Source organism: Natator depressus, chromosome 2 (assembly GCF_965152275.1).
Source record: "Natator depressus isolate rNatDep1 chromosome 2, rNatDep2.hap1, whole genome shotgun sequence".
Lineage (NCBI taxonomy): Eukaryota > Metazoa > Chordata > Testudines > Cheloniidae > Natator > Natator depressus.
In genome coordinates, this window is record NC_134235.1 from 193,225,587 (window position 1) to 193,369,765 (window position 144,179).

The 144,179-nt window shown below is 42.9% G+C and overlaps 1 protein-coding gene across 9 annotated transcripts; it reads right to left on the bottom strand.

Moving 5' to 3' along the window:
* Window positions 1–4,647: 4,647 nt before the first annotated feature.
* Window positions 4,648–74,033, bottom strand: LRRC3B (leucine rich repeat containing 3B). Of its 9 annotated transcripts, none has more exons than XR_012638269.1 (5): window positions 73,909–74,033; window positions 72,046–72,390; window positions 24,391–26,008; window positions 10,127–10,422; window positions 4,648–6,887 (listed from the first exon to the last, which is right to left on the bottom strand). XR_012638269.1 is itself a non-coding variant. In XM_074945639.1 (2 exons), the coding sequence occupies exon 2, from the start codon at window positions 25,843–25,845 to the stop codon at window positions 25,066–25,068; it is 780 nt and encodes a 259-aa protein (XP_074801740.1). In that variant the 5' UTR covers window positions 25,846–26,008; window positions 72,046–72,522; the 3' UTR covers window positions 24,144–25,065. The 9 variants fall into 9 exon arrangements, 1 of the variants encoding a protein (XP_074801740.1); XR_012638266.1 differs by lacking the exon at window positions 73,909–74,033 and adding an exon at window positions 73,371–73,511; XR_012638267.1 differs by lacking the exon at window positions 73,909–74,033 and adding an exon at window positions 73,025–73,263.
* Between the last annotated feature and the right edge of the window lie 70,146 nt (window positions 74,034–144,179).

Genomic DNA, 144,179 nt, shown 5'->3' on the forward strand with positions numbered 1-144,179 from the left:
CCACTTGTCAAGTGGTACTAAAATAACTGCAGTTGAAAGTGTTTTCCTCCCACTGTCGCTAAATCTAAAATCCTATAGAGGAGCTTGCTTCAGATCTATTCATGTGTCTCAGCGTCCATTGTTCACATTTGCAGGTGAGCAGTCTCCTATAAGCCTAATCTTTGCAAAGCTTTATATTTTAGTAGAGCATAATAGTGCAAGATCTTTACTTGTATTGTGGAACAGTCCTACCTGGCTAAGAAATGATTTCTGCGCATAGCCAATACACATTGTTTAATTTAAACTTATTGATGGCTTTGGAAACATGTATATTCACAAAATTGAATGCCAGTAACCTTCCTGAAGATAACTGCAAGCCATGTGAGTGCATTATTTCTGAAGGACTTAGCAGAGTCAGAAAGAGTTACATCACTTTAAATGGCATTCAATTAATTTTTTAACCAGCTAAAACCACCCCTTTGGTACATCCTGCCTGTTTTGGAACTGTATAGATTAAAATCCAATAAAACTAAGGTAAACGTCTTACCGGTTAGTAACATATGGGTCAGTTTTCCAAAAGAGCAGTAATGCAACATACAAATTCCTATCATATTTTTCAAAAATGGTAATGCAATATACTTTGTCATAAACGACAACTCCTTAAATTTGCATCTTCACCAATAAAACTAGTTGCGATTAACAAGGTTTGAGCTAGTTGAAAAATGTTCAAATAGCTTTCATAATTTTTTGAAAAATGTCAACTATTGCACGAGCTGTTTAAATAACAGCAAAGATTTTCATTAATTTTTTTAAGTTTTGCACAGCTGTACTCAAAATGCTTCATGAGAAACAAATGAAGAATTTACCAAGATTAAGTCTCAACTGATATATAATGAAAACCCACTGGAACAGGGATAATATACTACTAATGATGATCTTTTGCATTTGTGTAGCAATTTCCATAAGATCTGTTTGTCCACCTCTTCAGCCAATGGTTTAGTGCTTTCTTCCATGCTGTCCCTTTTGCATGAAATGCCCTTCCTTCGCTACTCTGTGAAGCCACTATCTTGTCCTCTTCCAGCTCCTTAAGATCCACTTCTGTTGTGGGTTGCAGTAGGAAATTACCAGGTGATATGGCCAGTAGGACTGACTTGTACCTATTTTATTTGAGTAGTTACATCTTATAAACCATCTAGCTATGCACATAGCTGGTCCATATCACCACATGTTCCTATCACTATTCCTTTTGTCCTCCCTCTCCCATTGCACCCTATTATCTGTTATATCCATATCTTGTCTGAAACTAGACTGTAAAATCTTTGATGAACAGGCTGTCTTGTACAATACCAAGCAGAACAGAGCCTGGGTCCTGACTGGGGCCTCTGATGTTAGGCTAATACACATAATAATAAATAATCTGAGGATCTCAAAGTGCTTTGGAAATGTTAATGAATTACATCTCACAGCATCCCGGTGGCCTGTGTAATTATTATTCTCATTTAACAGATGGGGAGTCTGAGGCGTAGAGAAGTGATATGAGATTAGAGGCAGCTTGTGGTGAAGCCAAGAATAAAATTTAGAGCTGGGCCAAAAGTTTGTCAAAATAATATTTCAATAACTAACAAAACAAAAAAAAGTTACTAAAATGGTTGCAAAACACTTTGTATTTTCCACCCAGTTCTACTAGAATCTGCATCTCTTGAATCACAATACTATCATTTAATAATCACCAGGCTGTGCTTCCTTCATATTGACAGTAAATCTGTCTTAAGTGTTGACAAGGGACTGACACAAACAGGTTGCCTAACAAAGGTGGATTAATAAACATGGAGTAGAATTGCACTCAGTATGTTTCGGGGTGGTTTCTGAAAACAGGATATTTGACTGATGGCTAGGGTGTTCTCTTGTACAGGTATCAATGTACTGGAAGCATTACAAACAACACCCATGAGTTGGAAATATTTAATTCTGTCTGGTAGGTCTTGCCCACATGCTCAGAATCTAACTGGCTGCCATATTTGGGGTTGAAGGCATTTCCCCCCAGGTCAGATTGGCAAAAACCCTGGGATTTTAAGTCATTTTTTGCATCATGGGGCACAGGTCACTTTCAGGTTTAAACGGTGGCTTTTCTGTAACTTTAAGTTCTTTATTGAAGTCTTCAACTCATGATTTATTAGTCAGAGGTTAGGGGTTTATCACAGGAGTGGGTGGGTGAGGTTCTGTGGCTTGCAATGTGCAGGAGGTCAGACTAGATATGGGATTCTCAAACTGGGGGTCATGACCCCTCAGGGCTTCACAAGGTTATTATGTGGGGAGTCGCGAACTGTCAAGCTCCACCCCAAACCTTGCTTCACCTCCAGCATTTATAACAGTGTTAAATATATATATATATATATATATATATATATATATATATATATATAAATAAGTGTTTTTAATTTATAAGGGGAGTCACACTCAGAGGCTTGCTGTGTGAAAGGGGTCACTAGTACAAAGGTTTGAGAACCACTGGACTAGGTGATCATAATGGGCCCTTCTGGCCTTGATGAGTTTAATTCCTTTCATTTGTTTAAGATGCAGTTATGTATAGCATGATGTTAGGAAATCAATTTTTAACTAAAATAAATAAATAAATAAAAGAGGAGAGGAGGTGTTAATGTACTTAAAAAAAACAAGATAAAAATAAAATCCCAAACACATTAATAAAAAACTAGAATGAGCTTCCAGCTTTCAATGGTAAAATATCTTTAGAACCTATTCAGAACAGCACTCATTCCATGTACACTGACTGTACCCTTTTCTATGTAGGATACTGAATCCACACTAGGTAGTGATGCTCTAATTACCAGTATTGGAATGGCCTAGTGCACCCACAACATACATTCCCAGCACTGGTCGTGCTCAGGTGATTGCATACAGTCCAGGGGGCTGGCCATTCTACTGAAATGAGTACTTTACTGCTACAGTGGAGTACAGTCAGAACCAATACATTTCTACCTGTGACCTGCTGTTGAATGTGCTTTCTGACCTCGCTCCTTGATTTCCCCCCTACCCCTATTTCCCCCACAGTTGACTGCATGGAATGGAGAAGAGGAGATGGTATAGGTGGCACCTCACCTGCTCCACTTCAGAGGCAGCAAACGCCCCTTACAAGTTTGTTTCTCTGTGAGATGGCACCAAGTCATTCCGCGTATGTTTGCGGGCTTGTGAGATGTGCAAAGTTTACAAATACATCAGTGAAAGTTCCTGCTGGATTCAAAGGGCACAACTGAAATCTTTTAAAAAATGTTAGACATCTCTAGTGTGATACTACTTGATTTGTCTGTCAGGCATCTAAGGTATGCAGTGTTGTTGGCAGAGACCTGGAGAGCTCTGTGGAAGCTCAAAAGTTTCTCTCTCTCACCAGCAGAAGTTGGTCCAATACAAGATATTGCCTTACCCACCTTGTCTCTCTCAAAACATCTAATGTACCTGCCTTTAGAATATGTATGAGACCCTCATTTTCAAACCTTACTACCCCATATAAGACATCAAAACCCATATTTAGGCAGTTAAATAAGTGGCCAAACTGTCATAGCTTCTGGGTCCTACAGCCCGCCCACACCTGCGGCTTTCTGTGAGAAGAAAGCATTGCAGAAGGCACTGGTTCAGCTGCTCCCAAATGTGGCAACCAACTGGCACCATTAACATGTGTACACTGTTTAGAATGCGGTAGCATCCAAAGCGCAAAAAACGCTTTCCAAACACAGATGGAGACAGTGCTCTGAAGAGCATACAAAATATCCGGTGATGTGCAATAGCTGTTTTTGATTGCATGCAAAACATGCTACAAGCTTAGCCTCTGATGGGAATTCTTGACAGCTCTCCAGCAATGATCTGCACTACACTTAGTCCAAGGGCTTCAGATTCTACTTTCAATCCCTGAAGACAGGGACGGACAGAGGGAAAAAATATGATCTCCATAATAAAGTACAATATGAATGGTTATTATAGAACCCGACAGGGGTTCACTGTGTGGAAGCTAACAATTGGCTAGACTGAACAAACTGCACAAAGCCTTGCTCCCTGGTGTGCAGAGAGATTGCAAGGGCTGGACCTCCCACCCCACCCATCCCCTTACACCGGTAGACTCTACTCCTCTGGTTGCACTGAACTAATAAAGAGGGGAAACAGAGCTGGGGCTTTGCTATCTCCCTGCCTGCTTTAGTGTGATATGAGCTCCCATCAGTGCAGGTAAGGCGCAGCCCTCACGTGCCCCTAAAAGCAGAGACTGTGATTGTGATCATGCTTTGCCAGCATATTGTAAATGGTGGAGAAGGCTTCTTGGGCAAGCACCACTTTCCCTATCAGACTTAATATTTTTAAAATGTAGGGTAGCCATAAAAAAGTATACCACATTTTAAGTGGCTTCACTTCCCACTGCAAATGTTACATTGACAAGGGACTACTTTTTTCCTTATAATATATGATAATGAATCTCAAAACTACAGTTAGAAGTCTTCAGGTTTTCTTCATTGTTTCTAAAATAATCTGGAAATACCTAAAACATGATGCAGTGTGAAAACTGAAATGTTTCTTTTTAATTTAAATCTTTTGATTACTGCACGTCTGCATTTATGTATTCATTTTCAAAGACTTAATTTAGACAATCTGAAGTTCTCTAACCCAGGTTTTTAATTCCCATCAGTTTCAGGCTCATTTGAGTAATCCCTCTATAAGTCTCTGTATTAGGACCAGATTTACAATACCTCAATCAAAGTTTGATTGAGGTACTGTAAATCTGGTCCTAATACAGAGACTTAGCGCTGCAATTCAGATCAGCTTGAAATGGTTGGGACTTCAAGCAAACATATGTTCAATAGAAAAACCTTCTACACAAAACATGCCTTCCCTTAAAGCTGACCTGCAAAGAATTTCTTTAAAAGTGGGAATTGTGTCCTTTCCCCTCTTTTATGATGTATAAAGTGAGTGATATTTTTTAAAAAAATTCCTGATTGTTATTTACATTTAGAACTATCAGAGAGACTTTGGTCTTCCCTGGTTTTGCTGAAGAACCACTGGGAGGGCTCTGGGATATTTATTTTGAGTTTTTAACTGAAGGAGAAAGGGTGTTGAATCTTTAACATAGGGCTCCTTTATCAAATATGTCAATTAGTCATTGAAGGAAAATAGATGCTAAAAACAAACCCCGAAGTATAAAACAGTCTGACTAAAAATCCCTTTTCCCCCATAATTGCTGAACATTCACTTACGTGGCTTACATTATTTCACTACTTCTCCTGCCATCATAGAATCCTGCGGCCTAGATGGGATCTGAATTTCTAGTGTGAAAAAACAAAAGGAAAACACAAAACAACACTTTTTTCAAACACTTTTCCAGGCACCCTTTATAGATCAAAAAGAAAGGAAAAAAAAAAAAAGGGTGGGGAGAAGGCAGGCATTAACCTAGTTTATTTTTCTTTGCAGATGACCTTTATCAAAGTATATTTATTTAAAAGGTAAGCAACTCTTTTTGAATGTGCTTTGTCCCACATTTTACCAGGAATTTCACATTCACTGTTGATGTTATATATGGTAGCAACAAGACTTCACATCCATGATATTTAAGTTCAAGAGAGACAGGTTCCTGGAAGAGACTGTTTTATAATTATTTCTGGTCTGTTTGCCATTATATTTTCCGGGACTCCTGTAACAACCACTTGAGAGAGACATTTATTTCCTTGACAATAAGCATCTCAAGTATGTAGCCCATATATCTGACACAGGCTACTGTCATCATCGCAGAAAAAGGGGTGAAATCAATGGGAGTTAGCTGTCTAATTAACTCTTAGGATCTGGGCCTGTACTTTTACTGTCAGAGAACTAGACAAGGTCAACCATGGGCAGTATTGACCTTGCCTAGCTACCTCACAGTAAAAACTACATGTGCCTTGTCTCCACTAGGAGTTTGCAGCGGGATAGCTAATGGTGTGTTAGATAGCCTAGGGTTAAAACCACCTAAATGTGCACCTTTTTTTGGACAGAGAAGACAAAGCCTGAGAGAACCCATGAAAGAGTCTCTGATGAAGTCTTGCTAAGCCTGACACCTTCAGAACTGCAACGACTGACAATGAGGGTATGTCTTCAGTAGACTGTTGCATCTAGTGTTAACTGATTGCCAGCTAACTTGAGGTAGCTAACACGTTTGTAAAAGCTAGTATGGACATTCCCCAAAAGCGTGATCCAGGTTACCAAGGCTGATCTTTTCCCTAGGATAAAGACGCATGTTAGCTACCTCAAGTCAGCTGGCAGTCAATTAACTCTGGGTACAAAAGCCTAGTGAAGGCAAGCACCCAGAGACAATGCATGAGACGAGAGAAGCACTTGATCTCGGTGACAGGACAAGAAAACATGGGTTCACTAAAAAGTACAGAGGGCCTAATGCTGGTATGTGCTGAGCTCCCACAACTCTCACTGACTAATCAGAGTTGTGTACTTACCCTTACCCAAGAGTCAACTCTTAAGGCCCTAGGTGTGAATTTTCCAAATTCCCCAGGAATATTATAGTTTACCTGATGCCCCTTCTGAGCAATGCCAAGTTGTAGCTCACCAGTCCTCCTTGGCCAAGGCAGAAATATTAAAGGAATGAGGAGAAGCACTAAAATGTTATGGGACTGGCAAACATGGGTGACAGTAATCCCAGGTTGAGACTTACAGGAAGTGAACTGAACTGGGACCTTGATCCAAGCCTCAAAAAGCCAAGGTGGCGGGGATGGCTAGTGACCAAGCCTCCTCCTTATCCAGGATCCCCAAGGCCAGCGGGACAGATCTCAAGCTTCCACATTCTTCTTCTTCTGTCTTCCTTCCTTTTCTTAGGCGGTGCAGAAAGCACATAGCGAGGCAGGCTGATTCCTGAGATGGGCTCCAAGCTTCCAGGGATAAGAGTTAGAGAAGACTAGTTGAATCATGCATGAAGTGAACGGTGCCTTTTTTGTTCTAGTAGTCATGGGTTTCTCCGATCATATCACTCACACCAACGTAAATCAAGAGTAACTCCACTGAAGTCAATGCAGTTACATGAAAGTAAAACAGGTGTCGGTGAAACAGGTCACATATCTACCTATCTATTTCTAGTTATTTTGTGGACACTTGTGGTTTTATAGCCTTGCTTTTCTGCTCTTCCTGAAATGGAAAGTTCAGTGTGGGGATATTCATACATTGTCTCAGAATCTGTTCAAGAGAAAAACCACTTGTCATGTGCCTTGTCTTCTGAACCTTTAGGTTAAGATTCAGAGAGTTCTACTTCCTACAAAGGGAAAGACGAGATGCTAGAGGCCAAGGAGTGCATGTTTCTATGTTTTGATGGATTTTTATTGAGTTTTTCCTGGATTTTCCTATTTGGTAAAACTTAATGAACTATGAGATTTCTTGTTTTCTCTCTACACCCACACACATGAGGTCTTGCTTGTCTTCTGAGGAAGGACAAGCACCAACCTTTCCCATTTTAATTTTCTATGATTTGTTTACTTTCTTAAATTTATGTAACGAGAGGCTGTTGCTAAGCTTAATTCCTGTGGCAATTACTTTTTCCCTGGTAGAGGCTTCTAGGCACTGCTGAAATACAATAATAAATAATAATCACCTGGGCTAAATGTTTCTCCCAATAGCTCTTGTCATTTTTTGCTTGTAGAACTCGGTCATAGGGTGCTAGAGACTTCTATCTGGATGCAGTATAGTAACCCCACCATCTTTAGGACATGCAATCAAGCTAAAAATCAAACCTGGGTCAGATCCTCAGCTGCTGTAAATTGGTATAGTTCTGTTGGAGCTGCAGTGATCTACACTACTTGACAATCTGGCCCTTTATGCTTCTGGAATGCATCCAGGAGGGCAGTACAGAATGAGCAGCTTGGTTTCATTGCAGATGGACATTTAAGAGGAGGGAAAGCAAAGAGAGAAGCAGGAAATGATGTCTTCATTCGCACAGCTCATACCCCCTTCCCTATACATCTACCCCATTTCTAAAAACACAGGCAGCCAGTTTAACACTCTGCTGCTGGAACACTGGAGCGTGAACATTATTTTTCTCATCCAGAGCTTTTAAAACAATGCAGAAAAATATCACTTCTCCTAGGGTCAGTGAGGGAAGAGACTGCTGCAGAAGTAGTGATCTGAGGCAGCTGATTAGCTGTGGCCTTGGGAATAACTGCTGCTTTGTCTGAGCACAGTGAGGACTTTACCTTCCCTGCCAAGTCTGAGGCAAGAGAGCTGCTGAGGCATTTACCGTATTACTGGCCTTGAAGTGCAGAGGCCTTGGATTCATCATCTTGCTCCTCAGAGAACTAGCCTCACAGTTGGGTGGGAAAGAGAGCAGCAGCTGACGTGTCATTTGCTGGAGCGTCAGCCTTCAGGCTTGAAGAGGCCTCAGAGTTGCCATGCTGGTCAATGGAGTCCTGGCCTAATCACCACCTGGATGAAGCTGTTCAGAGACACCAGCACAGCCTCAGTGCTAGGGGTTGGAACTGATCTGCTGAAAGAAAGGCACAAATCCCCTATGTACATGGATTGCGGGGGGGGGGGGGGTGTGTGTGTGTGGGAGACTCATAGTCTGAACACTCCCTGAGGTATATACAGGCCAATGAGCTTGTGGGTCTGTCTTGTTAGCCATGTTAAAAGTCTCCCTGCCAGCTGAGCAGGGGCAGTCTAGGAATTGAGTTAAGTAAACTGTCAGGTGGCCTAGGGCTTGTGGTAGGTCAAATTGTTTTTCATTCATGTGTTATGCATTGGGTATGATGTTCTCCTCCTGCATTCCCGCACCAGTGCTGTAACCTCACACATACTGCAGGGACTTCTTTGTAATCGCTCCTCCCAGCCACTACACTGGGTTGCTGGACATCTGAACTCTCGCGGGAAGACTGTGACCATGCGTACATGACGAAGTTTTGCCAGCATAGCTATGTCAAGTTAGGAGTGTGAAAACCATGCCCCTAAATGACATAGTTCTCTCTCTCTCTCACCACCACCCCCTCTCTCCCCACACACCCCATATAGGCACAGCTTATCCTAGCAAGAGTTTTCTTTTGGCAGTATGCCTGATGTCTTACAATTTTAACTATACCAGCAAAAGAACTCCTTTTTCCCCACATACACTGTCTCCAGTAAGGGATGTTGCTGGTATAACTGCACCAGCAAAGCCTTTCTAGGATATACTAGTGCAGGGTCTCCTCTAGTCTCAATGCTCTTTATCAGGGGTGAGAAGGAGAAGGGGGGTGTTGAAAGGGGATGGATGGGGAGGCAGAGATTACTCCTGGCCTTGCTCAAACCAGCCAATGACACTGGTTATGTCCTCAGGCTTGCCTGCCCCTTCTCCTCTCTCTCTACCCATAAAGCTCCTAGGTTACCTCCCTTATGGGCTGCCTAGATTCCCTCCAATATCTTGATCCTGACTGACTTCTCCAGTCAGCCATGACTCCCATAAGCTGCCCCTCCTTCTGCCCAGCCCTCCAGTGCCCTGTAGTGAGGTATGAGTTACAGACTTCTGCTAGCCCCCACCCAGTCCAACTGCTTGTGGGGGCATGGTGAGGGAAAAAGGAGAGACTATTTCCCACCAATGGGAAATGTTGTACAAAGAGCTGCACAAAATTTAACAGATTTAAATTTGAATGGTGGCGAAGGACTCTGTGCCATGAAGGAAACAAATCTGCCAGTGACCCAAAGCAGGACGATTTAGTCCCCACGATATGAAAATGGGTTTGGTTTTAGAGACAGATTATCCCTATGTAGAACAGGCAATCATGGCAAATCTGCTTGCCTTTTGGTAGATGAAGCTATTACATAATGCGGGTGGAATAGCTTGGCAGGCTGAAGCAGAGGAAAGACATGCAAAACTTAACTTAGCAACCAAGTACCTGTGTGTTCCAGGAATGTTAGTAATGGCTTAATTTCTGTGCCATCACTTCCACCTACAGAACACATTTCAGCATTGCAACATTAATTAAAGAGCATGAAAAACAGATTTAGATTGGAATATCTAGAACAGCTTAAACCACCACAGGAGTTTCAGGCTTTTGTAATTAGTATACCCAGCTTTCCCTCCCCGACAAACCTCTATCCTGGATCCCACTACGTTACTGCCACCCACCTCCTCTTCATTTGTACACATACTAACCCACGTTTGAGGCTGCCTGGTTCCCAGTCTCATGATCGTAAGACAAGTTGCATTGTTAGAGCACACACAATTGAATGAGAGGATAGAAGAGCTGAGGGCTTAGTCTGGTAAACCAGTGCAGTTAAAAAAAAAAAAAGAGTTAGGAACCGCTGTCAAATGTTCGCTAGGAGCAGCTCCATCAGGTCTGCTAGTAGGAAACGCTTCTCCAAATCCTCAGGCGAGGTTGTATATGTCCTTTCACAGACTTCTGTTTGTGCTGCATGCTGGGTCCTCTTCTTTGGGTTTCAATCCAACACCTACAGCAGAAAGAGCATGTGTGTCAGGCACCTACTATTGTACTCAAATTTTATATAAAAAGCATCTGAATAGTCATAACCCTTATGCTTTTACCAGCTAAAAACTGACCGCTGTTCATGCCTGCAATCATTCCAATGTTGTTGTGTCAAAACAAATCTAATGGTATAAGAAAGAGAAGCAGTTCAGTATGGATTCAGGATTTACCCTGAGGATTTTACAAATATAAAGCATTTTTTTAAATCATTGCAGGCTCTCTCCCAAACCATCCATCAGGTACGGAAGGACTCACTCTTCGAAGCCAAAATGATGTGTTCAGTGTTCATGTGCACATATGATTTATTAATGCAATGAATGTAGTTTAGCTGAGGGAGTAGAAGATGGGTACCAGCTATCTTCAGGTTTGCAATTCAGTCCTTCTGCATATTTAATTTTACCTCATCTTTGCTAATTAATTTTAACTAAAATGCAGAGGTTATGATGAAGGGTTGTCTCCATACAACTTCCTCTCTTTCGAAGGAAAGCTTGAAAATAGAAGAGCACATTCCTTCAAAGGCAAACGGTGCTTATTTAGCTCACTCCAGCAGTATGTTCACAAAAAACAAACAAACTAAACCAAAAACAATCCCCTGCTGCTCAGCAGCAGTGACTGTGAAAAATACTGGAGACTTCAAGTATTTAAACAATAATGGGCTGTTTTTCCTAGTCTCCTGCTGGCTGCCACAATTCTACTGAAAAGTGACTGGGTGAGAGCTGTTGACTAAATAGGCTCTGGCCTTCATCCTACAGGTTTTACAATAGGAAGAAAGCTCTTTATAAGAACTCCCTACATGTAACTATAAAGTCAGCGAGCACCTACATACCAAAAGAGCAGAATTTGTCCCTTATTATTAATGCACTATTTAAACCGTACACAAATAAAGTGCTGTCATGGTTATCTCTTGGAACATTGAGAAGTAATCGCCTAAACTAAAAGCCTAGTCTAGTTTTCCAAGAGGGCATGTCTCAAGCAGCCTTTTTCCAGCAGGCACACAGTTTTCTAAGAGTTAACCCGCTATTAACTTCTTAATTCCAGCATGTCACCACAAGCTCTCTGAATACTTCTTGATGCAGCAACTTCTTTGAAAGAGCACATGCTGTGGTGAAATCCTGACCCCACTGAGGCAATGGCAAAACTCCCACTGACTGCAGAGGTGTGAGAATTTCACCCCCCAGGTACTTTTTGTAACAAGGTACATTATGAGCAGTGTACCTGATACATCTGGCAACAGCACTGTGATTAAAACAGAACTGAGCCTTTTTTTCTTTAAGAATCTGATTGTGCAGTTCACAAATGAGGCCTTAAAATGAGGTGCTGTCTGCGGGAGTTTCAGGATTGCCAGCTGTAATAAAAATAAATGCATGTTTCAGTGAACTTCTGGGTTAAGTAGGCAAAGTTTATTTTCATATGCAGAACCTTAAATTAAAATACAGTAAATTGCACCCTGCTGTTTTAATTCAGCAACCATTCTGCTTGAGAGAGTTTCAGTCTATATACTTCAATTTATTTACAGAATTTAATGTATCATCTGATATAAGGGACATATAAAAACCTCAGAAAAGAAGTAGGCTTCAACTATATCTTCATCCATTTACACATTTCCCAATAAAGTCCATCAACAGCAACAAGAGAAAAGTGGTTTTAACAAATGAGAGACAGCTGGTTGAAGATTAAACATGTGGACAGCTAAGAAAGTTAAATTAAAAGGTTATGCAACTTAAGTCATCCAGACAATACTAAACACCAAAAACAGATTAAGGTTATAATGCAGCTGGAAATTAGCGGGGGTGAAACCCCCCCTAAAATACTTCAAGGTATAGCTGACAAACAACCTTAACTGGTGTGTTCATTTAGACTAGCGGAGAGCCAGCTTCTGGTTCCCCAAGATTGCTCTGTACCATTTTGACAATGCAAAACAGCCTTAACATTGGCTTAACTAGATTCTTAATCACGGGGAAAGCCCTAGGTGTCATAGTTGGCTCCATGCCATCCCCTGTGCACTCCCGGATCTAGCGAACATAGCCAGGGACCTGCAATCTCCACCCAATACCTGAGGTCAAAATGGCCCATGGAGACAAGAGGCAGCTGAACATAAGCTATAACAAGGCAGACTGTTTCTTTCATGGACCGACCAGACCAGCACCACTAAGATCAGGGCAGTGCAAAGATACCTCCTCTCCCTTGCCTGCCCCCCAATCCCAGAGCAGCACCAGGCACAGCATGGCCAATCCCCACAATCTTGCTGTTACAGTCTAAAACTTTAGCATGCTTATAATTAAAAAAACAAATACTTTCCCTCTTCAATATATCTAATTACTTAACAATATACAGTATAGAAATAATACCAGCAAAAGAGAGCTCATTTGTTGGCTTCATAGTTACAATTCACGTATCCATTTCAGTCACTTTGGCTAAATCCAGAATAAATTAATTCTCTTCTACTGGTACAAGTAAATGCTGCGTAGAATTACATTCATAAGAGCCCTTAGAAAAAAAGAAAGTAACTTTAAGATGAGAACTAAAGCACCCGTAAGTCAAGAAATGTATAAAAGCTCAGCCTCAAAAGGTGACCAGCAAAAATGGCCATTCTGTTTGTTTGCTTGCTTATGATGTATGTGTAAGCAGGATCTGAATGAATGCTTCCCTGACAGCTAGCTAGAGGGTGGGGTGGGGAGACTTTGGGTGTGTTTATGTAAATACAGTTTGCTCCTGCCCTGCTTAGATATTCAGCAGATAGAGCAGTGTCAAAGTAATCAACTTTGGGTGGTGTTGGGTTACAAATCACCGTAGTACTGAATGCAGGGGTGGTGAAATGTTGTTACAAATGTTTGTTTATTGTAGGAATACAGGAAAGCATGGTTGTGCTTAACCTGTCCCAAGTAAGGGGGTCACCCTCATTTGAAAGAGCCTCGTTAAGCCAGGGGCTCGAATGCCAGACGCCTAAGAAAATAAGAGGAGTGAGGCCAGGTGTCCTAGCCAGGAGGCTGCAAATCCTCTCCAAGGGTTCTTCCTGGACTAGTTAAGCCTGTGCCTCCCCACTGTTTAAATAGGCTTTATTAGGATTCTGTTTATTATTTTAAATGCTCAATCAGAACTGAAACATGTTTTGGTAGGACTGTGTTTCTACCCTGCCTGCTAAGAGCTTAAAAATCAGTAAGATCTGAAATAATTTGAGATGGGGCCTATAAAGAGCTGAAAATTACTAAGAGACTGATGTGCAGAGGTTACAGCAGAGAGGCAGGTGGCAGGAGAAGGTGACTGACAGTCAACTGGCAAACGAGTGTCTGGTAAGGCACAGCATACAGCCAGCAGGGCGGCTGGGGGAGAGGCCAGTGGAGTGGCTGGCAGAGAGGAACCCCGCAGAGAGGGTTGGCAAGTGAGCGCTTGAGCAGTGGAGGGAGTAAGGTGCTTTACCTTCCCACTCTCCACCCAGGGTGGGAGGTGAACTCTGGGTCTGCACTGCCCAAGGACAGCAACTGTGAGTGGGATGCAGAGAAGGGTCAGGCACATGAAAGGGACTTTTGGGTTAGTGAACTTGAGGGGAAAAAGGACACTGCCCAAATTACTTGCTCATGGTTTACGTTTTTATGAACCCTGGTTGCAGTGTTTTTCCAAATTAACACCCAGTTACTTCCCTCCTTTTATTAAAAGTTTCTTTTCTCCACTCAGACTCTGTGCTTGTGAGTGGGGAAGTATTGTCTCTCAGAGGCACCCGGAGGTGGTGTGTCATTTTCCCAGGTTACTGGGTAGGGGCTCAAGTCGGTTTTGTGTTGTATTGATGGAAAGGAAACCCTAGATATTGAACCCGGCCCTGGTTGCTGCTGGCTCCACCTGACAGAAGGGTTACATAGGTAGAATGCCTGAAACATCTGGAGTTTTTTTCCTTCTAAAATTTTTCCCTGCTGGTTGTTTTTTTTCCTATTACAAGTTTACATCCTGTTTTCCACCTTGGAGGACTCTATGGCCTCTAAGGAGAAAAGGTACACTTTTAACATGTGTTGAAATCCTTGCATAGACAAAGCAGCTGTAGTTTAACACATTAGCTGGTTGAGGTAAAACCTGTGGGAGACTCTCAGGTTCACTTTGACCAGCTCCCACATGTTAAAACTACAATTGCCCTGTGTACAGTAGGATTTTAGCATGTTTGTGTTAACATGTTAAAAAAACAACCCCCTACCATTTCTCCCAGTGAAGACAAGACCTCAAATACATTGTCCACACTAAGACTCAAATCCTCAAATACTTGATCATTTCTTAAATTTATTTGCAGTGGGAAGGACTTAGACTCACCTCTAGCATTCTAGAGCTTGTTGGGTTTTGTTCCTTTAAACTGTGCTGTATACCTCAGTAATTCAGAGCCATCACAAGAAAAAACAACATCCAAACTATTTTTACTCCCCCAAGAGGAGAAAGGAAAGAAAAAGCATAACATCTTACAGTAGACTATATCACTAAGTAAAGAATTCATGTCAAAAAATCTACCCACTAACGAATGCAAAGAAAAGAAAATTGGTCCACAGATACTATTCATAAATACATTTTTGCATCCTTGAGTTTTCATAAGTAGGCCAATATTCTAATTTTTTTTAAATTAAGTTTTAAAAGGGTCTGCACAGTTCACCTAGCAATTTTTCCTTCTAGTAAGTTGTGTTCCTCTTTTTAGAACAGCAGTAGTGTTTGGGAAGCTCTCTAATAATTCAGCAAGATGGCTAGAGGGCTTAACTCAGGGACAGCATAAGCCATGCTGGTGAACCTGTTATCTTTCATGGCTCACCCAATATGTCCAGACCATAGGAGGGCAGTTTGAAAGGATATGGATGGAAATGTACTAGGTACAGTAGCTGCATGCATAATGTTCAGAAAGCAACAAAGCAAAGTGATTACAAGGTTGAATGGGGAAGAGAGAAGTTCCATGGAATATCCAGAGTGGTTCATGTCCTGTAGATACATACAGCAACCAGAGGTAAGTATTAAGTGTAGATGAATGAATGAAATAAGTAGGTATGTACCTATTCAGACATGCACACAGAAACACCTATGATACAGTATATACATTCAGTACAGGCAAAAAGAAAAGGAGTACTTGTGGCACCTTAGAGACTAACAAATTTATTGAGCATAAGCTTTCGTGAGTCTCTAAGGTGCCACAAGTACTCCTTTTCTTTTTCCGGATACAAACTAACACGGCTGCTGCTCTGAAACCATTCAGTATAGGATATATGCTGCATATGCAGCACATATCCTATACTCATTGATTTGATTTATTGTCAAGCTCACTGACTGAGTGAAGTACAAACAAAACTAAGGACACCTGCACATTTTCCCATGAAAACCAACAGAAGTACTCATACTCTCTCTCTCTCTCTCTCTAAATCTTCATTGTTTAAAGCTTAACAATTCCCATTTTCACTAAAAACATGCATTTAAGCAAAAGACATTTCCTTGTGAAAAACCAAAGCTTCAGAACTTTGTAAATGCTTATAGAGAGACTCCCTCACTCTTTGAATGGACCATAAACTTGGTCCACATGAGTGACAAAACTAAAGCTGCAACATCCTGTGTATCCATGGGGAGGGGTCACAGTGAAGTGATGAAAAGAATGCAGCCATCCTATCTGGATGATTCACAGTGCTAACTGCTAGAGTGTTTCCCTGTAGCTAGCACTGTGAATCATTGAGAAGCCACTCTAACCACAAGTTGTGGTGCTGCTCGCCCTGGGCCTCATGCCCATTCCACCCTTTTGGAGTCTCCTTGTCCACCAAAAGATCTGCTGCTGCTTCGGGGGAGAGAATGAGGCACAACTGTTTCACTTCTGTTTCTACCAGGAGACACCTCTCCTCACGAACAGTCTGGTCTGGGAAGCGAATTCCTTTTCCACCTGTCAAAAACGTTAGGGAGAAGGGGTGGGCTGGGGTGGAATTAAATTTAAAACCACCACAAAGCCTCTCACCCTGGCAAGAATCTAAGCCTGTACCGCCATGCCTCCTTTCAGCAGTACCAGTGCCTTGGCAGCACCGGTCAATTAACCTGCCCCTTCACAGGCTCTCAGGTGAGGGGCAGGAAATCAATAACCAGTCATCCTAGCATTCAGAATTAGTGTCTCTCTCTAATTATTATGATTATCATCATCACATCCAACGGCAAGTTGCACAGTAAAGTTGAGCTGCAAATCAAGTTATCAGAATTCCATCCACTTCAGTAATATATGCTGTATGGTCCCCTCAGCCAGGGAGGGACTCGGTCAGCACATGCCACCTAGTAACTCTCTCCACACACCACTTGCAGGTTGTGTTAGCCAACTGTGGAGTGACAGCCCCACCTCTGCTTGTGACCTCACGGCCACCATGGAACTCAGCTGGAGCAAACCAATAAGGGAGTATTTGCATAAAGCCATTTTTACAGTACAGTCTTCCAGAATTTTTCTTTTTGTTATTATTTTAGAGCATCTAAGGTGGGGGCTGGAATCTTTAAAAAAAGGACTGAGCCAAATGGAATCCACTTTTATCCAGAAAACACACTGAGCTTAATCAAAATGCTTCTTGGCTCTACTGGAGAGACAACAGCACACAGCTTGTGGGGGGTTATGACTGAAGCACAGATTTCCCATACGTGTCAACATTTAGATTTGATCAGGAGGCAAAAATATTTTTAATTTAAAAAATTATTGAGTCCAAAGATCCCTCTGCCAGATAATTTTTTAAAAATGCCCTGTGCTATTTCCTGCAACGTAGCAGATTTAAAAACATTGAACTCCACTCCCCACAGATTTTATACTATAGAAGTGAGAGTGTAGTTGGTATTTAGCCATTTCTGTACAAAAACAACTTGTCAGTGGCAACAAATTATGTTGTTATAATAAAAGTACACAGTATGAGCCTACACTATAGTATCCCAAATGAACTGATGTAGCTTGTCATTATTACATACAAAAAATAATCCACATAGAAAATAATCACCAGCATTAAAAAAAAGTCCTTACACTATCATGCCTCTCAGAGGTGGAAGGTGGTTACAAAATTTAGAGGAAAGAAAAATTAGGCCTCTGAAGAACCCCTCCCCTCTCCAGTAACAACCGTCCTGAAGCTACAAGTAAGCCACATTTTTAAACAACTGAGCAACACTCTTCCCTTAATTCTCATGTTAAATTAAGCTTCAAAGCCTCCCACTTTCCTCACTCACTGAAGTAGAGTCTTGATGGGTCTCTTCCTGTACAAATGGCAACTTCTCCTTTCTTTAGTCAGTTTTTTATGTTGGGTTAAATACTGTTAGAAATGCCAATTTAGTAATTTTGTGAACAATATGGAATTTATGAATTAAAAAAAATGGGGGTAAAATCCTGCCTAATGAAAGTCCATGGGAGTTTTGCTGTGACTTCAATGGAGCCAGGATTTCACCCCATGAGTTTTCCTTTACAAGACACTTTTAGTCAAAAAAGTGATTATGTAAAAACAGCATTTTCTTTACTGCACAGATCTGCTCCTTCCTTTTGTGTTTCTTTTCAGTAAAATAACAGTTGTGACTCAAATTTTTAGCAAGACTGGCAGCACCTGGCCTATACAGCTACTGAAGAGTGACCTGGATACTTTTCCTTGCCAGCTAAATTGTAATTGCAATATTTTTGTGTGTTAGGCAGAGAAAGTCCTGCTTTATTTTTAGATTTTAAGCAGAGATTGCTGTGCTGGAAGTTAAAAGAAATCACCCTTTTATTTGTAACAAGACTAAATTAAATACAGAATCAATTGAAGGCATATCAATATGAGTTTATATGTACAAAAATCGCCTTTCAAAGCACAGTTTAACTTAATTTTCATAGGTTTGGGTGGGGTTTTACAAACAATGAGCGAGATCCTCAGCTGGTATAAAAATCATTGTAGCTCCAGGATCTATCGCACGGAGCTTGAGCTGTACATACTGGAAAAAACCTAAAGATTTGTTTATTCATTTATTTGGGGGGGGGGGGGGCAGAGATAAAAAAAGTGTATGATTCCAGTGTGCAAGAATTGAGGCACTTGACAATTGCCAAGGAGGCTTTCTGCTATTAAAATCATATCTAGTTATAGTCTGTCTACATTGTGTAGTACATATTTATAAATAACAGTAGAGCTGAATAATATATCAATTCTATGTCGGCAGTCCGTTCCCTTTTTCTCTCCAAAAAGGGATAATATATGTTTTAGGATCCAATATTCTGCTTGGCAACACAGTAATATAAATATGGCAGAAAATTGGTTCCTAGAGTAACTCCACTGAAGTCAACAGAATTACACCAGGGCTGAATTTGGTCCAGCATATATAAAGGGAATACAGATGGTGAGTCTTATGAAAGACATGTCCTATTTCAATATGTTTTTGTATTTTGCTGCTACAGCATATAATTTTATCTGTTCTCTTCAGATTCATTATTTGAATTTCCCCCTCTCATTGGAGGCTGTTTCTGCAGTCTACGCAGAGAGTTGGTAGCAGTGTTGGGGGCGAGAGTGGAACCTTTGAATAGTCTGGAGTTTTTGCAAAACATTTTCTGAAGAAAGGGCCTGTCTACACTACTGGCCGGATCAATGAGCTGTGATCGATCCAGCGGGGGTCTAGTATAGACGCAATAAATCGACTGCCGATCACTCTAGCGTCGACTCCAGTACTCCACCTCAACGAAAAGCACAAGGGGAACTGATGGGAAAGCGTCTCCCGTCGACTCACTGCAGTGAAGACACTGCGGTAAGTAGATCTAAGTATTGTGACTTCAGCTACATTAATCATGCTGAAGTTGCGTAACTTAGATCGATCCCATCTCCCGTAGTGTAGACCAGCCCAAAGAAACCAGTAACATCTAAACCCAACAGGATTTGTGCAAATTAACACCATTCCACTCCCTAAAAGCCTTTTTTCTTGAAAATCCATTGAAGAGTCAATTTCATTAGCTCAACAGATAGCAGATTAATCTTTTGGCCAAAGAGCAAAACTTAGAATACCTAACAATTCTCTAGCGGACAAGGTGGATGAGCTGATATTTTATTGGACCAACTTCTATTGGTGAGAGACACAAGCTTCCAAGCCATACAGGGCTCTTATTCAGGTCTGGGAAAGGAACTCTCAGCATCAAAGCAAATGCAAAGATTGTTTAGCATAATTACTTAGCACATATTGTAAGAGGCCATTCAAGGTAGAGTGGCCTGTCAACACCTCTGCAGTCACAGGACAAAAAGAGGGGGTTAGTGGGTTATATATTGTTGTAACAAGCTATAAATCTAGTGTGTCTGTTCAGTCCATTTAGCTGTAACACTCGAGTTCCTTCAGATCTGGGAAGAAGAGCCCTGTGTAGCTTGAAAGCCTCTCTCTCTAAGGTGCCACTAGTACTCCTTTTCTTTTTGCGAATACAGATTAACACGGCTGCTACTCTGAAATCTCTCATCAATAGCAATTGGTCCAGTAAAAGATTTTACCTCACTCACCTTGTCTCGCTAATATCCTGGGACCACCATGGCTACAACTACACTGCATATAAAAAAATCTTTAACTTTCCAAAACTGTTCCATTAAAGAGTACCTAAAATTTAACTAGACCAAATACTGGGACTTGCTGAGTCCACCGGAGTAGCAGGTACACAGCATTTGGCCCATGAAGATCACACAAAAAGCCATTCTTACCCACTTTCTGAACACATTAAAAAGAACTAGAAGTTCTTTTCTTCATTTGGAATGCAATTACCTATTTCCAACTTCAGTTTATTTTATAGATTACTTTCTTTTGTATAGCAACCCAGATAAAGAGAGAGTTAATAAACCCACACAAAAGGTGTAAAACAAGCTTGAGCATTCCATAGATTTTAAAACACGATACATCTGCTTTAACAGAAATAACTGATGTCCTCATAATTCTAAGGGAGGTTACTAGTTTGGTTTTTTTAATTCATTTTTTGTCCTTTAACTCTTGCTTTTCTAAAGCACCTGTTTGTAAATACTTAATCCCTAAGGCCACAAAACATTCCATGCTCAGTAAAAGTGAACCTATATGGATTCTTACGCAAATATTGTTTTATTATGACAGCAGAAATGCATTCCGGTTCATTTGTTCAATTTGAAAAGATAAAAACATCATGTTTTTAAAGATTACGGCCCTTAAAATGTTTAATTTATACAGTATTAAAGGCTGAGACTATCTATATGACGGTCTTATTTTTCATAAACATTTATCAGTAAAACCACCTAAAACACCCCCATCAGTCCGATATGTAGTAGGACATGCGCTATCCACACATTCACTCATATTGCATGTCCTTTAAACACCATGGCCAAAATTTTCAAACTTTGGGTGAATTCAGTGACATTTACATTGCAAAAAAAACAGGCCATTTTTATTTAAGGTCCTAAATATAGCTTTAGGAGCCAAACTTTACATACTCGTGTCTGAAAATGTTTGCCATTTCTATCAGGATGGATTGATTTAGATCAAAGTAATTTAAATGAGCAAGCAGGAATCCTTGATATAAATAACCAATTTTAATCTTCCTTTGCAGTTATAGTTTTTAGTTATTTTCCTAAAGAAATACTGATTCTCTTTGGCTGGTTGAATGATCAACTGTTAAAACATGTTGATCTGCAACTAAAGATAGTCTTTATATTAACTATGGTACTTCTTTGTAGCTAACCAGAAGAGAGAGAGAGAGAGAGAGAGAGAGAGAGAGAGAGAGAGAGTGTGTGTGTGTGTGTGTGTATTTTAACAGTTATATATATTTTAACAGTTATATGCCTTAACATACATTTATTTAGATTTGAAATTTTTACATTTTTATCATATCATTGAATGAAGAATTATGCATTTCTCATTTACTATGAGTAATTTTTTTACTCATGATTTGTATCAAGCTGCATTTGGATGAAAATTGGAATTCAATAAAAATGCACAAAAATAGTATTTTAAAATGGTTTTCATTTGTTAAATAAAAACTACATAAGAAAAAATCAGTCTATCCAAATAATGATTTGTGTCTAAAACTAACTGATTTATTAAACAAAAGTATTATCTGTAGTTAGTGAAGAGAACGGATTGTTTCTGGTCATCATGTCCTTCATGATTTTAGAACTAGTATATCTCATCCTCTCAGACTTTGTTTTATTCATAAATTGGAAGAGTAAAACAAGGTTTCTGGCTTTTTCAAATCCCAATGTGTTTCTCAACTTTCAGTGAACTAGTCACTGAAGTGATCTAGTTCAATAAACTAAAATGAAGATAATATTCTCTGTACCTGCAAAAGAGTCTACTGCTGTCAAATCTGGCCCAGCACTTCAGCAAACTCTGGCTTCAGGTGCTTATCCAGTGACTTCTATCAGCTCAGTGGTTTGACTATCCTTAAAACTGGCAGCAGACACGTATTGCTTGAATGTTTTTATTGAATGTATATATTAATATATAATAGTAAGTTTAGAACTTAATATAGGTGGTCATAATTTCAAATATAATTTTTAATGGGTTACTTTTAAAAAGAAAAACATTTAAATTAAATTAAACATCCAATTACATTAAAAATCCGATTTTTTTAAAATCATTAATTTTTAACCATGGCACTGGATTTTATTGGTACCATGCTGTAAATTAGAGAGAAAAATCAGTATTGTGTTTGGAATTATCACAGGATCTCTGCTTCCGTATTATATTATAATTAGGGTTGTCAAGCGATTAAAAAAATAATCATGATTACTTGCACTGTTAAACAATATTTTTGGATGTTTTCTACATTTTCAAATATATTATTTCAATTACAACACAGAATACAAAGTGTACAGTGCTCACTTTATATTTATTTTTATTACAAATATTTGCATTGTAAAAAATAGTAGTTTTCAATTCACCTAATACAAGTACTGTAGTGAAATTTCTTTATCATGAAATTTGATTTTACAAATGTAGAATTACGTACAAAAAACCTGCATTCAAAAATAAAACAATGTAAAACTTTAGAGCCTACAAGTCCACTCAGTCCTACGTCTTGTTCTGCCAATCGCTCAGACAAACAAGTTTGTTTACATTTACAGGAGATAATGTGGCCTGCTTCTTGTTTATAGGGTCACCTGAAAGTGAGAACAGGCATTTGCATGGCACTATTATAGCCCGCGTTGCAAGATATTTACATGCCAGATGTGCTAAAGATTCACGTCCCTTGATGCTTCAACCACCATTCCAGAGGACACGCGTCCATGCTGATGAGGAGTTCTGCTCAATAACTATCCAAAGCAGTGCAGACTGATATATGTTCATTTTCATTATCATGAGTCAGATACCACCAGCAAAAGCTTGATTTTCCTTTTTTTGGTGGTTTGCGTTCTGTATTTTCCATATCAGAGAGTGTTGTTCTTTTAATATTTCTGAAAGCATGCTCCACACCTCATCCCTCTCAGATTTTGCAAGGCACTTCAGATTCTTAAATCTTCGGTTGAGTGCTGTAGCCTTCTTTAGAAATTTCACATTGGTATCTTATTTGCATTTTGTCAAATTTGCAGTGAAAGTGTTCTTAAAATGAACAACATGTGCTGGGTCATCATCCAAGACTGCTATAACATAAAATATATGGCAGAATGTGGGTAAAACAGAGCTGGAGACATACAATTCCCCCCCAAGGAGTTCAATCACTAATTTAATTAATGCATTTTTTTTTAAAAAAAAGCGTCATCAGCATTGAAGCATGTCCTCTGGAACGCTGGCCGAAGCATGAAGAGGCATATGAATCTTTAGCGGATCTGACATGTAAATATCTTGCGATGCCGGCTACAACAGTGTCATGCAAATACCTGTTCTCACTTTCAGGTGACATCATAATTAAGAAGTGGGCAGCATTATCTCCGTAAACGTAAACAAACTTGTTTCTCTTAGTGATTGGCTGGACAAGAAGTAGGACTGAGTGGACTTGTAGGCTCTAAAGTTTTACATTGTTTTATTTTTGAGTGCAGTTATGCAACAAAAAAAACTACATCTGTAAGTTCAACTTTCATGATAAAGAGATTGCTCTATAGTACTTGTATGAGGTGAACTGAAAAATACTATTTCTTTTATTTTTTACAGGCAAATACTTGTAATCAAAAATATAAGTGAGCACCGTACACTTCATATTCTGTGTTGTAATTGAAATAGATATATTTGAAAATGTAGAGAAAATTCAAAAATATTTAATAAATTTCAATTGGTATTCTATTGTTTAACAGTGCGATTAATCGCAATTAATTTTTTTTGAGTTAATCGCGTGAGTTAACTGCGATTAATCGACAGCCCTAATTAAAATATGGTATGTCCTGCATATTATTACAATTGTGTACAAACTGCATACTGTATTTTGGGTGGTTGTAGCTGGTAAATGCACTATTTTTTCCCAACTATTAGTGAGAAAGTCTGCAGACCTCTACAAGTTAGTAAGTGGATGTAAGGTTTGGATTACTTCCCCAGGCACACTGCCTTAGATTTTCTGGCTGGAGGGTTGAGTGGAGCAGAGCAAAGTCTTTGTCTATACCCTATCCTGATCTGCCCGAATGCACAGAAAAGAGAGTAGCAGCCCTCAGAGGCTGCTCACCCCTTTGCACCTTCATAAAATGCAGGTAGCTTATCAAAGGGAACAGGGAGCTTCTCAAAGTAACAAAATCTGGCTCCTGATCTGTTGCTGCTGCCGCCCCTTGCTCAGGGCTTATGACAAAACCATAACTGAGTCCTTTATCTGCAGGCTTTTCAAGACAAGGACCACATCTTGTCTTTTTCACTTGGCAAAGCAACTAGAATACCTGAGGAAACAGTGCACATGCTCAATAAGAAGTATGAAAATACAGACTGCAGTGGTCACAGGTATATAAGCACATGGTTTTTCAGACTGTATTCCTGCTTACATTTAAATTCATTTGATCAATCCTTAAGGTTTGGTTTGACACTATTATTCCCATTTCTCATTGGTACTTACATATCTGTCCAATTGGCTGTGGCATCCTGAAGTGCAGGCTTCCTCACGGCTGCTGCTCCTTAGCTCAGTTGAAGTGCTATTCAGAGCACATCATATCTTCCGTTTCTTAAGCCCACAGGAACTTACTGCCTACCTGCTCTCCCCACCTCCATTCCCCTTTCCTTTTGAAAGGGGAACAACAAAAGGGCTACTATTCATCAGCTCTTCATTTGATTTCCTCCGAGTAAATCAAGAGCAGCCCCTGGCTGTGAACTGGAGTTCCCGAGATTTTATGAGTGTTATGACTCACAGTATTACTGCTATTTTTAATCTTATTAATATTGACAAACCAAACAGGTTTAGTCACTAGACAGATTTCTGATCAATAAATTACTCTGTTTAACATGGTTCAAAGTTAAGCTTTTATTCGGTTTTAAATTAAAAAAATAAATTTTGTTATTAAATGGGTCTAACTAATGTTTACATATTAGTTTACTTGCTTTAGAATACCACCAGAGAAGCAATTAAGCTATACCACCCAAACAAAAACCTTTGTTAGAAAGATCAACAGTGGCATAATTCAGTTAAACTGAAAAAAAAAGTCTTAAATGTTTACAATGAATGTTAGAAGTAAACCTCTGGTTTTAGTGCCATCCAAATCTAATTGCCATCTCAAAGTCAGTTGTATTCAGGATACTATACCACAGTGCTAATGTCATCAGCTTCTTCTGGTTTCTTTTGCCTGCTTGGCAGGGATTTCAAGTACTCAAGGTGTCTTCTTGCATCCTCTTGATTTTGCCGCACATAATAAACAACATAGGATATCACCATGGTGAACCAGCCAAACATGGTGACTAGCATGGCATAATCAGTAGTCTTTTTAGGAAGGTTACAAAGATCTGCATCATTGGCAGCATTGAGGAACGGTCTCCCAGCATGTTCATCTAACACAGAAGTCTTACAGATGACATTGTTGGCTGTTTCATGGTTGGATGCCATGCTCCTCAGGACCTGCTGCAGAGTACAGTCACAGTGCCAAGGATTGTTTGCAATTCTGGCTCTGGCCTTTAAGTTATTGAAAGCATTTTTGTGCACACTTTGAATCCGGTTGTCAGACAAGTCCAAAGTCTGCAAGGTTTCTGCCACTCCTTTAAAGGCATGTTCATCTATAAATTCAATACCATTTTTGGATAAATTGAGAACTCTCAGTTGATGCAAGTCCTTAAAAATTTCATTTGGGATTGACGTTATCTGATTGGAGTCCAAATAAAGTAAGACTGTTTCAGGAGGAAGATCTCTGGGTATTTCCTTGAGATTTGCATTGCTACAACTGACATTTAAACCTCCAGAATGAGAACAAAGGCAGCCTTTTGGGCACATACTGGCAGAATGAAAGCACAGTATCATGAGGACAAAACTTTGTAAGAGTAGACACATGGAGAGGGAACGAGTTAACCACAGGTCTACCAAATGCATGCTGGGATGTCAGCATAATCACACGACCATTTCTCATTTACCCAACAGTGGTGGTAAAGGATTCTGTACAGCCAAAGCGTAGCTTCATTTTCTTCAGCAGAATTAGCAAAAATGGACTAACAGGTGGACTTCCTCGTGGTCAGTGTTCTTCTTAAAAATAAACCTAAGGAGAGAAAAAAAGGTTCCTTAGATCATACAATACAATCCAGATTAGTTCATTTAAAAGGAAATAAATGTAATTTAACTGAAAAGTATTGCACAATGGTCTGTTATCCCATCAGCACACAGGGGATTTACTCATCTAACTCCTATTAGCATTAATCTGAGCTTAGTACTAAAATTGCAGCACATCTTTAAAAAGATAGGCCACAATAGTGCTGAACTGCAGAGGTTTGGGTTTAATATCAGACAATTATTACAACAGTAGTTTGTTTTCATCACAGACTTACTAAAATAACAGCCATAAAATTTATTTACATTTTCTAAGTTACAATAGAAGGCACATTAATAGGATTTACAGTTGAACACCAGCAACAGTGACAAATAAGGCCAATATTTTTGTGGTTAATGACCTCAAAACGAAATACTTCCTATTTTAAAGTCCAAATTAGAGAATTACATTGACGAAACATTTTTCTGACTGAATGCACTCATTATAAAAACAACCAAGACAAATATTGCTGGAAGGCACAGCACAAATCCATATTCCATGTGTGTATTTCCCCCCTCAATTCCTTTTTTTGCTTCTGAATGTTTTGAGTCTTCTAGTTCATGGAATGTTGCTAGATATTTCTGGAGAGTTCTAAAGAAATACATTTCATCTTCCATTTTCTTTCTAAAAAGATTTATTGTATATAAGTAACATACAGAAAACAGAAATAAAACAAATACAAAGGAAACAGTACCATGTCTGTGCAATGAACAAAAACTCACTCGAGGTATACTATATCCCAATGGAAGATAAGAAAATGATTAATATCTCTTAAGCCATCTTCAGAGGGAAAAAGATGCAAATATGCAGAAGCATATTTCTTCAACAGAAACACAAATGCGGACTATGATATGTTGACCTATAAGGATTCACAGATAACCTCATTTTTTTCCTCCCATTATGCTAAACCATGAATTGCTAACCATTCCAGGCCCATTTGTTTTTATTCACACACTTTCTAGTCTTTTAGCAGCTCAGACATTTTCAAGCCTTCTGAGTTATATGTACATATCCATGATTTTTAACATACAGTGGAGTCCAATGAAAACTGAAATCCCTATAGGGAGGGATTTGTGAGAGTCCATGTGGAACAAAGGATATCTATATTGCAATCACTTCTGCCTGCAGTGGTGCATCCTGTAGAATCCACAAACTAACCACACTTTCCAGGAGCTCACCACAGCATTGACTCTCTATATTACTGAATATTTTTAACCCAACTACAGGAGTTTTAGTTAACCACTTTGCTGCTGTTACAGTGCAGTTACATCAGGAGAAAACACGCCTCCCAGTATTGCTTTGTGTGTCAGGTACGTTACATGTGAGTATTCCATTGCCGCTTCAGTAGAATGTCGGAATTTCTAAAGAATCCCACAGCGGCCTCCTGCAAAGTATATCTGCAAGACAACTAAACACATTCACTTTTGCACTGGTGAGCCGGGAGGGGGCTTGCACAAGTCGCTTGGTAACAGAGCTGGCATTTGGGCTCCATAAACAGGGATCTCAGTTTTCATTAAAAGAAAAAAAAAAGTTTCTATCCCTTTTTCTTGCTATGCTAGCCTTGAAAATGTAAAATGAAGGAAAACAAAATGTAAAAACCCCAAACAAAGAACAACACTAAGGTTGAAGAAAGCAGCAGCTGAATGGTGAGTGAGGCTAGGCAGAACCTAAATTTCCACACACACACACACGTACGTACACACACATGCACACGCACACACACACGCACACACTTCCTGTGTTAAATAAATCTATTGTGTTTGGGATGTATCCTTAAGAATCATCTTGCTAAACCTCCCTAAAAGCCTTAGATCAATCCTGTGCACAGTGCTGTGATCATGGAGGGCAGAAAACACTTATGGGCTGTAAAAAAAGTGTTTTATTAACCTGCCCAGAAGAGCTTAGTGCTGGTTACAATGTTGAGCCCTTTCTGAGGCTAAGATGGAATAGGCAGGTGGCTAACTTTGGCAGCTCCACAGTGTGGGTCTGCCACCATGCCTGTGGTGGTGGGAGCTGCTGCAAGAGGAACTCCACTAGGTTAGTTAACAACCGCATGGTCCCTGCCAGCTACTCCAGCAGCATATGACAAGGTGGACAAGCTGCTACTGCACTGAGTAACTGCAGCCCTTCTCTCCCCACCAGAGCCTGCTTGCCCAGCCCCAGCTTGGAGCATGAAGAGTTGACACAGGCCCTGCACACTACTAAGGGAAAACTGGCTGCCCTGACCTTCCCAGCCCACCCATAAGTCAGGGCAGATCCATTTCCCCACCATATAACAGGTAGGACAGATTTATGTTCCTTCGTTTTTCAGTCTAACCATTTGTTGAATTAAAACCTATACAGAAAATTCCCATCACAGCAGTGTCTGGGCTCAGATTAAATTAAACAGTGCAAGAACATTCTCCAAAAATAGGAAACAGGAGCTGATTCTTAGATTACACCCCACTCTTCACGAAGAACCTCACCCTCACAGAAACAGGAGGATGCCAAAGAAAGAGAGCCCCATAAGCAGCGGGACACTAACACACATAGTCAGGGAAAATCCTGACCACAAAGCATCTGCAACCATGGCCTAGAAGTGGAAAGACTCAGGCCCCACCATGCAATATATATCCTTTTCACCGTGAACTTGTTCCTTGCTGCAAAGTATTTCTTAATAATTAAAATGACTGTTTCGCCACTCTTTCCTGTGCGGCGTACCATAAACAAGGTCACTGGTACTGACATTAGGTCACTGACCTGGCTCAGCATCACAAAGGTGATAAGCATGGCGTTGCTACCTACTGCTCACACACTGCAACTTTTTACTAATAAGTAATACTGGAATCCTTACTATAGGAATGCTCAACAGCAGTAAGACTCCCTCCTCAAGCTGTTTCAAGTGGCCTGCAGGCATCTTGGTTGCTGATCTCACAGGAACATAAGTATTATCACTGTTCTCCTCACCAGGGCCTGAGGCTCAGGCAATGCATTTATTAGCCTGTATTGAAATGAGCATTCAATATATCCTGGTGGGAAAACAAAGCATAAATTGATTATTAGCATATACCTGGATGTACAGTTACATCCGTGTTTTCCATAACATGAGTCAATATCAGTAATATGGTTATGAAAGTGCAAGAATTAGCTTTATGAACTGTGAAGCATTTGATAGTTATCAATCCAATGAAAAATAATTTGTCAAACAACAGATGCATGGCACCTTATTTTTAACATGATGTTACCTGACTGCTGTTTAATGAATGTAGAATTATAATTGTAATAGTCTGCGAGCAACGCCACTTACATAGCTCTCCAAAAGGATTCCTGCTATGTCTCCATGTCTAAGATCCTGAGAGTCATGTACAGGAAAGTAAGAAGTGGGTGACACATTTCAAAGAGAGCTCGAGTCCACCCAAGCAAACAGGTTCACAAATACCATGCTGAACTCTAAGAACGCAGATAAGCATCAGGGTGCAGAATAGCAGCAAATGTTTCTACCTTCCTGCCTCCTGAACATTACTCTACAGTGACTCTGGCAGAGAAGTCCCCAACCCTACAAACTGCGACTTGAGAAATAATGTAATTGTTATTCTGAGCTCAATGGACTCTTCAGATTGCTGACAAAGGTTATGCAGGTGGCCAGTTATGACTACTATTCACGGTGCTAAGATATGCTTGTTTTAACTTTACATCCTCATCTCTTCTCTCACTAGTCCATTTCACCCACCAGTTACGTTCTTTTGTAACCTACTTTGTAAGCTCTTTGGAACAAGTACTGACTTTTTACGTATTCTGCACAGTGTCTAGCATTATGGAGTGATGATCTCTGATTGGAGCCTATTGGTGCTACTGAAATACAAACAAACAAAGAATAATAAAAAGAGAACGCATCTAAGCCAAGTAGCCGACTGATATAAAGGACATGAATGCTTTACAAATGTCCTAAACTTACTAATTCATATTACGTTATTCATACAAAGAATTATCCACACATTTATGTGTTATTCAGTGTCAGCTAATAAAAGCAACAATCAACAAGAATGGTATTTCTTGAGAATTAATGACAGTCCTTAGCTGTAACTTTTTCCTCCCCATTCTCTTCTATACAAATGCTACAAATCTAAATACTAAGATGGGTTAACTAGACTGCCTGGCATCAAATGAGGACATTGATATAATAGGTCCATCACAGAAACTTGGTGGTATGAGGATAATCAATGGGACCAGTAACACCAGGGTACAAAATATATAGGAAATGACAGAATAGGTCACATTGCTGAGGGAGTGGCAATATATGTGAAAGAAGGCAGAGTCAAATAAAGTAAAAATCTTAAATGAATCAAAACTGTACCACAGAATTTCTATGGATAGAAATTCCATGCTTAAACAATAAGAGTATAGCTGTAAGAATATACTTCTGACCACCTGACCAGGATGGTGACAGTGACTGTTAAATGTTCAGGGACATTATAGAGGCTACAAAGGCAGAAAACACAATAATGGAGGATTTCAGCTAGCCCCATATTAGCTGGGAACATGTCACCTCAGGAAGGGATGCATAGATAAAATTTCTATCCACCATTAATGACTGCTTCTTGGAGCAACTAGTCGTGGAACCCACAAGGGGAGACGCAATTCTTGATTTAGTCCTAAGTGGAGCACACCAAATGTAGTCCAAGAGGAGAACATAGCTGAACCACTCAGGAATAGCAACCATAAAGTAATTAATTTTAACATCCTTGTTGGGGGAAAAATGCCAAAGAAACCCACCTTAGCAGCATTTAATTTCAAAAAGGGGAACTAAACAAAAATGAGGAAGGTAGTTAAATAGAAATTAGAAGGAACAGTCATAAGGGTGAAATGCCTGCAAACTGCATGGAGACCATTTAAAAACACCATAATAAAGGCTCAAACAAAATGAATACCCGAAATAAAAAAGAAAAAAACAGTACAAGGATCAAAAAATGCCACCATGGCTAAACATAAAAGAGTAAAAGGGGCAATTAGAGGCAAAAAGACATCCTTTAACAGCGGGAATTCAAATCCTAGTGAGAAAAATAGACAGGAATATAAACTCAAGTATAATAAGTATAAGGCAGGCCAAGAAATAATTTAAAGAGCAACTAGCTACGGACACAAAAACTAGCAGCAAAAAATTGTTGAAGTACATCAGAAGCAAGAAGCCTGCCAAATGATCAGTGGGGCCATTAGACATTTGAGGTGCTAAAAGAGCACTCAGGGAAGACCAGGCCATTGCAGAAAAGCTAAACGGATTATGTTCATCGGTCTTCACTGCAGAGGATGTGAGGGAGATTCCCACACCTGAACCATTCTTTTTAGGTGATGAATCTGAGGAACTGTCCTAGATTGAGGTGTCAATAGTGGACACTTTGGAACAAAATGATACATTAAACAGTAATAAGTCACCAGGACCAGATGATGGTATTACCCAAGAGTTTTGAAGAAACTAATATGAAATTTCAGAACTAATAACTGTGGTATGTAACCTATCGCTTAAATCAGCATCTGTAGCATACAACTGGAGGGTAACTAATATAACACAGATTTTTAAAAAAAGAGGCTCCAGAAATGATCCTGGCAATTATATGCCAGTAAGCCTAACTTCAGTACCAGGCAAATTGGTTGGAACTATAGTAAGGAAGAAAATTATCAGACGCATAGATGAACACGATATATTGGGGAACAGACAACACAGCTTTTGAAAAAAGGAAATAATGGCTCACTAATCTAATAGAGTTCTTTGAAGTAGTCAACAAGTATGTGGAAAAGTGTGATCCAGTCAATAAAGTGTACTTAGACTTTCAGAAAGCCTTTGACTAGGTCCCTTATCAAAGGCTTTTAAGTAAAGTAAGCACTCCTGGGATGAGAGAGAAGGTCCTCTCATGGACCAGTAACTGGTTAAAAGACAGGAAACAAAGGATAGGAATAAATAGTCAGTTTTCACAATGGAAAGAGGTCAATACCAAGGTCCCCCAAGGATCTGTACTAGGGCCTGTGCTGTCCAACATATTCATAAATGACCTGGAAAAGGGGGTGAACAGTGAAGTGGCAAAATTTCCAGACAATACAAAATTATTCAAGATAGTTCAGTCCAAAGCTGACTGCAAAATGTTACAAAGAGGTCTCACAAAACTGGGTGACTGGGAAACAAAATGGCAGATTAAAGTCAATCTTGATAAGTGCAAAGCAATGCACATTGAAAAGAATAATCCCAGCCATACATACAAATTGATGGGGTCTAAATTAGCTGTTACTTCTCAAGAAAGATCCTGGAGTCATTGTGGATAGTTCTCTGAAAACATTTGCTAAATGTGCAGTGGCAGTCAAAAAAGGTAACAATGTTAAGAACCATTAGGAAAGGGATAGATAATTAAAACAGAAAACATCATAATGCCTCCATATACATCCATGGTACGCCCACACCTTGAACACTGCACGCAGTTCTGGTCTCCCCATCTCAGAAAAAAACATTAGAATTGGAAAAAAGACAGAGAAGGGCAATGAAACAGCTTTCATTTGAGGAGAGATTAAAAAGACTGGGACTGTTCAATTTAGAAAACAGATAACCAGGAGGGAATATGAGAGAGCTCTATAGTGATGAATGGTATGGCAAAACTGAAAGTGAGTAAGAAAGTGACCTCTGCATATAACACAAGAACTAGAGGTCACTATGAAATTAATAGACAGCAGGTTTAAAACAAACAAAAGGAAGTACTTCACACAATGCACAGTCAACCTGTGGAACTTGTTGCCAGGGGATGTTGTGAAGGCCAAAACTACAATGTGAGCTGGTAACACGGCTGTGATTTCAAAAATTACCAACCATCATCTCATGTCTGTTGAGATCCCTCTACAAAGTAACAGTTAAATCTAACAACTGATAAACTAAAACAATCTCAAATGAAAACTCACAGCATACGTTAGAGGCAGCCTAGAATCAGGAGTGCACTGAATCACTCATTTTGGTCTTGTCTCACACTTGCTAGTTCCCTGGGTGATGAGCACCTAAATTGCTGGGGCCAGGTTAATTAAAATTAATTAGAAGAGAGGAGTAAAATACACCCTTCTGGTGGGCTGGCCTGGAGAAGCAGCTTTATCTTCTACTGGAGCTCCAGAGAAGCTCTGAAGGTGAAAGGCACAGTTGGGAGGTGTTAGGGGGCTTATTCCTTCACCCACTTACTTCCCTGGTCCTTCTCGCATGAACAGAGAGCAACAATATCCGAAGTCCAGAGGTGCAAACAATTCGATGTTTATTGGGGTGAACCTCCAGCAAGCATGATTCCAGTTTCCTTCCTTAGTGTCCCCCTTCCCAGCTCTGACACCACAGAGCCTTACCTGTGTCCCTGTTCCCATTCCCCGCCTTAGCAAAACATGATTCCAATTTCCCCACCCCCATTCTGTTCCCATTCCCTCCCTCAGCAAAACATCATTCCAATTCCCCACCCCCATTACCTGTTCCCTTCTACCCCTTACTTCCTGATTGACTGCAGACTATATAGTAAAACTTGAGTTCTGCTTAGCTATACCTTAATCTATCATTTTACTGAAATTTAACTAACCACTCCTAACATATTGTAACATGATTATTTAACCAATTATATCCCACCACCTTAATTAGTTTACACCCAGCAAAATTAATTATACAGCAGACAGGAACAATCAGAGAACCAGACAGAGATTATGCAGACAAACAATAGGGAAATGGGGACTACAGTGATAGAACAAACACAGAAATGAGGATTTCACATCCCAGCTATTGATAAGTGAGTTCTTGCCAGACAGGATGCTATCAAACTAAGTTTCCTTTTACATCTTCTAGGCACTTCTCTTTCTCTGGAGGCGATAGGCATTATCAGGACAGGATTGTATTCCTAACAGCCCAATAGCACCTTATTTTAATGTGACTAGTTTGGAATGTGAGGATCTGACCATTCGCAGCTTATGGCTGCCTCTGCTGCTTAGCCAAAGATCTTAGCCTAAGCACAGGGCCTCAGACTGTCACAGTAAGAAAAGGACCTTACACCGGCAAACAGCGATTTTGATTCTTTCTTTCTTTTATACCTCTATAACTAGCTAAGTGATAAGAATACACCTAAATTCTTAGAGTATAGGCCTATACAGGCAGGCCTGAATATCTATATCCTAACAGGAGGTGCCAAACCAAATGCATTCCCTAACCACACTTCCTTCATGGCTAACCCATTTCACTGTCTGCCATGATACAAGGGATGCTTTGACTGCTTTCACATCTCCTTATGGGTCTTCTACCAGCAGGGAACTGTGCCAGGTGCTATGCTGGTGCTCTGGGACAAACCTAGCCCCCTGGGTCAGATTTTGCCTTTGTTTTACCCACGAAACGCAAATTACCCACCACTGACCTCAGTGAGTCCAGAGTTTGGCCTTTGGAGCAGTCGTAATTATGAAAATTTGGGCTCCTTTTTTTTCCCAAATAAACCAAACACTTTCCACCGAAAGGAACAAGTTGAATGAGGTCACAGGAAAAGCTAGTGTATCTTCTTATCCTGCCCCCCATGCTCTCTCCAAGGAAATGGAAGATGGCAGCATCCATTTCAATCTTAGAAACTTTTCAGCAGATGTTGCACGCAGGTGAAAAGCATAAACACAGTGATATCCAAGGTGAGACAGTTCAGATTATGAACTTATTCAGGGCCCTTTCACCCAAAACTAGAAAGATACCCACAAGGTTATTAGAGATGAAAATGCTAAACACAAAGCACTAAGTCTAAGATGTACTGTACTTAAGTCATGCCACATGCAAAGGATACTTGATATTATACTTGTGATAGACATATAATTTGTATGGATCATACTTATGGAGAGAAGTCTCATGATCCTCATATTGGTTCTGTTCTTTTTCTTCTTTTCAGTAATGTAAATGACTAAAATACTCCCCTCCCCCCCATTTCTACTGAAGAGCTGGATCCTAAGCTGGCGTAAACTGGTGTAGCTCCACTGACTTCAAAGTGGCCCACAGCTTTTATTTGTTCTGACTGATGTGGCGATTGTTACTGAGATCTGAGTGGAATTTCTTATTGCTGAAGCTTATATGCTCAAGTGAGCAGGAAAGAAAGAAAAACTTGGTGAAAAGGAGCCAATTCATCAACTGAAAGGGATAGCTTACCAGCTGAGCTATGATCCAGTTTAACCTGTGTATTCTGCCATTCTTTTATTTCCAGGAAAAAAAATATGATTACGGACAAAACCTTAGTTTCCATAAAATCTTCATGAAATTCACAATGCCCCACTGACTAACTCAGATGATTTGGAAAGAATTGGTTTAATCACTGAGTTAGTGGCATTTGATTCTAGACATACTTTTTAAAAACTTGAAAAACAACCAGATGCTTTGCTGTTGCCAATTTTAGACATGGTACTCTAAAAAGTTCTACTTCGAAAAGTGACTCTGTAAAAAGAATACTATGGAGTTCCATGTTTATTATGGCTCATTGAGTCCATATCCAATTTCTCTACTTTGCAGGGTTTTTTGTTTTTGTTTTTTTGTATTTTTTAAAAAGGGGGAGGAGGGGGTTTCCTCCTATAACTGATAGCCCTGAAAGGACAGCCTTGTGCTCCAAATGTCAAGCCAGGTTCTTTCTTCTTCACACATTACGACCACCAGTAACAAATGTTGAAGGCTAAATTATGCCTTCAGTTTTGCATGGACAACTCTACTGTCTTCAAAATAGACGCTCAGTTACAGCTGTGCACCCCATTAGCCTTCAGTACAACCTAAAGGACCCAGCTTGACTTTTTAGTCCAGTCTGAGTCTGCAGCTGACATTTAGAGAAACTATCCTTTTACTTGTAAATTAATGCTGCACAAAAACAAAGTATCCCACAATGTGATTTTTACAATCATTTTTCAGAGCAGAATAGAACTTAAAATAAAACAACAAAAATGGTTGAGAGAACCCATTCAGAAGGTAGCATAGTTAATAAGCTTATTGTTTTACCGGATTTCCAAGTGATAACTGAAATGCTCTTCCAATTTTAAAAGATACATCATGAGTTTCCAACAAAAAGGCAGAAAATTACATATACTGGTAGACAGAAAAGATATGCTCATTAATTAATCTGGCCTATTTTCCTCACTGACAAAAATGGATATTTCCCATTGTTCTAAAATTGCCATATCGCATTTTTTAAAGTTAGCTCAATGCAAAATAGTTTTATTGAACACAGCTCCACCTCATGATGTTGGTATTTTATAGCAAACACACCGCATACCCAGTGGTGAGCTGGAGACGGTTCGCACTGATTCGCTGGAACCGGTTGTTAAATTTAGAAGCACTTTCAGAACCGGCTGTCCCGCGAGGGACAACCGGTTCTAAAAGGGCTTCTAAATTTAACAACCAGCCAAAAGTGGCGCCTCAGGCGCCACCTCCATGGGTGCTCCAGGGCTGGAGCACTGACGGGGAAAATTTGGTGGGTGCAGAGCACCCACCGGCAGCTCCTCGCCCAGCCCCAGCTCACCTCACCTCCGCCTCCTCCCCTGAACGTGCTGCCCCGCTCTGCTTCTCTGCCCCCCCGACCTGGCTTCCCGCAAATCAGCTGTTTGCGCGGGAAGCCGGGGAGGTGGGGGGGGGGGGGAAGACAGACTGAGAAGCAGGCGGAGGTGAGCTGGGGCGGCGGGGGGGCACAAGGAGGACCGCCCACGCCGCAGCAGGTAACTCCGGGGGCAGGGGGTGTGCAGGGGAACCGCTCCCCGCCCCAGCTCACCTCTGCCTCCCTGGGCCTCCCCCTCAGCCCTCCCAGGCTTCCCATGCAAACAGCTGATTCGCAGGAAACGGGGGGGCAGGGTGGGCGGGCGTGGAGAAGCAGAGTGGGGTGGCATGTTCAGGGGAGGAGGCAGAAGCGGAGTGGAGATGAGCTGGGGCTGGGCGCGGGGCAGGGAGCTGCCAGTGGGGGCTCTGCAACCACCAAATTTTCCCTGTGGGGGCTCCAGCCCCGGAGCACCCACGGAGTCAGAGCCTAAGGCGCCACTTCTGATGTGATCAGTGGGGGGAGTGGCCGCTTCCCCCCTACCTACGCTCCCCTGCCCCTAGGAGCCAAAGGGACCTGCTGGATGCTTCCTGGGAGCTGCCCCAGGTAAGCACCGCCGGGACTCCCCACCTCACCCCCCAGCAGGTCCCTTTGGCTCTTAGGGGCGGGGTGGGCACCCACTACGGTGGCCCACGAGACCCTACTGCCCGGTTCTGGGGGCAGTCGGGGGGGAGGGTGGATGGGGCAGGAGTCCTGGGGGGCGGGCCACGACCCCCTCATGAGGTGAGGAGGGAACTGGTTGTTAAGATTTTGGCATCTCATCACTGCGCATACCCATATTATCCATATCCAAGATAGATTTTGTGGCTTCACTTTTATGTCATTACTATTCTTACAAACTATACATACTATCATATCTCTATAAATACTATCTTGTGAGTAGTACTAGCGAGAGAACCACCACATGTAGCTAAAACTCAGGACCTGAATTCAATAGGGAAGAGCAAACAGTTCACCTTCCCCCACAAAGTGAGAAATTTACTTTACTAAAAAGAGTAAGGAAAATAGGACGAAGGGGAATTTATCCTTCTTAAACACTAGATTGTGGCTTTTAGGCCCTCAGGTGTATTGGTGGGAGCCGTACAGATTTTATTGCAAAGTGGTCGTGACCACAGACGTGCTTACGAAGAGCCAAGACAGACAGAATGTCTGTGGAGGGACTCTACTAACAAAGGGTGTAGCTTACACTCCATCCTTCACCAGACTCAGATCACAAGCTGGTACACAGGACCAAGGCTCTAGCCATGTCCCTGTCCAGCCACAATTCCTCCAGAGTGTGTGTGGCGCTTTGTGTTGCCCTGTAACTCTCCTATACTCTAGGTTTGAGGGCACAAACATCTGGATTCTAGCTGCCCCCTGAGCCTGTGCACATGGAGAGGGAACATTTCCATGAACTTTCTCCCCACTCTGCTTAGGAACAGCCAGAAGCCATCCACTGATGTTTAAAAATATTGGTGAGGAGATATTGAGCCTCCAAGTACAGGTCTGAATCTAGTCCAGGCTAGTAGTGTCCAAATGTCATTACCAAATAATGTCTGTTCAGAGGTTAGTGTACACGAAATAAGTTAATGATTTCAGTGCAGTTCCTTGCAGACAGAGGTGCTTATCACAAAACCTGTCAGTATATTTTGACAGTCTTAGAAGAGGCAAAAGACCGAGATGGTACGGAGACTGCATTTCCTCTATGGTCAGGGATGAAGCCTGCAAAATGGAGTTGAGGATTACTGGCAGGATATTAGAGAAAAGTTTGCATCACTGCATATTTGTGCTTTACCAGTTCTGTGCCTAGCAGACAGCAGTCTTCATAGGTATCAATCTGGCTTCTTTCACAAGCAATACATTCACTTAGAAGGAAAAAAAAAAGAGAGTTTACTATCTGAGCTGTACAATACAATTCTTAAAGTGCCTGGGTAACACATTCAGGGTAGATTTCTGAACTAAGAACACAGCGTAAGAAATTAGAATGTGGTCTTCAGTCTGCATGGCGAGTACTGGCAACATTAGCTTTCAGTGCAGCTTTCCCTGGTGGTGGGTTCACTAGACAGCATATTATTTATTTATGCTACATAGTGTCTACAAGCCCTAGTCATGTACCAGATTCCCCTTGTGCCATGCACTGTACTAACAGAACAAAGTGACGGTCCCTGCACTCAGGAGCTTACAATCTAAATGTAAGACAAGAAACAATAGATGGATACAGATGGACAGGGGAGTACAAGGAATCAACATAATAGCCAGTGATCTCAGCACACCAGCAGCCTCACCGTTGTCAAGACTTTGTAGGCATTAAGGCAAAGGAGAGATTTAAGGAAGGATCTGAAGGTGAATAATTAGGTCATTTTGCAGATGTTTGCAGGGAGCATCTCCCAAAGATGAGGGGCAGCATGACAGAAAGCACAAAGGTACTTGTTTGAAAATTTAGCAAGTGGGCAATGGAGTCTGGCATCACGGGCTGCTTCTAGAGGAGCATCAACAGCGAAGGGGAGAGAAGACAGTCGTGGTCAATCCCCACCCTACCTAGCTGATGGCACAAGTGCCTGGCTGCCTTGGAGGCAGGTAATCAGTAGTACTACATAGGGCAATCTTGAGAGAGATGCCAAGAGTTGCTTAGAAGGTGCTAAGTGCTCTAAGCTCCCAAATGAAAGTCTATGACAGTGGAGTATTTTCAGCAGCTTGCAGGACTGAGCCCTTATGCAGTTATAAAAACATGAATAAAAGCTAACAGCAATGAGGCAGGAGAGAAAACATTCAGGAGAGATCACTGCTTCAATGAATAATAGAAATGTCATGATTAATCAGTGTGAGCCTGAACTTAAATTACATAACAGATTCATTAGGTATATCATTAGATAATGTACCCACACCACAATATTCTCTTAATACAGGACTTGAAATGTCAATGGACATTCTCAGCTCTTCAAGACTTCTATTATAAACATCTTTTTAACACCACATACCTGTTCACTAAACGTTTTTAGTTACAGAGGTATGTGTTATAGGAAACCGTTAATAGATCACAGGGTATGAATACTATTTCTTAACAATTATGGAGTAATAAAATAGTTAAGGAGAGCCTGCATGAACATTTTAAGCTATAATTACTTTCTGATAGCGAGATCACTGAATGTATTGCTCCTGAACAGATTAACAGCTTAATCATACTGTGTGGGCAAGTGAATCAGCATTTTTAGACTGATGGGTTGGGTTCATGTTAAAAATGTATTTGACTTTTCTTCTTTTTCCTCTTGTAGTCAGAAATTAATTTTATAACTCTGAACTAACAAATAATTGTGTGAAGCAAATACAAGAAAAGCTCACTATGGGGGAAAAAGCAATTACCTCTTTCTTCCAGGCTTTGTATGTTGCTTCTAATCTTGGAAGTGTTTTCTAGAAAACACAGATCAGAATGAGAATTGGTTTTCATAGGAGAAGCGCCATTAAAAAAAACAAAAACAAACCCCAAAACCCAACTGGCCAACCAAAACAGCTGCCCAGGGTTGCTGTTAGGGATCTCTGAGTCCTGTCAAAGATCAAAAAGGGCTTTATTTGATTGTTTTACTGTCACCATCCTTTACTTTGTAAACTATTCAGCGCTATCTACCTTTTCCTGATTCTCTCCTGTATCCCTTTCTTATAGTTTAGGTGGACCATAATAGGCTAATCATCCCTCTTATATCTCCCACAAGTAACACAGTCAACAGATAAACATAAGCAAGATTTCATATGCAATTTGACATAAGAACAGAAATATTATGCAAGGTGAACTTTTAATACAAATTGAACTCTATCACTAAATAGTCATACTTGTAAAACCTAGTTAATTACCAGGATAAATTTTTGGACACCTCAGCAATTACTCATGAAACAGACTCTAAAAACAGGTTTTCACTAGTGTTCAGTCACATCAGTAGGGTTCTTTCAGGTGACGAACAGAACTGACCAATTAACAACAATGATTATAAGCAAGTTTTCTGTTCCCAACCCAACTGCTTTGGAGGACAGTTTCATTGCTGTAGTGTAGATGAGACAAACATTTTCAGTACCGCTACAGAGCTCGAGACTATGTTCCATGAGGTCTCTGTGACAGGTTCGGTCACAGAGACCCCCTTGAGGCTGTCACCTGACGTGGTAGAATTACCTCTGAGCCCGTTTTCCACTGCCAGCTTGGGACTCCAGAACCCTGCCTTGTTGAGCCAGACACGCTAGTCTGCTCCAACACAGACCCAGGTCTGGTCCACCCTCAAAGGTGCCAGCTTTAACTGAAAAATCACTCAGCAAGTCACCTATCTCCAGCACCCAGACACCCAGCTCCTAATGGGATCCAAACCCCAAATAAATCCGTTTTACTCTGTATAATCATTATACAGGGTAAACTCATAAATTGACCACCCTCTGTAACACCAACAGAGATGTACAGCTGTTTGTTCCCCCAGATATTAATCACTTACTCTGGGTTTACTAATAAACAGAAGTGATTTTATTAAGTATAAAAAGTAGGATTTACTGGTTTCAAGTAACAGACAGACAGAACAAAGTAAGTTAACATGCAAAATAAAACAAAAATGCAAGTCTAAGCCGATTACATTCATGAAATGAATACAGGTAAATCTCACCCTCAGAGATGTTCCAATAAGCTTCTTTCACAAACTAGACTCCTTCTTAGTCTGAGCACAATCCTTTCCCCTGGTACAGTTCTTGTTAGTTCCAGCTCAGGTGACAACTAGGGGTTTTCTCATGACTGCAGCCCCCTTTGTTTTGTTCCACCCCCTTTCGTAGCTTTGGCACAAGGCGGGAATCTTTTGTCTTTCTGGGACCCCACCCCTCCTTCTAAAAGGAAAAGCACCAGGTTTAAGATAGATTCCAGTACCAGGTGACATGGTCACATGTCCTGTGAGACCCCAAGCCTCCATTCTTGCTGGCCTGACTCACAGGAAGGCTTACAAGTAAACAGAGCCATTTACAACCAATTGTTCTAGTTAATGGTAGCCATCAAGATCCTAAGCCACCATTAGTGGCCCACACTTTGCATAATTACAATAGTACCTCAGAGTAATACTTCATATTTGTAGTTTTAGATACAGTCATACAAATAGGATGAACACACTCAGTAGATTATAAGCTTTGTAATGATACCTTACAAGAGACCTTTTGCATGAAGCATATTCCAGTTACATCATATTCATCCTTATGAAACCTATTTCCATAAAACATATGGAGTGCAACGTCGCAGTCTCAATCACATTTTCTGTAACAATGTGGAAAAAGATTTTGTCCCAGCAATTAAACCCTTTTCAGCAGCATTCTTTAGGTCCATCTACCCTAGAAAATTGACGAACTCCTGAAACATTTTTTTCTAGGGTAGGTGGACCCAAATACCAGTTCCACTCTCAAAACTGGTTCTGAGCTGGAAGTATCCGTGATAGCTAGCCACTGCAGCAGGTTTCAGAAAGACTGATAAAACATTTTAGACACAAAAGGCCAACTTCACATATTTGCTTAGCTACTTCTCCTACATGATACAGGAATATAAATGCCAAACTGAAAGAAACAAATGGTTCACTTCATCAATACGTGGTTCTTATACTGGTCAAACGTGGATGCTTCAGGAAATGCACAAGTCCTCCAATAATGCACTTAATTCTGCAAAACCATACCATGAAAAATGTCTTCTTGACCTCAGATGGTGATCCGTGTATACATAAGCATTGATAGTCCTTGCAATTTCATCCTAGCTAGTGACTGCAGATGCTGTTCTTTTTCATATAAATATCTAACTCTTCTTCTAAAATATGTGGTGAGAAAGGCATTGTCCCAAACTGATGTAAGTATATTTGTAACATCTGTAAGTATATTTCCCTCTGAAGAGAGATGAGAACGAGACTGTCTAGAGAGCGTTCTCATTTTTCAAGGCACTCATTCTCTTCTTCATCCTGTCATGTTCAGGCCTACCCAAGCCCCCTCCAAATGCTGCAGAATCTTATTAGACAGTGAAGAGGCTACAGTAAAGACGTGTACAGTTCCCTGTATGCTTAAACTAGGGGACTTAGTCATAACCATCTTTTAAGAATGCATTTAAATATGCTATTGATAAATTTCACCCAAGCATGCCTGGCCTTTTCTCTTGAATGGTCATTTCCCAGATCATCATGCAGCCACTACACCCAGGCTTCCTCAGACATCATTCACAGTGGAAAAGGCAGCAAACAAGATAAAACATATATAAGTAAAATGAGCCAGGAAGAGTAATGAGGTACGGTCTATGTTTAAGCACTTGCTAGCCTAGTTAGCAGAATATTTATGAAGTGGGACTATTTGAAAAAAACAATGAACAGCGCGTATCAGTTATTTCACTGACACAGGAGAAGAAAATCAGAAAAAGCAACATTATAATTAGGCTGGGGAAGCTGTGCTGATAAAGTCAATGAGGTAGCCATCAGCCCACCAACCTGAAGGGAATATTCAGCAAGGAACACAGTAGTGACTATATAAAACTGACTGTTGCATAACAAAGCTTCCAGAAAGATTGTTCAATTTGCTACCTCAAGATTTCTAAGTGTGGGGGAATTGGCATAGGCCCAGTGTAATAGACTCCACTATAGAGAGCGTGACTGGGGGAAAAGGAAGCATGGTCAGGAGCTGCAACATCTACCCAATCCGTGGCCCCCATAATGGGGACTGATACCAGTCAGTGCAACTGAAAGCAAATAAGGGTTGTTGTGACAATTGGGCCTACAAATTTACCCCAATTGTGAAATCAGCTGTAAAAAGAATGTTAAAATTCATATGATGCTACAATAACCCATAACTACCAATACTGATGGGAAAAAGAACAAAAGGGAGGCAGAATAACTGAATTAGTCCAAACAAAAAAGGCCAAGTTGATCCTATTAAATAACTGCTTGTTAAATTCTGCTTGTTAAAATGTGACGCCAGAAGCTAATGAGCCAAAATTAGTATGTCAGATATTAGGCCTAACTGGTAATCAAAATAATGAGGGGATGGGCTACTCCGCCCATCACTCCCTGTTTGGGTCCTTAAAAGAAAACAGATTTTATGGAGAAAGTATATAAGAACAAAAGGAAGAACAAATGGAGGCTACAAACAAATGGAGCTTCACCAAGACGGCTGCCACCCGTTTTATAAGAACCTGGGCCTTCATCAGCCTGATCCGGTGAAGTGTCCTGACCAGAATGGGCCAGAGACGGGGAGGACCTAAGTGACACCACCATCCCTACCAGCTCCAGTTGAATTCTAACCACCACCTGGGATGACAGCTATGATAATTTCTGATACCATCGAAGACACTGTCAAACAAGAGGGTTTTTCCTTTTAAACACTGTGTACAGCTAAAGGGAAAGGGAACAAGAAATGTTGATAAAATGAAAGACTTACTTAATACTTTACGTTTCAAATGCTTTAACTCTTTTTTTCTTCTTTTCTGTGTCTTTAATAAAAAGTTAAAAGGATTTTTAATGGTGTGTTTGCCATGGTGCTAATCAGGCTGAGGTCTCTGCATACCAGCCACAGACCTTGTTTAACTTTATTTAATGTTGGACAGTGACTGGGTTACGTTAACATCTTTAGCCCATCTATTCCATCTACATTAGTAAAACAGAGTATGTCTACGCTGCTGCTGGGAGTGAGTCTCCCAGCACCAGTAGATAGGCTCGAGTTAGTGCGCTAAAAATAGCAGTACAGACACTGCAGCTCAGACTCTCAAGCCCACCTAATCCCATGAGTCTGAACTGTGGTGGCTAGTCTCCGCCACAGCACATCCACACTGCTATTCTGAGCACACTAATGCAAGTCTGTCTCCTCGGGCTGGGTGGCTCACTCCTATGTGCAGAGTTGACATACCCTCTAGGCCAATTGCACCTCAGGACCAAGACCAGACCAGGCCCCCCCCCGGACCCCACCCCCAGATTTGGGTGGAGAGGAAGGGCCAAAAAGGTGGCTTAAAGCCCTCTTTGCACTTTCCCCCTTCTGATCTGGTCCTATATCATAGTTAAATCATGATGTTAATTAAAAGAAGGCTAAAGCACAGGAAAACAAACAACAAACTCAAGGTATATAATGACAATTTGTGAAATAAGGAATCTAGAAGGAAAGAAACCAGCAGAGCAGAGGCTGTAACTAAACAAACACCGAGGAAGAAGATCAGGCCATAAACTGATTATTAAAAATGAATAAATTCCCTTGGCAGTCCCTGTGAATGATTTTCTGCTAATCTGAAGAAATATGAAACAAAGAGAAGTGGTTACCAATTCTACAAGTATAAAAGGGGGCAGCAAGAAGCAGGCAGCAACACAGCCCTACATCAAGGGCTATGTTAGCTATATAATGAGGATCTCAAAGAATCAAAAGGCAGATCAGACTAGAATCAGCCAGTAAACAATAGCAAGAAATTAAATTGGAGAATTAAAACATTTCCAGATGATACCCCTAAAATTAATTTTAAAGGCTTGGTTTCTGATAATCAGAGCCCTCAAATTTCCATTTTTTAAAATAATGTGGATTAAAAAAAGTAACCATGAACACAGAATAATTATGAGATCAATAAGCAACTCAGCAATTTTAAGATGATGTTCTAATGACCTTTCAAAATAAAAAGACAACAGAGCGTGTTAAGTGAAAATCTTAGAAGATACTGTGCCAAGTGAACTTGAGCAGATTGGTATTGCTGATGTTTCGCAGTTAACTGTTCTGAAGTTACTTCCACTGTCAAGGAATAAGCAGTTAAGAAAACAAAAAGTCTCTCTCTCTCTCTCTCTCTCACACACACACACACACACACACACACACACAGACCTCTGATAAGAAAAGGTATCACACCTGTACACTTTGTTATATACCTCTGATCACATCATCTCCCATAGACCTACTCTAACATTCAATCTCCTGAGCAGCTTCAAATAACTGCTACTTCTTTAAAATCAGCACGCTAAATAAATGATTCTTTTTCCTCTGAAATTATCTCAGAGTGCCAGGGCAGGCAAGATTCAGTCCTGGGCCAGTAGCAGTTTTTTCTATATCTAAATATGTCATGGCTTTAAAGTTGATAGCCTTGCAGGGTTAGAAATGAGAGGATGCACAGTCTGACCCCACACTCACTTGTAGCTCTGAAGGCTGCTCTAAAACTGCAGCTGCCAGTGGCTCCAAGATGAAGATCACTGGAGCACAGACCATGTTCCCCTTTCCCTAGCCCTGCTTTCTGCACAGGTGGCCAAGATGAAGGACGAAGCTGCAGTACTGCCGTTGCTCTATATCACCCGAGGCTCTCCCAATGAAGCGAGAATCTACCAGTGGCCAGACAAGATGGCTTTAAGGTCACTTTGTGCTAGCAGTGCTTCACAGATTACTAGGTTTTAAGGCCGGGGGGACCACTAGATTATCTAGTCTGATCACCTGTATAATACAGACCACTTAATTTTATCCAGTTCCCCCTTGTAACGGGCTGCATGCCGCGCCCTGCTGGATTTGGCCCCACCCCTTAAAGACTCAGGGACACTCCCAGCTGGTGCAATACCTGTGCTCTTTATTTTGTGTCCATTTCCCACCACCAGTTTACCGCTAGTTACAGGCTATTTACACGGCTTGGCCTCACGCAGGCCTGATCAGCAATAGACTAGTACGATCCTTCCTCCCTCTGAGTCTGACCTTTCCCTCCTGGTCTCTGTCCCCCTTCTTCCACTTTCTCCAAGCCTTTTAGCTCCTGCTAATGAGGCTGGCAGGGGTGAGCAGTTCCCAGGCAAGCACTGGCTATTTACCCAGCTACAATCCATTCCCCCTGATTGGGGGCTGGGGTGGCAGGAGCAGATTAGGGGCTTTCCTAGCAGTGCCCTGCCACACCCCTGTATTACACTGTATCGGTTTAGACCAGGGGTTCCCAAACTTGGTTCGCGGCTTGTTCAGGGTAAGCCCCTGGCGGGCCACAAGATGCTTTGTTTACCTGAGCGTCTGCAGGTATGGCCGCTTGCAGCTCCCAGTGGCTGCAGTTTGCCATTCCCGGCCAATGGGAGCTGCAGGAAGTCATGCATGTTCCCTTCCAGCACTGTGAAATATTACTTGTCACTACTGTTTAGAAATTGACATTATAATGATTCATTTCTGGTCAGTCTTCTTAACCAAGCTAACCAAATTGAGTCTGTTCACAGACTGTTTTTCTGGATGTAATGTATTTGTTTCTTTAATTGACTCTATTCTATTTCTCTTAGTTTCTTTCACTTAACCCATATGCTTACCTTTCGTGTCATATAAACATTTCTTTATTTCACTTAAACAATTAAAAAAACTGGTTACTAACAATATTACAGAAAAAATGCTTATACTAGTAAATAACAAAAAATGAGAGGGAATGTCTGTCGAGCAAAGGAAATATAATCAACAAAAATGGAACAAGTAATATGAATTATTTTGACCCTTCAATTAAGTTCCAGCCAAAACATTTCCACAGGAGGCATTTTTTAGCCCATAAGTCCATGCATAAAAAATTCAAGAGTTTACCTGGGCATTAGCAAAAACATTACTTAACCTGGTTTATTCATCCATGACTTTATAAAGTAAATGAGATTCAATTTTTGGTAAAGAAAAGTAATGAAGTGCAAAATCATTTCCCTTTAGAATGACAAGTAGAACGTCTATTCTATTTGTTAAGCAGTTTAGAAAGACAAAGTGGGGGAAAATGTCTTCAAAGACAGTAAAGATTTTTATTTAATATTAAAGCACTAAAGCAGAAGGGTCACTCCATGAGAAACTTTCATTCACACAACAGGACTGCATTTTGCTTTCTTATTCACGTTGTTTGTAACTAATATTTTAAAATATATCTCAACTGCAAGAGAATGAAAAGAATCAGACATGTGTCTGTTTTATCAGAATATTCATTCATTGTATGCAACTAGTACAATCAAATTTCAGTGGTACAATTAAAACATGCTGGAGGTTTTTTAATAGTTAGCTCTGCCAACTTGCAGCATGGTACAAACACTACTATTCTGTATATAAAATTATAGTATTTCAGTTTTCCAAAGAACACTTGGATGCTTCTCATTCACTCGTACAGAAACTTGAACTTTATGCCTCATGTTCAATTTGTGCACTTTCCATTTTTTTCTTTCCAAATATTCTAAACATTTTTCCTACATGGATTCCTTCTGAAATTCAATAGTGACAATTTCTTTCTTTACACTCCCACATACAGTATGCACAAACTGTAAAACAGAATTAGTCCACACTCGGCTTCTGTCAGGCACCATAGGTCAACAAAAAACTTTTTCATACCTACACAATAATCCAATAACTTCATGGTTACAAAACCTAACTAAAAGCCTGACTAATAAGTAGCACAGAGAGAGACATATTGGTAGCAAAAACATAACATAAAAATATGTGATTTGAAAAGTATCATTTTTATTTTGGTTTACAGGATTATAATATATTCTTTTTTAAATCTACAGTAGATATGGAGATTCAGACCAGGATTTCTCCAGCTTCTATACACATGAGACAGGACTCAAGATGACGAAAGGTTTCCCCAGTGGAGGGCTGCGGCAATACAAGCCACCTGTAATCTTCTGTATGCTGAAGGGAGAGGATAAACAGGGCTACCACAGCTCCAGAAATGGATGTCAGTGGTTTGTGAGGGAGTGCGACCAAAGCACCTGCAGATGTGCTGAGTGGTTGCAGCAAATGGCTTCTCATTTGAGAATGGAGGGATTTTGCCCTGGTGCAGGGCTTGGAGGAGATGCAGCCTGAAAATTCTGCAGAGTCCCAGAAGCCACAGGGAAAGCAAGCTAAGTACAAGAAAATGATGCAGGGAGCAAAGCCCTCTCTGGTGCTTCTTAACCTTATCGTTCCTGCCAGTAGCACACCTCCATGAACCACCATGCAGTGTAAGCTCTCCACCCACACCTTGTCAGTTTACCCCTTACTTCTAATGAGGGAAGATGATGTATTGAAAATGGGCATTAACTCCTGTTGGAAATGTCACAAAGAGAAGCAGCTCCTTCATTTCCACCCCTCCCAAACTGTGGATAGATACTGAACCAAGAGGTCTTCCCTTCAGAGGGATTTGCACAAGTTATGGGGTAGCATGCTTTGGATTGCACTGCAGCTAGGTCTATCTTCTTCTGATCTCCCCACTCCAGTTCCACAGACACTGTCACCCTTCCCCATGCATACAGCAAGAGAAGGGGAACATCTGCCCCTGAAGCTCCTTCCCATACACTGAAGTCCAAGAGTATGTAAAGTAGAAGAGATTAAAGTAGACCAAAAGTCTATATATTATTTTGTTTCAATAATACAATTTTTAAAAGCAAGACAAACCTCTTTGTGGGATTACAAGAACTACATTGAATGCTGTAAACATTTCTTATTAGCTACATATTAAAGCTTCGGTAAGGTAGGGACAGAATTACCTGCAACAATCCAGTGAAGCAAAAGAATGAGTCATCAGTCTGTAAGTTGAATAATAGGCCACATTGTAAATTCAGATGAAGGTAAGCATAGTAATGAATGAAAACCCAGTTAATAAAATTATACCTCTGAGAAAGAGTCTAGGAAGGTAACTGATAAACATACCTATCTAGCCTAGAATTAAGCAGTTTAAAGGGAATCCGGGAGGCACTTACTGAAAAACCCTATGGAATAAAAGGATAACCTTTCTTAAACAAGCCAATAGAATTCTATAACAGGAATACAATTCTCTATTACCTGCTATAGGCTGATTTACAAATTCTATAGAAAGAATGCATCATTCTGTATTCAATTTAGTAAGTAATTTCTACGGAATTCTATACATTGCATCCCTATTAACATCTGTACAATTTTTCCACAAAAGAGAAAAACTAAAAAAGGGAAAAACAACAAACACAAATATCTTCTCTAATTCTGGAGTCAAGAAAAAATTACTGTTTTGTTCCTTGATTGAAAGTAGTAACAGAATCTATTATGGTAACTAATGACACCAGAATATTTCTGACTAACCACACTGACAGAAAAAGACTCAAATTCTGCTTTCAATTTCAGTGGTCTAAATATTGAGTAACTCCATTATTTCAGTTTATTATTCCAGATTTATCAATGTAACTGTGCAAAACTTAGACCAACAGATTTTTATTTTGGTCACTGTTTTGTGTGATTTAGATAATTCAGCTCAACATTTCAATGGCACATGGAGGAGTAGAATGGACAATTTCAGAAAAGACAGTGCATGCTGGTTTCCCACCTATTTAGAATTTACCTCTCCTCCCCAAAAGCATGAATCTTTATTAATTTGCTTAGGAGTAAAGCTGCTTAAAATGCAAATCCCACAAGCACAATTACTAAATAAATCAACAGAACACCATCAATACATTCCCTAAATATGCAAACCTCACACTACCCAAATGCATTCAGACTCCTCACTGCCACAACAAATTTGTCTGTCCTTTCAACATCTAACAAACCACACCACCCATACCAAAATCCTTTGCCACACCTCTCCTCTGACCTCTTACTTTTTCCATGAAGAAATAACTCATTTGACTTTATCAGTTTGTTACAATTCCAAGGTTAGCTGTACCTTCAACCCGCTCACTCTCTCTCTCCGTGGGCACCCTTTCCAAGTGACAGGTCCACACCTGTCATTTTCTCAGGGTAGAAACCCCTTTTAGACTGGATGTCCTGCAGACCAAACCTAATGAAGACTGGTTTAGATTGGTTTAGATCTTTGTTACTTGTCAGCCAACACCACAACAACCAAACCCCAGAGACAGAGACCCTTCAGAATATTAATACAGATATCTCCCACATTCTTCACACCAGTATAGCACATTTCTCCTTGTTCACACCCTTTTATGATACTCTGAGAGCATCACCAGAGAACTGTGGAACACTAGATCCATGCCCTAGTTTTCTGCTAAATTATGATCACGGCACATTTATCATACACAGACCTATAGCATCCCGGCCCCCCTTCTCCCGCCCCCTCCCTCCCCCCCCCCACACCGTTAAATTCTACCAAACTACTACTAACCATCTTCAGTGCAGAGCACATGGCAAGCTTTAACTTGGCATTTCAGAATACCTACAGTTCACTATATCAGAAGTGAAGCACCTGCAATAGTAAGCTTCTTTCTTCTTTTTATACTAAAGCATCTTTAAAGACATGGGGAACAGTACAGGATTACCATTCATTCCTATCCATGGCTTGCTCCTCCATTAAGCCCAGCCTGGTCATGTTCTTGTGAACAATGCCTGGCCTCTTGGTCGGACTGACGTTGGTTATCTTTGCATTATCTTCTCTGGCATGCCATCATCTGTCAGTTTTCGGTAGCATCCTCCCCACAGTCATCTTTTTGATTGTAGCCAACCCCGTTCCCTGATTTCATTTCCTACTCTTCTTCTAACTTCATTGGTCTTAAATTAATTTCACTTTACACCTGCCTTCTTTCAAACAACTCTCATCTCTACTGCCTCCAGATTTCTGATGTCTGCTTCATTTAATACAGCTGCTTCCAGATCATAGAGTCATATTGTTAGTACGCTGATTTGATAAGTTTTCACAACAGTTAGCACAATTACTAATTGTCCAGCCCTTGTGACCACTTACATACTTGTATAAATTGCCTTGTAAGGACATTTCAAATTCTACAATACAATAGAATAGGATAGATATCTAGGATCACAAAGTATATTACCCAGGGTGGATAAAAATCAATGATTTAAAAAAAAATTAAAATTTTGATTTTTTTCTTTAAATACATTTTTCTTTTATAACAAATTTATTTAAAATCAAATTTGAAATTATGACAACCCACATCTAGGTATAATCTATTAAGCTCATTTAAATTAATTTTTTAAAAATATTCTAGCAGTACATTTTTGCTGATGAAGTTTTAAAGAAAGTCATACCACTCAACTGGTGGAAGTCACTGACTAAGCACGCACAGCCAGAATTTGCGAAAAGTGCTAAACTGCTTTTGACAGCAGTAGCCTCTTCTGCAGGTGCCAAGAGAATATTTCTTCATTTCAGTTTATTCAGTTAGATCAGTTTAATGACTAGTTCATTCAAAGTTAAGAAGCAGGAAAGCTTGTTTTCCCTCTTCCAATCTATTAATAAAAACAAGGCTAAGAGGAGGAGCTCTACTAGTTCATAAATCTTGAAAGATACGGTGACCAGAAACAATCAGTTCAATTCATTAACTACAGACAGTACTTCCTTTGTTTAAAAAAAATCATTTCGTTTTAAATGCATAACATGTTTTGATAGACTTAAATGTGCTGGTTACATAAGGAAAAAACCCTAAGATTGTTTATAAGTTAAATAAAACAATTTGAAAGTGCTATTTTTGTGCATTTTAATTGAATTCCAATTTACATCCAAATGCAGCCTGACACAAATTATGAGTAAAAAATTAGTCATTTAGTAAATAAATTTGAAATTCACCATTTTCTAACATAATAAACAAGTAAAAATTAAGAATCGGAATAAGTATGTTAAGCTTAAATAAATGTGCGTACATACAGTGTATCTTCTTGGTAAGCAAAAAGAAGTTTCAAATTTAGTAAAAAGGCTGTATTTAGTTGCAAATTAACATGTTTTAAGGGTTAGTAACCAATAAGACACAACCTTTCTTTAGGAAAATAAATTAAAAAGTACAAATAGAAAATGGGATTAAAATAGATCACCTTGATTTAAGTTACCTGCTTCCTGATTCATATTGTGATTCAAATTGGTGACTTAAATCAGTGCACCCTGATATTAGCTGTAAATTTTCTTTTCACAGTATCTGTATTATGTAACCAAAAAAAAAAAAAAAGAAAGAAAGAAAATCTCAAAGTGCAAAAGTAGAGCATATCAGAATTACTATCAGTAGATCAATAATACCCTCTGGAATACCTTCTTGTGAGTTAATGACTGATCTACCACCAACCACACAATAATACAACAATGTAGATTTATGTTCCTGTTCTCTTGGAAATCCATGCTATGTAAAGCGATATGATTAGTTTTACAACTCTCAGTAAACCTATTCCCTTGACATACACAGAAAATGGAAAACAGATTGAGCCACCTACAAATGCACAGTGTTATCAAAAGAGCTTGAAACCTAGGGCAGGCTGCAGGTAATTTTTACAGTCTAGAGGGTACTGTCAATTATTTCCTCTGCATACTCTCCTGTTTGACATCATCTCTTTTTTGCTTTGTATTTTGCCTGCTTCTTCAGCCACTTCATTTGGAACAAGAGGTCACATTTCCCCTGGAACAAACTTTATTAATGACCAACTGAAATTCAAATAGACACAATGTATTAATTTGATGATATTCCTGTCATTAAGACCTTAAGTTTGATTTACCTCTATTCTAATGTTTCCTTTTCTATATATGGATTTAAAATTTTCAGGATCACATGGTAAAAAGTTTTTCAGCTGCCAGGGTATAGTTTATGTCATTTTAGAGAAAGATATCCCACCCACTTACCTATAAGCTCTTTCAAAGGAGGGATTTCTAAATTGTAGGAGAAAGGATCTGTTCGAGTTTCTTGTTGGATGCAATTAAAAAATATAATCCCCTCCTTAAAACTTAATATTCTTCTTATCCTTCTCTCCTCGATTCCTTTGGATTTTAAGGATTTCTCTTCATCCATCATATCCTTCTTATGGCCAGTTATTTCCTCCTTTTACTTGGCATTTCAATCCTCCTTCCTTTCAATCTTTCCCACTCGTCTCAGTTTCTTCCCTATCTTTTCTGAGGATGTCTAGTGGATCTCCTCCATCCTCTCATTTCTGCCATCGATCCAATGTACACCAGTGCTCATTCCCCTATGCACATGGCTGGCCTAAGAATTTTGAGGCAGAGCACTGAGATGGTTCTTTATGATACACCTCAAATTGAGATGCGCAAATACTGCTGAGCACACCCAAACTGCTTAGGTAGATGGAGAAAACTTAAATGGCACACTTTATCTAAAATGTGTATATATAGATGATCTTTACATCTCACCTGGTCTCCTGCTAGACAAGTGGAGTCCGATTTCCTGGGTTGGGATACCAGTGTTGTTGCAAGTGCTCTACAAAATTTTCTATGGAACAGCTGTCCAAATAAATGGAAGTCATAGGGCTATACGTGCTTCAACCACTGAATGGTTCAGTACATTTCAGGGGAATTTTAGGATTTATGTAGCACTTTACAAGTGTTAACTATTTAATCTTCACAAATGAAAGGTTATTTACCTATACAGTAATGGGAGTTTGTCAAGATGTCTGATCCCTATCTGTATTTCATTCGAGGGGTGTGCATGCACTCCATGAGCCTGAGACCATATTTTTTTTCTAGCAGTTTCTTTTGGTCCACACCTGTGCACCTCTCCTCCTTGGGCTCCAAACCAAGTGCATAAGAGACGGTGCGAACCACCTCCTTCCCCAGTTGCCTTTCTACCACAAACAGCCCGAGGATAAGGCTCTGCAGCAGAGGGAAAGGAGGGTGGGTAGTAGAATACAGATAGGGACCACACATCTTGAAGAATTCCAGTTACTATACAAGGTAAATAACCTTTCTTTCTTCTTTGAGTAATGGTCCCTACACGTACTCCACTTGAGGTGACAAAGTTGTATTAATTGAGGGGGATGCAAGGAACCCTGCTGTATCACCTACTGCAGGACTGCCAAAGACTGTATCTGCTATAGAAACTTGTACCAGGGCATAATATTTTGCAAAAGTGGGAACATAGCCCGATACTGCTGCTCTACATATCTCCAGAAGAGGGACATCTTGAAGCAATGCTACTGATGCAGCCTGGTTTCTGGTCAAGTGGGCCCTCACATCTTGAGGGGGTGGGGGAGGGTGTCACCATTAACTCATAAGAAATGCAGGATGCAGCCCAAAATCCATTTGGAAAGTCTCTGTGAGGAGATCACTTCCCCTCTTGTATGTTCTGCAAAGGAGACAATTTAGGAGATTCCCTGAAAGGTTTTGTCCTCTGTAGGTAGAATGCCAAGGCTTGATGGACATCGAGAGAGTAGTTTCTTGTGCTTTTTTGATGGTGTGCAGCTCTGAATGAAGTCAGGAAAGTGGATGACCTGGTTCAGATTAAATTCTAAAATTACTTTGGAGATGAATTTGGGGTATAAGCTCAGGGAAACTTTTTCTTTATGGAAGACAGTATCAGGTGGATCAGCAATAAGGGCCTCCAGCTCTCCTACTCTTCTGGCTGAGCGGATAGCACCAAGAAATGCAATCTTGGGCAAAGGAACATGAGATTAAGCGTTCAGACGGGGCCTTCATTAATACCAAAAGCACTAGCTTTAGGTCCCAAATTGGGGTAGCTTTTAGTATCACACAAAAGGTTCTGACAAGTCCCTTCAGAATCCATACTGCAATAGGATGGGCAAAGATTATGTGCCTGTCCAGCATAGGGGGAAAAGATTCTAATAGCTGCCAAGTGCACACACAAGGAGCTGATTGTCCTGATGTTTTTAGAAAGAGGAGGTAGTCCTGACAGTAGGGATCAACGGCACCCCTCTAGGTTTATCCAACAATGCTGGCACAAGGTAGAAAATACTTCCATTTTGCATTTCCTCGAAGAATCTTTCCTACTATTGCTAATGATGGATTATAGTAGCTCTGAGCAGGACTCTTCCATGTAAAATTCAAATCACCCATTCAACTACCAAACTGTTAAATGGAAGAATGCTGGACTGAAATGTCTGATCTGAGTCATTAGGTCTGTAAGAGCTGAATATTGATGCACAAACACGAGGACATGTGGAGAATGCTCAAGAACCAGAACTGCCTGGGCCACCTAGGAACAATCAGGATCACCAACCCTCCGTTTTGTTCAATCTTCCTCAGAACAAAAGAATGGGCACAAATGTTTACGTCACCTGTCCTGACCTCTGAACTGGAAATGCGTCCCCTCTGGAGTCGTGGCCTTGAGCTGCTCGGGAGCAGTACGCTGCAAATTTCTTGAACTCTTGAGGCACAAAGAGGTCCCAAGATGGGATTCCGCACTACTGAAAGATGCTCCATGCCACCAAGGCCTGGAGAAGTGTCTATTGAGGCTGTCTACTAACCCTTGGAAGGTGCACTGTAAGAAGGTGATCTGCTGACAAATGCACCAGTTCCGGAGATTGACAACTTTGATGCAAAGAGGGGTGGATCTTGCTCCCCCTCCTTTGTTGATACAATTAATTGTTTTCATGTTGTCCAACATGACTGCAAAAATCAAAGTCCAAATAAGTGGTAGGAACCATTACAAGTTTTGCGTACTATGCACAGCTCCAGAAGGTTTATGTCTAACTGGAGTTAGCTGCAGAAGCCAATATTTTAAGTTTCTCATGTTGACCTGGCTGACAGTCGATTTAATTTTTCTTGGGTTTTTAAATATTCATTTAACTATTTTAATTAAAAACAATTTTAACAAAAACAAACCTGATGATTTTAAAAAACTTAAACGTTTAAATACATTCAAAAATTCATATACTTGTTTTGTTAAAATATTATATGTTTGCTGTTGAAGAAAAAAATCCAGAATATGCAACGTTGTTTTAGTTAAATAAAACAATTTAAATGTTTGTCTGGTGATGTTCTCCTCCTAATACAGCATGGCAAGACAATCCTCCAAATATTAACGATTAACCTATTGAATTGGAGATAGTTCACCTCCCAATGACTTCATAAATATCTGCCTCAATTACCTTTGGTAAATGAAATAACCAAACAATCATTTCATTTTCTGATATAGCTGTAAAACTAATCTGAAAAGTTTTCAAAATAAATCACTTTAAAAATGTATAGTGTGTACCTTCTAAAAATGAAACCTACATCTATCTCGGAGTTGTAAAGAATATGTATTAAGGTTATAACAACCAACATGAGTGCACTTTTTTGTAGAAATCCATGATTAAATTGAGTCTTCCTGACTAGTGATTTAAATCAATTTGGTTTCAATCAAATCCACCCTGGCCACATCAGACATTACTGTATGGCAAGCTGATGCATAACAGATTCATACCCTGGCTTGCTCTCCAGTAACTTGCCATGTACACAAGCACATACTATCTGCAGAAGGTTGAACATTGTTTTATATCACACTGTGCCATGTATGACATGAAAAGGGTCACAAAGACATACATTCTATACTAAGTACCACTTTCAAACCATCTATTATCATGTAACCTAGTACATGCGTCTTCACAGCCACCCACTGGGACTGCTGTGAAGGGAATCCATGTGTCTATGGTTTGCATCCTCTGGAGTATGTTAAGCCTCTAGACTGCCAGCAGACTGCAGTACTGGTTCCTCTCTTGACCTTTCTGGCACATTTCCTAGGCACTGGCTCTCAGTCAGCTACCCCTCTCCAAAATGGGGCTCCTCAACCCACTTGCCACAGGTCTCCAGGACCAGCACTGACCCCCCGAAATACCTCAGTTACATAAAACACCCCTCTCCCAGAACTCCACCTCAAAGATGTAAAGCATCTCATTACAGTTTAACTCTGTCAGGGGCATCTAGCAGTTGTGAAGCAGTCAGCACAAACATACCCTCTTTGCACAAACTAATACCTTTATATTTTCTTATACTTAATTATGTAAAGCACAGGTCATACAAAACAAACATCTGAAACCGCAATACCCCTCACTTTCTATCACACTCTTTGCTTGAGAGTCTTTGGGGACCCACAGAGGTTCTGGGGGGCCTGGGGCAAAATATGAAATGGAATCCCTCCACCCTTTAAAAAAAAATCATCATGGAGACCTAAGCTCCCTCTAAGATGCGCAGCTGCCTATTAAGCCCTGTGCAGGGGCTCAGGGCTGCAGTGGGGAGAGATGCCTCTCCCCCAGCATGGACCTCCCTCAGCCCAGCCCAGCCCTACCTAAGCTGCCGCAGCTGGGGAGAAGCGCCTCCCCAAGCTGCTGCAGCAAGAGGGCTCGGGAGAGTCCTCTCTCCCCACCGCAGCCCCAGGGCAGCCTGCACCCCAAACCCCTCATCCCTGGCCCCACCCCAGAGCCCCCACCCCCAGCCAAAGCCCTGACCCCCCTGCACTCCAACCCTCTGTCCCAACCCTGAGCCCCCTCCCACACCCCTCATTCCCAGCCCCACCCCAGAGCCCGCACCCTGAACCCCTTGACCCTATCCCCACCACATGAATTTTGTTATGTGCACCAATACGAAGATGATGTGTTACACATCACCTCCCTATTGGTGCACATAATAAAATTAATTCCGCACATGGACGTAAAAAATTAGAGGGAACACTGATGGAGACCAAACGGGTCTCAACGGGGTGGGGGAAGGGTGGCTTGGAAATTGAACCTGCCCCCCAGTCATCCACAGCAGCGGCTTCTGTCCTACAGGGTTGGACCCGGCTCTCCACTCTGGCCATTGCAACCTAGCACAAGGGGTTGTGAGGCCACTCGGGTTTGGCCTAGGTGGGCCAAATTCGAGGGGTGTTGCGACCCTGTGAGCTAGGTCACAGTACCACTCACTCAAATTCCACAGGTTTGGGGGCCCTCTCAAATGGGAAAGGCCCAAAGAAAATTGCCTCTTTTGCCCCTACCAGGGAGGGGGGCAGGCAAGATGTCCTCGCCTCAGCAGGCTGTTGCCAAGGCACGAGAGGAGGCAGCTGCTACCCCGAGAGAGAGAGAGAGAGCTGCCACGCCACTCCCAGCTGTGAAGAGGCACCCAGTAGTGACTGACCTCCTTCACAGCCTCCTGTAATAGGCTGAGTACTTTGGACAATAGTGCGGTGGTAGGAAGTGGCCCAGGAAGGGCAGCATTAAATGCTCCTGGGTGTCAGACCCTTGTGTCACCCTCACAGGGCAGTGGGCTGGAGCCCGATGGAGTGAGAGGGCCCAGGCTCCCATACATGTCGAAGGGCCTAAGCTCTGATTATTAGGCAAGACTTCCCACAAGCAAAGACCATCACACACGACACAGCAGATTTTCATATTACAACTTCACAATATCAATCAGAATTCATAAGTTGCACATATATAGCTCCAATTAATTACCCTTGATACCAAGTACAAACCCACCTGAAACCAGTAGGTATGTATTCAGCATGCCTAAGTCTTGCCACTGCAACCATGGCTATATTACTATTGATTCTCACACTACCTCTCAAGTCAGCCGATCGGTGCTAGAGAACCCGGGCCTCAAGCCTCTACGCTGATTCTTAACTCTACATTAAGAATTTTTTAACCAAGGCTAGAACCTGGGACTCCTGATGCCACACTGCAGCACTAAAACCCAAGTCAAATCAACCATACTCAAGACTTCCTCGCTCCCTCCCAAAATGTGGCTGTTCTAGCCCTTTGACCTGTGTGCACTGTGGGAAAACTTTACAGTCCACCCTGCACATTACAGCAATTTTGAACAGCCTGCCAACACATCCTGCCGAGCCACACGGAGAAAGCCCCTTTTCAAGAAGTTCTCTTGCTTGCACTTTCATTCCTGTGTCAGGAAACGGGCAGAGTTTCCGTGAGGCACTGGTGGACATTTCAGCAACGCTTTCTGACCTGCCAAAGGCACCTAACAGAGCTTCAGATGGAGCAGGAGGCAGAGGAGTACCATCACCCAGGCAAGGCGGACTCTCTCTGTCTGATGCAGCTCACTACACTATGTGTAGCTGCTGATGCCCCCTACATAGACCGACACTTCTGGCACAGGACCACAAGCACAGACTGGTGGGATCACATTGTCACACAGACCTTGGATAACCAGCAGTGCGTTCAGGACTCTTGCATGAAAACAACAACATTTCTGGAGCTTTGCAAGTAACTTGCCCTGACCCTTCAGCATAAAGACTCATAAAGGGCACTCTTGCTGGTCCAGGAGTGGATTGCTATAGCTGTATGGAAGCTGGCCAACCCAGATTGCTACAGATCCATTGCAACCAGCGTGGTGTTGGAAAGTTGACTGTGGGTACAGTGGTGGCAGAGGTTTCTAAGGCAACCAGGCATGTGGTTTACCTTAAGGTGGTAGGCATAAAAGATATTCCTGAGGTAAAACTGCTGGCTTTGAGAGAATGGGGTTTCCAAACAGTGTTGGGGCCATTGCTGGGACTCACATGCCCATAGTTTGCTCTCCTCAAGGAGCATGAGTACATAGTCCGCAAAGGGTGCTACTCCATTGTTATGCAGGCCCTTGTGGACCACAGAGGCCAATTTATGAATGTCAAAGAGGGCCGCACTGTGAAAGTTCATGATGCCCGAGTTTTCTGCCAATCGGAAGTCTAATTTCGTGGACAGACTGGGACACTATTCCCATCAAATAATATTGTCATAATCTGTTACTGTCCCCCACCATTATTCTGGGGGACCTGTATATACCCTTTGTCTTGGCTTATGAAACCATACCCTGATTTCAGAAGCCCTGGTAAAAGACAGGTTAATTACACTCTCAGCAGGTGTAGAATGGCTATTGAATGTGGTTTTGAAGACTGAAATCCTGTTGGAGATGTTTACAGACCTGTTTGGATGCCAGTGTCATCAAAGCTGTCCTCATTATTGTGGCTTGCTGTGCTCTTCACAATCTCTGACATGCCCAAATGGACCAATGACAACGAGGGGGCCGCTGAATCAGTGCACTCAGCAACAAAGTGCAGCTACCATACCCTGTCCAAAGTTTGCTCTGGGACCAGTTTTAGCAACAGAGTGACTTCATCCTCCTCAGTGCGTGAGGCTGTTTCCCATCAGTCCCTATGCTGGATTCTAGGGACAGCAGGGCACAAGATGGTGAGTTGCCCGAGGTACGGTTCTGGTCCCTGGTTTTCTGGTACTCACTGTTAAGCCACTTAAACTGCTCTCGGCATTGGTCACCAGTCTGGTAAATTTACAAAGATGCCAATTGCTTTGCTACTTGCTGGTATGCGCAGTCGTTCTTGGTACTCTTACTAAAGTCCACAGTTTTGCTGAACTTGCACCAGAGATTCACCCAAATCTGGCTGTGCTCCTGTGACAAAAAAGCAGCATGTTTTGCAAAAGGCTTGTTCTGGTCAGTCTCCATTGCAAACGCAGAAGACTCTCCGATGGTGCACTTGCAGATAGGTGGTTAGAAGAGAATGGAAGGGTTAACGCTGACTCCCTGAGCTGCTGCTGCACAGGAAGGGGGGTTGCCTCCATTTTCACTTGAATTGATTGGAGATTCTTGGGATAGAGAGGACAAAGGAAGTTGGCCTTTTGGATTTGGGGATACTTTTGGAGGACTCCCAGGACCCAAGTCAAGCTGTGCTGTGACTAAACTGCAAAGCAATAGGGCTGGAACCCTGGGTTCCAGCTTGAGTTGGCCGCAGATCCTCCACCCTGAAGGGTCCTAGGACCCCAGGTCTCATCCTGAGAGATGTGTGTGTAGACGGAAGGAGGGTTCAGGCTCAAGCCTGAGCCCAGGCTTTCACTGCAGTGTAGACACCCTTTGATTCACTTCATTAACGACTGAAATGCAGTGGAGTTTAGGGGTCAAAAGCTGACAGCATGCAGCAACACAGCACAACAGTTCGGGGTGTGGTGGGGGTGAGTAAAGAAACCAGTAGGAGAGCGCTTCAATCTCCCTGGACACTCAACAACATACTTAAAAGTGGCCATTCTTCCACACAAAAAACTTCAAAAACAGACTTTAACGAGAAACTGCAGAACTGGAATTAATTTGCAAACTTGACACGATCAAATTAGGCCTGAATAAAGACTGGGAGTGGCTGGGTCACTACAAAAAGTAATTTTCCCTCTGTTGATCCTCACACCTTCTTGTCAACTGTTGGGAATGGGCCACATCCACCCTGACTGAATTGACCTCCTTAGCACTGACCCCCCACTTGGTAAGTCAACTCCCATCTTTTAATGTGCTGTATATTTATACCTGCCTACTATATTTTTTACTCCATACATCTGATGATGTGGATTTTAGCCCACAAAAGCTTACGCCCAAATAAATTCATTAGTCTCTAAGGTGCCACAAGGACTCCTCGTTGTTTTTCCCTTAAACATAGTCTTTGATCCTTAAGCTGCATACCCAGGCTGAAGAACATCTGACCCTTTCCCACAGCCAGGTGTCTGTATACAATTCATTGTTCTTGTGTATGGGCTGGTAGTTAACAGACAATCCCAGCTGATGATCCTAGATTGCTCTGTCACAGCTTCTAACACATACCCAAGGAAAAGGCTATCAATACCCCACTACAAAATGAATGCACTAATCCACAAGGGAGGTTGCAATACAACATAAGGGTCACACTCCAACATGGAGGTTACAATACAAAGCGGAGCTCCTGAAACAAAACAGGTTTCAGAGTAACAGCCATGTTAGTCTGTATTCGCAAAAAGAAAAGGAGTACTTGTGGCACCTTAGAGACTAACCAATTTATTTGAGCATAAGCTTTCGTGAGCTACAGCTCACTTCATCGGATCCGATGAAGTGAGCTGTAGCTCACGAAAGCTTATGCTCAAATAAATTGGTTAGTCTCTAAGGTGCCACAAGTGCTCCTTTTCTTTTTGTGAAACAAAACAGCGCTCTAAAAACAAACAGGGGTTCGTAATCTGATACAGACATATCCCACTCTGTCACAGTACCAACACCAAGGCGTACTGTCACCACCATGAACACACTGCAACCTTGGGCACACAGTCCAGAGCTAGGATCCACATCCACTAAGACACTGGAATTTCCAGCATACCAATGCAACACCTATGCTACTTGTGTACAGTCAGGGTATCTATCTTTCAATCTAATGTGACAATGTTTTTTAATCACCGCACTATTTCCTATATCCTTATAGTACGATCAGGAGCATATTATACAGTGTTCTCCAATATTCACAAAATAAAGACTAGAAAATAAAGAAAGGTTTCAGGTTTTCTTTTAAAGTGTATTGCCAACCTGGCACCTAGGGGGAAAAAGCCAAGTACATTTATTTTACACTTAATTTTTTAAAAATCTGAATGCAATACTGGATACGCTCACCATTAATTTCCTTATTCCAGGCAAATTCTTTCTTCCAAAACACCTTTTTATAGTTCTTTACTAAATTATTACATTTTCTCCTGACTATTCAAATCAAGCCAATTATTTTCAAAGCCAGTTTAGACACATTTACTAAAGTGTTTGCCATAGTAAAAAGATACCAATCTAAAGAATAATAAAATGGAAATATAGGGGCCAATCTCTCAGACTTTAATGGAACTACTTGCAGTAGCAAGCTCTTTGTCAAAGGGTATTTGTATGTTTGGACTTGTAAAGAGAACTACAGTACAGTGTAATAATAAGGTTTATATCTGAGAATAGCAAACTTGATATAGCAACAACACTGCTACTAAAGCCCACCTGATCGTAGCCATCAAATTTCTTCTCCCAGAAACCACATATCGTGCATGGTAAAGAGAGCTTTCTATCACAGTAGTCAACCCAAGTTTACTAATATTGACTGAGGCTTTGTTTTTGTTTTTTAAATCAAGTAAACCCAGCATCACTGATTACATCAAATGTGTGTTACCTCTTGATACTGTGATGGCAAAGACAGGGAAACTGTGGAGTATCCCAGAAAATGGGTACATGGAAATGAAATGCTGAACCACTGTCTGACTGAGAAGTCTCCCTGTCATCCCACAAATTAGTATTATCGTAACAAACCAGCAACCAAAGGCTCCAAACAGGAAAGAACAAAAACAGACAAACTGAAATCAGTATGCTGCTGAAAGCTGTCTTAGCTCTTTCACATGACTATCATTTTTGCATTTTAAATTAATATCTAGCATGCATTCCACTTCAGAAAGAATATATAGCTCCTTTCACAAAAGAGGTGTTTATTAATGAATAGTAATAATAATATCAACAGCAATCTTCAGCTATACATCTTGAAATGCTTTTAAAAGAAAGGTGTTACCAATATTCCCATTTTAAATGGGGAAACGGAGGTACAGAAGAGTTAAGTGACTTCACACAGGAAGTAAGGTGTAGAGCAGACTCTAGGGCTCCAATTCTGCAGACATTTATGCACATGCTTAATTTTACTACTGTGAGTAATCCCATTAAAATCAACAGGCCAACAGAAAAGTTTCCACAATTTGTTTTAAAAATCCCACTAAAATTATGTTTTAAATGTACTTCTCTGGAGTATTTGATACCCAAATATTACAGCATTAAGAATTTGAAACTGATTATAAACAAAAGTGAAACTGACTGTGCTGATTTTCATTGTCCCAACAGAGAAATAAAAAGGAAAACAAAAAAAGTGACCTGTAAACTGCATTTCAATTTTATCTTTTATTAATCTAATGTAATATATACTTACATAATATATGATTTTTAATTTCAAAGTAACCTAAATGATTAAAAAAAATCTTATGTTAGAGTTCTCTTTCCAATATACAATAACTAGTCTGTACCCTTCCTAAAGAATCCAAGTATAGGATAATTCATAAAAGCAATGAGGATTCTGTTTCTTTTTAACATAATGTCCCCTATCAAGCTCAACCATATACATTAATTTGAATGTCAAATATCTATACTCTTTGCTAAATGCCATACTTGGCCTTTAAGTAATTCTTTTCAGTTTATGCATAAAACTTAATTAAAATGATTTTGAGGGGGAAAGGCTGCAATATGCCCAAGCAATCTGCATATATGTACTCTCCAGTTTAAAAAATTAAGACTCTTTCATGTGTCCCATTAGCCCCAATAAAAACACATTAATGGCTCAATCCCACAAGCACAGCTGTGAAGCACTGAGTGCTCTCAACTCCCACTATCTTTACATACAAAACCACTTTCAGTCACTTTCACAAATTTACCCAAATTGGACCAAATCCTTTTTGATTAAAGTATTTCCACTGAAGACAATGGAAATACTTGAATGCAACTTCACTGCAACCTTGACGTAACAGTATTGTAAACTGTTTTACCGTATATTCATTGGTTTCAGAGTAGCAGCCGTGTTAGTCTGTATCCGCAAAAAGAAAAGGAGTACTTGTGGCACCTTAGAGACTAACAAATTTATTTGAGCATAAGCTTTCGTGAGCTACAAATTATGCTCAAATAAATTTGTTAGTCTCTAAGGTGCCACAAGTACTCCTTTTCTTTTTGCGTATATTCACAGTAAGTGCTGATGAAGATATATTTTTGTGGATATTGTTAAAACTATCTTTAAGACGTTCTGCTACTAGGGCATGTCACTTTTAAAAATACATATCCCACTAACTGAGTTATGTGACCAACAGTAACTATAAGCAGAAATGTGACTCGACCCCCGACAGCAGAACATTCTGTCAGCCTTCCACAACATGACTGAAATGTGGGCCATCTGTTACTGTGGAAGTACTGCAATATGAGTAAATAAGATAACATTCTCCAGATTAAAACCTCTATGCATCTTTTCTTACTTTTCTTTTTCCTCCTTCCACCCATCTTTTTCCATGCAGTTTCTTTCTACACTTTTTTCTTTTTCAACTTTTTTATCTCTGGTCTCTTGCTGTTGGGGCTCTTTCATTCTGTTTCTTTGTTTAGCCTTCCTTAATTAATACTTTGTTTTCTTAGCTATTTTCAGGCCACAACAGCATCCCATTTTCATGTTGTCTCTCACTTCCCTCTGTTGTCTCTATCACCTTTCTGCCTATTTCCTGCTGTCTCCTTCTTGCTCCACTTCTCCCTGACCCAGCCACAACCTTATCCCTTGTATCTACATCTTTCACTTCAATTTAGCTGGCTGAGGTGTACTCTACATTTTTCCTAGGGCCTTGTCTAGACTAAAATAAATGGTGTATTTTGTTTGTTTAATTTTAACACATTTTTTAAAAACTCATGTTTAACATACAACTTGCTCTGGCCACATGTGTTATGTAATTGAAGTGAACCTTAAGTAGGAGCCTAGAGTGGACCTCGGCCAGATAACATTTTTTACCTCAGTTAACACAAACCTATACTAAGGAAAGGACATGCTATATCTATATCTCTGGAACTTATATGGCCCCCCCATTACAGTAGCACCTCAGCACATTGCAATCTTGAATGTATTTTAGCCTCACAACACCACTGTGTGGTAGGAAGTACTATTATCCCCATTTTACAGACAGCGATCTGAGGCATACAAAGATGAACTATGGAAGTACTACAATATGAGTAAATAAGGTAACATTCTCCAGATTAAGTCAGCGGCACTGCTATGGGTACCCGCATGGCCCCACAGTATGCCAACATTTTTATGGCTGACTTAGAACAACGCTTCCTCAGCTCTCGTCCCCTAACACCTCTACTCTACTTGCGCTACACTGATGACATCTTCATCATCTGGACCCATGGAAAAGAAGCCCTTGAGGAATTCCACCATGATTTCAACAATTTGCATCCCACCATTAACCTCAGCCTAGACCAATCCACACAAGCGGTCTATTTCCTGGACACGACTGTGCTAATAAACGATGGTCACATAAACACCACCCTATACCGGAAACCTACTGACCGCTATTCCTACCTACATGCCTCCAGCTTTCACCCTGACCACACCACACGATCCACTGTCTACTCTGCGATACAACTGCATTTGCTCCAACCCCTCAGACAGAGACAGACACCTACAAGATCTCTATCAAGCATTCTTACAACTACAATACCCACCTGCGGAAGTGAAGAAACAGATTGATAGAGCCAGTACTACAGGACAGGCCTAACAAAGAAAATAACAGAACGCCACTAGCCGTCACCTTCAGCCCCCAACTAAAACCCCTCCAACGCATTATTAAGGATCTACAACCTATCCTGAAGGATGACCCAACACTCTCACAAATCTTGGGAGACAGGCCAGTCCTTGCCTACAGACAGCCCCCCAACCTGAAGCAAATACTCACCAACAACCACATACCACACAACAGAACCACTAACCCAGGAACCTATCCTTGCAACAAAGCCCGTTGCCAACTGTGCCCACATATCTATTCAGGGGACACCATCACAGGGCCTAATAACATCAGCCACACATCAGAGGCCCGTTCACCTGCACATCCACCAATGTGATATATGCCATCATGTGCCAGCAATGCCCCTCTGCCATGTACATTGGTCAAACTGGACAGTCTCTACGTAAAAGAGTAAATGGACACAAATCAGATGTCAAGAATTATAACATTCATAAACCAGTCGGAGAACACTTCAATCTCTCTGGTGACGTGATTACAGACATGAAAGTCGCTATTTTACAACAAAAAAACTTCAAATCCAGACTCCAGCGAGAGACTGCTGAATTGGAATTCATTTGCAAATTGGATACAATTAACTTAGGCTTGAATAGAGACTGGGAGTGGCTAAGTCATTATGCAAGGTAGCCTATTTCCCCTTGTTTTTTCCTACCCCCCCCCCGACGTTCTTGTTAAACCCTGGATTTGTGCTGGAAATGGCCCACCTTGATTATCATACACAATGTAAGGAGAGTGGTCACTTTAGATAAGCTATTACCAGCAGGAGAGTGGGGTGGGAGGAGGTATTTTTTCATGCTTTATGTGTATATAATAAGATCTTCTACACTTTCCACAGTATGCATCCGATGAAGTGAGCTGTAGCTCACGAAAGCTTATGCTCAAATAAATTGGTTAGTCTCTAAGGTGCCACAAGTACTCCTTTTCTTTCTGTCCACATATTTATTCAAGTGACACCATCATAGGACCTAATCAGATTAGCCACGCCATCAGGAGCTCATTCACCTGTACATCTACCAATGTACATTGGCCAAACCGGACAGTCGCTACACAAAAGAATAAATGGACACAAATCTGACATCAGGAATCATAACATTCAAAACCCGGTAGGAGAACACTTCAACCTCTCTGGCCACTCAGTAAAAAATTTGAGGGTGGCAATTTTGCAACAGAAAAGCTTCAAAAACAGACTCCAACGAGAAACTGCTGAGCTTGAACTAATATGCAAACTAGATACCATTAACTTGGGTTTGAACAGGGACTGGGAGTGGCTGGGTCATTACACATATTGAATCTATTTCCTTAAGTTAAGTATCCTCACACCTTCTTGTCAACTGTCTAAATGGGCCACCTTGATTATCACTACAAAAGTTTTTTTTTTCCTCCTGCTGCTAATAGCTCATCTTAACTAAATAGCATCTCACAGTTTGTATGCTAACTTCCAACTTATCTGTATGTATATATCTTACAATATGTTCCATTCTATGCATCTGATGAAGTGGGATGTAGCCCACGAAAGCTTATGCTCTAATAAATTTGTTAGTCTCTAAAGTGCCACAAATCCTCCTTTTCTTTTTACAAGTACTCCTGTTCTTTTTAAAGAAAAACTAACTTGCCCAAAGTCACAAAAGAAGTCAGTGGTGGGGCAGGAAACTGCAGCCAGAACTCCTGGCTTGTACCCTAACCACTAGATCATCGTTCTTCTCTAAGGATTAGATATAGTGTAATAGGGTCATAACCTCTTTTCCCAAACTAGACAACCCCTGTGATGTCTCTCACGTCCCCTTTCCTTTATCTTCTATTGCCGCGTCCCTTCCCCATCCAGAGACAGAACAGCCATTTTACTTTGGCTATGGCCTTTTCCTTGGCAACAGAATACAGAACTTTGGAGTTGTGCCCACCCTTACGGTGAAAGAGTTTTCTCATGTCCACTTTTGAAATCAGTGTGAAAATAAACCAAGCTATAATCTCTACTTGATGTAAATACGCAAAAGACCATTTAAATATCAGGGAGACAAGAATAGAAAAGAAAAAAGCTGATAGAGCCTGGAATTTTGTATGTGAACTAGCAGCAAATGCTGTGCATTTCAAGTTCAACCTAAGTCCCCACATAAAATATGCTTGTGGTCCAAGTCAATGGATACAGTACAGAAGTCTACAATGCAAATCACCAACTATACTTACAGACAAATTACATTCACAAATCCTCATGAATCAACAGTATGCACCTTAATCATTGTTAAATAAAGGAGAGCCTCCCCTGTGCTGGGTTTGACAATTACTACTTATGTAATGAAGAGCCGAAAAAGTATTGCGGGAAAACTGATATTGCATCTGATTGGACGTATGTTTTGTTTTGGATGAGTTCATGTATGTGCTGCGCATCCAGAACAACCTTCACAAAGTGCCCACAAAAATGAAGAAAGAAGAAGAAATAATTTACTTTATCAAATACACTGGACTAAAGCCAACAAAATAGAGACTCAGAATCACCAGAAAAGAGACCTCCAAATTCATTAGTGTTCTACCTATGATGTACAGTATTATGTTTAAATACTACCACACAAACATTCATGTATGTGTTTACAAGTTAGCCATCATTTTTAAAAAACGTTTATTAAATTAGTTAGTGGGTTTCTTTAATTTCTTGCACGTAGTATCCGTGGACATGCTGACTTTTGGTTCACACAAGAGCACAAATGTCCTACCAAAGCTGTATGTTCCCCAAGTAATTTTTTTAAAATATCAGAGCTTGTTTGGTAAAACTGTTCAAGGAGGCCAGAGTAAGTGACTACAAACTCCCTGAACTCTATTAATTCATTCTTGGTTCAAAGCAAAATATTTAATCATGGTGTTTGAGAATCATACTATCATTTTTAAAATCAGATTCCTTTCTTCCTTTTGACATTTTGTTTTATGAGTTTTATAGCTACAGACAAATATGAATTGCACTGCAAGACATTTGCTTTACATTTACTAACTGATTATACTGGGAAAAACAAAACGTATAAAGTATACATGTGTATCAACAGTGGAACACAAATGAAGTTTCTTTCTCAAATGGGAACTGATCCAAAGTCCATTGAAGTCAATGAAGCTGACTTCAGTGGGCTACAGATCAGCCCATAATAAACAGATACATTATCGTATTTAAAATCATGTATATACCTTTAACCGATTCTAAAAATAATACCACTAACTGTTGTTCCTCTCACTACATGAGGCAGTTAGTGATAACTAATGTTTTCAAACATTTTGCATCTTCCCTTCATTCTCAATTAGAAGGTTTAGAATCTTTCCGAATTTACTGATAGTGAGATAAATCCTGCATGCTTTGTTTACAGAAGTGATCCCACTTAAGTCAATGGGACCTACTACATAATTTGGTGCCTTGATTACTTAAATCCAGTAAGATCATTTTATATTACATTTCTCTTGGTTCAAACATCAATGTAGATGCTGACCACAGTCATCTTTAATTTCTAAATTTCAATTCTACAGTTTTGAGGTTGTTTCTTGAATTGACAAGCTATTTGAGCTTGCTCCTGATTGCCCCTGAAGTCATTGGCGATCTACTATAACTTCAATGGGAGCACAGAACAGTACAGTTGGAATAGCTCAAAGTCTAATGCTGTGTTTCCTTTTTGGTTTCTAAATTAAATGACCAAGATAATATATGTATAACTAAACCAAAGTAAGTATATATAAGCCTTGATCTTTCTCCCTTTAATATCAATGCCAAACCTCCCATTGACTTCTGTGGTTTCGGACAGGGCCCTCCCTATGAATACATTCTTATTTCTTGCTAATGAAATGTCTTGTTTTTCCATTAGTCTCCCATTTGAGGCAAATCATGTGGCTTAAGAGTAAATATTTCTCACTGTCAAGAAAGCTACAGACAGGATATTTCTGCTAGTAAACAAAAGCTCACCAAAGGCTCAATCTTATAAGGCTCTGAACACCTCCTGCAAGGTGCTAAGCAGCCTCAATGCCACTAAAAAATCAATGGAAATTAGCACCCTAAGGATCACATCCTGCTCACATCAAAGTCAATGAAATTTTTGCAACTGACTTCACTGGGAGCAGGACTGGGTCTCAATTCTCCGTCAGCAATATATGGACAAATAAGAGAAGGTAAGGACTCAGCATCAGTCTACTTGCTTCTACTTAAGTCAAATGAGAGATTTCTCAATAGCTTCAACAAAATCAGGTCCCTATTTAACACCACATCACAACTAGTTGACAACAGGCCCAATCCTTAGTCAAGTGAGTAACCCTTACTCGTGTGAGTAATCCCACTGAAACGCAGGACTACCTGTGTGAATAAGGGTTACAGAGTTGGTCCAATATTCCTTCAATATTACTGATACTTTGAATAAGATTACGACTAAATGAGATCCTACAAAAGAAAATTAAGAAACTGAGTTACTTTGAGCATGGTGAAGGTTTCCGTGAGTTAGTTTATACCATAGTTCATTATTCTAGCCTCTGTCTCCAAATCAAACTACAAAGAAACATGCACAATGAGTTTCTTTGGTGACATTATTTAAAATATCAAAATGTAAACTACGTGAACCCTCTTGTACTCTATATCAAAGGCTTCAGGAACCACTCCCAACAAGGCATAACAGGCATTTTGCAATCTGAATTTATAAATCATTAAATGATTTAACTCCAAAAAATTATTGCAGCCAATCATTTTTCGGTATTAGGATGAGATTTGTCCCATCCAAAGTTTTAGACTCAAAGGTATTGTTTTCTCTTCTGGAGCACTTTTCCAAGGCTATTACTTTAAAAAACAACATCTTTTTAAAAGCAATAACCTATTTGTCATTTTTACAGATGTACAAATTGCTGTATGCTTAATTCCTTCATGCCGGCCTCATATACTATTTGACCATTTTCAATTCAGTTGTGTAAATATTTGGAAAAAGAAAAGGAGTACTTGTGGCACTTTAGAGACTAACCAATAGTCTCTAAGGTGCCACAAGTCCTCCTTTTCTTTTTGCGAATACAGACTAACACGGCTGCTACTCTGAAACCTGTAAATATTTGGTAAATTGATGTATTTTGTGCACGCTATTCTTTATTTTGTAATCACGCCATATCTTCTGTCTAGTAAAAGGGGCCATTTGGCAATACTGACTGATAAAAATATCCATGCAGTTTGCACTCCAAGTTAAGAGATAATAATTCTAGAAATGTTTTATTTTTTATGGAAAGATGCCAAAAAAAGGAAAGAAAAAATACTATTGCATTTGGCACAGTATTGAGTTCCAAATTTTAAAAAAGCAGTTTTTGGATATGTACACTGTCATCAAAGCAATAACATACAGAATGGTGTTATCAAATTTTAAACATACACACAAAATTTTCCACATACTGACGCTCTTTTTACTTGCTTGCTACGAGTAGCCATGAAATTTCTATCTAAACATTAAGCTTTAAGGTCATGACAGTGTCCTGCTCAGGGTAGTGCACTGCCCTATTATTTTACTGCATCATAGAGATCAGGGTACACATCAGCAAAAACTCCCGTCTCTTCCCTTGGCTTTCCTGTACAAGGGGGTACAGTGCAAAATGCAAAAAGCAAAAGAAGAAGCACCCACAAATCCCTTGGACACTCGCTAGTAGACCCAGACTAACCCCGAAGGTTAGGAAAAGGGCTCCCAGCTCAAGTGCCTTAGAGGCTGGGGGTGAATCAGGAGCAGAATGCGAGACGCATGCATGGAAAGCTGCAGCTTGCAGCCTGGAGCCTTTGCAGCTCACCTGGGAGTTGCAGTTGCTGCTGCTGCAGCCCGGGCACAGCCCGCTGCCATTTGTTGCTTGTATTCTGAGGGAGCTGCAGCCCAGTCATTTAGAAACAGCCTTTCCTCATCATCATAGCCATCACCACCTGCTTCATGCTTCGTAGCAACTGGTCCTGGTAGGTTTCAAAGTGGAAAAATCCCAAGGCAACACAAACAGCTTCTTCCCATCTCTCTCTCTCTCTCCCCATGCACCATCCTCAGCTTCCACTGCCAGTTGCACGCGCCTCTCTCACTTCACTTTGCTCACTCATCGCCACTTGAATGCTGATCAGCTTGACACTCTGCAACCCGTGCGTGCCACCAGCTTGCAAAAAATGAAAGAAGACACGCCTTGAAAATGCTCTCTTTGCTCTAGCTCCAACGCCGGTGGTGGGGGGTAGCCCTAGTTCCTGCAGCCTGCGCTCCTTTATTCAGCAACACCCCACCCTTTCAGCCTACCTACCGCCTTCGGGCCCTTCCGGGGAGTTTCCAGCCGCAGCCCCAGCTAGCTCCGGGAAGCAGCAGGCTCCGCTGAGGAGGGCTCCGGCCCGGCTGCGACAGGGAGGGCCGGGGTTCCCGCTGGAGAAGCGCGGCTGGCTAGTTCGGTGCCAGGCAGAGCGGCAGGCTGCACTAGTCGGCCAGCGGGTGTCTGACTCCACCTGCTCCGCGCCCCAGAGCCTTTCAGTCCAGGTGGGGGGGGGGGCGGAAGATGTGCCCTGAACACCCCCAGGACACGCTCTCCTGCCCCTCCCCCAGCCGCTGCTAGAGCTGGGGGGAGGGGGCTGCCGCCCACCCACTCCCACAGCCCCGAGCTTCGCTCCTCTCCCCTCCAGCCCAACTCCCGGAGTTGCTCTCCGCGCCCCCACAGCCTCCTCCCCACTTAGACAGTCACAGAGCTAGACAGTCACAGAGCCCTGCTGTGGCCCCCGACGCAGCCCCCAGCATCCTCCCCAGCTCACTCGGGAGCAGCCCAGGCACAGAGGGTGCAGCCTCCCCGGGCTCGCCTGGCTGCTTCTGGTGAGGACTGATGGAGCCAGCCCCGGGTTCGCCTCCGCCTCCCCCGGAGTTGGGGCAGGGCCCGGCCACATCCAATTAAGAAATAAACCAAAAGCAGCAGCGAGAGGGGAAGCGACACCCCGGGGCCAGCAGGCGCAGCGAGCCGAGCCTGCCCGCAAAAGTTCCCGGAGTTGCAATGCGCCGGCCGGGAGCGGCCCCCCGCGCGCGCTGCGTGCCCGGGGCAGGGCAAAGGACTCTCGGGCCCCGGCGGGCAGCCGGCCAGGGCAACAGGCGGCGGCGGCGCCTCACCTCGCCTGACGCGTCCGGTGCCTGCCCAGCCGCGGCTCCATAGGAGCGGCGGGGAACCGGGCTGCAAGGGCCGCAGCGCGGGCTGCCCCCGCGGCTCCCTCAGCCGGCCGAGGAGCGTGGCGGTGCGGGCAGCCGCCGCTCGGGCATCTTGGAGGGCGGGGAGCCGCCGCCGCCGCCGCCGCCTGCGAGGGAGCGAGCGAGCGAGCGCTGCTGCAGAGCCCGGAGCCGGCGGGCAGGGAGGCGGCAGCGGCGATGGAGAGGAGCCTTCCTCACGGGCTGCGGGCGGCACGCGCTGCCCGTCCCCGCCTGCCACATGCCAGCGCCCGGCTGGCTTGGGGGGGGGGGAGGTTTGCTGTGCCAGGCTCCGGAGGTGATCGGGGTGCCAGGAGCGCCCCCTGCGGCTCCCCCTCCCCTGCGGGTCCCCAGGGCCGTGCCAGCCTCCGCCGCAGCCCGCCCCGGCTCAGGAGCGCCGGGAATCACCTCCTCAGTGTCCCCCGTCCCCCCGCCCCGGGGGGAGCGGAAGGGTTTCCCCGCTAACCTCTCACAGCCGTGCAAATGCGGAGTAACTCCACGAACGGCACTCGTGTAAAAGCGGTGCAAGTGAATCCGAGCCGTGTTATTCATCCCCCATTCCCGCCTGGGATGATCTTCAGTCCTGGCTCCTGAAGATGCTTTGAAGTGCACCATGGCCCATCACACAGCATACCTTACCAAAACACTGGGCATTTTTTCCTCTTGTTCGCTGTCCCCCGTAAGCACTTTATTTCTCCCTGATTTCTGCAAATTATTACTCTGGACTGTGCAATATAAATCTCATATTTGCCATGTTTGTCACAGCCTGGTTGGGAATTTTGTTGTCTGGGGCTGGTTTATTGCATCTGCCTAGAAAAGACTGAGGAAGATGCTTGTTTTGTTTGTGTTTTTAAGTGTGCTCTTCACAGAATGTTAAATAGAGTAAATGGAAAAGTTTATTGGTTTGGATACCTACATTTGCTTGCCTCTAGTCTAATTATATAATTGCATTAAATGTATGTAAGCCACTGTTAGGAGGCAGGATGCTGGAGTAGATACACCATTGCTATGCCACTTCCCATGTTTCTGCTGACTAGAGGACAAGATATCCCAGGTGTTAGACCATACAAACTGGATCTTCTCTCTTCCTTCATCTGGTTATTGTACAATTTAGACTCACTACGGCCAAAATCTTTATACGAGTTAGCTTTTCTCATGTGAGTAGTCCCTCTGAGTTATCTGAGAAAGGCTTTGCAGGATCAAGGCTTTAGATTGTAAATTCCTTCTGTCAAAAAACTATGGGACATAGGACTCTTCATAAGAGTAAAGTAAGCCTAATGAAGTCCAAATTCCCCATCGGTCAGCTTTTATGTACACTAAAAGTAAATGATAAATAAGAGGGGCATTGATGTAACTTTTCAGCTTGCATGAGCAATAAGCAATACATTCTTACATCTTCTTCACACTCTGTGCCTTCATTTATCCTTAAAATCTTGCCCAGTATAAAAATACTGGAATATGCATTCTCATTTAGAACTGTTAGATTTTGTCTACCTGATGTGCTTTGTTATCATTAAAACTAAAATGCTTTGGGGAATGGATTTCCTGGCCTATTCACAGAGGGCTATAGATCCTTTCAGCCTTCTAGTCACCTCTTCAAGCTTTGTTCTAGGCAGGTAGTGCCCAAAAGTGATCATTTGATTGCACACAAAAAAAAGTTTAGGTGACTAAATGTTAAAAGATTGTCAGATGTGCCAACTTTCAGTCATTTAGACTGAGGCTCACTGATTTTGGATTAGTTTTAAGACAAATCTTGAAAGTATAGAAATATCAATCAAAATTGAGAACAAACCAACCAAGAGCTTGCATACTGGGACAATTGCACCAAAATCCAACTTGTGGTTACGCTTTCAGTCTCCAGGATATGGGCACCAGGACAAATGTGCAAAACACCTATTATGTATGTATTCAGTTGGAATGCCTGTTCGTACTCACATCCCTGGTATTCATATCATAGACCAGTGGTTCTCAACCAAGGGTCTGGGGTCCCCTGGGAGGGCCTGAGTAGGTTTCAGGCGGTCCACCAAGCAGGGCCAGCATTAGAATTGCTGTGGCCCAGGGCAGAAAGCTAAAACCCTACCTCATGGGGCTGAAGCCTGGAGTTCCAAGCCCTGCCACCCAAGGCTGAAGCCAAAGCCTGAGGAATTTAGCTTCACAAGGCCCCCAATAAAAATCTAATCCTTCTAAGCCTACTTACTGTTGAACATTTTAAGCAGAAGCCCTTCATTGTAAAGAAACAAATACCTGCTCTTTGCTGGCTGAAAAGAAATGATGTTTCTTTGAATAGTAAAAACATAACTTACCAATGTGGCAGTGTCCCTTTAAAACTGAAATCCTGCCAGTCCACTGCAATCTAATTGACTTATGGTTTTGAAAAAAAAAAAATGAAGTGATGACACCTGATCCTGCAAAATTTGACTCACGAGATTAGCACTCACTCATACAATTAATCCAGTCACTTGAATGGGTTTTATTTGCATGAGTACGGACTTTTCACATGAGTCAAAATGGTCGAAAATAAATTAATTAGTTCTGCTTCTGTTGAAATTTCAATTCAGTGAAAATGTTCTGACTAGCTCTACATGAATGTAAGGTTTCTCAGGGTTGCACTCCAGGACTTCCTCCTGAGAGGAGCTGAGCATTGTAACTTGAGTTGAAGTTGATGAGCATTCAGCACCTCTGGGGCGGGGGGGGGGGGGGAAAGTAATTTGGGGAAATTACTACAGAGTAAGCACCAGAGCTAGCTGCTGCTAAAAATATCATATGGATTTTTAGTAGTTAAATATGGCCCAGGTCATGATCCCTCCTTTGGCTCTGTATGGAGTAGATGGAATGTGCTGTTCCTTTAGGCAGAAGAAAATACTTAATATTAAGAACATGATCCTCAAGTTGAGCCTCTTGGGAGATTTAGTTCATTAGCCCATCAGCTAGTATGTTAATTTTATGCCATTGTTAGAGGTGAAAGGATTAATCCTCTATTAAAAAGAATAGAAGTTTAATGGATAAGGAGAAGGTCATTTGGCTTCTCTCAGCACAGGAAGAAGCTGTAATACATGCTGACTTCTGCAAATAACTATGAAAATTAGAGAGGATAAAATAATAGATGGTACCAGATGGTTCTTTAACTTACCTCATAAAATAATTTTGATTGCTTTTTATAAATATTCGAGGGCCCAATCCTGCAAACCCTTACTCCGATGAGTAAACTTTGCTCATGTAAATACTTCACATCAACAGGACTACATGGGATTAAGGATTTTTCATGTGAATATGGGACTGCTGGATTGGTCCTTCAAAATTTATAAATATTAACCAAAATTTCACAGGATCAATTAAGGAGCCATCTAGTACAATCTATTTCTGTTAGCCTCCCAAATATTCATAGCTATGTGTGCAGAAGTCAGCAAATAATACAGCTTCTTCCTGTGCTAAGAGAAGCCAAATGACCTTCTCTTTATTCATTAATTTATATTCATTTTTAATAGAGGATTAATCCTTTCACTTCAAACAATGGCATGGAATTGAATCATCCCAGGCAAGAGGTCTAACCATGGGTCTAATAATGTGGACGGTGGCACCACCTCCTCTTATTCCTCCAGTCATTTTGTGTAGAGCAAGGCAGGCAGCTAAGCAGCTTTGCCAATTCTCCAGGTAGCAGGTTCCCCTTCGTGGATCACACACAGATATAGATGCCTCCCTGCAGCCTGGACTTACGCACCTATCTCCGTGAGAGGAGGCTTAGAACACACCTCTGTCATCAGCATCTCTCATTGGCTAGCTTAGTGGCTCCATGGCTAGCATGCTGGTTTTTGTGGATCCTATTCTAAGGCACCCATCTTTCCCCATTCACTGTATATGGAGCCTAACCAGGCTTTGTGGATCACAGTGTTGTACCTGTGATTGTCTAGGTGCCTGAAAGTTAAGTGCTATGACGCTCAGCATTGTAACTGCTAAGTTCTTTAATGGCTCCCACCCAATATCCCCAGGTGCTGCTTCATTTCCTAGGGCCCTGGCCTACAAGAACAACAGACTCCATCTGCTCCATGCAGAGCCATTAGAGCAAGAACCACAGAACATTGTAATACTGGAATGCTAAAACTCCTTCTAACACTTTTAATGACAAGTAGTTATGGTGCCTGCATTGTAGCCATTTCCCCAAATAAAATGACTTGGGTGTCTGCTCCTGAGAGCTGTTCTCTAACTAGGCTCTTAACTCCCAGCCATAATCATGGTATCTGAGCATTCATTTCCCTGGGAGCTACAAGTGCTCCACACTTCTCAGGACCAAACCATTGGGCACCAACTTTCAAAACCGTTCCTCTCATGTGGAGATAGTCAGAAAATGTTCATCCAATTGAAGTTTTTCCCATAAAGGAGCAATAAAAATTCCCTTGTAATATTGTCCATTTTCTAACCAGCTGTATTCAAGTGAGTGAGATTAATCCTATTGATGTTATTAGGGGCCAGTCCTCAGATGGTGTAAGTCCTAATGGAGCTATGATAATTAACACCAACTGGAGTTTCTGCCCCAGTAAGACTAATTTTGAACAATATCCACCCTTGCAGAAGGTCAGCACAAATCATCAACACCACTTAAGTCTCACTTACACCTTGTGCTGGGCTTTTGAACATGGGTGGATTCAACTCTGACTTACTAAGGACTGGGCTACTCATATAAGGGGTTATAGGATGGGGCCCTAAATAATGTTTCTTTCCAATGTATCATTTGCTTCAATTTTTGCTCTCTAATGAGCACATTTGATAAGCTCTACCATTTTGAAAGATTTTGCTGTTTTCCCAAATACCCCTTATCTGTACAATGAGGATTTCACCTAAAAACCAGAAAAATCAGCACATTTGTATGCAGGGTCCATGGCTTTATGGAATAGTATTTCTGTTTTATGTATGAGAAAATCCTGAGATTTTCTATAATTAGTTAACTCTCATGGAAAAACAAAGATACTGTAAATAAGTGCTATTTCTTAGACGCCACCTATCTCAGATTTAAGAAAAACTTAGATCAGTGAAAAGAACAGGAGTACTTGTGGCACCTTAGAGACTAACAAATTTATCTGAGCATAAGATTTCGTGGGCTACAGCCGACTTCATCAGTGAAGTATCTTTTTCAGCTACGTGCTTTAAAATTACTTGAAATCAGTGTTTTGGGCTGCTTTTCAGGGATTCTTCCACTTATGTGATGAGGGCTCTATATCTTCATGAGGCATAAAAATGTGAAGCTTGTGAAAAGGATAATAATAACGGTGCCTAATTTTCAAATGCCACTGGGAGTACCATCAGGCGGTCATTGACAAAATGAGTCACAAGCCCAAATAACCTACAGATCTACCAAAAAGGGAGAAACAAAACCACAGGGACACTCAAATAATGAAACTTCTTACACAAAATGTAGAAAGGAAACAAAAAAGCACCAAGGTTTGGCCACATGACTTTGGGCTTATTTGAAGGGGAAGAATATTCTAGAATGGTTTGCCTTACCTCCCATTTCTAAAGTCTATTTCAGTTCTGTTCACAGACCCTCTCCCACTGAACTCAGCTGTGGTGATGGGACACAAGGTGAAAGGAGGTCCCTCCAGCGGATTGGTCCTGTATTATTTAAAACTTTAAATAGCAAAGTTAAAACCATGAAGAATTCAGGGCCCAATACTATGAGATGTTAAGTGCCTGCTGTGAGCTGCTGGGTGTCTTCATTACAGTCAGTGACAGCTGAGCATGCTCAGCAGTTCAACATCTCTTGGTGACATTACTTACATCCTTTTGGGGAAGGCATTTGAATAGAGGCTGTTGTGTTTTGCTGTGGCTGCAATCTACAAGTAAATGGCAGCCCCAAATAGAGCACATTACAACGTAATAAATAAACTCTGTCCCTGTATTCATACAGTTAGTGAATGCTATTTCTAAAAGCTTATCTACAGGATTAGAGAAGGGAAAAAACAGTTCTGATTTGTGAACTGATGCAAACAGCTACAAATACAGTGGGTCATCTACATCTGTGGTTTTCAAACTGCGGGTCATGACCCAGTAATAGGTTGAAGAACATAAGGCACTGAATCGCGACGGCTCTGGTCAGCACTGCTGACCAGGTGGTTAAAATTCCCGTTGGCAGTGCTACCCGGCTAAGGGAGGTTGGTCCCTACCTGTTCTGAACCACGCTGAACCCCAGAAGTGGCCAGCAGCAGCTCTGGCTCTTAGGCAGGGGGGCCACGGGGCTCCACACACTGCCCCCACCCCAAGCACCGGCTCCACACTCCCATTGGCTGGTTCCCGGACAATGGGAGCTGCAGGGGGCCAGTGCCTGTGGGTGATAGCCACATGGAGCTGCTTGCATACCTCTGCCTAGGAACCGGACCTGCTGCTGGCTGCTTCCGGAGCACAGCATGGTCTGTGGTGCCAGGACAGGCAGGAAGCCTGCCTTAGCACCTCTGCTGCACTGCTGGCTGGGAGCTGCCCAAGGTAAGCTCCTGCCCCAGCCCTGAGTCCCCACCCCAAACCCTTCATCCTGACCCCACCCAGAGCCCGCACTCCCAGCCCTCCCACATCCTAAATCCCTCATTCCTGGCCCCTCCCTGCAGCTCTCACCCCGGCACCCCAGCTGTCTGCCCCAGCCTTGAGCCTCTCCCACACCCCAAACCCCTCTTTCCCAGTTCCATTGGGTCACAGGCACCAACAATTTTCTTCAACTGGGTCGCCAGAAAAAAAAGTTTGAAAACCACTGATCTATATGACTCGTTACTTCTGAATAATAGACACGTGTAAACATTGCAGAATTGTATTGGTCATTTAACACATTAAGACACCATAAATAAGTAAATATATGAAACAAACACAAATAGTATGTAAGCCTGAAAAAGGTTTTCTTCTTGGAAATCAAAGTGCAGGGTATGTACACTTTGATAAAGCTCAACACCACAAAACTCATTCAGTATCTTGCTTTCAGAGGGTAGAAGTCAGGCATAAATCAGCCTTCACTCAATCTGAGGTGAGGACATTATGTTTGTTTATTTTCAATACAGGTTTATTTTAAAAGTGAACCCACTTCATTTTGCTGCCTTGTCAGGAGTCAGCATGACCCATGCCATTGTTAGGTACTTATTACCTCAACTGTTTGTTCCCTTCAATTTATATATTCTTTCACATGATGGTATTCAGTAGATCTAGGTTGTTTTAAACCCAAAGACAAAACAGAGGTATACGGAGGTGTCAAGGTTCCTTCCCCACTCTGAACTCTAGGGTACAGATGTGGGGACCTGCATGAAAGACCCCCTAAGCTTATTCTTACCAGCTTAGGCTAAAAGCTGCCACCAAAGTGTTACACAAAGAACATGGGAAGTGCTCACTTGGAAACGTCTCCCCCGCAAAATATCCCCCCCCCCAAGCTCTACATCCCCTTTCCTGGAGAAGGCTTGATAAAAATCACCACCAATTTGCATAGGTGAACACAGACCCAAACCCTTGGATCTTAAGGGCAATGAAAAAGCAATCAGGTTCCTAAAAGAAGAATTTTAATTAAAGAAAAAGTAAAATAATCACCTCTGTAAAATCAGGATGATAAATACCTTACAGGGTAATCAGATTCAAAACATAGAGAATCCTTCTAGGCAAAACCTTAAGTTACAAAAAGACACAAACATAGGAATATACATCCCATTCAGCACAACTTATTTTATCAGCCATTTAAACAAAACAGAATCTAACACATATCTAACTAGATTGCTTATTAACCCTTTACAGATGTTCTGACCTGCATTCCTGCTCTGGTCCCGGCAAAAGCATCACACAGACAGAGGACCCTTTGTCCCCCCCCAGCTTTGAAAGTATCTTGTCTCCTCATTGGTCATTTTGGTCAGGTGCCAGCAAGGTTATCTTATCTTCTTAACCCTTTACAGGTGAAAGGGTTTTTCCTCTGGCCAGGAGGGATTTAAAGGTGTTACCCTTCCCTTTATATTTATGACAGGAGGATTTTCCCAATGACAAAGGCAGCTGGGTTTTCAATAACCACCACAGGGGCAGGATTTAGGCCTCTCTAATGCAAACTCTAAAAATCTACCTTAGCCAACAACTACATGATCACTTTGAGTGACCCAGGAAATGCCATGTATTTTTAATAAAGAATCCATTGTAAAGTTCCTTGGATGATATAGAGAATGCACTGTCCTGCTATAACATTAATGAATCCCATCTGAAAGGTAACCAAGGAGCTGCACTATTCATGAAGTTAAATTGTGTACCAGATATAGTTCATGGAACTAGGCTGGCAGAAAAGACAAATCCAGTCACTTTTCCTGGTAAAACAGTGTAGGGTCACCATGGTCTTATAAGAGGATTATTTTTAGGGCAGTCAGAATTTCAAACCCTGAAATGGAGGTACCTGGAATGCTATATTCCACCTGGTTCTTCAGGCAATAACCACACAGAGTTATTGCTATTTATATATCAACAATACTATACCTCACTTCAGTGGATCTCTAGGAAGTACCAGAATACAGACCCCAATTCAGGAAAGAATCCTTATTAAGAAAAGCACTTAAGCATATGTTTAAGTCCCACTAAAGTCATACTTAAAGTTAGCATATGCTTAAATGTGTTCCTGAATCAGTGCCATAATCAGGATGCTTTCTGTATTGTACATCGAGTAGACCTGAACTGCTTTCTGCAGCTTGAGTGACTATATGAATAACTTTGCAAATACAGTTCATCTTGCGTCTGCAGTCCTTTTCCATGCGAATTCTATTTTGCGTAATGCTACCTGTTGTCACCCAGCTCACAAAATATTTGTTTAAAGAGCCATTGCTTATGATGTGAGCTGTAGGAAGCGACCAACTGTGTCCCAGAATTATCGTGCAGGGCATCTGGGTGATAAATGAGAAATTGATAGATTTAGTATGTTTCTGAAAGAGAAAAAAAAAGGCTTTAAAAAAGTGATGGCCCAAACCAGTTAATAACAAAGAGCTATTGATTCTAGACCTGTACATTTGAGACATTGTTTAGGGGAAACTGAAGATTTCTTACTTTGTGTGTAATATCAAGAGGACTAGCAAAACCTACGATTGAGCAGGCAGAACTCATATGGTACCCATGGTCTGTTTTTGTCTGTCTTCCCACATCAATCAAGTTGGTGCTATAACATTTTTTCCCCCCAAAGTTTAATATTACTCAGAGAACTATTAGCCAACCACATTACATAATTGTTGTTTACTAAACCTTTACATAGCACATTACACACAGTGAGAGATGTCCCTGACCTGCAAGAGCTTACAACTGAAGGGCCTGATCCTGAAAAGACTTGTGTGCTTAATTTTATAGAATCATAGAAAGGCTGGAAGGGACTTGGGAAAGTCATCTAATCCACTGTCCCGGGGTGAGGCAGGACCAAGTATACCTAAACTATCCTTAGGAGATGCTAGCTTGTCTAACCTGTTCTTAGAACAGGGATTCCGCAACATCTATTGGAACCCTATTCCAGTGCTTAACCATCCTTATAGTTAGAGATTTTCCCTAATGTCTAACCTAGAGCTCCCTTGTTGCAGGTTATGTGCACTGCTTGTTCTCCTACCTTCACTGAGCATGAAGAACACTTGATCACCATCCTCTTTCTAACAGCCCTTAAAATATTTGAAGACTGTTTTCAGGTCCCTACCCCACAAGTTTTCTTTTCTCAAGACTAAACATACCCAGGTTTTTGTTTTTGTTTTTAAAACTTACTTCATAGGTCAAGTTTTCTAAATCATACACTGAGGCCCAGATCCTCAAAGGTATTTAGGCGCCTACTGCCCATAGTTAGGTACCTAAATACCTGTGAGCACATGGGCCTGGGAATATTGCCATTGACTTCAATAGAACAACTTAGAATTCATAGAGTTAACTGCATGCATAAATCTTTGCAGGATTAATGTTTTAGTAATGAGAGGGTATCAACAGATGCTAGAAGGGCAAAAATTACAAAGACTCAATCCTCATGTTCAGCCTCTCAGTTTCCACACATATAAAATGTGGGAAATGATACTACTTGCCCCTCTGCATGAAGTACCTTGAGACCTATGGACAAAGAGTACATTATTACTATTATAAGATGATCACTGTTAGCTGGGCTTAGAAAGGAACTTCCCTCACCAGAGTGTGATGAATTATGGGGCACTTCCACCTTCCTCTGAATCACCAGGGATTAGTTCCCACCTGAGAAGGCAGGGTACTGGACTAGATGAATATCTGTTCTGGCGTGGTAATTACTATAGGACTGTAGCACAGCGGGCACTCACTGCCGCAATGCCTCCTGCTGGTCATCCGGGAATTAGTGCAGATCCAGCCTCGGAGCGCCTCCTGCTGGCTGGTGTCTTTCTACTGGTGCCTGCTTCCTCCTGATCTTCACCACTTATAGCACTTCAGGTGCCACGTCCCTCCCGGACTCCGGTGCCTCTTACCTTAGGGTGCTTCCCCACAGCAGTGCCCCCACACTCTGGGTCTCCCCTCCCCAGGGAACCCCAATCCCCTAAGCCCACCTCACCTCAGTGGCCCACTGCCAGTCCTCATCGAGCCCCTTCCCTCATGGGAAAACTGCAGTCTGAAGTGGCCACTCATCATTGGCAAGGGGGTTTAGACCTGCTGCCTTTCCAGCCCCAGCTGCCTCCCTGCAGCCCTAGTACCTCCCTTGGCCTTGAGCAAGGCCTCAGCCTGGGGACTCAGGAGGTCAGAGCTCCTCAGCTCTGCCTGTCTTTCCCCAGCCCTGCTCTGCCTCAGGTACCCTACTTGCTTTCCCAGACAACCTAGTCCTTTCTGCTTTTCAACTGGAGCAAGAGTCTTCTCTCGCTCCCTGAGCCTGCCCTTTTATCAGGGTCAGCTGGACCCTAATTGGGTGTGGCCACACCTAGGACAGTTTACCCAACCAGCCTCCCCTGGCTGCTTTTAACCCCTTCCTAACCAGAGCTAGGTGCTCGCCCCGCTACAGGGACATATCATCTGACCAGTATGACCCTTACTGGGAGTCCCATCTATGCAGATTGCCTCCTTTCCGCATACAAGAGGCTGTCAGTCATCACCATGGCAGTCTTGTTCTCCACCCTTGGGGAACCAGGGTTGTTGCTGGGAGGAAACATACATTTTTTCCTCACTCCTCCCAAGCCCTGCAGAAAAGTGTCAATTTGGAATTGCATTCATTCTTCTGCAGCACCCTCCAGGCTGGGGAAACCTCCTCAAAGGGGTGTCCCAGGGGCAACACCTGTTGTATTAAACTCTAGCAGTGCAATTCCAATGAAGCCACACTATCAGGGAGCCAGGTAGAGCCACGGGGCCCCTGAAAATTGGTGCAGAGACAGAGTCTCCATGAGGTGGGCCCTCATCTCCTGTAAACCCTCGTTATCCATGACATTTGGGAGCAGAACTGCGGCCCCTTTTGTGGATGGGGACAAGAGTGGCTGCCTGAATGGAATAACCTAAGAAAAACCCAATGAGAGGATTCTTGGTGAGGGAGTCCCTCTCCTGTGTATTTCCATAGGAGAGGCTGATTGAGGCCAGATTTCTGAGGCTGGAATACTGATGCTTTTGCTGCATTCATTGTGATCCATGAGAACTGACCATGAACTAAAAGAAAAGAAGAAAGTTGAGGACCAGAGAAATACAGTAGATACTGCTTATTAGCAATCCCTTGGTTGCCAGCAAAATGTTGCAATTGCCAATAAGCGGCAGGGCAGGTTTGTGGAGCTACAGCCAGGGAAGGAAGTGCGGTAATGTACACCTTCCCTGCCTGCACTTCCACAAACCTGCCAGCAGGCAGGGCTGCATTGTACCTCTTCCTATGCTCAGGGCTCAGCACGTCCCAGAGCTTCCTTCCCTGAGTGCAGCCCCCCAACAGGATGCCGCCTGGAAAGCGCAGAGAGAGATGCCATGCAGCTTCAGCAGCTCTGTGGCAGCCCCTGTACTTCCTTTTCTGGCTGCAGCCTCTCAAACTTGCCAGCAGAGGCCTTTCTTCCAAAACAATGTTCATAAGTGGCATGCCATTGCTGGTACCCAAACCCCATTAATATGAAGGTCAATGGGAGGGATTGGTTACCAACAAAATGTTCCTATTAACCAGAAGTTGTTAATATCTGCGTTGCTATTAAGTGAAACCTGCTGTATAGGAATTTACCATCTTCTTTGACGTCTATCTTCTTCCTCCCAGTAAGATTCATTGAGATTTTACAATTCCACTGAGGTTTCTTGTTGATTCCCATTCATTCATGTGAATTTAATTAGAAAAATTGTTCAACTGCTTGAAAGGTATCAACGGCTGTCATCAGGTGCGTCTTCGATCAAAGACAGTCACAGACCTAGTTAAAATCAATGCATTCAGCAAGCAGTTTTTCAGACACAATGGAAAGAGCAATTAAGCCTTTTTGTGAACTAGAGATGGCTAAAATCAGGGGAGGGCCAAGGCAGGTGGCAGGTTAGAGAGATCTAAGCCACGTGGGTTGAGGTGTTTTGCTGAGGACTAACACAGTGGCTAGGATATTGATTTTGAAGTCTCGTATGTTGAAGGCAGAAAGCCACAAAAAGGCCTAGAGAAGCAGTTGTGAGGGGAACCCTAAGACAAAGAGAGGGACAGGGCTGTGAGGACACAGAGCTTGCAGGAGAGAGTTTCAGGAAACTGCTTTCTGTTTGTTGCTCCTGTGTTCAGGGAAACAGAACTTTGTGTACTCTAATCCCGCAAGCTAACTCACTAGCCCAGGAAGGACTGATGCTACACCAAAGTCTGCCTCAGGGCACAATTTATGACTTAAACAGAAAACTTAGTCAAAATACCAAAATAAAGTAGTTCCTCTACCCAGCTTGGGTGGGGTATAGCTCCTAGAGGCTTTCTGTCACCTCTCTCAGCCCCTCCACGTCCTTACCCTGACCCAGGGACTCCTGCAGTAGCCTTTTTATGGCTTTCAGTCTTCAGGCCATCTGCCTGGGAGTCACCTAATAGCTGGCTTCTTTTCCCCTGTTCCAAGGGCCTACTACAGAATCCTGCCTGCCACTCAGCTGAGCTCTTCTTGGAGGACCAAGTGCTCTTCAGACTATCCCCGACCCCTAGGTACACAGTTACAGGAAGGAGGCAGCTGATCAGTCACAGGTAGGGTTGGGCCCATCTCCCCATAAAGAGGCCAGTCACCCTGTGACAGTTACATGTTTTATAAATAATATCACAGCAAACATTTACTTGACTTGTTTCAGAGAGAATTCCCAGGCGTACAGTTATCGACTGGAATGCCCATTAAAAGTCCAGTAGGTGGCGCAGCAGGGCTAAGGCAGGCTCCCTGCCTGCCCTGGCTCTACGCAGCTCCCCAGAAGCAGCCAGCATGTCCCTGTGGCCCCTAGGCTTCCCACAGGGGTGATCAGGGAAGCTCCGTGTGCTGTCCCCACTCCACAGCTCCCATTGACAGGGAACTTCAGCCAATGGAAGCTACAGGGATGGTGCCTGTGGGCTCAGGCAACGCGCATCGCTCAGAGCCGCCTAGCTGCGCATCCGCCTAGGGACTGGACATGCCAGCTGCTTCTGGGAGCAGCACGGAGCCAGAGCAGGCAGGGAGCCTGCCTTAGCCCTGCTACACCACTGATCAGGAGCCGCCTGAGGTAAGCACTGCCCGGCTGGAGCCCACACCCTGAATGCCCCTCCCCTGCACCCTAGCCCCCTGTTCTAGGGCAGAACCGCCTCCTGCACCCAAACTCCCTCCCAGAGCCTGCACTCCACATCCCCTTCCACACCAACCCTCCTGTCAAGGTTCCTTCCCCACTCTGAACTCGAGGGTACAGATGTGGGGACCTGCATGAAAACCTCCTCAGCTTACTTTTACCAGCTTAGATTAAAACTTCCCCAAGGTACAAAGTATTTTACCTTTTGCCCTTGGACTTATCGCTGCCACCACCAAACGTCTAACAGGGATATAATTTGGAAAGAGTCCGTTTGGAAACGTCTTTCCCCCCAAAATCCTCCCAAACGTTACACCCCCTTTCCTGGGGAAGGTTTGATAAAAATCCTCACCAATTTGCATAGGTGACCACAGACCCAAACCCTTGGATCTTAAGAACAATGTAAAAGCATTCAGTTTCTTAAAAGAAGAATTTTAATAGAAGAAAAAAGAATCACCTCTGTAAAATCAGGATGGAAAATACCTTACAGGATAATTAGATTCAAAACATAGAGAATCCCTCTAGGCAAAACCTTAAGTTACAAAAAGACACAAAAACAGGAATATCCATTCCATTCAGCACAGCTTATCTTCTCAGCCATTTAAAGAAATCAGAATCTAACGCATATCTAGCTAGATTACTTACTAAGTTCTAAGACTCCATTCCTGTTCTGTCCCCGGCAAAAGCATCACACATACTGAGAGAGAGGCTTTGGTTTTCCCTCCCCCCAGCTTTTGAAAGTATCTTGTCTCCTCATTGGTCATTTTGGTCAGGTGCCAGCGAGGTTATCCTAGCTTCTTAACCCTTTACAGGTGAAAGGGTTTTTCCTCTGGCCAGGAGGGATTTTAAAGGTGTTTACCCTTCCCTTTATATTTATGACACCTCCCTACTCCAGCCCTGAGCCCCCTCTTGCACCCCAAACCCCTCATCCCTGACCCTACCCCAAAGCCTGCACTCCCAGCCAGAGCCTGCACCCCCTCCGGCACCTCAACCCCCTGCTCCAGCCCTGAGCCCACTCCCACCTGTAATACTGGCTAACTGCTTGGGCCAAAGGGACTACAGTACTATCATGATTCTCACATTAACTATATTTGAGGCCCAGAGCCTCAAAGATCCATTGAAGTCAATGGAAGTTAGGCACCTAAACACCTTTGAGGCTCTGGGCCTAAGATAGCTAAGGTAAATTTTAAAATGGTACCAGAGAAGCAGTCAAGGAGAGATTTGGAGGATAGGGGGAAGAAGTGAGAACAAGAAAGGAATGCATTTAAACCAGGTCTGATTAATAAAATAAAGTAGTACAACTGGGGTTTTATACAAATATTTAAAACACAGTAATAAAAATTTTTCTGCCTCTGGACCTATTCGACTTTAAATCTTTCATCTGATAAGACAATGTATTAAAATTACTTAATGAAGGAACATTTTGAAAAGATCCCTAGAGTTATGCATGATAATTAAAATGAGGTTCATTGTAAATCCCTCTGTCTACTTCAAAAGTGTTATCTGCTTACAGACTACTCTCAGAGGGCAAGGTAGCAGCCTTGATCTGGCAAAATAATGGTCCAGCGATGATGCACTATATGTGCCTACAGTAACTCAACATGAGCACAGTAACAATAGATCATATATATGGACAATATAGTGTTAGAAGAAAAACAAACTACGGTATTGTCATACTAATGAGACTTTTCTGAAATAGTATTATTTGTCTGAAAGCTGGGGCATCTCTATTTCAGAGGTCAAGAAAAGCAGGTAAATGAAATTACAGAGTCAACTGCATTGAAATTTTCCATTTTGCTAAAAGTGTTATAATTAATTCATGCTAACTAAAACCAAGGCACTATGAAAAGACACAGGTCATATTCATGACTAGCAGAGATTTGAGAGTTTAAGGATTTTAGGGTGATGAGCTCACACACACACATAAAAATCTCCAGAAGGTCATGATCCTAGAAAGAATGTAATGAAAAAAAAAATCTGCGAGGAAAAATTAGGGTAGGAAGAAATACATTAATACAAATAGAACTGAGACCAGTGCAGGAAAAGCCAGTGAGGCATTGATATCAATCATCACTGAGGCAAGGGGTAAGATTATGTATGTCGGACATGTAGAGAGACAAATTTTCAAAGCCAAGTGTCACTGTTGTGCCTGCAAAGATGTGCATGTCCTCTGTAAGGGTGACATTCACCCCTGTGCGGAGGGTCAGCACAGGTCTTTGCCACACTTATGTCCCACTTAAGCACTCAAGATAGGACTTAATGCAGAGACCTTGTAGTGGTCCTTTGTATATACAACTCTGCATTTTCACATGCAAGTGGATGTAGGGCAACTTCCACTACACTTGTGTGCACAAATGCAGGGTTTTGCACACACAAGTGGATGCATGCACAAATATTGCAGGTGCTTTTAAGGAAGCCAGCTGACATTTTGGCCCAGATTACCACAGGAGAACTGTAATGCAATAACACATCCTCTTTTATCAGAGTTGTATAGACACAATCATGCTTATTACAGTTAAGTTTGAATTGTTGCTTTTATTATAAACCAATTAAATCAAGGCTTTAACAGCCAAGCAGAGTTGCTTCAGGCTACTATTTGGCACACTCCATCACAGGTACAGGGGTAATGATTTAATTGGACAATTTAAAATTCAGTGTCTCAAGCTCTGAGGTAGAAACTTTGGTGCCCAGGGAAGTTTCACTGTAAAAACTTAGTTGGTGAGCAACTTTAGGAGCTTACAGGGTTAGTAGCTAAGAGGGAGCTTTGTGGATCCCACCTTGGCTGTTATCAACATGACTCCATGGAGAGCCTAGTTAGTTGAGTTGTGTGATCTTTAGTTTTGTTTTTCTATTTGCAATTTTTGAAAAACCATGTCCACTATAATCCCTGGTTGAGTGACTTTTACAGTGATCAATTGTGACACCAGTTCTTTTGCACTAACAAATAAAGGGCTTTATATACTACTAGTTCTAATTCGGATGTGTGCAAGTTTAGGCAAGGGAATAATGGAAGACTCCGGAAGCAATGTATAGAGCAGCCGAAATGAAACCACAAACTTTAACTTGTTGTCCCATATCTGGGGAAAGTATGATGGAGTACTGATCATATGGAGCAGGAGAAAGAAGTGGGAACCCTTGTTGGGATTCCCTCGGAAAACTCTTTCTACTCCGCTTCTCAAGAACTCAGTTTGACTTAAGGTTTTATCTCTCAGGTATCTTTATTTGGCATACAGCAAAGCTACACTGAGTTGATCAGACTCCAGCACAGGGCGTGGATACAGGATACATCACAAATCCAAAGTTACACAGAAAACCTCTTCCTTTATATACATTTACACATAGCATTACTATACATTGCATGACACGTTTTGGTCTGGCTTGGTTACCAGGTAGGAACCAATCCCTGTACCTCTCCCTGTACCAATCCTTTGGCCATATACTGGCCATGCACAACTTACTCTTTACCTCATCTTACATCTCCAGTGTAAATGGTTCTTTTGGTGTACCCCCTTATCATAGCTAGTACGGACATTCTGTCTTACTTACTGATCCTTTCGCCTGTCTTAGTTAGCACAGATATTCTATTTCCAACCCACTGATCCACTTACCTCCCTAATCCTGTCTCCCAAGAAATGAGGCCTTACCCGTCTCTAATTACTCATATCAAAGCAGGCCTGCAACCCAGTCAGATCCACTAATGTGGATCTCCACTCCAAAACAGATAGTTGGAAGGTGATCATTACTATTAATAGTATGCTGGACTGTAACAGGATTTTGCCATTTTGCAGTAACACCTGGAAACTTTAATGGACAAAGTTTAGCCTTTGTTATTCAACATCAGTTTCAGTGTCATAGTATCCCGTGGCATTCTAACTTTATCTAACTGGTCTGGAAGGAGAAACAAATCAATGTCTATTTGTTATTAATTAATTATTATATTACCAGTTTGGGAATAAATGAAAATCAAATATCATGCCTGGAATACTAATTCATCATCTTCCAATCGTAAGAGTGGGCTGTTAAGAGCAACCAAGGGTTATACAATTCAGCAGATCCATTTTCTTGACATCATAACTCTTAGGATAGTCAAGAACTATTAGTAGTTAACACTACTCACCAGTGTCAGAAGCTCTATCTATATTTGTTGCAATACTGCAGCCCACCCACTGAATGGAGTTGCACATCTGTGCTGGCTTTTAAGAAACTTTCAGGTGGAATTCAAGGTGTTGGGTTTAATCTGTAGAGCCCTAAAAGGCTTGGGGATCTGATTACCTGTGAGACGGCATCTCTCCCTGTGAGACACTGCCACAGCTGAAATCAACAGTGGTGCTACAGTTGGAGCACCCTCTCAGTATCAACAAGAGGGGGCTGCTGGCAGGGAGATCTATGAGGGGTCCTTGGTTTTGGCACTTAGTCCCTAGCTTGGTTTGCCAGAGCACACATTTGTTGAACTTCTGGAAATGCTGTAAAGCCTTCCTTTCCCCCACCTCTTCTGTTAAGGAAAGGGTGGGATATATTTCTGGGCAGCCCTTTTTTCTACTTTTGTGTTGCAATTTGTAATGTATCCAGTAGGAGCCTAGCACCGGGGAGGGGCAGCTAGAGATTTGCAGAAATAGCCTGTTTGTTTCTCTCTTCTGCTTTTCATACAGAAGACATAATAGAAGAACAATGGAAGGAAAAAGTTGTTAGTAGCAAGGTGGATTCCTTATCTCCCTCTCACCAATCCTAAAACAACTGATATGCAGCCTATACTGCAGATAGATCTTCAATGGCACTCACAGCTGTGTAGCCACATAGCTGGTGCACAAGCATTTGATTAGTTGTTTGTTAGCAACTATACCTGTTGGCCAGCAACAGCCAGATTTTTCTGGTGAAAGGCGGGGGAGGCTTACTCAGAATTTTTGCAGGGAAAGAAAGTAGTCTAGTTGCAACTAACCTCCCTCAACAGTAGACCCAAGTGCTTGCAACAGAGAAACAACACTCTCTTTCCTCTGACTCTGAGGCACCATCATGTTCCATATGTCTGTCCACAGACAGGCTAGGAGATTGTTTTGGCTGGATTTGGGCAGGAACAGGTGGCACCATAAAGCTTGATGCCGCTTCACAATGGAGAGCCATTGCTTTCTTTAGGTCTTGACTTTGCAGCTTCCCTCCTTTTTATATCAAGTTTTTATGGTAAAGATTGTATGAGATGTCATACTTATTTCAAAATAACAACAAACACTGCAGATACAGACATATCCATCAAATAAATGAACAGCCTTCAGTCATTTTACAGTTCCATCAGAAGAGAAGAGAACGCCAGCACAGCTGTTGGTGATGTTCATTAATACCTGTTTTCCAAAGGCTGATAATTAGTGGCATATTGCAGTGAATGTATAAATAGATATAGGATATCCATCAGCAAATGCAAACTTCAGTAACTGCGTGCAAAAATGTAGGTACACAGTAGTATGTATATTTCTGTAGATGCAGCAGGCCTTTAATCTGCTGAAAAATTGTTCACAAGCATTTATAATTTTAAAATTATAACCGGTTAACTTTTCTTTTTCTTCTTCTTTTTAAAGATCTTATTGCTTAAACTTCAGGCTAGGTTTGAAAGAAATTGGTTCAGCAATCTTAAAGATAGGAGAGATTTAGATTTGGCAAATGCTTTCTCAGATGGATAGTCAATATCAGGATCCTGGATTTTCCTCATACTTGGCTTGATTTTTTAAGACTCAGTAAGATCTACAAAAAATGTCAAGTTGAAAAAAAGTACATTCAATAGTTTTAAAACTTAATACAAAAATTTTTGAATTTTGCTACTTGAAACTTTTTCATTCAGAGTTAAGGCTTACTCGTAATTCAGGATACATTTGCTTCCTTCACCTGCTCATAACTTCAGACTACTGAACTGACAGTCTTCAAACTTGATTTGTTTTGAGACTTTAAAATCTTGCAAATTTGTGTGATGGACTCATTGGATGGAGTGCCTCCTTGTGGCTGGGAGTGGCATAGCTGTTCTCTCCCCATCTGGCAGTCCCTGCTGTCAGCTGCTTTGTTCCTCCAGTTGTCTGCTTCTTCCCATGACCCAACCAGATCATGATTTAGTCCACCCCTTCTGGGGTAACAAAGTCCAAAGTTCCCCACAAAAAGTCTTTAGCACCAATTCCAGGCCCCATCATTCTCACACTTCTCCCAGGGCTTTCCAATATCTTTATCCCCTTGTAGCAGGGGGGCTTCATGGCACCTTCTCCATTAGCTATTGGGGAACAAGCCCCTCCCACTACATCATGTTCCAGACAAGGGACCCAATCACCAGGAGCCAAAGTCTGTTCCATCTAACTCCTTGCTACTGGCTCCCTCGGCTTCTTTCTACTGTGCTCTGTCTCCGGCTTTCTCCCCCACAACCTCTCTAGGTTCACCCTTCTCTCAGGTCCCTCCCCTAGACTCCCCTTAACAAACCCAAATCAAAGGTATAAATTCAAACCAACTTACCCCACCCCTGCCAATTTGGCCTTTCACACCATTTAGCTACTCTGTTTCCCCTGCTTTTTTCCTTAACTGAACACCTCCCAGGGCTCCCTTCCTGGAAGTCTAGTTCTTGCCTTTTATCAAGGCTTAGCATTGGAGCCTGCTGCCTGCACCGCTTAGTCCCAGTGGCTGCTTTGTCTCTCCTGGCCTCTTGCCCAACTCCTCTACCCAGGAGAGGATCCCCGGGCCAACTCTCCCTCAGACTTTCTCCTCCCTCTCAGAGAACAACTGCACAGAATGAAGGTTAGAAATGATCGCAAACATCAGGAGCAGGTTTCAGAGTAATAGCCGTGTTAGTCTGTATTTGCAAAAAGAAAAGGAGTACTTGTGGCACCTTAGAGACTAACCAATTTATTTGAGCATAAGCTTTCACTCTCATTATAACAACTTCCCAGGGAGCCCTGCTGCACTGAGTTTTTACATATAAAACAATATCTATTTGTATACTATAGGTCAGTGGGGAAGAGCTGTAGGTTCTTCTGTTTTTTTCTTAAATACTATTTGGCTGCTGCTGGAGCTAAAATGTCAAGGAAGAAATGCACTGGCTCTGTCTTGCACGTTCCTTTCTCAGACTTCTGACAGTGTCGTTAAGGCTCTCCGAAGTACCAACAAAAATATGTCATAGTTCCAGTGAATTATAATGACTAGTGAAAAAAAAAAAAAGGTGGGCATCTATGTTAAAATGTCACTTATTAAATTAGAGATGCAAAATCACAGAAATAAAATTAGATGGAATATTTGTGCCTAGGGCTATCTTACAGCAGCTGCATTTTATATAAATAAAACCCCTTTCACGTTGATTTTCTTATTACCAAATCGACTTGAGAGCGAGCTGGGGAAAAGCTGGGCTTGTAGGATTGACAGAATCTGCCTATTAAAACTATTTCAATCAAGATCTCAGCTGGTTTCCAGAAAATTGGCTGGCCATTGAAATGTATATTACAAGGTATTTCCATTTATACTTCATTATCCCTGAGAATACTACAGCTCAACATTGAGGGATTGTCAGCAGCCAAACCCAGCAGCCCATTCAAACTCCAAGTTTGTTTCTGCATTGTTCTCTTTCTGGTTATAGCATATATAATAAAAAGACAAGTATTATATAGTAACAGACAGGTAGAAAACAAAACAAAAATAATCAGGGAAGAATCTTTTTTATATATATTTCTGTGGCTCCTCAACTTTTCTTGGGGTGGGGTGTGTGTGTGTGTGTGTGTGTGTGTGTGTGTTTGTAATTTGTTTCATTTGGGAAATTTGTTTCATTGTTTCAAAGCATTTAGGATCTTGATTAAATGAGTTTTAATGGGGTAGACTCTGTCAATCCAACAGTGCGCCTACAAGTCCAATGTTTCACTCTCTCTCTTTCTGTCAAGTTGATTTGATTATATGAAATCAAAGAGAAAAGGGACGGCAGTTACTGCCATTGAAATAAATGAACAAGAACATCTCCACGAATTTTAATAGCCACAAGGCCATTCATATGTTCGGTTTAATTCTTTAGAATGAAAGACATTAGCGTTTCACTTTATCAGAAGCAGAGGCCATTGGAAATGAATAGAAATGCTGACTTCCATTTATATACCTGCATTTCAGATTCCTTTTGTTGGCGAAAGCAGGGAAGAGGTGGTGTCTTGATACTGCTATTTTACTTGGAAAAAACAGGAAGTTTTACTGCTGTAACTGCATAACCTATTCCTCTGTTTGCCATGCTCTCAGTTGCAAATATAAGTTCACTTATGAAGATGTTAAATATTAGGGACTAAGTCTTATAGGCCAAAAGTTTCAGGCCTGGATGCCTAAGCATAGGCTCCTAAATCAATATATCTAGGTATCTATACATGAGTGGCCTGGTTTTCAAAGGTTCAGAGCACCTGCAACTTGCATTAACTTTAATGAAATTTGGGGGTACTCAGTTCTTCTGAAAATCAGATGATTTTAGGAGGCTAATTTTAAGCAGCCAGCTTTGAAAATTTTGGCCTAAAAATTTTGGGATTGGGGATAGGAGACAGCCTACTGCCTCTGAATACTAAGGGGAGCAGCAACAGGTGGAAGAGATTGACTAGGTAATTCTTTTGTTCTGTGTTTGTATCGCACCTAGCACTTGGGGGTCCTGGTCCATGACTAAGACTCCTAGGTGCTACGGAATTAAATACAATATTCTATCTATTGGTATTTCTAAGGCACTTATCATAGTGATACCTACTGTATTCCTTATGCAGACTCATTATGTGTGTTATGAGGTGTGCTATGATTGATACAACATTGCATTGTGTGACCTGTGGTCCCTGTGTACAATGTTACCTTCCAGCATAAAATGGATTAGTGGTCTGGTCTTAGCTGGTAGCAATGAAATAATAATAAAGCTTGATTGCCTTTATTAATAACAATAATGTTAGAAGGGGAATGTGCATGTCAAACTCTGGACCAAAAGCTTCAGTGGTATCTTGAGAGCCTGGCTTGTTGTTTAACCAGTTTGCCTGGGACTGAAGTTAAGCTTACTGGCCTGTAATTGCCAGGATCAGCTCTGAAGCCTCTTTTTAAAAAATCAGTGTCACATTCACTATCCACTATGTTTTTTTGTCATGTAAAACAAAAGTTTGAAACAATGACATTACATACACAGTCCCCATATATATGGGTTTTTCTATTAGTAACCACACAGGATTGACTGTTCATATTATAGGTTACCCTCTTAGCAGGTATTCTCCATTTGGTTAACTTTACAGGACATGAGACGGTCGCAGCTAACTCACCAGGCTCATTTAGCTGGTTGAAACTTGAGTGACCACACACTGGCGTAACAACATAAAAAAACATTACACTGGCACACATACCGGTAGCCCTTCAGAGAGCAATAAGCTGTGTGTGGTGCTTTCCATGACTGTGTATCACAATGGTATAACACCAGATGAGGAAGGTTGATCTGTTCCTTGTAGATTCCTTCTTTGAGATAATCTGTAGAATGAACAGCTGCTAATTTATCAAATACTTCTGGGTCGAGATCCACCATTGGCAAGGACACTTTAAATAAGAATATAAAAATGCCCACACTGAATTAGACCAATGATCCATCTAGCCCAACATCCTGTCTTTCAACAGTGGCTGGTGCCACATGCTTCAGAGGGAGTCAACAGAACCAGGCAATTTATGGAGTGATCCACCTCCTGTTGTCCAGTCCGAGGTGTTAGCAGTCAGAGCTTTAGGGACACCCAGAGCATGGGGTCACATCCCTGACCATCTTGGCTAACAGCCATTGATAGACCTATCCTCCAGGAACTTATCTAAGTCTTTTTTTTAACCCACTTATATTTTTGGCCTTCACAACATCCCCTGGCATTGAGTTCCACAGGTTGACTGTGCATCTTGTGAAGAGTACTTCATTATGTTTGCTTTAAACCTGCTGCCTATTAATTTCATCAGGTGACCACTGGTTTGTGTGTTATGTGAAGGGGTAAACAACACTTATTCACTTTCTTCACAACATTTGTGATTTTATAGACCTCTCTCATATGCCCCCTTAATTGTCTCTTTTTCCAAGCTGAACAGTTCCAGTCTTTTTAATCGCTCCTCACATGAAAGCTGATCCACATCCCTAATCATTTTTGTTGCCTTGCTCTGTACTTTTTCCAGAACTACTATATCTTTTTTGAGATTGCGTGACCAGAATTGCATGCAGTCTTCAAGGTGTGGCTGTACCATGGATTTAAATAGTGTCTTATTATCTCTCTCTTTCCTAATGGCTCCTAACATTCTGTTAGCTGTTTTGAGTGCTGCTACACATTGAACAGATGTTTTCAGAGAACTACCCATAATGACTCCAAGATCTCTTTCTTAAGTGGTAACAGCTAAATTAAAACCCATCATTTTGTATGTATCATTGAAATTATGGTTTTCACTATGCATTTCTTTACATCTATCAACATTGAATTTCATCTGCCATTTTGTTGCCCAGTCACCAATTTTGTGAGATCCCTTTGTAATTCTTTGCAGTCTGCTTGGGTCTTAACTATTTTGAGTGATTTTATGTCATCTGCAAACTTTGCCACCTCACTGTTTACCCCTTTTTCTAGATAATTTATGAATATGTTGAACAGCACTGGTCCTTGGGGACTCTGCTATTTACCTCTGTCCACTGTGAAAACTGACCATTTATTCCTACCCTTTGTTTCCTACCTTTTAACCAGTTGATGATCCATGAGAGGATCTTTGTTTTTATCCCTTGGCTCCTTACTTTGCTTAAAAGCCTTTGGTGAGGGACTTTGTCAAAGCCTTTCTGAAAGTCCAAATACACTATATATACTCTATCACCCTCGTCTACATGTTTGTTGACCCCCTCAAAGAATTCTAGTAGATTGGTGAGGCATGATTTCCCTTTACAAAAACCATATTGACTCCTCTCCAATGTATCATGTCGGATACTTCTGTTCTTTCGTATAATTTTAACCAGGTTGCCTGGGACTGAAGTTAAGCTTACTGGCCTGTAATTGCCAGGATCAGCTCTGAAGCCTCTTTTTAAAAAATCAGTGTCACATTCGCTATCCACTAATTACACGTAGAAAAAGCACCTTGTGCCTAACAGTCAATCTGTCCAACATGGCTATCCCCAAGGAATGGCATTTTTAGAATAAAGCACAATGATCCTCTGGGACAATTAACTAGCCACAGGACACCAACCCCTCCACACCAGCGGCATTAGCATATATGTTAACAGAGGATTGCCCTTACACTGACTAGGGTGACCCTCCCGGAATGAGTTACACCAGCTTTAGGGCCAGATCAAGCTGGCAGTACGACACAATGACTACATCTCAGTGGATTATCTGGCTTTAAGAGTCTTTGTCCATTCCCCCCGTAGGACATCCTGTCCAATCAGAGCCAGAATTTAGGTTAGCACTGTTCTCCTGAACAGTTCTGAGACAAACATTTCCAGACAGCTTCATGTAAATACTTCAAAGTAGATGAAATATTGATTATAGAAACATCCTGCAGTAACCCATCCAGCTGACATCAATGGGAGCTGGCTTGGCCCCCGTGTCTCCAAATGGCTTCACACATTCTTTGGGCAGCAAAACTGTTATTATTTGTATTACTGTAGCACCTAGGAGCCCCCATTCTGGACCAGGGAGTCACTGTCTTTGTTGCTTTACAACCACAGAACAAAAAGACAATCCGTCCTCAAATCGCTTACAAAATGTACAGTAGATCGCGGCTGCTGCGTTTACTCCATGAAGCATATTCTTTAGTGCTATGACCTATACAGCCACACAGTCAGTTGATGGCAGTGCTGGGAACAGAACCAAGGTGTCCTAATGTTCACATTTTCTCCTCTAACTACTAAACATGCTGGGTCAGAATTATAAACTACTGTAAATCACCAGAGCTCCAACGACTTCAGTTGTGGTGATTTACATGAGCTGGGGAGCTACACAGTTGACAAATAAACCAACAGCTGCCTCTATGTTATTTTTAATTGCAGTCTTAATATAATCTGCTCTGCAATAGTCTAGGTTTAAGTCTGAATATTTTTCAAGTTTGCTGTTGCTGGAAACATTTTTTTTTTTAAAAAAATCCTGGATCTTAACTCAGTTGGGAAAATTCACAGACCATTCTCTTCAATTAATCTAAACGTCATTAATTTAAGCCTCTAAACTCTCCTGAGGAATTCTGGTAACAGCACTTTAAATTAATGTTCCTGTGAAAAGCTCTCCTAATTCAGAGAATGATCAGAGTAAATGTTTTTAATGTCACCATGGAAAAGGATGATTGTCTCTATTGTGGTACCTGTGGTAAGTCCTGATCTTTTAGCAAATAAGAAAAAGTGAGCTATTAATTAATATTGGCTGAAAAAAGCAAGACTTTATTTAGATATTGCATCTGACTTCTCATGGGTGCCCGAATGGAAAATGCCAAAAAAAAAGAAGGTTTCTTTCAACAGTAGGACTTAAAATTACTGCCTTATTTCACCATTAGTCACATAGTTGAGTAGTAGCTATATTTATTTAATCATAGCTATGTTTTGAAAGTTTTTCTTCTAGTTGAGATTAAATATATTGACAGCACAATGGCGAGAATCCACTGCCCAGCATGGTGTGAAGAATCTCCAGCTTACAGATTCTTACACTTTCTTCCAGCACGTCATCTCATAAATTACACCAGTTTAGTTTAGACCTAACTGAGTGCAAGTGTGTCTGGCTTATATATCACTTCTGAATTTGGCCCTGTGAATGGAAAGTTGCTGAGTTTTTGACCTAACCTGCTGAATGTTTTTACATAGGAGGGCATGATCTGGCTCTACTTCAATGGTCCCTGCTGGAGTACAAATGCTGTAAGAGGAATGCCCTATGAACAGGAGCTGAAAAGCACAAGAAAATTCTCCTGTCATGGCAGATTAGATATTAAAAGGAATTCTTTCAACAGAAACCAGCATTTCTATGTCTCTTTGCAAGTTCAGAATTTCCAGTGCAATTAGGTTAGCAATGTCTTGGCTTCTTTGATTAGCATGCTGTTTTTCCAGAGTAATTGTATCTCACTGCCACGTCTGAAAGAATCATTCATCAAAGGAACCAGACTGTGGACACGGATGTTTGGATGTTCTTGGCTAATTGTCAGTGATGTTTGTTTGTGAAATTAAATATACAGATTTACATCTGTAAGAAGAAATGTCAGCTATAAGTGGACCTATTAAATGCCATCAGATGATTATGTGGTGTTTAGAATACATACACTGAAAACATAAAGAGCAATATCCTTTTTGCTGGAATAATATTGATAATTGACTGGGTTAATGAATTGTCAGATGGGCTTTTCATCATGGTTTGATTAGAAACAAATTAAGGTGTACATATTATTTGTGTGGTGTTGGAACTACCAATTCCTTTGTGTCACAGGTAGGATCACCTATTCTTGTCTGATGCCGTTGTAACCCTTCTGCCAGTCAGAGTTGGCTGCAACTAGGGCCAGATTCAGTATCTAGGGGTTCCTTTTCAACAATACAACACAAAACCAGCTCAAGCCCCCATCCAGTGATCTGGGACAATTACACTCCACCCCCTGGGTGCCTCTAAGAGGCAATACTTCCCCTCTCACAAGCACAGAGTCTGAGTGTAGCAAAGAAACATTTAATAAAAGGAGGGAAGTAACCCAGCATTAAATTGGGAAGACACCGCAAACAGGGTTTATAAACATAAACCATGAGCAAAAGACCCACCCCCAAGTAAGTTTGGCAGTGTCCTTTTCCCTCAGGTTCTTAAGTCCAGCAGCCAAAAGTCCCTTTAATGTGCCTGTCCCTTGTCTGCACCCCACTCACAGTTGTTGTCCTTGGTTAGGGCAGACCCAGAGTTCAGAGGTGCATCTGCAGAGTTCACCTTCCACCCTGGGTGGAGGGGGGTAAGAAGGAATCTTACTCTCTCTGTAGCCCAGGCACTCGCTCAGCATTCCTCTCCTCTTCCAGCTAATCGGTGCTCCGCTCCTCTTCTCCAGTTGCCCTGCCGGGGCCAATCACTGTGCCTCTCTGACAGCCGTCCTGCTGGCCGATCGTTGCGCCTCTCTGCCAGGCTCCACTCCGGTCCTCTCCACTGGTCACATTGCTAGCCACCCTGCCAACCACTCACTGATCCACCAGGTGGTCTTCAAGTCTCACCACTTATCACAGCTCTCAGTGATTTCAGCTGTTAGAGCCGGGGGGAGCCTCATTGCTGGTGCACACTGGGCAATCTCTTGTATCAGAGATACTGTCCCAAAGCAAGTCTAATGCTTGGACCTAGGTATCAGTGATTTCAGCTCTGTGGTGTGTAACAAGACTCTTAATTGAGTCTAAATTAGCTCTTTTATTACACAGGGAAGAGAGGAAGGGTCAAATGGTGTATAGGGCCCACACCACCAGGTACAAACACCCATCCCCACCTTTCTCAACTCACTGGGCTTTGGAACCCATGTCTCCTGCTTAGCGAGTGCCATTTAGTTGAGGGTGAGTCCCTCAATCAGGGTATGCAGTTCTGCAGCCCTTGATTTACACAACAAAGATAACAACACTTTACTACTCCTGCCTCAATAACAACGGGACTGGGGATCCAACACCAGCCAAAAGTGATCATTTGGGCAAGCAATCCCATCATGCTGAGCACCAGGCAGGGGATTCTGTGTGACTGCCTGCCTATGGAAAATGCACCCTCCCCCCTGCAGAATTCCTGTGCTTCCCTGCAGAAAATGGCAGGGAAGCAAAGGGAAGCCACACGGGGGGTGACCATGAGTGCAGTTTGGGGGCATGTGGGGTTATGTGCCATGGCCCCTCCCTCATTTCTGCAAGCACAGAGCTGCCCAGCTGAAGGAGGCTGGTCTCCGCTCTGCTAACTCTGCAGCTAAACGCCGCCTCCTGGGTCCTAGTGCCAGTCATGTTCCCCTTCTGTGTGCTGGGAGCCTTCCTGTTTTCTGTGAAACAGTGAGTGCCCACAGTGGGGCTGGATAAGGAGGGGAAATGAGTGGGGGGGCGATGTGGTGGGAGGAAGAGGCAGTGGGAAAGGTAGGGAGTGGAATAGGGCAAGTGGAGGGGAATGTGGGAACGTGGGGAGAGGGATGGAGAAGAGGGGGAGGGATAGCTTAGTGGTTTGAGCATTGGCCTGCTAAACCCAGGGTTGTGAGTTCAGTCCTTGAGGGGGCCATTTAGAGATCTGGAGCAAAAAAAAAATTGGGGATTGGCCCTGCTTTGAGCAGGGGGTTGGACTAGATGATCTCCTGAGGTCCCTTCCAACTCTGATATTCTATGATTGGATAAAAGGGGTTAGGGGGATCATGGGCGGAAGCGGGAGTCTGGCATGTGGCATCCCCTTGGCAACAGCTGGGGCTCCCTTGTTAAGCAGGCCCATCGAACCCCCACCCTGACAAGCCCTACCCCACTACACCTAGACACCTCCGACGAGCCCCCCACCCCACTGATCTCCAACCAGCTGCACCTGGACCCCCAACCCATCAAGCCCCACTCTCCCAGCACAGAGACCCCCCACCCCCCACTGAGCTCCTCACACCCAGATACCCCTCCACTGAGCCCCATCTCTCCACATCCAGACCCCCCCTACTGAGCCCCGACCACCTTCACCTGGATTCCCTGCAGAGTCCCATTGCCCCTGCACCCAGAACCCCCCAATGAACCTCTGTGCATCCAGACCACTGAGCCACCTGCACCCAGATTGCCCCACACAGAAACTTCTCACCCCACTCCTAGATCCCCCCACACTAAGCCCCTCCACACTTGGATCCTGCTGGGCTGAGCCTAACCACCCACACTTGGTGCACCTGGCGCAGAGGGGCAGGACCCCAGGTTGTTTCTGGAGCAGGCCCAGCCCTTGCACTGTGTCAGTGTCAGGTGCAGCCTCACTACTGAGTCTCTGCACTGGGGGAAGTGGGGACTTCAGGGTGATCTCCCACCTCAATGCAGCCTGTGGCCTGTGCTCTCTACTGCCATGCTGGAGCCACATTTATTTATTGACAAATAAAATTTGCAGAATTTTGCAGAATTTTAAAATATTGTGTGCATAATTTTTTGGCGCAGAATTCCCTCAGGGGTAGTGGGTGTGCCAAAGAAACAAGATCAGCTCCTGAAGTCCTCTTCCACAGCTCATCACTAGATGTCAGCGGAGAGCTCATTCAGACCCTGCTTATGTAACACTGACAGACCTTGGCCATCGGCATGTGGGATCAAACCTGGGACCTCTGGAGCTTAGTGCATGAGCCTCTACTGCATGAGCTAAAAGCTAACTGGCTGTTAGCTAAGGCTGTAAAGCAGACTCATTAATCTCTTTCTCTCTCTCTCTCTCTAAGTAGTCTCAGTGCCACTAAACAGGACAGAACACCACACCCAGAAAGTGTGTAGTTTACCTTTACACCATCTTTCTGCACTTTCTCCTTGGCTTTTCTTTAACATTTTTAAAAGTCACTTTATATAATTGTTATCATCATTTGCATGACTAGAAGTGCTCACATTTTCCATCCCTTCTGATTGCTGATGGCCTGCTGATTTTTATTGGCAGTTTGTAAAGGCATCCAGTAAACAAGTGGGTACGTGTCCTGGATAGAAAGGAGGCATGGCGTGTAGGACTGTTACATTAAGATGTCTTCATTATCACACATTTTTTGAAACAGAGACAGGCTACTTGCCTGGTACCGTTTATGCTATTTATGATGCAGTAGACATTTTGGGCCTGATCTTGCTTTCATGGAAATCAATAATAAAAACTCATTAAATTAAATGAGAGGGAAACTTTTTTTTACCCCTCCCCCCAAAATATAGTGTAAGGGCATTTCAGACAAGGGGTTTCTTTTTTATTTTTAATCGTGACTGCATTCCTCTCCCTTCCTTCACTTAGCTCGGTAATCAAGTTTTGGTTTGTGCTTTATGCTTCTGCAAACAGGCAGGCAGAGGAGACCATGGGGTGACTCTGTTCTTTTTCCCTTTTAGACAAGTTAGACCACATCTGTATCACAGTTTAGCTGGGTATACTTCTAAGTCCTTTTCTGACTAAGGGAAAAGAATCCTTCCAAGGCACTTTCCTGGGAACTAGATGTTACTACAAGGATTTCTACATTAAACATAGAATCATGTGAGCCCCAGAAAACAAATATTGAAATGAGAGTATTTTCTTTTAAGACCTAAGCAGTTAGCCCTGGTTTAAGAATTTTTGGGGCTAGATCTTCAGCTTAAAGGTTTAAAACATCATTGGTAGGGCCTACCAAATTCACGGCCATGAAAAATGCATCACAGACCATGAAATCTGGTCTTCCAGTGAAATCTGGTCTTTTGTGTGCTTTTACCCTCTACTATACAGATTTCACGAGGGGAGACCAGCATTCCTCAAAGTGGGGGTCTGACCGAAAAGGAGATTGCAGAGGGGTCACAAGGTTATTTTAGGGGGTTGCAGTATTGCCAGCCTTACTTCTGCGCTGCCTTCAGATCTGGGCAGCTGAAGGGCAGTGGCTGTTGATCAGGCACCCAGCTCTGAAAGCAGTGCCCCACCAGCAGCAGCGCAGAAGTAAGGGTGGCAATACCATACCATGCCATCCTTACTTCCACACTGCTGCCTTCAGAGCTGAGCAGCTGGAGAAGGGTGGCTGCTGACTGAGGGCCCAGCTCAGATGTAAGGGTGGCAATGCCGTACTATTCCATGCCATCCTCACTTCTGCACTGCTGCTGGCAGCAGCACTGCCTTCAGAGCTGGGCTCCCGGCCAGCAGCTGCCACTCTCTGGCCATCCAGCTCTGAAAGTAGCGCCGTCGCCACCAGCAGTGCAGAAATAAGGGTAGTAGAACCACAACCCCCCCAGAATAACCTTGCAACCCCCCCTACAACTTCTTTTTAGGTCAGGACCCCTACAGTTACAACACTATGAAATTTCAGATTTAAATAACTGAAATCATGAAATTTACAATTTTAAAAATCCTATGATGGTGAAATTGATCAAAATGGACCATGAATTTGGTAGGGCCCTAATCCTAGGTCCATTAACTTGAAGTTAAGACAAAACAGATATATTCTTACCCATAGCCCTGTAAAGGTAGGTAATATATCCACAGTCCTTTGTATTTTACACTGTACTGGACCCATAGCTCAGAGGATATGTTTAGCTATTATTTTTAGAGGGGGGTATCTAAAAACTACACTTTAAATCAATGGAGCTGCACTGATTTACTCCCTGGCTGATTCAAGTGTGAAATCCTAAATTCCTCATTCAGGCAAAATTCCCATTAACTTTTATGGTAAATCCTGAAATTTAGGGCCAGATTTACAGAGGTATTTAGGCCCTGACAGGTCCAGATAGCACCAAGTTGGATTTTCAAGTGTGCCTAAGCAGATTAGATGCCTAGTTCCAGTTGAGTCTCAGTGGGACTTCAAGACTTTCAATGGGAGTTAGGCACCTAACTCGTCCCACTAGACGCCTATCTGTATTTTTAGACACCTAAATAGTAAATCTGGCCCTGGGCCTTCAGAATAAAGTTATGATAGAGTTTGATAGTTTCATGTGAGTGAGGACTACATGATTTGGTCCTAAGACAGAGACAGGGGGATTTATATTTATATACTTAACCCCCCCCCCCAAAAAAAACCAACCAAAAACCAACCTGTACCAGCCTGCAAATACAGTACCTACCATACAGGTTCCAGGTATTCACATTTAAAAGTAAGAGCTAAGCACATTCTATGAGTTACTAGTCCAGTATTGCGTAACATATAATAAACTGGGGATATATTACCTACCTTTACAGGACACAAATCAGACGTCAAGAATTATAACATTCAAAAACCAGTCGGAGAACACTTCAATCTCTCTGGTCACTCGATTACAGACCTAAAAGTGGCAATTCTTCAACAAAAAAACTTCAAAAACAGACTCCAACGAGAGACTGCTGAACTGGAATTAATTTGCAAACTGGATACAATTAACTTAGGCTTGAATAGAGACTGGAAGTGGATGGGTCATTACACAAAGTAAAACTACTTCCCCATGTTTATTTCCTCCCCACCCCCCACTGTTCCTCAGACGTGCTTGTCAACTGCTGGAAATGGCCCACCTTGATTATCACTACAAAAGGTTTTCTTGCCCCCCTCCCCCCTCCCGCTCTCCTGCTGGTATTAGCTCATCTTAAGTGATCACTCTCCTTACAGTGTGTATGGTAACACCCATTGTTTCATGTTCTCTATGTATATAAATCTCCCCACTGTATTTTCCACTGAATGCATCCGCTGAAGTGAGCTGTAGCTCACAAAAGCTTATGCTCAAATAAATTGGTTAGTCTCTAAGGTGCCACAAGTTCTCCTTTTCTTTTTGCGAATACAGACTAACACGGCTGCTACTCTGAAACCTTTACAGGACTGTTTGTCAGAATACATCTGATTTGTCTTGGCATTTGAAATATATTTATAGCATATACTTTTTCATGACTGGCTGAATACAAATATGTGCATGATTACATTTTTCTCCTATTGGTATCTAGAGAAATGAAACTGGTGCCTTGAGCCATGTTTTTCACCAGCAACCATTGTCACTTGAACATAATAATGCTTTAAAAACCTACGCTGCAAGACTTTTCAAGAAACCCCAGTTCCCCCTTCCTCTTTCCAGCTGCTGATTTGATTTCCTGGTTGGAATAGATTTCTTTTTATTTTGAGTTGTTTCCATGGTAGAGAAATCAGCTTGGACAGCAGTCAAAAGGAACCCAGCCCTAAAATATTTTACCTTTCAAATAAAATCACTTTGGAGTACACTGTGTAGCAGGCATTGCCTGAGTGCGTGGAACATCCCATGTAAACATTCATTGTGTACTATAAATATTTTTGTTAAAATATTAGTGCACCATTTCTGTAAATATAAAGTAGTCCCCTGGGTATAGTTTTAACAACCAGGACATGCAGTGTCCCTGTGCAATGAGAAAAACAAATATAATCCTTACATTATTTTTAATCAAAGGTATGATAACAGAGATTTCTCCTGGTCTGAATTTGCATGTGTATCAGTTCTGTGCCTCTCCTATTTCCTTTGCTGTGATTTATGTTTTTAAAAATTTATGGTTGTATGTTCCTGTTGAATTGAGCTCCGTGACTGTATAACTCAAGATGAGCTCAGCAACTTAGTCTGCTGCTGCTGTCTTGCTTTTGTAAAACCTCTGTGTAAAGTGTCTGCATCATGTATAGTAATTCATTTTTGGTCTGATCATGCAGTTCTTCCAGCAAATAAATGGGAGTTTGCACGTGAAAGGACTGCAGGATCAGACATAGCAATAGCTCACAGGCCAGTTTTTATTTAGACATATGATAGCCAGCCAAATTATACCTTGAGTATATGTGTTCACATGGAATGTCACCAAGTTCAGAGGCAACAGGGAAATTTCCAACGGGGTGCCTGGACTTGAAGACCCTTTGAGACTCCTGCAATCATTGACAGATTAACTACAGACCCACTGATCTGTGGCTGAAAGCCCTAAGAAGTCCTAACAAAACTTTGATCCACAGCTAGATTAGGTGAAGGGGGCAACTCCACAGAAGAGTAAGAACAGGCGGTGAGAATGTGATAAATTGGATAAGGAGAACATGGACGACTGGACAAGAAGCAATGGGCTTAAATTGCTGCATGGGAGATTAAGGTTAGACATTAGGAAAATCTTCCTGCCAGGGTATTTCAGCACTGGAACAAATTAGCTAGGAAAGTTGTGGAATCTCCATCATTGGAGGTTAAATACTTACCGGTAATTCTGCCTCAGTGCTGGGGACTGGATTAGATGAGCTAGCAAGGTCCCTTCCCATTCTACATATCCATGATTCTATGATGTGGAAGGAGGTGGAACAGAATTGGCCTCACTTCCCTCTGCTGCCTCTTGTATTTGACTTAAGTATGGTATCGTGCCAGACATGATCTGAGAAAGTGCACTAAAAGGCAGCAAGGTAGCACATGATCTGAGAAAGCGCACTAAATTCAAGCAAAAGGCAGCAAGGTAGCACTTGTGGCAGGCCAAACATTGAAGCACCTGAGCCTGCTGGAGAATCACGATACAAAGAGGCACATGTAACCTTCACATCAGGGGAAATAAGAAAATATGTAACCACCTGAAGTCAGACGGAGTTTTCGCTGGTAAGCGCTGAGTCTTCAGGATTTAGCCTATTGTATTAAATTCTGCTGAAACAGAAATGTAGTTCACGTGTCATGTTGTTCCTGTTTTCTTCTCTCGTGTGTTATTTATATGAATTCTCATGGAATTCTAGAAATAAGAGATGGAAAAGAACCAACAGGTCAGCTTCCCTACTACTACCAGATTGTTCCTTAGAGTGTGCTTTCTAGTAGGTCATGCAATCTTTTTACAGGTCAAGCAGTGGAGTTTTAGTACTTCCCTCAGGAGTCTTTCCACTAACAAACCTCAGTGACAGGAAACTTTCCTGATACGTACTCCTGGCTAATGCAGCACAGGGTTGTTTGAGTTTATTTGATTTTTTTAAATCAAATTGGAAGAAACTTTGTAATAAAACTGTTAAGCATTCATCTTCAAACTAGATTATTTAAATGAAAATCCGATTTTAAGGTATGACAGGGCAAGAATGTGACACATTGACTGTACCAGAGAGAACTCATGAGTTAAAGCTGGAAGCACTTTATCCCAGTGCCAGGTGCAACTTTAAAAGGTGAGAGACAAAATGATCTAGTTTATTTGTCCAGTTTTAGTGTCCTCACGTAGTGGGAGGTAAAGAAATGATGGCCTGGTAAAAGCAGAAGGTTGGAGGCACAGCAAATTGTAATGGGAAAATTGATGTCATTAAAACAAAAGCAGTCAAGTAGTGGGGATTTTTGGCTGAGCTTGCGAGACCCCATACTCAATTTTATGGCATTTCTCTGTCGGTAACACAATAATTTTTGTATACTGCAGTCAATCAATTCCAAAATTTCAGGGAAAGTTCTAGTTATCAATGGGCAGATTTGGGGGGAAATTGAAAAACCTGAAGGGGGAATTTTGGAGACACAGGGCCCCTCTGCCATCAGTTCAGCAAAGTCACAGCTTCAAGCACCTCTGCAATTGCCCGTAGATCAAAGAACTGGTTGATGACATCCATTAGTACCTTCTAGCATAACAATATTCCCATCTCATCTGTGCCTGTCCTCTCAATAGAGTTCAACAGGTTGATGGCCTGAATGATCTATCTCCCAGACAGAAAGAGGAGATAAGGTGGAGGAAGAGGGGAATGCAGGGAAGGGGAGCTATACAGAGCCCTGACACTGGAGGGGAGGGAGAATGGGGGACCCTGAACTGGGGGTATGGGAGCACAGAACCCCTGTCATGGTGGGAAGTGGAGGGCATAGGGCAGGGGTTCTCAAACTGGGGGTTGGGACCCCTCAGGGGTCATGGGGTTATTACATGGGGGGTCGCGAATTGTCAGCCTCCACCCTAAACCCTGCGTTTCCTCCAGCATTTATAATGGTGTTAAATATATAAAGATGTGTTTTTAATTTATAAGGGGGGGTTGTACTCAGAGGCTTGCTATGTGAAAGGGGTCACCAGTACAAAAGTTTGAGAACCACTGGCATAGGGGGAAGGAGGAAATTGGAGCGCACACAGAGCACCTGATATGCGTGTGTGGGGAGGCAATGGGGGGTATATAGAGCTCCTGTCATGGTAGGAAGTAGAGGCCATGGGGGGAAGGGGTGCTTAGAAAGTACCTGGCATGAGTGCAGAGAATGGGAGACACTGGTACGCAGGGATGGGGCACACAGAACCCCTGATATGGTGGGAAAGGGGGAAGGGGGACCTGGCATGGGTGTAGAGAATGGTGGGCCCTGCAATAGAGGACACAGAGCATCTGGTATGAAGGAGGTAGTAAAGGGGTTGCAGTGAATCCATAAAATAGTTGGATATGGGAGGGTTGCACACAGGAAACTTGTGTGGGGGAGAATAGAGAGATGCAATAGGCCCTGTGGTGTACAATGTGCTTGGCCTACAGACGCAAGCAAGTGTGTGAACCTCTAGTATCCATACTGCCTGTAAGGTTTACTTGCTTCACAACAGAGTTTGTTCTAGTATTTGTGCAATGCATATTCACAGATCTTCACATTAACACGCAAAACCAATATGCTACCTACAGAAGCATTCTGGACTCAGAAGCACACCAATGGAAGCCAGTCCAGTCCAGTCCAGTCTTGTTGACTTATATATCTTATAAATCTTGCAGGCTCCTGAAACTCATGCGTTATTATTCATTATTTGTACAGTAGCAGGAGCCCAAATGGGTAAGGCACCTTCTGAACAAGATGAAGACACAGTCCCTGCCTAGCAGAGCATATAATTTAAAAAGATAAAGACATAGGAGGAGTGCAGGAAAGGGATACAAGGTATAAGCAAAGGGATTGGGGTTGTGATCCATGGGGATCATATTAAGTTACTTTAGCTGACTTTGAAAAGCTAAACACACTAAGTCCCCCTTCCCCACCTTCCCAGCCCACAACCATTCAGCTCTTTCTGCTTCCTCCACATCAATCCAAACTGCAATTCCACTTTGAGAGCTGAGCAAGCAAAGACCTTGGTGAGCAGCAGTGCAAGTGGAGAGGAGAAGGCAGAAGCCAGGTTGCAGGGGATTGAAGACAAAAACTGGAGAGGAGGAATTTGAGGCAATGGCTGCAAGCTGCTCGCTCACTGAGTTTGGAGATAGAGGGAAAAAGGGGAATGGGGTGAGAGTGGGAGTCGGATGAGTGAGGGTGTGGTTTAGGTATGGTGGCTTTTTAAGGATGGGAAAGACTAGAGCATGCCTGGATAGTGAGAGCGAGGAAGAAAGTGAAACTGGGGACAAGGGAGGTCAAGAGAAGTTGGAATCATTGAAGCAGGTGAAGGGCATAGAAAAGGAGACCCAGGAAGAAAAGTTGGTGTTGATGACAGTGGATATCATGTCCCAGATGTGGACTGGTGTCATAAATATAAAGGGAAAGGTAAACCCCTTTAAAATCCCTCCTGGCCAGAGGAAATCTCCTCTCACCTGTAAAGGGTTAAGAAGCTAAAGGTAACCTCGCTGGCACCTAACCAAAATGACCAATGAGGAGACAAGATACTTTCAAAATCTGGGAGGAGGGAGAGAAAAAAAGGGTCTCTGTCTGTCTATATGCTGCTTTTGTCGGGGATAGACAAGGAATGGAGTCTTAGAACTTTTAGTAAGTAATCTAGCTAGGTATGTGTTAGATTATGATTTCTTTAAATGGCTGAGAAAAGAATTGTGCTGAATAGAATAACTATTTCTGTCTGTGTATCTTTTTTGTAACTTAAGGTTTTGCCTAGAGGGATTCTCTATGTTTTGAATCTAATTACCCTGTAAGGTATCTACCATCCGGATTTTACAGAGGGGATTTCTTTACTTCTATTTACTCCTATTTCTATTAAAAGTCTTCTTGTAAGAAAACTGAATGCTTTTTCATTGTTCTCAGATCCAAGGGTTTGGGTCTGTGGTCACCTATGCAAATTGGTGAGGCTTTTTATCTAACATTTCCCAGGAAAGGGGCGGGGGTGCAAGTGTTAGGAGGATTGTTCATTGTTCTTAAGATCCAAGGGTCTGGGTCTGTAGTCACCTAGGCAAATTGGTGAGGCTTTTTACCAAACCTTGTCCAGGAAGTGGGGTGAAAGGTTTTGGGAAGTATTTGGGGGGAAAGATGTTTCCAAACAGCTCTTCCCCAGCAACCAGTATTTGTTTGGTGGTGGTAGCGGCCAATCCAAGGACAAAGGGCGGAATATTTTGTACCTTGGGGAAGTTTTGACCTAAGCTGGTAAAGATAAGCTTAGGAGGTTTTCATGCAGGTCCCCACATCTGTACCCTAGCGTTCAGAGTGGGGGAGGAACCTTGACAACTGGTCACAGAGCTTCCATCCCATAGAGATACATGAAGATGTGTTCTCTTTAAGACACTTTAATGCACTGCTGGCTCTAGCTATTACCATCTCAGGTAAGGTACGTTACACAGGACACCGCCTACTGGGTAAACATTAGGATACAGTTTAACATTCCATTACATGTCCCTCTTTAATTTTACATTCCTACCACTTACAAAGTTTACACTATCATGCTACTTTAAAGTTCAGTACAGTTCAGTCTGTTAAATGTCTCTGAATGTTACTGTTTTTTTAATTACGCAAACATGTAACAACTTTACATCTGGCTGTTTATTAGTTGCAATGACTGGTGTGGAATCTTTGTGTCGTGTTCTGCATCTGCCATCTGTAGAGATTGCTCTGTTGATTGTTCTTTCTGAGGAACAAACTGTAGAAGTCTCCTTTTTTTTTTCTTTGAACTCTCCATTGTTAGGCCTGGTCTACACTACGAGTTTAGGTCGAATTTAGCAGCGTTATCTCAATTTAACCCTGCACCCAACCACATGACAAAGCCCTTTTTTCGACTTAAAGGGCTCCTAAAATTGATTTCTTTACTCTACCCCCGACGAGGGGATTAGCACTGAAATCGGCCTTGCCATGTTGAATTTTGGGTACTGTGAATGCAATTTGACGGTATTGGCCTCCGGGAGCTATCCCAGAGTGCTCAGTTGTGACTGCTCTGGACAGCACTCTCAACTCAGATGCACTGGCCAGGTATACAGGAAAAGGCCTGCGAACTTTTGAATCTCATTTCCTGTTTGGCCAATGTGGCGAGCTCACCTGCACAGGTCACCATGCAGAGCTCATCATCACAGGAGACCATGCAGTCCCAGAATCGGCGAAGAGCCCCAGCATGGACCGAATGGGAGGTACGGGATCTGATCGCTGTATGGGGAGACAAATTCGTGCTGGCAGAACTCCATTCAAAAAGACGAAATGCCAAAATATTTGAAAAGATCTCCAATGGCAGGAAGGACAGAGGCTATAACAGGGACCTGCAGCAGTGCCATGTGAAAATTAAGGAGCTCAGGCAAGCCAACCAAATAACCAGAGAGGCAAATGGCCGCTCCGGTTCAGAGCCCCAGACATGCTGCTTCTATGATGAGCTGCATGCCATACTAGGCACTACCCCAACCCTGTGCTTTGACTCCGTCCAAGGAGTGGGAGGCAACACAGAAGCAGGTTTTGAGGGCGAGGAAGATGATGATGAGGAGGAGGTTGTAGATAGCTTCCAGCAAGGAAGCGGAGAAACCAGTTTCCCCAACAGCCAGGATCTGTTTATCAGCCTGGACTTGGATCCAGTACCCCCTGAACCCACCCAAGGAGGGCTCCCGGACCCTGAAGGCAGAGAAGGGACCTCTGGTGAGTGTACCTTTGTAAATATTATATATGGTTTAAAAGCAAGCGTGCTCAATGATTAATTTGCCCTGGCATTCACGGCCAGTACGGCTACTGGAAAAGTCTGTTAATATGTCTGGGGATGGAGCAGAAATCCTCCAGGGACATCTCCATAAAGCTCTCTTGGATGTACTCCCAAAACCTTTGCAAAAGGTTTCTGGAGAGGGCAGCCTTATTCCATCCACCATGGTAGGACACTTTACCACACCAGGCCAGTAGCACATAGTTGGGAATCATTGCAGAACAAAGCATTGCAGCGTATGGTCCTGGTGTTTGCTGGCATTCAAACAACATCCGTTCTTTATCTCTCTGTTACCCTCCGGAGAGTGATAACATTCATGGTCACCTGGCTGAAATAGGGTGCTTTTAGTAAGCAGACATTCAGAGGTGCCCGTTCCTGCTGGGCTGTTTGCCTGTGGCTGAACAGAAATCTTCCCTGCTGTTAGCCACACGGTGGGGGGAGGGGTGAAGCCATCATCCCAGAGAATTGGGTGTGTGGTTGCGGGGGGGGGGGAGGGGTTCGTTCGGTTTCTGCTGCACGTGAACCCCAAAATCGCAGCCCCTCCTTTTAAATTGCCAACTCATTTTTAATGGCCAACCCAACGGCTACTTCCTATGGGAAATGAGGGCGCTGCTGTTTGAAACTATTCCCACATGTTATGAAGGTTAAAGAAGCCAGAAGACTGTGGCTTACCATGGCTGCTTGCAAGCCAACTTCTGCTACCCGGCCCTGCATGAGTGATCTCTCACACCAAACTGGCATACCCTCAATAAGAGGCAAAATGCGTCCTTGTAATGAAAGCACATGTGCTATGTAATGTTAACAGCAAGGTTTACCGTGAAAGAGTGTACCCATTGTTCTATAAAATGTGTCTTTTTAACTACCACTCTCCCTTTTTTTTTCCCTCCACCAGCTGCATATGTTTCTCCTTCCCAGAGGCTAGTGAAGATTAGAAGGCGAAAAAAACACACTTGTGATGAAATGTTCTCTGACCTCATGCTGTCCTCCCACACTGACAGAGCACAGCAAAATACGTGGAGGCAGACAATCTCAGAGTGCAGGAAAACACAATATGACCGCAAGGAGGGGTGGCGGGCTGAAGATGATAGGTGGCATCAGCTTGCTGAAAGAAGGTAGGAGTCAATGCTCAGGCTGCTGGAGGATCAAACTCATAGGCTCCAGCATATGGTTGAGATTCAGGAAAGGCAGCAGGAGCACAGACCGCCGCTACAGCCCCTGTGTAACCAACCGCCCTCCTCCCCAAGTTCCATAGCCTCCTCACCCAGATGCCCAAGAACACGGTGGGGGGGGGGGCCTCTAGCCACCCAGCCACTCCACCCCTGAAGATTGTCCAAGCAACAGAAGGCTGGCATTCAATAAGTTTTAAAGTTTTAAAGTGCTGTATGGCCTTGTCCTTCCCTCCTCCACCACCCCACCCCGTGCTTCCCTCCTCCACCACCCCTCCCAGGCTACCTTGACAGTTATCCCCTTATTTGTGTTATGAATAAATAAAGAATGCATGAATGTGAAGCAACAATGACTTTATTACCTCTGCAAGTGGTGAGCGAAGGAGGGAGAGGAGGGTACTTAGCTTACAGGAAAGTAGAGTGAACCCGGGGGGCGGGGGTTTCCATCAAGAAGAAACAAACAGAAGTTTCACACTGTAGCCTGGCCATTCCTGAAACTGGTTTTCAAAGCTTCTCTGATGTGCACCACACCCTCCTGTGCTCTTCTAACCGCCCTGGTGTCTAGCTGCGTGTAATCAGCGGCCAGGCGATTTGCCTCAACCTCCCACCCCACCATAAACATCTCCCCCTTACTCTCACTGATATTGTGGAGTGCACAGCAAGCAGTAATAACAGTGGGAATATTGGTTTCACTGAGGTCTAAACGACTCAGTAAACTGTGCCAGCGCGCTTTTAAACACTTAAATGTACATTCTACCACCATTCTGTACTTGCTCAGCCTATAGTTGAACAGCTCCTGACTACTGTCCAGGGTGCCTGTGTATGGCTTCGTGAGCCATGGCATTAAGGGGAAGGCTGGGTCTCCAAGGATAACTATCGGCATTTCAACATCCCCAATGGTTATTTTCTGGTTTGGAAAGTAAGTCCCTTGCTGCAGCTGTTCAACAGACCAGAGTTCCTGAAGATGTGAGCGTCATGTACCTTTCCTGGCCATCCCACATTGATGTTGGTGAAACGTCCCTTGTGATCCACCAGAGCTTTCAGCAGTATTGAAAAGTACCCCTTTTGGTTTATGTACTCGCTGCCTTGGTGCTCCGGTGCCAAGATAGGGATATGGGTTCCATCTATTGTCCCACCACAGTTAGGGAATCCCATTGCAGCAAAGCCATCCACTATGACCTGCACATTTCCCAGAATCACTACCCTTGATATCAGCACCTCAGTGATAGCATTGGCTACTTGCATCACAGCAGCCCCCAGAGTAGATTGGCCCACTCCAGATTGATTCCCGACTGACCGGTAGCTGTCTGGCATTGCAAGCTTCCACAGGGCTATCGCCACTCACTTCTCAACTGTGAGGGCTGCTCTCATCTTGGCATTCTTGCGCTTTAGGGCAGAGGAAAGCAAGTCACAAAGTTCCATGAAAGTGCCCTTACACATGCGAAAGTTTCGCAGCCACTGGGAATCGTCCGAGCCCTGCAACACTATGCAGTCCCACCAGTCTGTGCTTGTTTCCTGGGCTCAGAATTGGCGTTCCACACCATGAACCTGCCCAACTGACACCATGATGTGCACATTGCAGGGGCTGTACTTTGTGAGAAGTCTGTGTCCATGTCCTCATCACTCTCATCACCGTGCTGCTGTCGCATCCTCCTCGCCTGGTTTTGCTTTTCTTGCAGGTTATGGTTCTGCATATCCTGCTGGATAACACACGCGGTGTTTATAGTGCTCATAATTGCCGCAGTGATCTGAGCGGGCTCCATGTTCTCAGTGCTATGGTGTCTGCGTTGACAAAAGGCGTGAAACGATTGTCTGCCGTTGCTCTGATGGAGGGAAGGGCGACTGACAACATGGCTTACAGGGTTGGATTACAGGGAATTAAAATCATGAATGACGGTGGCTTTTCATCAAGGAGAAACAGAATGGCCCCCTCAAGGATAGAACTCAAAACCCTGGGGTTAGCAGGCAGTTGATTTCATGGAGGGAAGGAGGGAGGAAGGAGAAAATGAATACAAACAAATCTGGTCTATTTCTTGTTTTGAGCCACTTCATCTATCTTTATACATCTTGCTGGCAGCAGATGGTGGAGTACGACTGCTAGCCATCGTCATCTTGTGGGTGCTCATTAGAAGACGGTGCAATACAACTGCCGGCAGGACTGAATCGCCATGAGATGAAACTTAAAAGGGAAATGACCTGGCTGAGTCACTCCCATGTTTTCCCAGGCGCCCCTGACGACCTCACCGAGGTCGGCTAAAAGAGCACCCTGGAGTATGGCGACGATGGCTACCAGTCATACTTCCACTCAGAGCCATGTTGTTGCAACAATTCACGGCCTAGCCATAGCTGTTTGCCTCAGTACTGAATATTGTGGGTTTGTTTGCATCATAGTACTAGAGAACTGGAGCAGCTGAGATAATTTCTTTTACCTTTTTGAAGGAAATTTCTTGATTTAGCCCCCATAACCACAATGTGTTGGACTTTAATAGTTCATTCAGTGGTTTTGTCACCATGGAAAGGTCTTTTAGGTGTCAACCAAGGTAATTTACTATCTCCAGTACACATCTCAGTTCTGGTACATTTGTTGGTGCATTCAATTCTCAAATAGCTTTTACTTTCTCCGGGCAAGTATGGATTCAACCTTAGTTTATTGTCTGTCCCAAAAAACTTGATTTGGGGTAGGCAGAAGACACATTTTTCCTTGTTTAGCTTCAGTCTGCACTAACTGACTAGGCTTAGAGCTTCAATGAGGGTTTTGTTGTGTTCTTCCGTCAAAGACCCATATATCAAAATATTCCCCATGAAAACTACAACTCCATTTGTGTTCATTAATAGTTCTGCCATCGTTCTTTGGAAAAAAATTCAGGTGCACTAGTAATCCCAAGAGGTAACTTCAAAAGCAAAATCTTCTGATGGGTCTGATAAATGTAGTCAGTTTAGCACTCTCTTTGGCTAAATAAATTTGCCAGATTCTGCCTGAGGCATCCAGCTTGAAGAATATTGTAGCTCCTTCCACTTTCCCTGTGTTGGGAGGATATATTTTTCTTTCAACTGCTTCATTAAGTTTTAAGATCCACACAGATTCATATTTTCCATATTTTTTTATAACTGCAACCATTGGGGCACACCCTGCTGTTAGCTCAGAGATTTTTTTTTTGATTATGCCAATCTGTTCCATTCTCTTTAACTCAGTTTCCACTTCGAGAAGCAATGCGAGAGGAATCCTCTGAGGTGTATGTATACTATATGAGCGGTTTCCAAAGCTTTTCCCCACAAGGGACCCCTTTGGCAATTTACCGAGTGTCCCAGACTCCTTTCATTTCTGGTACTACTGGACTGCCCCAGCCAGCGTGACTTCACAAGCACAGTGTATGCAAGGTCACGACCTCTGCACAGCACGACCTTGCAAGCATGGTGCACAAGAAGTGCATGAGAGGTCACATAGTTCACAGGATGCCATTTGAGGAACAGGATGGCATCCTCAGACCCCACTTTGGGAACCACTGCACTATATAGTTCAGCATTGTCTCAAAGTTATTTGTACTGGATCTCCTTTCAAAAGTCCAACATCACCACCTCTCACTAGGCTGCTACATTGCAGTGGAGAAGGTTGTTGATCTTTGATCCTTTGATCATAAACTCTGAATGCAAAGCTTTTGTCTTTGTAAGTTGTTTCTATGGTGAACTGGCCCAGGCAGTTCAGAATACCTCCAGGGCTAGTCAAGGCTGTGTCAGGTAATTTCAGCTCTGGGAGGGGATGAAGTTGATTGTAAGACCCTTCTGATATGCTGGGCCATCCCTAGGGCAGTGCAGGGCCCAGGACAAATCCCCTCTCTGGCTGAGGCCCCACTCGCACTTCACCTCTTCCCCCAAGCCTCTGCCTCGTCTCTTTCTGCCCCTGCTCCGCCCCCTCCCCGCCCCCATTCCACTCCTTTCCCGAATCCCCCGCCATGGCCCCACCTCTTTCCAGCTTCCACCCCCTCCCCTGAGCAACTCTGGGAGCCGGCGGGGTGGAGCAGAGCGGAGCGAAGCGGGGCAGGCTGGGGCCGTGTTGCTCGTTGCTGTCGGTGCCAGGCCTCCCGATAACCTCCCAGGCCACCCTGGACCCCACATCCTGAAGCAGTTGCCCCGGTCTGTCCTATGGATGGGACGGCTCTGCTGATATGACTCTCATGTCTGCTCCTGAGTCAACTTTAAATTCAATAGTCTTTCCATAAATAGTTTCACTCTCCAGGCGGGCTTTGTCTCATCACATGTGATAGATCCCAGAAACAATGGCTCTTGACTGTCTGTAACATGAGTCTGCTCCCTGGCTGCCCTAGTACTGCAAACAGATGCAAAATGTCCATATTTAGTATATTCATTAAATCTTATTCCTTTGGCTGGACATACACTTTTGGGGCTGTGAATTTTTCCACTCTTGTGCATTTCATCTTTTTTGTTATTCTGGCAGTTATCACTCCTTGCCTCAGGGGGTTTATGATAATGACATTTAGGACACATGCTGTGTCTGTTTACAGCTTCTAAGCTAGTTTCTGGTTTGGCAAGTTTGTTTTGCTGTTTCACAAGTTCAGAATGCTTTTCTATTTGAATAGCTGTGGGTAGGGTTAAATTTGTTTTTAGTTATAGCTGCTGTGAAAGACCGTTGTCTGTCAGACTAATAACCAATACATCTGCCATATTTCCATGTTTTACAGGCCCCCCAAAATATTATTTTTTTCAGCCAATGCAAGTAAAGCTCTGATAAAAAAAAAATTCAGCAGACCACCCTGGTTATTGAATTATCTGGTGAAAACATGCCCTTTCATAAACCACATTTCTCTGAAGTATAAAGTATGCATCAAACATAGCCAGAACCCTTTTTATGGTCCTCTTTGTGGCTGTCTTCAGTAAAGGTAAAAGACATAGATATGTTCTGCCTACTTCCCAATAGCATAAATTAAAAAGCATACCTGAATATCTCCAGTTTCCTTGTGGAGTTTGGCTGCAATGTGAAATCTTGCAAAATGCTGCTTTCTAGTTGGTCCATTCTGAAGGTCTGTCAAAGCTGACATTCTCTGGGGCATTGTAGAGTGGCATGTTGATGAGAACAAATCTGCAACCTTAATTTTTTCTTCTTCTGCTTGCAAGGCTGTGTTGCTACTTTCCATCCACTTCTTTTCTCCTCTCGCATTAGTTAGGCTGCCTTCACTTCTGACACCATGTATTGTGTTGGCCAGATATGTATTGGTTACAGAGCTTCCACCACAAAGACATATATGAGGATATGGTCTCTTTAAGGTACTTTGGGTGTGTTTACACCACAATTAAACACCCACCTCTGGCCCGGGCTATGGGGCTGTAAAATTGCAGCGTAGACATTTGGCTCAGGCTGGAGCCCAGGCTCTGAGACCCTGTGAGTGGGAAGGGTCCCAGAGTGTGGCCTTCAGCTCAAGCCTGAATGTCTACAGCTCAGTTAAACAGCCCTGAAGCCTGAGCCTGCGAGCCTAAGGCAGCTGACACAGGCCAGTCGTGAGTGTTTAATTGCAGCGTAGACATACCCTTAAATGCATTGCTGGCTGTAGCTATTAGCAGTTCGGGAAAGGTATGTTACACATGACACCACCTAGAGGGTAAACATTATAATAGTTTAATATTCCATTACAGTGGAGAAGGAGGGAGTGCCGGTAAATAACATTAACAGGTGAGGTGGGCAATTTTTTTTGACAATGCTCGGGAAAAAGGTTCTCCATTTTTCAAAGAAGCTCAAATTAACACTTTCATTTCATCATGTCAAACCCAAAAATTCAGAAAAAAATAAAACATATATTAGAAGGAGGGGTCATTTGCAATGCCACTTGGGAAGATACTGAATTGATATTTAACTGGTTAGTGCATGGTTAGTGCTTCTTTGTAGAGCACGGAAAAGGACCCTCGTTCATTTTGCAGGGGGATACCCATCCAAAGGTCAGAACAAGTGATTTTGTTTGCATGTTTTCAGTGGTTAAAGTCCCAGCCCTGTACCCTTGGGAGTCAGAGCATGGGTGTTACATCACTAATTCCAATCACCAGCTGGCCAGTCAGAAAATGGCTTTGCATTTGTAATATTTCACCCAGTGCCCAACACATTCATCACAAGTGGCCTCAGCTGGAAAACTACTGATCGCTCACCGTTTGAAATACAGCAATTTTCTCAGGAACAACTGAAAAACCTGCTGCCACAAAATATTCCTTCATTTGTCACTTTGAGTTCTCTGTAGGTTCTTGGTAAACAGACAGACCTATTCTCTTGAGCCAGGCAGAGAAACTGGGTTAAACATTTTTGCCTGACACACTTGTTAATATCAGTTGTATTCTCTGTGGTGTTCTGGAGAAGAAAGCACAGAGCAGGTGTCACTTTTGCAACCACTAATCGAGCATGGCTGTGACTCACAGCACTTTTCTAACTCTGCTGTTTACCTCTGTTGCCCCCTTTTTGACCCAACCAGCTAGTCAAAGTTCAGGGCCCTGAAGATGTTTCAGCTGGAAGTAGAAATTGATGATGGAGTCTTGTATTTTCTTTGACGCAATCTTGTTTATTTACAAGGAATGTAAGAAGTCCTGTGTCTCTGGACGCAGAAGGAGCCAAGAACAGAAGCAGCAGTTTCTTAGCTTACAGCCCCCAAGCCTCTTTAGCCAACACCAGACCCAAAAACTCTCTCTCTCTAGCTTATTCCAGGGTCTGTTGTTAATTTAGATGGAACATATGGATGAAAAGTGTTCAGATCCTGGCACTGTCCAACGTTAAAGAGTGTTAAACAAGGTTTGATATACAGAGGCTGTTAGTACCATGTTAAACACATCATTAAAAAACCTTTAAACCTTTTATTAAAAAACAGAAAAGAAGGGAAAAACCAGTTAAAGCATTTGAAATGTAAAGTATTAAGTAGGGTTTTCATTTTCACACCTTTCCCTTTAGCTTGAGACAGTTATTAGAAAGAAACCCTCTAGTTTGAAACAGTCTTTTAGATGGTATCAAAGATGCTAATAACTCTCCTTTTGGGGCGGGGCGGGGGGGAGAGAAGAGCTTATGTGAGATGAGCTAGAGCTGTTGTTATTAAAGTCTGATCTCATTTCCAAAGAAGACAAAACAAGACAAACACACACAAAAGGGCAAAAGATAGAAAATGGACCTTCTGTCTCTGGGATTGACTCACACGTGCACCCCCATTGCTGGAAAAACACAGTCATGGCACATGGTCTTATCAGGGACCCTGACACCTGGCAAACTCTTACCTATGGGTGGCGCATACAAGAGGCAGAGAGGAGCAAGCGGCGGGTGGAGGGGTCTCTGGGGAAGAGATGGAATGGGGGAGGGAAGAGACGGAGCAAGGGCAGGGCCATGGGGGAAGAGGAAGAGCAGGTGTGGGAAGAAGCAGAGCAAGGGTGGGGTGGAGCAGGGGGGCGGAACCATGGTCTGGGCACTGGTGGCCCCCCCACTTCTAGGGAATTTCCGGTGCTCACGTAAGCCTCCCAAAATGAAAAAGTCACTCGCCACCTATGCTTTTAACAGCATCAAACTGTTTAGGGCATTATTTTATTTGTCTCTATGGTCACAGGCTTACAGCAATGTTCAAAAATATGCATCTTGGCAAACTCTTATTAGACATAACAAAAAGGGGAGAGAGAGAAGAAAGAAGAAATACGGTAGGGAAGAAAAAGGACACACTGGGGACTGAAAGAGACAAAGTCTCACATGGCAGGTAGTGTTCAGGATTTAGCCGAAGCCAATGGACATGGCAACATCATCTGGTACCTGTGGGTCCCGATCTGGTCAGTACATCTTTCAGGATTAGCATGAAGAAGTCTGGGAGCTGGTGGAGTGCCATGATGGTGAAGCAGTCTATTTGTCTCTCCAAGTCTTTCTTTAAGGACACAAAGAGGAATGACGAGTGGAATAGCCCATCCCCAGCCCATCCCCTCATTATTTGTCCACAAGTTAGGCCTAGTTTCTGATACACCAATTTTAGTTCACTGATTTCTGGTTCCACACTTTTCTTGTTTACCAGGCATGATCTTAACACAGTCCTTGAGTTATATCAATAGCCCTTTTTGTTTGGACTAATTCAGTCTGTTTCCATTGTACCCTCAACATTCATTGTTATAAGGTACTGTGACACTTCATGAACATACACTCACTTCTTACAGTTGAGCTCACAAATGGGGTAAGTTTGTAGGCCCAGTTATGGCAACAGGTCACACTGTACTTATAGGCTTTTGCTTGGCTTTCTTGCCTCTTCCTCTCTCTGTTCTTGTCTCTTAGACTACCTTCCCAAGTGGCACAGCCTACGTCAGAAAAACTTACGTTGCTCAGGAGGGTGAATATCCACCTCCCCCGCCCCCCGCCCAGCAAGCGACATAAATTACACTGACATAAACACTCATGTATACAGTGCTATGTTGGCAGGAGAGCTTCTCCCGCCGACAAAGCTTCTGCTGCTCGCGGATGTGGTTTTTTCATGCCAATGGAAGAGCTCTCTCCCATCAGCATAGAGCATCTTTACCAGATGCACTTCAGCGGCACAGCTGTATTGGTGCATCTGTGCTGCAGCAGCGCTGTATGTATAGACATGGCCTCAGTTTCTGTGTGATCTCTTTTCTGCCCCTCCACATACACCCCTCCATTCAAAACAATTCTCAGTCAGAAGTTCCTGGGCGGGTTCACGCACACCTGTTGTCTTAAGTGCAGGAAAGGGAGGCCTCCTTACAGTTATGTTAACTAATGGGTGAGTTCACACCTATCAACCTCAATGGGGTGTTAACTCAACCCATAACAAGAAGCAGCTCATATTGTTTATTTTATCTAAACTATGTATGCTTCTCCAAAGGTTCATCAATCATTGCACCTCTCCCCAACAGTGTCTTTTGTATGGAATCATGAAACGATATTTGTCTCTTATTATCCTTAGCCAGAAAAAAACAGCTAATAGTCCTCTAAATGCATAATTACCATCAATTAATGTAGTGCAGTTCATGCACAGCTTTGCATCTGGTTATGAGTCAAAGGACTAACAAGGAAATATTTTGTAATGTCTAAATTTATTTTAAATTTGACATGGGATTTCTACACTGAGAAAATTAACATTTCAAAACTTTTACTAGACTATGTACCTCAAAAAACCAACAAGGTGGGGTGGGGGGCTAATAGCACGGGTTAGAGCCAAGCACATGTAGGCAAGAACTATGCAAACTTACTTACATGAGGCCTGATAAGTTGAGGTGCTGTCAATCGGAGTTGAGGGCCTGCAGCATCTTGCAGGACTGGCCTCATAGCATGGCTTCTGACCTTACCTCCCCCAAAACTCTTCAAGGACTGAACTTGTGAGAGGCTGTTTGTGTTCCAAGAGATGTTGAGCGCCCTCAGCTCCTGTTGGGCAGGTGAGGGCACTCAGCACATCTTGGAAGGTGCTCACTCATTATGAAGACTGGTCCTCACATTTAGCTGGGATGGAATCTAGTTTTCATTTGGCCCCATCTCTAATAGCAATCAAGGTTTCTCTTCCAATTATCAACCCATTTGTTATAGCATGATGGAAACTGGTTTACAATCTCTCCCCTTAGGTTTACACACTGCAAGTAGCACCAGTGAGTAGTATAAGGGCCCTACCATCAATCAAACCCTGACCCCGCCCCTTGACCCCTTAGCCCCGCCCCTTGACCCCTCAGCCCCGCCCCTTGACCTCTTAGCCCCACCCACCGGAAGTCCCGCCCCATGGGTTATTACTTCCGGGGTCAAGGCTGCCACATGACCGGAAGCAAGGTGTGTCATGTGACACCCACCCCACCCCTTGACCCCTTTAACCCCACCCCTTGACCTCTCCCCCCCCCCCCCCGGAAGTCCTGCCCCATGGGGTATTACTTCCAGGGTCAAGGCTGCCACATGACCGGAAGCAAGGTATGTCATGTGAACCCTCTAACAACTCCTCCCACTGCCCTATACCAATCAGGATGGGTTTCGCCCCGTAGGACTTCCCCCCCAAGAGGCGCTTTGACCAATCAGGGCGAGTTCCGGGGTGGGGGTGTCCTCTCTGGAAGTGGGTCTTGTGACCCCTCTAACAACTCCTCCCCCCACCCCGCTACCAATCAGGAGGGGTTTTGTTCCGATAGGACCAAGAGGAGATTTGACCAATTAGGATGAGTTCCGGGGGCGGGGTGACCCGTCCGGAAATGATTCGTGTGACCCCTCTAACAACTCCTCCCACCAACCTCTACCAATCAGGCCGGCCCGAGAGCAGATTTGACCAAAATAGGGCAGGTTCTGGGATGGGGTGAACCACCCAGAAGAGGGGCGTATGACCCCTCTGCCAATCAGAGCGCAGCACCATCACCCCATAAGGCCCAGCGTCGGGCAGAAGAGGCTGTCTTTTACCAAGAGCGCGTGTTTTAGAAATCGTGGAAACATGGACTCCTTCACCACCCCCGTGAGAACTTCGGACTTTGTTTTAGCCCCGAAGGCGTTTGGACTTGTATGGAGAAAGCGCTACATCAGCGAGAGTTCTGAGGAGGACCCTTTGGCCCAGCCGTTGATGGACACACCGGAAACCGACCCCGAAACCCGGCTGCTTGTGAGGCCCCACGATGAGCGTGATGGCCTCTTGTTGTCCACCCCCCGAGAGGTGGAAGGTGATCACGGCTTGGGGGAGTTACGGGCGGGCAAGGTGAATGAAAAAGACGTGGCTCAGGTAAATGAATGTTTAAGAAGTGACGGTCGGGGTGGGGGTGTGTAATGGGGGTGTGGGGGGGGAGGGCTAGGAACCAGGGATTGTGTAAATCAAAAACCAAGCAGTGGTGTGCTTACGCTGTTTCTTTTTTGAAAAAAAAAATCTCTCAACAGCTCGATGATGCCTTTCTGGAGGCCTTTGAGAACTTACACATCGGTAGCCCTGTGGGAGTAAATGTATCATGCGTCAGCTGTTTTTGCTCATGTCTGAGACACAGATCTCAAGAGGAAAAGGACAAAATGGAAGAATGAACCAGCACAGACACCCTCATGTTAGGAGTCATGGCGTCCATTTTTACAGGCGGTTGTAAAAGGTTGTGTTAAACCAGGCGATTAATAAAACTTATTTAAACGTGTTAATATGAATGTTGTCCCCCACCCACACTTGTGTTAATAAAAGATGGTACCAGTAACAGCCATGTCTCCACAGGCGGCTCTGTTAAAGAAAATATATTACACCCCCGGGGAAGTTGGGAGCTTTGGCGGGGTGAACCCTCTTTTTCAAGTGGCCAAAAAGCATAGTAAAACTTTAAATAGAAGACAAGTAACAGCTTGGCTTTCAGACCAGGATGCTTATACTTTACACAAACCGGCTCGAATACGTTTTAAAAGAAACAAGACCATTGTTTCAGATGTGGATGCGCAATGGCAGGCAGATTTGGTGGATATGCACCAGTTCTCCAAACAGAACAGCAATTTTAAGTACATCTTAACAGTGGTAGACATTCTATCCAAATATGCCTGGGCCTTAGGCCTAAGGGACAAGACGAGTGGTGAGGTATGCAAGGTCTTTAAAGCTATTTTTAGCGAAGGGCGTGTGCCTCAAAAATTACAAACCGATCGGGGGAAAGAATTTTTAAACAAACCCTTAAGCAGATTGTTAAAACGGCATGGCATTCACCATTTTGTTACTAATAATGAAGTCAAAGCAGGGGTTGTGGAGTGGTTTAACAGAACTTTAAAAACTAGGATGTGGAGATATTTTACAGCCCATAACACCTTTCGCTACATCGATGTGTTACCTGACTTTATAAAGAGTTACAACCAGAGCTTTCACAGAACGATACATACCAGACCCGCTGATGTTAACCCTTCAAATTCTCTGAAGGTATGGAAAATGGTTTATGGAGATGATTTTAAAATAAAACCGGTTGTTGCCCCTTTTCGAAAAGGCGACCACGTGAGACTATCTAAAACCAAAGGAGCTTTTGAAAAAGGTTATGAACAGACATTTACCGATGAGATATTCATAGTGGATGAAGCCTTAACCAGGGGTCACAGACCTCTATACTGATTAAAAGACTACGAGGGTGAGACAGTTACTGGATCTTTTTACCCTGAAGAATTACAAAAAGTAAACCCCAAACAAGACAGGATTTACAGGGTTGAAAAAGTTCTACGGGAGAAAGGAAAAGGGAGAAAAAAGCAACTACTGGTAAAATGGTTGGGGTGGCCTGATAAGTTTAACAGCTGGGTGAAAGCTTCTCAACTCTGTGACATTTAGATGCAAACAACAAACAAACAAAAGTTATTCCTCCCCGCAAAGTCAGAGAAGATGAGCGACGGCGGGTTTTACATTACTTTGCCCAGCAACGCCAGCGCTGCAGTTTTTCCCCAAAACACCAGCTCGAACTTTACAATACGGCTAATTAAGCCCTTGGATCTCCGGGGTGCCTGGGAGGTGGGGTTAGTGGAAATACAATACCCGCACAGCTGGAACACTATCAACGAAGACACCCCTTTTGAAGTCACCTTTGGAGATATGGCATGGAGTTTCATCCTACGACGAGGTTATTACGCGTCCATACCCGAATTACTGGATCATATGAACAGTATCATAGCTCGTCACCCCGGACCGCCTGAGATGGTCATGAACTATGACCCTGTGGGTAGAAAAATTAGACTTAAATCCGCCGCTTTTACTTATATGTTTTCTACCAGCGGGGAGCTAGCTAACATTCTGGGCTTGGGCCCCAAACACAGCGTCCAAAAATTCCCTTTCTCGGCAGACATTACAGGGGGTTTTAATTCCTTGTATCTGTACACGGATATCGTAGAACATCAGTTTGTGGGGGATTTTTCTGTTCCCCTGTTACGTTGTGTCCCCGTCCAAGGAAGGAACAACGAGTTTGTCACCATCACCTACGATAAACCTCATTACGTCCCTATCAGTAAACACCACATCGACACAATTACCATTGAAATAAAGACAGATCAGAACAAAAGCGTCTCATTTCGCTTTGGCAAGGTGATCATCAAGCTACACCTGCGCCCCCGGAGAGAGCGAGTTTTCTAAAAAAGCAAAACAGTATTATGGCGATCCTAAAAAATTACGGCGACCCCAACGTCTACAGAAACTATTACAAAGCCCAGGCGGGATACGCCCTTCCCGGATATCATGGGGCCCCCGTGATGTATGGGGCAGGCGTGGGTGGAATATTCCGTAGCCTCTTTCGAAAAGCCGTACCGCTTTTGAGGAGGGGGCTAGAGATTATTAAACCCCACGTAAAAACCGCCGCTCAAAACATAGCTAAAGACGTGGTAGGTCACGTCTCCCGCGCTGTTCTGGAGAAGGTGGGGAACACAGCTTCACAGGAAGGATCGGGGCTGATGTACATTAAAAGGAGGAAGAAGAGAAAGAGAAATGTGTCATACCCGCGACGCGCAGGTCCCCCGAAACCCTTTAAAAGAAGGGCTTTGACCCGCAGGGTCGGCCATAAGCGAAAGTCCAAGAGGAAGCCTGGGCGAAAGAGGAAACACTCGCCGGCTGATATGAGAGATATATTTTAATCAACATGGCTTTCGTTCACTGCGGGTCTGAAGAATGCACCAAATCCGAACTAGACTTGTTCCAAATAGCCCCTACGCAGACCAGCATTGAGAAAAGCATCTACATCGAGGTGCCACCTCTGTCGGCCGTTACGGAGTCTGCCCCCATTGACTTCTTTATAGCAGGGAATGGCGTAGATTATATGGATTTAAACAACACACTGCTGTACCTGTGTTGCAAGACTGTAAAAGGAGACGGAACTGAACTCAACGCGGGTGCCGAGGTGGGCCTGGTGAATTACCCAGTGGCCTCTATTTTTAGTCAGCTGGATGTCACGCTCGGAGACCGTCTTGTAAGCCAAAGCAACAACTGTTACCCTTACAGGGCCTTTATAGAATCGGTGCTCAATTACAGCAACGACACCCTCGCCATGCAATTTTCCGCTGGCCTCTTTTACAAAGACACTGCCGGACAACAGGAAGACACAGACTTGGATGGCGAGAATCTAGGGTTTGTGAGGCGTGCAAAGCTGACCGCTCAAAGCAGAACAGTAGAGCTTCTGGGTCATCTACACAGCGACCTGTTTTTTCAAGAAAAACTATTGTTGAACGGAGTGGATGTGAAAATTAAACTGACGCGCAGTAAAGATCCTTTCTGTTTAATGGGCAGCGGAACCGAAGGCTTTAAACTGCGCATTCTATCAGCATCCCTTTTTGTGAAGAAAGTACGTGTGGCCCCGAGCGTTCGTCTGGGGCACGCCGAGGCCCTGCTTACCGCTAATGCCAAATACCCCGTGGACCGTGTGGGAATGAAAGTGTTTAGCATCCCTGCGGGCAGCAGGGTCAGTAACCAGGAGAACCTGTTCTTGGGACAGTTGCCCAAAATGCTTGTCCTGGGGTTCGTGGATAACGATGCCTTTAGCGGAAGTTACGCTAAAAATCCCTTTCATTTTAAGCATTACGATATTAATTTTGTGGCCTTGTATGTGGATGGTGAGCAGATACCGACCAAGCCTCTGCAACCAGACTTCGAGGCAGGACGCTGCGTGAGAGAATACATGAATCTGGTACAGACGGCCGGTAAACACATGAAAGATCGTTCTCTGTTAATCGACCGTGAGGAGTTTGCACAGGGTTACACCATGTTTGCCTTTGACCTGTCCCCCGACCAGGAATGCGCCGATCACTATTCCCTGATTAAAACCGGGAACCTGAGAGCAGAAATTCGTTTTGGGAAGGCTTTAACCATTACCGTCAATATGATCGTGTATGGGGTTTTTGACAACGTCATAGAGATAAATCAGAGGAGAAATGTTCTGTTTGACTACATGTGAACATGGACACCGTGCAGCTCTCACGTGTCTTATCAACAGACCCTTACACGAAAAAGAATTTCTTAGACGTGTTTCCCTGCGATTGGCTCCCTGGCGGCAAGCTGTCTCAGAGACCCCTAGGTTTGGTGGTCAACACACATCCACACAGCCGACCGGGTGAACACTGGCTTGCCGTGTATCTGGTGGAGCGTAACCTTGGAGAGTTTTTTGACTCATACGGGCATCCCCCGAACAGTGTGTTCTTTCCTAAAAGCATTATGAAATTTTTAAACAAAAATGCCACAGACATTGTGTTTCACAACAGACAATTACAAGACCCCAGCTCCGTTGCCTGCGGCTATCACTGCGTGTTTTTCTTACACCATCGTAGCAAGGGTTTATCTTTTGACCGGATTTTAAAATTGTATTCTAATGACTTAGTGCAAAACGACCGGATGGTGATGAATTTTGTAAAAAATAAATGTAAATACTTGGCCATGCCTAGCCTTGCTCAAAGCATGTTTCAACAAGCCCAGACATGCGTATCTTGCAACGATTTTCATAGTCATGTTACCCAATAAAGCACCCCAGGTGGGGAGTTTAAAGACAATCGATGTTTGGCATGGTTTTTTTTAAAAAAAAACAAAACACAATGACCCAATTCAGAAATGTTTTATTTAAAGCAAAACATTACCAGTTTTAAAAAAAAATAGAACGTGAAAAAGATCACAAACTGAGCCATTCGGCTCTTTTAGCCAATTTTCGTTTTTTAGATGGCAAAAAAGGGGTCACTGTTTCTTGGTCCGCACCGGTGTCGGCGATTGAGGCCTTGAGGCGTTCCAAAAGATCTCTGTTGGTCGCGTTGCCCATGATGGAAGATGGCATGTTCAGTTCCGCCATGGCATTCATAAACACATCCCATCCTTTAGGTACATGTCTGCTAGGAACAGAGCGCGTCTGGGTGACGGCCCTGACTAAGTCGAGCATGTTAGAACCATTAACCACAGAGCCTTTGTACACAAAAGACCCTTTATCGGTCCATGAAGAAATGTTTTTATCTTGGCCCAGCTTATTTAGCAATACTGATGCATTTTTCTTATAACGCTTATTCACGTTATCCAACACCTCCTGAGCAACAGAGTCTGAGGTCTTTGGTGTTTCAGAGGGTTTGGCAGTCACACTCTGTTCCTGTTCTGGTAGAAACAGACTTAGTTTTCCTTTGTCCACATCGCTCTGCTTCACGTACGTTAGGTACCTTTGAAGCACGGTGCTGTAAAGTTTAGCCTTTTCATATTCACCTAAGTCAGTTCTTTGAAGAACAGATTTCATTTCAGCATCCAGTAAGCGAGTTGCAGTCGTTCTGATATTTTCCTCTGCCGGAGGGGGAGCACTTAATTGCTCCAACTGCCGGCTGGGCACCAGGTACATTTTTTCTGCATACTCCATTATCGATTAGTTAAAAGCCCCGTTATCAGAGGGATAGCAAAACTTAACAGGGGTCCTATAAACCCCCCAGACTGCTTCACCAGACGCTTCTTTCTTTTAAGTGAAACCCTTTTATTACACAAAGTTTTTATAAGCGTGTGTTTCTTTTTCAGCACACGCACTTGCTTCGGTGTTAAAGGTACGTTTCCTTTTAAGGTGTTGAGCGCTATTTCTGAGATGGCTGCTACTAGATCGTCAGAGGCCGAGCACAGTATAGCCCTCCTTTGCTGTGGGGACGATTTGCTAAGTAATTTTAAAAGGCCCAGGTTTCTTTTCACGCAGCTAGACATGTTTTCAGTCAGCAACCCCGGCTGCTAAAAAGGGACCTGCCAATAATTCATCTCTTTTTATACAGGGCTGTTGTTCTTTTTAAAGTATAAACTGCCGGCCAGTCTGGAGGGAAAAGACCAGTTCTTGGCCTATAAGCTTCTGGTGTGGAAGCATTTAAATCCACCACCAGGTAGCCATAAGGCCTTTTGGTAGCATCCTCAAAAGCTTCTAGAAAGAACTGAGCTTTGCCGGGGTACATTTGCCGAGCGAGTGTAGCAATTTGTAATCTGTCCCTGGGGTTTTTGAACAGAACCATGTATTTTGTGTTTAGGTTAATAGTGCGACTCTTTTTTCCCTGGCAAAATACGTTCTGAACTATATACATAATGCTCAGGTTCCTGTGATGCACGTACTTGGTAAAGGCTTTCTCGATTTCATCGCTTTCACAAGCGGAGTTCATCAGATCGTCTATGATAATCATGTTCACTTTATTGGTAGGAAACAAACGGTCATCGTCAAAAGCATCAGGCAGACCCTCCACAAAATTGATAAAGGGGTATTTACAGAGCAGTTCTTTATACAAGGGTTGCCAACAACTGTAACACCACACAATATTCTCAGGCGTAACAGACAATGTTTGTTTGGCATTATCCAATACATTTTTTATAAAGTAACTTTTCCCGCAGTTGCTAGGCCCCACGAGAATTGCAGAAAAGGGGTGTCTCCACCTCGTATCCATTTTTCAAAAACTGTAGGGCAGGGTTTTAAACCCTTCTCCTAGGACCGTCTTGTTGTAAATGACTTTCTGTGTTTTTTTAAGGGTTTTTGTCTCTATTTGCCACTGATTTTTGTTTCTTACAATAGAGGGTTGCTGCACCTCTATCTTTTTTGAGGGGTTCTCTCGCAGACCCGTGCAATAGTCCAGGACTAGATCTTTCAAACTGTCAAAGTTGATCTTTTCACAGTTTGCTACGTTCAGGGTAATACCTTTGACCTTCATACAAGCCTTTCCTCCCGACAGTTTGTACCCGTATGTTTTTGGGCCTGCCGACACAAACTCGGTGATGTGTTGATCTGGTGGGATCTCGCTCGTGAGGTCCCCTAAATAATCCCCCAGAGGGGGATTCCAGGCCCCCTCCCTTTTCACAAATATCACAGAGTAAGTGTCGTGGTACAGGCACCGCTCTTGCAATCCGTCTAGGAGGTTGTATAGTTCTAAGCGGGCATAAGCGGTGGTGAAACAGGCTATGAAAACATCGGTATTGCCAGAGACAGAATAAGGGTCTTTTGCGTGCTTCCAAGATACGCACGCTGTTTCATCGTCGATAAACTCACAGGATGAAACCTCGTAGTTGGGGGAAAATAGGTACTGAAAGAGTTTGTCGGGGTCTCTCACGATGCTGGTATTGGGTAGGTTGGTTCTTTGGCCGAATTTACCCCACAGAGAATTTAAAAACAGTTTAGCAATTTGGCGTTTAGCGGGGTTTAGCCTGATCTCGTGTCGGCGTAAAAGCACGCCTTCTTTCTGGTAGAAATCGTTAACATACTTATTTTGTTTGTCTTCGTCTGTGCACCAGCTGGGATACCCTGAAGCCTCTTGTTTCTGGCGGAGGTGTAATTTTATGTACTCCGAAAAGAGTTTATCAGATTTTTCATTAAAATGCCAGATTTCATAGATTTTAGCCACCACGTACCCCTTCGCTATGGCTGCGTTCAATTCCACAGTGCACCAAGTCCCCAGGATGGCCCTCTCCTCGTCAGTGTGGGTGCACGTCTCCCGCCGCACGGTTTCCGCGCAGGTTCGGCATAGCGGGAACATAAGCTTGCCGCCCACTCTGACAGGTAACAATGGGAAAAAGAGGCCTTGTGGGGGGTACACTTTAAATTTTGCAATTCCAAAATAATTTGCAAGGGGTCCAAATTTGTCATAAACTATATCGGGGTGCCCGATAGGGTAGTCTTTTGTTTTGTTTACAAAAGGGTACAAGCTGGTAAAATCATAATAGTGGATTTCTTCCCCGGGCTTAGGTTTATAATATAGACGGATGGCGTTCGTCCTCCCCCCAAAAAGAGCATCCCTAGGCATGAGAGGCTGGGGTAACTGGGCTCGGTTTAAAAAGCTCGCAAGCTCCCTGTCTGTTTCTTTCATCACCACCCACTCGTGCTCCCAAAGAGTCCTCACTACAAAACCAAGCCGTTTTAGATAGTCGGTCTTGAGCTGCGTCTTGTAATAAAGAAACCCAAAAGTTGTACCCATCATAGGGTTTTGTGCTTTTTCACAATGACAGGCGACACAGCCGTGAAAAAAACACCCATTAAACTCAAAGGCTGTGTGTACCCCGTCAATATTGGCAAAACCGTCTAAAAAGTAGGGGCCTACCTGTAGTTCCCCACCCTGTAAAGCGTGCCGTATTTGTATATGTTCTTTTTGAGAGATATACAACAGCCACTGGATAGATGGGGTCGAATATCTCTTTTTCTGTCTGTGATAGTTGTCTGGAGGGAGAAGAGCTACCGTGTTAGGCTCCAAAAACATAAACCTGTACATAGCCATGCAGACGGATGCCAGCGTTATGTACCGGAACGGATCTATACACAGTTTTATCTCAGTGAATTTACCGGGTTCTCTCTCTACTAGATCGACCTTCTCCGTCATATTCATAATTTCTTTTCTGTATAGGATACAAGCCTGTCTCAAAATTTTTACATCCTGCTGGCAGTAATACGCAAGCTCTTTCTGCAGGTCAAAAGTCTCAGAGCTGTGGTCTTGATACCAGTCGAGAAACTCTGCTTTTTCCCTGGGCATCATGCTTTCTACACCGTAGTGCTCCACACCGGGCATAGGCCCCACATAATTTTGATTTTCTAAAGTGTTAAAAAAATGTGGAAAATACCCTTTGCAACCTTCAAACCCCATCGCCTGTGGGAGCTTGCTAAGCTTCATGGGCAAGAAGTTTAAAGAGTCTATAAAACGAATGCCAAGGGCCTTAACTTCCACACACATTAGTTTACTGCCCTGAGTGATCAGTTCTATGCACATCTTTTCCTTCAGTAACTGTCTAACGCAGAAATACGCATCATAACCTTTGGAATTGTGTGCTAGGAACGTGTAGTCCCGGAACTCTTTGCCAATAAAGGTCTTAACAAACATAGAAAGACATTCGTCACCCTTAAATTCCCAGGATTTTTCCGGCTTTAGGGACATTGCAAAAATATAATTGGGAGTGTGCAACCCAGTCTCCTGCATGCATTCAAAATCATAAAAAATATACTTTTCTGATGATTCGGGCTTTCTAAGGCTGTCCATAAAACAGAGGTGAATGTCTACATCTCCAACGATCAAACCCTGACACTGCTTACAGCGCCTCCCTTTACACCTGTGCTGCTTGTCCACGTACGCCTGACACTTACCGCACAAAGTTTTAGACAGGCATTCAACTTGGTTTTTTGACGCACAGTTGACATGTCTGTCTAAACACTCTTTGGACCGACAATACAGTTTACAGCTAGGACACCTCAGCTGCACACCCATGTTGTCAGAGCATGTTGCGCTCAAGCAGAGACGGCAACGATACCTGCAAGAATGGTCGTGGCTGTACACCGTGTGGCAAAACTCACAGTAATTTTTTGCTCCGAACAACTTTTTCACATCCAGAACCCCATAGTAATGTTCATTGTGCAACAGGATGAAATAAGTCTTAGGGTACACGGGGCCCCCCGTTTTAAAAAAACCCCAGCCACCTTTCACCGCATACAGCACCACCTGTATGTTAACTCCTAAATGCTGTTCAAACTTTGCTACATCAGTGAGCATAACCTTTTTTTGATCTGACCACCCCAGTTTCTCGTGCAACTTTCTCGCCTCTGCTAACAATTCTGCATCTGTAGGTTTATGACCGGCCATGACAGCCAAGAGCCCTCCCGCAAAACATAGATTGGTACCGGTGTAAGTCAGGTCTACTAAACATTGTCTCTTTTTATGAATAATCTGACTACTAAGGATAGAATTTAAAACTCTTCGAGCGCCCCCACCCCTATTTTTTACAACTGTCACAACAAGGCGCAACGTCCCATCGAAATGCAATTCTCTATTGCTCTGAAGCAGCTTTGAGGTCTGGTTCAAGAAATCCTCAGCGGACAGCTCATCCCTAGTTCTTCTGACTGAAAACAAAGGGTTAGTTAAACGACAGCTCTCTAAATGTAACTGTACGTAATCATCAGGGCCTACCCTACCATTAACATCATCAAAAACTAGCTGTATCCCTCTGTGTATGGCTTCAACAGCCTGTTGAGCTGAATTTATTTGCTCAAGATGGACAAAACGAAACTCCTCACAATACACCGACCCCCCAAATCTAGGTAATTCACGTTGCCAACTTCTCACTCTCTCCATATACACCTCTGCATTTTCAGGGTTACTTGGGGGTTCCTCTACGGAACCATCAGTGGCATCTTCTACATCCGATACTAATTGAGAGTCAGACTCTGAGACGCCTCCGTGAGGGGCATTGGGAGTCGATGGGACTCCGTCTAGAGAGCACTCTGGGGAATTTTCTAAACCAGAGTCTGATTTCGCCTCCCCATTTTCAGACATGCCAGTTTGAGAGCCTCTGGTAGGGGGCATCTCTTTTTGGTTTTTTTCCCTCATTACCTCTTTAGCCCTTTTTAAAATTTTTACAGTGACCCTGGCCTGGAATTTTTTGGCAGCCATCTGTTTATCCCCCAAGCGCCGTCCGCCCTTTTGTTTACACACGAGCTGATGTGCACCCTTGAGGGTACCCCTTTCCACACCTAGTCATGCCTGATCAGAGCCACCCTTTCCAGCCCCCCTTTCTTTTAGGCCCCCTGAGGATTCAGCGTCCATCAGTTTTCTGAACAAAGCGTCGTATTTTTTCCAAATCTTTTTAGAATGCCGTAGTTTTAGACTCCCCGAAGATACAGCGTCCATCAGTTTTCTGAATGAAGCATCAAACTCTTCCCAAATACTAGAATATGGGGGATCTTTGTCAGTCCTTAGTTTTTTATTCACAACCCCTAGAGTGCCTGCTCTGGGTTTGTGAATGTGTGTGTTTCTGCACACATTCAGAGCCCCTAGAGTGCCTACTCCGGGTTTGTGAATGTGGACGTTTTCGCTCACAGTTTTCTCAGGGCTTGGTGCGGCGGTGGCCACTGAGGAACTGGAGTTGTGTTTGCATGGTTGCAATACCTTGGCATCGCAGGTGTTTTCAATCCTTGGTTTTTTATTCACAATCCCTAGAGCGCCTGTTCCGGGTTTGTGAATGTGGGCGTTTTCGCTCACAGTTTTCTCAGGGCTTGGCGTGGCGGTGGCCGCTGAGGAACTGGAGTTGTCTTTGCATGGATGTTTTTTACCAGAGTGTTTTGTTTTGTCCTTGGGTTTGACGTAAATGAGGTTTGGACTGGGCTGATGCTTCATCTGCACTCTTGTGCTGTTTTGCGTTGTTAAAGGTCTCAAAGCAGATTCCTGGTTCTTTGGTGGTTCTCGGGGAGGGGTCCTTGTAGCTCCCACTACAGCCTTGTCAGAAGGGCTGCATATGCCTGCTTGGGGCAGGAGGGGGGAAAAAAAAGCATTTTACAAAAATGTAACTTTGCCAGCTTTCTCACCCGCACCTATGTATGTACTTAAAATACAAAACCTCATAAATTAACCAGACTAATAAGCAAAATATATTTACCCGGCTTCATCCATCCATCTGTCACTGATACTTGTGAATTTTTCTTTTCAATTGTCTCTTTCCTTTTTCTTTTGAGCATTTTTACCCGCTCAAGTTTTGACCGTGCTGTAAAGCAAACAACATTCTAATAAAACACATGAAACTGTCTAGTAAACTTTAAAATAAAATAAAATAATATCCATTAGAGTGTTTTTTCTATTTAAAAAAGTCATAGCTTTAAAACAAAATAATCCATTTCAGGCTGTACAACAATCACAGGTTTTGAGTTTATTTCTACCACTTTGAAAACAACCCCCACAAATATTTTTTTTTTTAAAAATACATCTCATTTTGCAAAGTAAAAACCCTGTTAATTGGAAACACACCATCACCATCAGTTTGTAGACATATACTTTTTAAAAACCGCCTATGTTTTACACACACACACACACACACACACACACACACACACACACACAGAGTTTAAAACACTGTTTGCAACAAAATACTTTTCAATAAACCCACATGCTTTTAAAAAGATCCCTGGTTGTTCTGGCCCCCGCCCTGCCCCAGCCATGTGTGCTTGGGGTCTTTGGGGTAAGAAAAACAAGCCAAAATGTTAGTTAGTATTAGCTCCCAAATCCCTATTCAACCTATGTAATACCTGAAGTTATTAAGCACAACTACAGTTAAAAATGGTTTTTACCTTGGCCTGGTGATGAACTGCTACTTAAAGTTACTGGCTCCATGCTAAACAGATCACACTGCAATACAGATATGCACCATTATTTACTAAGATAGCATGGCCAAAAAATGGCATTATATAATATATATATATTTTCAGAGTTAAAAAAAAAAACCAGGGAACATACCTCCACTTGCAGCCCAGCAGCAATTCAAGAGAGTTTCTGTTGAAAGAGACAGTCTCCAAGCTACCTGAGGTTTTGTTGTTTTTTTTTTACACCATCCTAACTCTTTTGTTTCAAAATAGTTAGCAGGTTGATTGGATCACCCCTCCCTAGCATTCCCTTTTGTGATCGGGGGTGGGGAATAAGTTTTTCTGCACAATTGGGCTGCTTTTCTTTTTTTTTCTTTTTTAAGTTCAAATACTTTTTGTTCCCCCCACCCTGTAGGGCCTTCTTACAGTAACCATTTCAAGTGAGGGGCCCTTTGCAGATATCAATGAATGTCTTGGGGCTTGTTTTTGTTTTTAAAAACATGTTCTTTCATGCTTAAAGTTTGGTGGGACGGGGGGTGATTTCTAGAAAAAGTGCCCCGTGGCCTTCAACCAACTCCTGGACCATATTTAAACTGGCCTATAGCGTTCCACCAACTCCAGGGGTTATATTTAAACTGCCCAATAGCATCTGCAAACTCCTGAGGTTTTATTTCATTTCATATTAATCAGAACTCACCATCCTCACCCACCCACCTCCCTTACTATGGGTGCACCCCCGTCAAAATTAACCCTATGGCAACAAGGGTGAGTAATCACAGTCACCCTGGCTATTCAGTGAGGGGGGGGGTGGTTAAACCCGTTCAGTTCAACAGAATAAGTCAACTCTATTGTACTCAACCACATGTCTGAACCATCCCCGTTTGTTTTATTGTAAACACATTTTTAGGGTATTTTTCCCCCTCCCACAACATACATTTCAGCTTTTTTTTTTTTTGCTGTAAATGGGTCTCTCTTACACAAAAGACACAAGAGCTAGGTTCTCACAAACAATTTTTTTTTTATTTAAAAGACATACAGCTCCTTCAAAACAAACCAAGATGCTCCATTAAAAAAAAAAAAGAAAGAAAAAAAAACTTTAAGCTCCCTTAAGGGCCAGAGACCTTTTAACAGAAATACAAATAGTCACAAAGCCCTTTTCAATAGATTTTTTTTTTAAATTTACAGCTACCAAGTTTTATATCGCATGTTTGGCACCTCACCATTTTCTAACTTAATCCTTTTAGATTTCTTACAAATAGCCTTTTTCTTAAGCAGGGTTCTGTAACTTTTTGTGCGAACCAGACGGTCAATATAACGCTCTAAGCAGGCATCTTCCGGTTTGGTCATTTTCTTTAAAACATGGTCAGGGTCTCCACTGAATTGCACAGCATTTATCAAGGTCACCCCTTGTGCTAAATGTTCTTGGGTTAGGCATAGACATTGCATAGCATAACCTATGGCAATCACAGTGTTTAATAAGCTTTCCAAACACAGCTCAGCACACAGGCCCCGGAGCTTGCAGTTTATATCCACTGAAGTCCAAGTCACACAGTCATGGTGCCGCTGGCCTGGTGCATCTATGACACAGCCCTCACAATCTTCAAAAAGCTTTTCCCTAAGACAGTGATTAAGAACAGAATAAACAGCAACGCGTACAATAGTCCGCATGACTTTGTTACGCTCACGACGTGGCACTGGCTCAGTCAGTTCCATGCCAAGCTTCCTCCTAAACTCCTCATAGCCGTCATCCTCGGAGTCCTCTTCAACATTTTGTATTGGCATTGAGCAAAAACAAGGTGGGCCCGGTTCATCTTCGCTGCTTGGTGCAACGCTGTCCAGAGTCTCCGGGTCCTCTAGAAAGGCATCATTGAGCTGTTGAGAGATTTTTTTCAAAAAAGAAACAGCGTAAGCACCCCACTGCTCGGTTTTTGATTTACACAATCCCTGGTTCCTAGCCCCGTTACAACCCCATCCCGACCGTCACTTCTTAAGCATTCATTTACCTGAGCGTTCATCTTGTCCACTAGTGACTTCCCCGAGCTGCGATCACCTTCCTCCTCCCGGGGGGTGGACAACAAGAGGCCATCACGCTCATCGTGGGGCCCCACAAGCGGCTGGGTTTCAGGGTCCGGGGTATCCATCAATGGCTGGGCCAAAGGGCTCCCCTCAATTGCCCCCTCCTCCTCCTCGGAACTGTCGCTGATGTAGCGCTTTCTCCGCGGTTTGTTGAAGGCCCTCGGGGCTAAAACAAAGTCCGAAGTTCTCACGGGGGTGGTGAAGGAGTCCATGTTTCCACGATTTCTAAAACACGCGCTCTTGGTAAAAGACAGCCTCTTCTGCCCGACGCTGCGCCTTATGGGGTGATGGTGCTGCGCTCTGATTGGCAGAGGGGTCATACGCCCCTCTTCTGGGTGGTTCACCCCATCCCAGAACCTGCCCTATTTTGGTCAAATCTGCTCTCGGGCCGGCCTGATTGGTAGAGGTTGGTGGGAGGAGTTGTTAGAGGGGTCACACGAATCATTTCCGGACGGGTCACCCCGCCCCCGGAACTCATCCTAATTGGTCAAATCTCCTCTTGGTCCTATCGGAACAAAACCCCTCCTGATTGGTAGCGGGGTGGGGGGAGGAGTTGTTAGAGGGGTCACAAGACCCACTTCCAGAGAGGACACCCCCACCCCGGAACTCGCCCTGATTGGTCAAAGCTCCTCTTGGGGGGGAAGTCCTACGGGGCGAAACCCATCCTGATTGGTAGAGGGCAGTGGGAGGAGTTGTTAGAGGGTTCACATGACATACCTTGCTTCCGGTCATGTGGCAGCCTTGACCCTGGAAGTAATACCCCATGGGGCAGGACTTCGGGGGGGGGGGAGAGGTCAAGGGGTGGGGTTAAAGGGGTCAAGGGGCGGGGCTAAGAGGTCAAGGGGCGGGGTCAGGGTTTGATTGATGGTAGGGCCCTTATACTACTCCAGTGGCATCCTTTTCTAGCAAGGTAGGTGCCTCCAGCAATAGGGTGAGTAATGCCAACTGCAATTAAACACTTTGAAAACAATATGCAGTATTTCAGTGTATGAATAGTGACAAGCACATCTTGCCTTGCAGACTTCTAGGCTGTTGGACTGGGTGCATTTTCCATCAAGGCTGCATCCTTTACCCACTCAGATCAACCAGAATTTTGCCAGTACTTTAATGGGAGGCAGCTAGGATGTGCGTCTATCTGCGCATACATAACTCCCACTACTTATGCACGCACATTGAGGAAAGAATAGATCCTCTAAGGCTCACACTGCAAGAAGAGCACTAGAACAAAGTAACTGCACTGCTCAAATGCATCCACTAGGACATGTTGTATCAGTGTTCTGAATACTGCAGTTAAAAGGAGTATCCTTTTGAAAATAATGCATGGATTCAAAGAAGCTGTTTTGTTGAAAGGGGCTTGTTCTCCCTCTGGCCAAGCATCAGCAAAGCAAGTGGTTGATTGCCCCACATAGATTTCTAATTCATGGGCCACTCTAATCTTCTTAGAAAGGGAAACAGAGGTAGTGTATGGCCTCATCCCCTTCAGTAGCATGAGATCCAAACTGTAAGACCCACCTTGCCCTCCGTGCACATATATAGAACCCTCCTCCCCATTGGCATCAGTGTGGGGGTATGTGGACATACAGAAGGAGACTAGTTGTATGTTCCTCTTCAAGCCATATCTTACTTTGGAAAGGATTGCATTCAAAGGGCCTGCTTCTGACCCCCTTAAGGCTGTACTGCACCACCCTGGATTCATCTGGTGTGGGAAATCCCCAGGTGGCATAGCTCACTCTACTTTGGGGAAGGGCCTGGGAAAGGGGTGTGTGGCCAGGGCATGGCAATCTCCAGCTAACCCCTGCCTCTGGGAGCAACCAACGGGAGCTACCAGTTGCTCGTTGTAAGATAGAGCAGCCCTGACGCTAATGTATTCTAAGCAAGTCGACTGCAGGGTGTTGCTGTGAGGGTTGTCGTACACTGACTCTTTTTGATATCTGGCAGCGTGCAGGGAGTACCACATGCTCAGAGCTGAGGGCTGCGGGCGCTCTTGCCTGTGGTGGGTGATCGTAAACACTCACACATTTTCAGTAACAGAGCATTCCGATGCAATGATTGCCAGAAGCGAAACAATGCAAACACCTTAGGCACAATGGGTGAAATATCTACCCCAGTGAATGAGGAGCAAAGCTCACTGACTTCAATGGAGCCAGGATTTCACCCAGTGACTTTACCAGTTACAACAAAAGATCAAACCCAACAGTTCCGAACCCAGCCCCCCAGGGAAGTCCACTACAGAGGTATAAAGCTAACAGAGTCTTGTAACCCCTCCATACCATCCTCTGCCCTGCAGGCCACTTTTCTGTATCCTCCTACTGCAGCTACTGCTAGCCCCCTACACAGGTGTGATTGGCCCAGCTCTCCTGCTTCCAAGGGCCTAGATTGCCCATGGCCCATCTTCCCCTCTGCAGCTGGCTCCCAAGCTGCTGTCCAGCCTGCTGAACCCAGACACATGTAGCCTCTGACTCTCTGCTCTGCCTTGTTGCCTGTGAGCTAAATTGTACTTCCCTTTCCTGTACTCTGGGGATAATGGAGCTCTTGACTGGCTGGATCTTGAACTGGGAGGCAACACAGCGCTCAGTAATAAGCCAACAAGATCATTACAGTGTCTTGCACTGGGGACCAGCCCAGCATCCAGTAGACTCAGCCCTGAGACAACACAGGGGTGGCTTACAGCCAGGTGCAGCATGTTGAGTCTCCAGCTTCTGCCCCCTACAGTATGTATCAACAAATAACAAGCTCTCAACTGACAAACAAAGAATACACATACTACGTTATAAGCAGCAACAGTGGTTCCTGAAAAGGTGAGTCGTGTCCAGGTCTCCCCTCTTAGGGCTGTTTTGAAAAAAGTCTCCATATTTCTGTACTTGGGAGGAAAGATTTTACCCTCCAGTAGATTGACTTGTTTCCACTGAAATGTCTCACTTCACTGCTAGAACCTGCAGTGATACACAGAGAAACACAATTTAGAATCCAAGGAGAATCTCAATTTTGTTTACTTTTTTTTTTTTTGGCCAAAGGACACATATTTCAGTGAATTTAGTGCTCATGAAAAGTGTCACACTGATAGCACAGGACACCATGGAGACCTCTCTCCGTGACAGGTATAGTACCAGCAACGGCGCAGCACACTTCTCTACACCATCCACCCGACACATCTAGGCACTGACGTGGAGGCTCCATACCTTGGGTTAAGAGTGTAGGGACCAGATTTTTAAAGATATTTAGCCACCTAAAGATGTAGATCGCTCCCCCCCCCATTTGAACTCCCATTTGAAATTAATGGGGTTTAGGCATCTGGGCACTTTTGATAATCCCAGTAGGTGCCTCTCCGCATCTTTCAGCACCTCAATACGTTTAAATATCTAGGCTTAGGTCCCTATGTCCATTCAATTGCGTCTTCTTGTAGAGGCCATCAGCAGACTTATGTAATTATTACAGGCACTAGTGCCAAGGTACCCCAAACTTCTAAGGTATCGCACCAGATGTATCACAGCTCAGAGGCAAGTTCTAGAGGCACTTCAGATACTAGCTCCTGCAGGCACTAGCCCTGGTGGGTCCCAATTATGATACAGACATATGGTAAATGAAGGGCATTTTATTAGGGCTGGCAGAAAGGGGAAGGTTACAAATACCCTAGGTACAGTAAGTTAAGTATTGCAATTGAATGTTAAACAATAACAGTTCCTATCAGGGCTTTTGGGGTGGGCAGACCACTACTGAGTAAAGGCTCCTCAGGGCTTGTGCCTATCCAGTCCAGCCTCTGCTAGAGACTAATAACAACTTGCAGGTTTCTAGGCCAGGATCAGTTAGTGGTGTGTCTCATTGGGACCCCTATGCATTGACTCCCAGTCTCTGCTGCTTCCCCACCAGTCCCACAGGGACCTGCACCCAGTCACAACACCGACAGTCACCTCCTGTTCCACATGCAGTTCCCTGTCTCATGCTGCAGCCTGCTCTGCACACAGCTCTCTGGCTGTTCCCATGCTGTATTCAGCTGTCCAGCTGCTCCTGCCTTTCTACACTTGTTGGGACTTCCAAGTGCTAGGTTACTTCCTAGGTCAGAGTCTTTCCCTAGAGTTTCTTCCCCCTCCCTGATGAGTCATAGATCAGTGGGGTAGAGGTTGATGGGAATAGCAGTTTCCTGCTTAACCGATTCATCTCAGTTTCAAATTGGTGCCAGCTGTGATGGTGCCTTTTGTGTGGAGGACAAATGTCCACTAGAGGCTGAACTAAGATCACTGTCTCATTTCACACAGGCCAAAGAGCCAACACGTGGAAGCCACTTTTGGTCACGAATAACCTGGGCTGGATGGCACTCAAGGACCTAGAGATACAGGCTGTTTATCATTTTATCAATCACCCTGGTCTATACCGTTCCTAGAAAAAAAAATCTGAACACAAGAAATCCAGCTGCAGCTTAGAAATCAGTATGTTCGTTTTGCCTGGGCATTTCTTGGGGAAAAGTACCAGTAACAAAATGGCCTGGCAAATATACAAAATGTATATGAGGCTATTATTATTTCCCTCTATACCCTTATTAGTTATTGGCATGTGCAACTCTG

What these genes read in the sequence shown, in the direction of transcription:
- LRRC3B (XM_074945639.1), bottom strand. Translation starts at nt 25,845, where the DNA reads ATGCATTTGGTAGACCTGTGGTTAACTCGTTCCCTCTCCATGTGTCTA.